The 126836-nt window shown below is 36.0% G+C and overlaps 12 protein-coding genes and 3 long non-coding RNA genes across 34 annotated transcripts; 11 read left to right on the top strand and 4 right to left on the bottom strand.

The window, feature by feature from the left end:
• Positions 1–3327: 3327 nt before the first annotated feature.
• LOC113706397 (2-oxoglutarate-dependent dioxygenase 21, chloroplastic) lies at positions 3328–5783 on the top strand. 2 transcript variants are annotated; one of them, XM_027228303.2, is made up of 4 exons: positions 3328–3466; positions 3562–3707; positions 3853–4109; positions 4907–5783. In XM_027228303.2, the coding sequence occupies exons 2-4, from the start codon at positions 3600–3602 to the stop codon at positions 5469–5471; spliced, it is 930 nt and encodes a 309-aa protein (XP_027084104.1). In that variant the 5' UTR covers positions 3328–3466; positions 3562–3599; the 3' UTR covers positions 5472–5783. The 2 variants fall into 2 exon arrangements, with proteins under 2 accessions (XP_027084104.1, XP_027084103.1); XM_027228302.2 differs by lacking the exon at positions 3328–3466 and having other exon boundaries at positions 3473–3707.
• A 2780-nt stretch (positions 5784–8563) lies between these two features.
• LOC113706187 (2-oxoglutarate-dependent dioxygenase 21, chloroplastic-like) lies at positions 8564–13268 on the top strand. 2 transcript variants are annotated; one of them, XM_027228428.2, is made up of 5 exons: positions 8577–8809; positions 8933–9189; positions 9513–11815; positions 11942–12180; positions 12593–13268. In XM_027228428.2, exons 3-5 carry the CDS (start codon positions 11684–11686, stop codon positions 13179–13181), a joined length of 960 nt encoding a protein of 319 aa, XP_027084229.1. In that variant the 5' UTR covers positions 8577–8809; positions 8933–9189; positions 9513–11683; the 3' UTR covers positions 13182–13268. The 2 variants fall into 2 exon arrangements, with proteins under 2 accessions (XP_027083881.1, XP_027084229.1); XM_027228080.2 differs by lacking the exons at positions 11942–12180; positions 12593–13268 and having other exon boundaries at positions 8564–8809; positions 9513–10151.
• Positions 12622–14745, bottom strand: LOC113706511 (uncharacterized). The gene is made up of 2 exons (XR_003452031.2): positions 13764–14745; positions 12622–13453 (listed from the first exon to the last, which is right to left on the bottom strand). It is a non-coding gene; the product is annotated as an uncharacterized lncRNA (long non-coding RNA).
• A 7296-nt stretch (positions 14746–22041) lies between these two features.
• On the bottom strand, positions 22042–23071 carry LOC140013178 (uncharacterized). The gene is made up of 2 exons (XR_011820239.1): positions 22948–23071; positions 22042–22264 (listed from the first exon to the last, which is right to left on the bottom strand). It is a non-coding gene; the product is annotated as an uncharacterized lncRNA (long non-coding RNA).
• Positions 22620–24448, top strand: LOC113705303 (acyltransferase Pun1-like). Its single transcript, XM_027227109.2, has 2 exons — positions 22620–23442; positions 23706–24448. Exons 1-2 carry the CDS (start codon positions 22951–22953, stop codon positions 24339–24341), a joined length of 1128 nt encoding a protein of 375 aa, XP_027082910.1. The 5' UTR covers positions 22620–22950; the 3' UTR covers positions 24342–24448.
• A 2870-nt stretch (positions 24449–27318) lies between these two features.
• Positions 27319–31343, top strand: LOC113705588 (uncharacterized). Of its 4 annotated transcripts, none has more exons than XM_027227495.2 (7): positions 27319–27754; positions 28737–28825; positions 28974–29049; positions 29496–29545; positions 29631–29966; positions 30696–30734; positions 31107–31343. In XM_027227495.2, the coding sequence occupies exons 1-7, from the start codon at positions 27592–27594 to the stop codon at positions 31206–31208; spliced, it is 855 nt and encodes a 284-aa protein (XP_027083296.1). In that variant the 5' UTR covers positions 27319–27591; the 3' UTR covers positions 31209–31343. The 4 variants fall into 4 exon arrangements, with proteins under 4 accessions (XP_027083296.1, XP_027083299.1, XP_027083297.1 ...); XM_027227498.2 differs by having other exon boundaries at positions 27353–27754; positions 28602–28825; XM_027227497.2 differs by lacking the exon at positions 27319–27754 and adding an exon at positions 27817–27888.
• Positions 31344–38823: 7480 nt separating this feature from the next.
• LOC113706566 (putative glycerol-3-phosphate transporter 4) lies at positions 38824–43520 on the bottom strand. 2 transcript variants are annotated; one of them, XM_072063555.1, is made up of 4 exons: positions 43208–43520; positions 41941–43047; positions 40146–40685; positions 38824–39235 (listed from the first exon to the last, which is right to left on the bottom strand). In XM_072063555.1, exons 2-4 carry the CDS (start codon positions 43043–43045, stop codon positions 39198–39200), a joined length of 1683 nt encoding a protein of 560 aa, XP_071919656.1. In that variant the 5' UTR covers positions 43046–43047; positions 43208–43520; the 3' UTR covers positions 38824–39197. The 2 variants fall into 2 exon arrangements, with proteins under 2 accessions (XP_071919656.1, XP_027084291.1); XM_027228490.2 differs by having other exon boundaries at positions 41941–43519.
• Positions 43521–45186: 1666 nt separating this feature from the next.
• LOC140013816 (uncharacterized) lies at positions 45187–46831 on the top strand. 9 transcript variants are annotated; one of them, XM_072063974.1, is made up of 5 exons: positions 45187–45749; positions 45943–46000; positions 46091–46211; positions 46324–46444; positions 46526–46831. In XM_072063974.1, exons 1-5 carry the CDS (start codon positions 45632–45634, stop codon positions 46663–46665), a joined length of 558 nt encoding a protein of 185 aa, XP_071920075.1. In that variant the 5' UTR covers positions 45187–45631; the 3' UTR covers positions 46666–46831. The 9 variants fall into 9 exon arrangements, 5 of the variants coding, with proteins under 5 accessions (XP_071920075.1, XP_071920072.1, XP_071920074.1 ...); XM_072063973.1 differs by having other exon boundaries at positions 45189–45749; positions 46303–46444; XR_011820632.1 differs by lacking the exon at positions 45943–46000 and having other exon boundaries at positions 45187–45438; positions 45713–45749; positions 46324–46831.
• A 3048-nt stretch (positions 46832–49879) lies between these two features.
• LOC113706906 (large ribosomal subunit protein bL19cz) lies at positions 49880–54697 on the top strand. Of its 2 annotated transcripts, none has more exons than XM_072063126.1 (5): positions 49880–50063; positions 50139–50477; positions 50808–50894; positions 50987–51120; positions 54404–54697. In XM_072063126.1, the coding sequence occupies exons 1-5, from the start codon at positions 50040–50042 to the stop codon at positions 54459–54461; spliced, it is 642 nt and encodes a 213-aa protein (XP_071919227.1). In that variant the 5' UTR covers positions 49880–50039; the 3' UTR covers positions 54462–54697. The 2 variants fall into 2 exon arrangements, with proteins under 2 accessions (XP_071919227.1, XP_027084761.1); XM_027228960.2 differs by lacking the exon at positions 54404–54697 and adding an exon at positions 53296–53503 and having other exon boundaries at positions 49882–50063.
• Positions 54698–56374: 1677 nt separating this feature from the next.
• On the top strand, positions 56375–60435 carry LOC113706905 (vesicle-associated protein 2-1-like). The gene is made up of 8 exons (XM_027228958.2): positions 56375–56826; positions 57681–57751; positions 57851–57932; positions 58171–58286; positions 58417–58536; positions 58729–58755; positions 59140–59214; positions 60105–60435. The coding sequence occupies exons 1-8, from the start codon at positions 56769–56771 to the stop codon at positions 60237–60239; spliced, it is 684 nt and encodes a 227-aa protein (XP_027084759.2). The 5' UTR covers positions 56375–56768; the 3' UTR covers positions 60240–60435.
• A 7769-nt stretch (positions 60436–68204) lies between these two features.
• On the top strand, positions 68205–73982 carry LOC113703033 (uncharacterized). Of its 3 annotated transcripts, none has more exons than XM_072062407.1 (15): positions 68205–68770; positions 68868–68929; positions 69498–70436; positions 70535–70601; positions 70714–70776; positions 71157–71220; positions 71313–71406; positions 71512–71595; positions 71683–71772; positions 71883–71910; positions 72165–72689; positions 72773–72834; positions 73049–73158; positions 73255–73342; positions 73425–73982. In XM_072062407.1, exons 1-15 carry the CDS (start codon positions 68308–68310, stop codon positions 73725–73727), a joined length of 3042 nt encoding a protein of 1013 aa, XP_071918508.1. In that variant the 5' UTR covers positions 68205–68307; the 3' UTR covers positions 73728–73982. The 3 variants fall into 3 exon arrangements, with proteins under 3 accessions (XP_071918508.1, XP_027080044.2, XP_027080043.2); XM_027224243.2 differs by having other exon boundaries at positions 69453–70436; positions 70541–70601; XM_027224242.2 differs by having other exon boundaries at positions 69453–70436.
• Positions 73983–89656: 15674 nt separating this feature from the next.
• On the top strand, positions 89657–93349 carry LOC140013585 (uncharacterized). The gene is made up of 4 exons (XM_072062928.1): positions 89657–91908; positions 92000–92302; positions 92403–92490; positions 92582–93349. The coding sequence occupies exons 1-4, from the start codon at positions 89657–89659 to the stop codon at positions 93347–93349; spliced, it is 3411 nt and encodes a 1136-aa protein (XP_071919029.1).
• Positions 93350–99101: 5752 nt separating this feature from the next.
• LOC140013837 (uncharacterized) lies at positions 99102–103329 on the bottom strand. Its single transcript, XR_011820652.1, has 3 exons — positions 103150–103329; positions 101809–101999; positions 99102–99417 (listed from the first exon to the last, which is right to left on the bottom strand). It is a non-coding gene; the product is annotated as an uncharacterized lncRNA (long non-coding RNA).
• Positions 103330–105047: 1718 nt separating this feature from the next.
• LOC113704176 (bax inhibitor 1) lies at positions 105048–108410 on the top strand. Its single transcript, XM_027225894.2, has 6 exons — positions 105048–105282; positions 106511–106654; positions 106783–106874; positions 107488–107674; positions 107772–107927; positions 108089–108410. The coding sequence occupies exons 1-6, from the start codon at positions 105166–105168 to the stop codon at positions 108137–108139; spliced, it is 747 nt and encodes a 248-aa protein (XP_027081695.1). The 5' UTR covers positions 105048–105165; the 3' UTR covers positions 108140–108410.
• An 11120-nt stretch (positions 108411–119530) lies between these two features.
• LOC140013669 (GATA transcription factor 26-like) lies at positions 119531–125838 on the top strand. Of its 3 annotated transcripts, none has more exons than XM_072063328.1 (8): positions 119531–120037; positions 121833–122198; positions 122433–122862; positions 123258–123330; positions 123710–123813; positions 124243–124405; positions 124526–124646; positions 125382–125838. In XM_072063328.1, exons 1-8 carry the CDS (start codon positions 119998–120000, stop codon positions 125684–125686), a joined length of 1602 nt encoding a protein of 533 aa, XP_071919429.1. In that variant the 5' UTR covers positions 119531–119997; the 3' UTR covers positions 125687–125838. The 3 variants fall into 3 exon arrangements, with proteins under 3 accessions (XP_071919429.1, XP_071919428.1, XP_071919427.1); XM_072063327.1 differs by having other exon boundaries at positions 124243–124429; positions 125385–125838; XM_072063326.1 differs by having other exon boundaries at positions 124243–124429.
• Positions 125839–126836: the final 998 nt, after the last annotated feature.

Raw genomic sequence — 126836 nt, 5'->3', positions numbered from 1 at the left:
ATTAGCAATGAAAAGTCAATAAATACCAACATGGAGTACAACATCGGTATGTTACTAATTAACAATAAAAAATAAACGAGAGATCTCGGGTTCGAGTTATTGCTAATTGATAGAATAGAGTTATTGCTTTGAATATATTATAAAATAGATTGAGCTAACCATAAAAAATTAACAATAAATAGTACTTAAATACTAACTAAATATACAACACTGATAAACAGAATCTAAAATTAGTAATTTAACTTTTTTTCCTCTAATACATTGTAAAATGGATTGAACATGTGGTAATGTATAAAAAATTAAATGTAAGTACATTCTAACTAGTATTACAAGTCTAGCGTAATGAACTATCTAATTGTCCAATCTAGTTTCTTTACTTCACCAGCATTTATTGATATCCATTGATTTGTCAAAAGAAACTATCTTTGCCCGTGACATGCTGCAAAATAAGGTCAATAAGATATAATATGTTAACAATTACATACAAGGTATAGTTAATCAGATTCCAATTTATACGGCTATATGAACTCTATGTAACCAATAAACAACTCTATAGTAAATTCATTTTTACATTATGTGTATGTATGTGACAGTGTGTATGGGCTAACAACCAATTACAGATTCAAACAATAGACTAATTTCTGTAAATTTATGACCATATAAGCATACATAAGATATAGTACTACTCCATACCTACTAACAACATGTACACTCTACAGAAAAATGCTAATATCAACTATATCAAAGTTTATAGAATACATTCCAACTCATGTAACTATTTTTTGTTGCGCTATATCTAATCTCTCTTTTACAGATATACATAATCGAGTAATTAATACCTAACATAATGTACAGTTTTGTAAACTGATTGTACCTTATAGATCACTCTGTGTAAGATACTCATAGACGGAAAAGTATTACTCATACAAGTAAAATTACACATCCATTATAAGGAGATGCCAAAGTTGATCAAAGGGCCAATAACTATTCCAAATTTATACGTACCATTGCACTACCTTTCATAGATATACACAGTCAAGTAATTAATATCTAACATAATATACATTTTAGTAAATTGATTGTACCTCATACATCCCGTATAAAGTGCTTATAGGCAAATGAGTGTTAGTCATACAAATAAAATTACACACCCATTGCAGCCTGCAAGGAGATGCATAAGTGGGTCAAAACTCTAATATCTATTTCAAATGTATGCATATCACTGCACTATGCATATGATTGCGATGACTAATTGCAAAATGTATGTGAATAAATAAGTGCATGTTCAATAATTTCTATGCATCGTATTTGGTCAGTAACACAGTGTGCTTTATTTCAACCAGATTGTACATTCATTAAGTATTTATATATATACATGCTACTTATTGAAATAAACTACCTATCTACTAAATATTTAATGTATTCTCATAAGCACTAATGGTCAATTTAATAGGTGATTGGAACAAATAACCATCTAGTAAAAACTTTTGATATAATGTTATTGATGAATAACATACCGTACATTCTGATAAACAAGGTGCACATCACACACCTTATCTAAGTAAAATCCTACAAGTTATCAAAAGTTATGCCATACTTTAAAAACAATTACAAGTAGCAAAATTTATACATGTTCAGTCATATCAATAGATTGTAACTTTTAACTCACTTTCTGTATAGTCATTCAAACACAAGAATTGTATAATACATAACTCTTGCTTTATAACATAGTTTCCCCCTAGTTGCGTGTAGCTTAAATTGCTTTATCAATCTAATGACTTGGTTATTTTAAGAGTTACCAATCGATCTATGAATAACCAAAATTAAGGATAAGGGTTAGTAGAATTACCTTCGTCTACCTCTACTATTGTTTTTCAACCCTACTTCGCTATCCGGGATGGTGGTGCATACTACCCAATATTTGCTTCATGATCGAAATTGCGAGGCGTCAATACCTATTACATTTGTCTTCTTTACTCTTAATTGTCAACAAATCTCCTCTGTAATGATGAAACACTACTATAGCTTGCTTCTTCAGTTTGAATAGCTCTTATCCATCAAGCACATATCCCTCACAACATGTTACTCCTCCAACTTAGGACTGTCAATGGGGCTGGGCCAGCCCGAGCTCGGCTCGTTCGGCCCGACAGAAAGCCCGATGAGCCCGATCATTTAGTGAGCCGGTCTGAGCTTGAGCCTAAAAATTAGGCCCGAATTAAATGTGAGCCGAGCTTGGGCCTTATTAGGCTCATACCCGATATAGGCCCGGCCCTTTAATTACACATATATATAATATTTATATTTTGATATTATGTATAATTATATATCCAAATATATTTTTGCTAAATACTAAATATATATATAAATTACAAAACACAAAAACACATCTAAAGACTCTTTCATGAGTTTTCTTGAGAGCCAATATTAGTAATGCATAACTAAATCTCTAATTTTTCTTATTGGTTGAGTAACTTTTTGTATTGGCATATTATTGGTTGATTTTTTTTTTGGTCTACAAACACAAAAATCATCAAGCATATTTGGATTTAAATCACAAGATTATAAAAAAAAGTTTCAACTTTTAAAGATGTATTGGCTTATGATTGCATGTTTTATTACTATTTTTCATGCATTTTAAACGGATTACATATAAATATTGTTGAAAAAATTTTGGTTTATATACTTTTTAAGAACTATTATTTGTTCATGTTTAGTTTTAATATTATAGTCTTGTAAATGTTAAATTAGTTTTACAACTTAATAGTTATAGTAATTATATTAAGAAAATTCAGGAGTAATAAGTGAGCTTGGGCTAAGCCCGATTAAAGCTCACAACCCGAATATTATGTGAGCTGAGTATGAGCTTCACATTTACGAACCCGAAACTCATAGCCCGAAGCCCGAAAATGTCTCAAATTAAATGAGTTGAGTTTGAACACATCAAAGCTCGGCTCATTAGGCCCGATTGACAGGCCTACTCCAACTTCAACAAAGTGGGAGAAGGTTATCTCTCACTAATTTTCTCATCCCCAACTAGAGAGAGAAATTAGTTTCCTTGAAGGTGAATATGATGTTGAATTTTCAATTTCAGGTTAGAAAGATAAAGTTATTTTCTTCAATATTGTGTTGAATAATGACTTTCCCAATTTTAACTTGAAGCTAACTATCAAATTCAAATTTTTATTTCAAAATTCAAATTTTTGAAAGTTCCGTTAGTTTAACGCAGTCCTATAAGATAAGGCAAGTAAAATTAATTTTTTTAGTTTTTACTAATTGGAACGACAACACTTTTGCTTCTCTTGTGTTTCTTGGCTCAGTTCTCTGCGTGGCTCTTTGTCAACCACTTATTGAGGCTTGTGAGGAGACGGTTCAGGGACCGTTCCGTATCCGATTTTGTGACATCTGTATCCAAACCTGTCATTAATTGAAATCCTTCTACGCTGTGCTGTACGTTGTTTGTATCAAGGTACTTGTTCTTCTCTGAGTTATAGCAAAGCTGCATTTTCATATCTTCGATACGAAATATCTGATACATTTTGATAATCTTCATGGCTGAAAAAGATGGTCAGCTCAACAATAATCATGACCTGATCCAAACCATGGAACTGCCTATGGTTGACGTTTCCATCCTTACCCAAGATTCTAACGAGAAGTCTATAGTCATCAAGCAGATTCAAGAAGCTTGCCAAACTTGGGGCGCTTTTCAGGTAATATCTCTCGCACTGGAATATTACTCCCTTGTTGGCTGCACTTATCCAGACAAGAGCAAAAGTGCAAAACAAAGAAGACATCTCTTAAGCTTATTTTTCTTTATTAAATGTTCTACATTTTGAGTTCACTATTTTTGTTCAGGTTATTAACCATGGGGTATCCGAAGCAGTCATACAAGCCGCCATGGAAGTGAACAGAAACTTCTTTGACTTGCCGGAGATGATGAAAAAGGAGATATTGGAGCTTGGTTCGAGGGACATGTTCAGCCCAGTAAAACTGCTTACTTTTCAACGCAGTGCTCGGGGCAGTGACCTGCTCCAAAGGGACTTAGTGAGGCTTTATGCCAATCCTTTTGAAGACTTCATTGATTTCTGGCCCACCGAACCTGCTGATTACAGGTGCGAGAATTTGTGTAATGATCGAAGTGTTTTCAGTTGATTTTGGCTAAACACTATGTATAAAATTTGAGTAAAGAAACAACTGTCATCTTTGTACATAGTGTTATAACATCGGTATAATACTAAGGCGTTGTTTCATACCAGGGCATGAATTTCAAAATTAATTATAGTGATATTTTTAATTTGGTAAAGGTTAATTGGAACGAGTTAATGATATGATAGACCTATTCTATGGGTTTTATGATTAACTACTTTTTAGAAGTTAATCAATGATTACTTATCATGTATCTCATATTTTTAATTAAAAATAAAGAAATTTATAAAAAAAAAATATGCTAAAAGAAGCGGAAAAAGTGGAGAAAAAATAGAAGAAAAAGTAGAGGAAAAGAAAAAAAATGTAAAATCCATATCTGAATTTAAGTTGCCAAAACACTCCATGGATTTCAACAAAAAAATTCATTGTCATTAACTAGTTAATTATAGTCATAGTGACTGTGATTGGTGACATCTTATCCTATGGCTCCTTAAGAGTGTAATAAAGGAAAGGCCGGGAGGGATGAATTGTGTGGTATAGGGAGGAAAAATGCGAGTTCAAGATCTCTTGCTAAACAGTACTCAAGGCAGTGACCATTTGGCATCTGTCCAATAGGTCAATTGTAGAGATTATTCGAACCCCATTTCTCAATTATTAGGAAATTGAAAGTCTCAAAAGTCTTAAACCAAGTGGGGATAATTTTTACTACCTTTTACACATAATATCACATTGTAACTGGTTAGAAACTATGATGATTTGACAGGGAGAAAATGGGAAGGTACACTAAGGACGTGAGAAAATTGGGCATCACATTGTTTGGAGCCATCATGGAAAGCTTGAACTTGGGTCCAACACACCTTCAAGAAAATTTCGATAAAGGAATGCACATGGTTATAGCAAACAGTTACTCACCACCAACTCCAGAATCAAGCATCAAGCTAGGTGCAGCTCCTCATTCCGATCATGGCATCATCATCATTCTCCGGCAAAGCTCACCGGGTCTTGAGGTCCTGGACATGGCTGATGGCAAATGGAAAGCTCTTCCTTGCTCAGAAGGGTCCCTTCAAGTCCTTGTTGGAGACCATCTGGAGCTATTAAGCAATGGAATATACAAAAGCGTTTTTCACCGGGCAACACTAAGTACCCGCACTACTAGGATGTCTTTAGCTAGTTTTCATAATTTTGAATTGGATGAGATGGTTGAGCCTGCTACTGAACTGACTGGTGAAGATTGTCCTAAAAGATACGAAGGATGCAGCACAAGAGACCTCATCAAACATATCTTTTCTGGAGAAGTTGGACGTCTCATTGATAGGCTTAAAATCTGAATTACACAAATGATCATATGGTCTATCTTGAATTTAATTCACTCTCTCATGCGGCCTTAAAGATGGAGTCGAGCTACTTGAGCGGAGAAAGGAAGACAGGGCAAGCAACACTAGCCCCTCCAAACGTATTGCGAGATGGCTTCTAAAGTGTGGCTGCGATTTTCTTCTGCTAAATTGTATGTCGTGCTAAGTTGTATGTCGTTGGATTCTGTCTAATGTTTATAGTTGTGTGTATGCTTTGTTTTTTATTTACTTTTCATGACTCCACATCAATCTTAATTTTAAGTGTTAATAGCACTTTGCACTCCTCAACTATTTTCAAATCATACTTTGTGTCCTAAACTATATATTTTTGTTTGCATTTCTAATTTTTATGAGAAAATTTTTCCATTTTTCATAAATATTCTATTGACATATCTCTTAACTATTTTTTTACTTTACAATTTACATACATCACATTTTAAAAAATATTACAGTAATTTTTTCCCAAAACCTCTTCAAAAAATACAATCCAAAAACATGTTTTGGTAATTTACAATCTTGGACTTTTTAATTTTTTGCATCTACTACTAAAAACTAATTCCAACAAATTAGAGTAGATTTCATACATTTAATAATTGACAAAAGACCTTTTCAACCTTTGCTCTTATACTATCTCCAAAATCCTTTTTGAACTAAAAAAAATGCCAAATTGTGAATCCTATATTCTCATTCAATAACAGCTCATCTCTTTTCTATTTACCAACTCTCTCTCTCTCTCTCTCTCTCATCTTGAAAATGAAGCAGAAAATGAAAGCTTTTTAATAAGATTTGGATTGGAGGAAACTATAGAGATGGAATAAAAGTAGGGTTAAAATGGTCTTTTTACTAGTTACTAGCCAGATGAAATCTACAATTTGTTCAAATTTAGTTCATTGTGATGGATTACAAATAATTAGAAGTTTAAAGCAGTAAATTGCGGGAACTAAAAGTTTTATGGTGCAAAGAACAATTTGGAAGTATTTGAGAGGTGCGAAGAGCAATTAACCCTAATTTGCAGTCTTGATTTCCAGATATAATTTTTAGTTACTGTAAATTAATTATATCAACTATATTATTGGTTATTGTGAGGCTGGTCTTACGCTTTACGAATTGACAAAATTATACCCAAAAAATAATTTAAGTGCCTTGCTGACGCAGAGGGTCACTCTCCAGATAATTGAGGGAGCATCATTAAGTCATACATGCCCAACTCTTAATACCACGAACCAATATTCTGCTCTCCTTCTTCTTGGAACATATAGAAATACTTTGCTATATATATGGAACTACGTTCCTAAAGTTGAAGGATCGTCATCCTTTCCAGCCTTTGTTGGAGATTTTCTACAGGTATATATATATTGAGCAATGGCAAGTATAAGAGTCTATTGCACCAGGTCACCGTACCTGGCAGTAGTGAAACTGAAACCTCGTTGTTCTACGGCCAATTTCCATAGTTTTTGATTTGGATGAAGTAGTTGAACCTGCAATAAACCTGGTCGACGAAGATGGGGTGAAAAGATACAATAGAGCTTGTCAAAATTCTGCTTTCTTGAGCAATAGAGCGTCCGATTGAGGCATTTCAGATCGGAGCATGACAATTAATTATCATGGAAGTGAAATATTATATATATATATATTGTTCTGCATGTATCTTCCATATCAACTTTCTGGGCTTGTATTGGTTTAGAATTTTGATTGGAACAAAAACTTGGATAAGATTACACGCACAGTCGCAAATCTCGTGATTGTGATGAGATTTGAAGAACAGGCCTTGTCTTATCTTGATTTCATCAGGAAATTTTATACTACAACGTACGTTACATGGAAAATAATAATATAGGCTTAGTTTATGATTTACTGTTAAATCATGTGATACAGGCAATAGCCATATTGGCATAAAGATACAAGGTGATGTAAGAAAAGTGATGATTGCTAATATATAATGATGTAAAAAAGAAACAAATTAAAGAAAAAAAAAAACCCATGTAACTATTGCATACAATATATGGTCTACAAGTGGATCTGGAGATCAAGACTGTAAAAGTATTTGCCGTAAGCCTATTGCTAGTTAGATACATCAAGCCTCTATAACCAGGAAAACTAAATATTGTACCACCATACAAATGCTTTTTTTTTTTTTGTTTTTTTGCCACCATACAAATGTTGATTGATGGATTCCTCAATTTGCTCCACTCTATCGATGGGTTTTATTGTAGGAATCTTTTCTCCGTTGCTCCGTTTGCTCTTTCACTGCAGTTGTATATGAAGTAATTACACCCATACATATCTAACAATTTCAAGAAAAAAAAAAAGCAGGAATTAAAAGAGGCAGATTGAGGATTAGGGATGGCTTTTATTCCTGCATTTCCAAACGATATTCACCACTTAATTAAAGGTCATGAACCCTAAACCCGCTTTAATAATAGTTGGAAGTTAATGGTAGGATTTAATCAGGTGCATGCCGATTCCATTGAACCGCTCCTTGAACTAGGTTTCGTTTCATGTTTTGGTATATGTTTGTGGCCTTGAAACTCTTTAGTAAGGTATGGAAAAGGAAACTAACTTCTGTAGCCTTAAGAGTCTGCATGCTCATGCATGTCAAACAAGCATAGATTTACAGAAGATGACCACATGAGGGTTAGACTTGCATGGACAAGTAAAGGTAGGACTGCAACTGTGATCTTTTCATACATAGAAAAGATAAAACTTCATTACTTAATCATTCTTTAAGCGCCAAAAACAACCAATGTGAACAAGTGTAATTGGAATCTGAGCATGTTAACCTTTCTGGCATAAAGCTAATTTGCAAAATGACCAAGTCGTGGATATATATGTATTTTAAGCTAAAACGACTGCTTCCTCAAACAAGAAGTAAATGACGACGTCGAAACTCCAAAATCAAGTGTAGCTAGCAAGCAAGCAAAAGGGCCTTTGACCACAGAACAAGATAATCCTGAAGTTCCACTTGCAGATTTCGACATTGATGGAGCGTCTACCTAAAATAATGCAGTCATTTTATATGATAATCGAAGTCAACTACAAATCATAGATAAACAATCCTACTAGTTGGCCTTCAACAAACAACACAAACAACTGCCTTCCTTTGCCTTTACCAAATCTGAAGCAAACAACTACATTACAATCCTAATCAATTTTGGGAGGAAAAGACTATGAGTTCAATCAGTGATCATAATCCAATTCATGCCATGAAAGTGCCCATAATTGACCTCTCCCACCGAAGCCGCCAAGATTTTTATGAAAGATCTTTGGTCATCAAGGAGATTCATGAAGCTTGCCAAAACTCTGGCGTTTTTCATGTAAAAATCTCTTTCAAATATGCTTATTTTTGGCAGGACATGCATGCATATTTTTGAGTTAGAACATTTCCTGATTTTGATTTTCTTGATTTATCCACATCTCTGAATTACATATCTTTCCAGGTTATTAATCATGGAATACCCAAGTCAGTCATTGAAGAAGCCTTAGAAGTGAACCAAAAGTTCTTTGACTTGCCCGGTATTATGAAGGAGGAGATTTTGGAGCTTGGTTCTAGGGACCCTTTCAGCCCAGTAAAGTTAGCTAGGTTTCAACACAGTGCTCTTGGCAGTGACCTACTCCAGAGAGATGTGCTGAGGCTTCAAGCCTATCCTTTCGAGGATTTTGTTGATTTATGGCCTAAGCATCCGGCTGATTACAGGTACAACAATTCTCTATATATTTCATTCAGTATTATTTGAACTACACTGGAATCCCTTTTAAATTCAACGTATCCAAAGCCAAAGCTCTGGTTTTTGTATGTAGAATCCAATTTAAATTTTATAAATATGAGAAGTTTTAATTGACCGAGAAAAAAAATGTTGGATTGGTTGTATCCACCATTCTTCTTTCAACATAAAGGTCTGAATTTCGTTGTCCCCACTCCGTGATCTCATCGTCATCTGGCTAATTTGTCAAAAAAAAAAAAAAATCTAGCTCAATTTACCGTGGTGTTTGATTGTAAATCAATACAAACTACACCAGGGAAAAGATGGGGAGGTACACAGCTGAAATAAAGAAACTGGCCATTCAAGTTTTTGTAGCCATCATGGAAAGCCTAAACTTGGATGCAACATACCTCAAAGAAAATTTCGAGAAAGGGATGCAACTTGTTGCTACAAACAGCTATCCATCAAAGTCAATATCGGACATAAAAATAGGTACGCCCCCACATACCGATTTCGGCATCATCACCATTCTAGTGCAAACTGCTCCAGGTCTTCAAGTCATGGACAGCCTCGATGGAACATGGAAAGATGCTCCTAAACTTGAAGGTTCCCTTCAAGTCTTTGTTGGAGATCTTCTGGAGGTGTTAAGCAATGGAATGTACAAGAGTGTAATGCATCAGGTCATTGTACCCAGCACCAACAAAACTAGGATGTCTATTGCCAGTTTTCATAGTTTTGAATTTGATGAGATAGTTGAGCCTGCTAAAAAATTGGTTGACGAAGAAGGGGTGAAAAGGTACAGGGGATGCAGCTCAAAAGAACTTCTCAAACTTATCTTCTCTAGAGCATTAGATCGTCCTATTGATGCACTTAAAATCTGAGTGTGACAAGTCTTATGGTTCAAAGTGCGAACCTAATTCACATGGTTTTAATATGAAGAACTATAATTAATTTTCTTCGCTTGTGTTGCTATACAAGTTCGATAGAAATAAAATGCTGGATAGATCAAAATTGAAGTGTATAAGGTCATAGGCCGTGCTTGATTCCAGTTTTGAACTTCATTGTCGACCTTTTCATGTTTTTCCATTAATTCTGGAGTTTCAATTCTTTACTATCAAGTAGAATCTCAGATGCATAGATGGTATCCTTAGAATTGAATTATATAGTGAAGGGTCATCCGTTAATCATCCTTCCTCTCACGGAACAGAATAGAAAATGTCAGGTTTCTTGTTCGGAGACTGAATGCTTGTTAGGCTCTTAGCTCGCTGCTGTTGAACAAGTGTACGTAATTGACAGATTGGAAAAAAGTTAGGTTTGGACCCAATATAGGCCGATCATTAAGTTGTTAAATTTCGATTTTAATAAATTATACACTGGATATTTTCATACACAAACTAAATAAGCTTTATGAATGATGACCATCTACAAGCACTCAAGAACCCCATGTTTTTATTTCTTGAAAATGGGGTTTTTTCGCACAGGTTGCTTCAGTACTAATTTCTAGATCACATCTCCAATCCATGTCTTAGTACTAATGGTCTGCTGGATAAGTTAGGGTCTGCTGCTCGATAAGTCTGAATTGACTGCTAAATAATTAACGTATTGTCAGTATTAAATACTTCACACTGGCAATATTATATCTTGGTACAACTACTAGATCTTTGGGTCAAGAAAGTTTTCTTGAGTGATTAAAACTTAGATTAGACATATTGGTCTGATTCTCAACAGTGTGAACATCAAGAATAATGGCAAGAACCTTTTCAGATCTAATGGACCTTCTATTATCTTAAGCTGGAGTCTCGAATCATCTTTGTGCTATCATCTATTATATGAACGTACTTAATATGATACATATTTCCCGGCTCTGAGCAGTGAACTAATGATCGATGCAGTCTTGATCCTGAATTAAGAACAAACTAATATGCAATATTTCACTCGTTTGGCCTGCTAGACGTGGTAATCATTAACCAATGGCTGCTGCTTGCTTAGCCCGGAAAATTATATGTTATATTGCAATTTAACAACTCCCCGAGTTTAAGCAGCAAGATTTGAGGGTGTAAATCATAAATTTTTTTTTTTTGGTTTGGATAAAACATCATAATTTTATTAAAATCTGCATTAATGATAGAAATTATATCATCAAATATACACAAATATCAAAAAACAGACTTAAAAAATGGATATTACAGATCTAAAGGAAAAATAAAAGTTACACTGTAAAACTCTAAAAAAAAAAATTTAAAAACCATATAATTGTTAACATAGGCTTAGATAAATTTTAATTGAACAAGTTAGATCTTGATTTCAAATAGGTAGAACGTATTCTCTATTCATACGCTCACAACCAAAAAAAAAAAATTCAATTATTTGGCCCACCATCCATTTCAAGATCAACCTTCTTTGAATAAAGCCACTTAACGAAAGTGTTGCCACTTCTTATTATAAAGTCCCATAATCTCATAGTTACATCTTAGTGCCCATTGCAGCATGGGTTCATCTACTGATTATAATATGCTAGTGCCCATAATCGACCTCTCCCTACTGCAAAAAGATCATCAAACTAGGTCACTTGTCATCAATCAAATCCGTGAATCTTGCAGAACTGCTGGTATCTTCGCTGTAATTTCTCAGAACTGCATGCTTTCAATCTACTTTGGTACAAAATAGTAATAGTATTTGGATATGTATTAGCATGATTGAAGCATTTTTTTCCCCTTAATTTGCTTGCTTTCGTTCGATTATCAGGTTATAAATCATGGCATACCTGAGACCATTGCAGAAGAAGCTTTGACCGTGAACAAAAACTTCTTTAACTTGCCCCTGAACATCAAGGAGGAATTCTTTTCTCCTGACATGTATAAACCGGTTAAATACGGTACAAATCAAGGCGAAGCTCACGGCATCTTGTGGGAATATTTGAAGCTGTATTCCCATCCTTTTGAAAAATTCGTGGATCTATGGCCTAAAAGTCCACCTGATTACAGGTAAATCTTTGGGTTTTACTGTATTTTTCACCAGTCAATAAAGAAACTATCTTGATGAAGGATGAACTGAATAGGAACGTAACAGATTGTGATAATATTGAGATAATTTTGTGAAAAAATACTGTAGCACTTTTTTAATGTGATGTATGTGAGATAAAAAGATAATTGAAAAATATGTTGATGATGTAAGCAAGTCAGTGTATGTAAATAAGATGAAAATAAATAATGTAGAGTCTGTGCCATTAAAATGGTCATCTTTGTGAATAGAATTTCTTTTACCTGCAAGTTTTTTGGGATAATATATACTAAGCTTTCAGCCAGAACCTGTATAAAAATCTTGAATTGCAGTAAAAGGCAAGTCAAATTTCATCTAAAAATAATTATTGATGTCATAGTTGTACTTCTATAACAGGGAAATAATGGGAAACTGCACAATGGAGATGAGGAAATTATCAATTCAGATATGCGGAGCTATCATGGAAAGCTTGGATTTGGAGGCAACATATTTGAAAGCAGAAATTGAAAAAGGCGTCCAAATGGTTGCGATAAATAGCTATTCATCAATTTCTGGATCAAACATGAAGATAATAGGTGCATCCCAACATTCAGATTTTAGCGTCATCACTCTTCTTCTGCAGAGTTCTTTAGGTCTTCAAGTCATGGACAAAAATGATAAGAAGTGGAAATCTGTTCCTGTGATTAAAGGGGCTTTACTAGTCCTTGTTGGAGATCTTTTGGAGGTATTGAGCAATGGTGAATACAAAGCCGTCTTGCATCGAGCAATCCGAACTTCTGGGAATGACACTAGACTTTCTATAGCCAGTTTCCAGAGTTTGGAAATGGATGAGATCCTTGAGCCTGCTATGAAACTTGTGAACGAAGACCATCCTGAACAATATAGGGGCTGCTGCTTAAGAGATTATCTCAAGCATCGTGCTTCTGGAGAATCAAAGCCCTTCGTTGAAACAGTTAAGATCACCAATTCTGCAACAATACAATGAAATTATGTCTGAGGACAAGCTCATTTGACAACATGATTTTCTTTTGTCCTTTTGATGACAATTTTTTATGAAATGTTCTTCAACTAAGCTATCCGCTGGAGATACTTGAAAATATGAATATCACATTATCAAATCAGAACACTGGTATCCAAAAAAATAAATTGAGTCGTTCCTTGCAAATTTTAAATGGATGGCTCAAATCAAACAGATATCTTGCGATAGATTTGGGCCGTCAACTGGGTGACAGACAATCCGGCTCCAAACTTGAAAACCTGAGAAATGAAATACAAATGATTATTGCGCTGCCTGTAACTGGTTTAACTACAGTAATTTCCAACAATGTTCTGACCAACTCGGATCCAAATCAGGTTCTGCATTCGCATACTGACTCAAATTGACTACAAAGTACCAAGGTTATATCAACTGGACATTGGCAAGGTAATATACAACTCGCTAAACAAAGCCCCTTTCATGACCCATTGATTTTATCTGACTCATTTAATTCAAACTCTATAACTTTCTTGTCTATTCAACTACTGGGGACAATTCAAAAGAAGTTCGATAAATGATGAGGGCATTTACCCTAGTTTTGCATGCTTTGGTGGATTTTTGCTGCTTGCAGGTTCCTTTCGCTTTGTATTGTTTTAGTTCGCAAAAGAAGACCAAAAAAAACAGAGGAATTTGTCAACAAAAGGAAGTACTTGCAACACTGACCAAGGACAGAACAGTTTCAGTCGCAAAGCAGGTGACTGCAGCTTCAATCAACAGAACTACAGCAATAACAGTGAAGCTAAGCAGCAAATGTGCAACAGCCATCTCCTTTATACTACTAGGATTATCGGTGAAATGGAATGTAGGATGTGGGATCCGAGCCATGATCAAAAGGAGCTGAATCAGCCTGACAACAAAGCACCACCGCTTACTTTTATACCAGCATTATCGGTGCAAAGTGCCACGTAGGAATCCAAGCTAAGATTAGGAAAAGCAGAACGGGTCTAACAACAGAGCACCACCGCACCGCACCGCTCCATTAATATATGTATATTTTTAAATCGTAGAGATATAAACAGATAGAATGGTCATTCAGGCATGCTGATGACATGACGAAGAAGCCAATGCTTCTTAATTCTTATGGTCTAACCATTTTGCATCGAAGGGCAGAAACGAAAATCAGGGATACTATGGTAAAAAATCAGCTCGTGAGTAAGTAAATCACAGCCATGCAATCATCCACCACCAGCTTTGTTGGAGGAGAGTACACGAACAATCTCTGATCTTCAAAAAATAACCACCTTGGAATTGACAGCTACTAAGAAGTTCGGTAGGGCTGAGGCGCGTAGAACGCTCTCTTTAAGACGATACGCGCCCCTACGGTGCTTTTCAAACCGATGCAGAAGGTCTAGCGCGCCGCCTCCAGGATACAACAGCCCAACTCTATAGTTGTTACTTCTCTTTGATCTGCACAACCAAGAGAAGCAGAAACTTCCCAATATCCTTCTTTGCCCAAAGAAAACAAAATGAAGGAGAAAGAAATAAATGTGAGGAGGATAGTATTTTAGAGTGATTTTTTGTTGTGAGAAGAAGTGTATCAAAACCTTTTGAGAACTCCACTATTTATAGGCTACAAAATCTTAAGTAAAAGAAAAACTAATGTGTAACAGTTTTTCATATTAAAATGTAGTTAATAGGTAGAATTAGTAACCTAAAGAGTTAATTCACATTTGAATGGGTTATAAAGACTTATTCAAATAATTCTTTTGTAACCCCCACAATAATACATAATGTCTTATTCAAAATTCTTTTGTAACTCCCACAATACCAAATAATTGTTTTGTAACTCTTATTCAAAAAAGTAACTCACAATTATAACTCCATTCAAAATGCAATGTAACTCCCACAATAACAATTTACATAACTCACCAATGAATACTATTGTAACTCCTTGAAAAGATTTATCTAAAAATTAAGATTTTATTAAAATACACCAACATTCCCCCACTTATTTTAATAAAATCTGAAAGAGATAAAGGAAATTTGGGCAAAGTGAGAATATCATGCATAGTGAAAGTGACATTGCCTTGAAACCTTCATTTAGTGTTTCCATAATCCTCATATTAGAGTCAAAGTGGACTAAAGCCTTGAAACTAAGACTACTTTAAGATATGTAAGATTATGTCACACACATGATATTCAAGATATTAATTAATATGCTTCTTAAGCCAGCACATTACGGCCTTGTGCTTTATCCCAAATTCATGAATGCTTTAGAAAATTAGCCAAATTCTCATAGGAAGCGGCCTTTACTTCCACACTCATATAGGTGAGTCTATCAAGAATGCCCCTATGACTAAGGCATCCCACCCATAAAGGGCTATAGAACTCATTAAAAGATTTATATCAAATCTTAACCTTTTCTTCGTCATAGAACCACGAGCATGCTTTACACCATGGGAAGGGATTTAATATACGCATGCTTTTCACCCAAACCATTCTATGATTCGTTTATCCCTGACCTAGTTCTTGGGATCTCCAATCCCTTGGTAGTTGTATCCTCATAGATGATTCCAATTTAAAAATTTTTAGGCTCAAGTCCCATTCCCTTTGATGTTTGAGAAATTTGTTCTCTAGCTAGAGCTTTCGTTAATGGATCAGCGAGATTTTCTTTTGATCTCACATGGTCTATATTTATAACACCATCACATAAATATGATCTCACAGTACTGTATTTTCTTCTAATAGCTCTGGATTTTCCATTGTAATATATGTTATGTACTCTACCAATTGCAGCAGTACTATCACAATGTAAAAGTATAGGTGGTACCGGTTTATCCCAAACGGGAATTTCAGATAATAAATCTCTTAACCAACTGGCCTCTTCACCGGCAGAAGCTAAAGCTATAAGCTCTGCTTCCATAGTAGATTTAGCAATAATGTGTTGTTTTTTAGATCTCCAACACACAGCTGCACCACCCAAAATAAAAATATAGCCAGTGGTAGATAATGAGTCACCAGATTGAGAATTCCAATCTGCATCACTAAACCCTTCTAGAACAGCAGGGTAATTTTTATAAAGTAAACCATAATTTATAGTACCTTTAAGATATTTCATAACATGAGTAATAGCATTCCAATGATCATAACTAGGTTTACTTGTAAATCTACTCAAAATATTTACAGCATAAGCAATATCTGGTCGAGTACAATCAGTGGCATATCTCAAACTTCCAATTATACTTGCATATTCATGCTGATTTAACACAAATGCATCATTCTCAGTTGGATATAAATGCACACTAGAATCAAAAGGAGAGGAAACTGGTTTACAATCATAATACTTATATTTTTTAAGTATTTTTTCAATATAATGTGCTTGATCTAACATAATTCCTCTAGGGGTTCTAGTAATTTTCATTCCAAGTATTACATTGGCTTCACCCAAATCTTTCATATCAAAATTATTTTTTTAGTAACCCCTTGGTATTTTCAATAATATTCAAATTAGTCCCAAAAATTAAAAGGTCATCAACATACAAGCATAAGATAACATGAGTATCTTCAATAGATTTATAGTAAATACATTTATCACTTTCATTTATTTTAAAATTATTTGATATCATGCTCTTATCAAATTTTTCGTGCCACTGCTTAGGAGCTTGTTTCAAACCATATAAAGATTTTGTTAACTTACACACTTTGTTTTCATGACCAGGTTGTACAAAACCTTGTGGTTGATCCATGTATATTTCTTCTTCTAAATCTCCATTCAAAAAAGTTGTTTTTACATCCATTTGATGAATTTTAAGATTATGAATGGCAGCAATAGCTATAAGCAATCTTATTGATGTAACTCTTGTTACTGGTGAATATGTATCAAAAAAGTCTACATTTTCTTTTTGCTTAAAGCCTTTAGCTACAAGTCTTGCTTTATATTTATCTATTGTGCCATCTGGTTTTAATTTTCTCCTAAGTACCCATTTGCATCCAATAGTTTTACAACCAATAGGCAAATCAACTAACTTCCAAGTTTTATTTGACAATAAGGATTCCATCTCTTCATTTATAGCTTCTTTCCAAAAAATAGAATTAGGTGAGTTTAAGGCTTCTTCTATAGTTTTTGGATCACCATCTACAGAGTAAACTAAATAATCTGGTCCAAAGTCCTTTTCTACTTTAGCCCTTTTACTTCTTCTCAAATTTTCATTTGTTTCAAAATTTTTCAAAAGTGTAGAGCTAGTTTCATTTATTATTTTTTCCTTTTCACCCCCACTATTTCTTAATTTAAATGGAAATTTATCTTCATGAAAAATTGCGTCAAGAGATTCTATTATAATGTTACTTTCTATGTCATAAAATCTATAAGCTTTACTGGTTAAGGCATATCCAACAAATGCACACTTTCTAGCTCTAACTCCTAATTTAGGAATTTTTGGATCGGCTAATCTAACAAATGCCAAACAACCCCACACACGAAAATAGTTTAAATTTGGTTTCCTGTTATTCCATAACTCATAAGGTGTTAAAAGAGTTTGTTTTCTAGGCACTCTATTCATTATGTAATTAGCTGTCAAAATTGCTTCTCCCCAAAAATTCTTTGGTGCACTTGCATTCACCATTATTGCATTTGTTAAATTTATTAAGGTTCTATTTTTACGTTCTGCTACACCATTAGATGCAGGTGAATAAGGCGGAGTAGTTTCATGAACAATTCCTAAAGATTTAATGTAATCAATTAGTCCCAAAGTTTCATATTCTTTTCCTCTATCGCTTCTAAACTTTTTAATTTTCTTGTCAAAACGATTTTCAATTTCTTGTACATATGTTACAAGTTTTTCATGTGTTTCACTTTTATGTTTCATAAGATATACATAAGTATATCGAGAAAAATCATCTATAAAGGTTATAAAATATCTTTTGCCACCACTTGTAAGAGTGCCTTCAAATTCACAAATATCAGTATGTATTAATTCAAGTAAATCACTACTCCTTTCTACTTTTACATGTGGCTGTTTTGTGATTTTTGTCAAGCTACAATACTCACATTTTTCAAAATCATTTTGAAACTTAGGTAACAATCCAATATAACTCATATTCTTTAAGTATTTAGAATTAACATGACAAAGTCGAGCATGCCATAAATTAGTACTAGAAGCAATATAAACAGAACTAGGAGATATTTTATTCATTTCAACATTCAATTTGAACATACCATCATATGCATAACCTTTTCCAACAAATGCATTATTTTTTGTAATTACATATTGATCAGAATCTATAATTTGCTTGAACCCAGCTTTGTTGAGAAGATAGCTTGAAACTAAGTTCTTTCTGATTTGAGGAGTATGAAGAACATCTTTCAAAGTTAAAATACGACTAGAGGTGAATTTTAGATCCACATCACCAACACCCACCACCTTAGTGGTATGTGAGTCACCAAGTAGGACCATTTTACCTTCTTCAGCATGAGTGTAGCTTTTGAACCAATCTTTATCATGGCAAATGTGCCTAGAAGCACCTGAATCTGCCCACCACCCTTCATGATTCTCTAGCATGTTCACCTCAGTTATCATAGCCACTAAAGGCTCTTCAGCTACATGAGCTTGAGGTTTATCACCATGCTTTTTAGGTGGTCCACGTTTTCTAAAATAACAATCCTTGGCTTGGTGGCCAGGTTTTCCACATACAAAACATGGACCCCTAAGAGTTTTATTATTCGTAAAAGGGGTTTCTTGGTTCTTTCTAGGTCCTTTATATTGATAATGTAGTCTATTCTTATTTTTCATATTTTTTCCTCTAGGTCTCAAGTATGCATTATTCTTAGAATTCTGACATCTAGAGACATTATCAGTTGGAGTAATAAAGTGTACCTTATTAGTGTCACCATTGCCATTTGTCTCCTCAGATTTATCTTGCTTTCTTGCCTCCTCTTCAATTCTAAGTCGAGCCATGAGATTGACTAGACTGATCTCCGATTGCTTGTGGCGTAGTCCCTTTTGAATATCCTTCCAAGAGTTTGGTAATTTGTCAATTATAGCAGCCACTTGCATTTGTTCATCCACCTTGATGCCTTCAGATTGAATTTCATGAACTATATTTTGTAGTTCATGTATTTGAACAAGGACAGATTTGTTTTCTGCCATTTGATACTTGAAGTAGCGGCTACAAGCATATTTCTTGGCTCCAGCTTCTTCAGTATCATATTTCTTTTGCAAAGCCTTCCAAATCTTTTTAATTTTTTAGCCCATCTTTTGAAGTGTTCGCCATTGAACTTGAAAGGCTTGTTGAGATCTGTAGAGCTTCCGACGGATGTAGGGACAGTAGAGTTAGTGTTGCTCTCCATTTTAGTATCGTCTTAAAATTGTTGGAGGAGAGTACACGAACAATCTTTGATCTTCAAAAAATAACCACCTTGGAATTGACAGCTACTAAGAAGTTCGGTAGGGCTGAGGCGCGTAGAACGCTCTCTTTAAGACAATACGCGCCCCTACGGTGCTTTTCAAACCGATGCAGAAGGTCTAGCGCGCCGCCTCCAGGATACAACAGCCCAACTCTATAGTTGTTACTTCTCTTTGATCTGCACAACCAAGAGAAGCAGAAGCTTCCCAATATCCTTCTTTGCCCAAAGAAAACAAAATGAAGGAGAAAGAAATAAATGTGAGGAGGATAGTATTTTAGAGTGATTTTTTGTTGTGAGAAGAAGTGTATCAAAACCTTTTGAGAACTCCACTATTTATAGGCTACAAAATCTTAAGTAAAAGAAAAACTAATGTGTAACAGTTTTTCATATTAAAATGTAGTTAATAGGTAGAATTAGTAACCTAAAGAGTTAATTCACATTTGAATGGGTTATAAAGACTTATTCAAATAATTCTTTTGTAACCCCCACAATAATACATAATGTCTTATTCAAAATTCTTTTGTAACTCCCACAATACCAAATAATTGTTTTGTAACTCTTATTCAAAAAAGTAACTCACAATTATAACTCCATTCAAAATGCAATGTAACTCCCACAATAACAATTTACATAACTCACCAATGAATACTATTGTAACTCCTTGAAAAGATTTATCTAAAAATTAAGATTTTATTAAAATACACCAACAGCTTCGCATGACCAAATGATGTTGTGCAATTCCACAAATGGCCACCGACGGAAGGTGCCAACAGGGGAGGGGACGAAATCTGCTGTTCTAAACTCCATTCCCTCTTTTATACTTCTTAGGATATGGCTCATGATTGGGATAAAACCAAGAAAGACGCAGACTTACGTAAATTCCTCGAATTCGGAGGGTTAGGAATATAGGAGATGGTGTTGGTAAACCAGAATTGAATTATTAAGATTCTTTTCTTAAATCCCTTTTGGGAAAGTAGTCGGGTAATTAAGGTGTCTGGTCCACTACACTAGCAAAGAAAAGTTCTAAAATGGGGATATCCCTCCCTGACTTTAACATATAACTTGAGGAATGTACTGGGTAGAGTTGTTAGAAAGCCTACAATAATAGAGTTGTTAGAAAGCCTACAATAATATGATGTATATGATTTTACCCCATTCTAGTTAAATTGGTGCTCTCATGTTACAAACCACCACATTAAGGGTGTGGTGTGACTAACTCTAGATTAAGCATACATCAATTGATTTTATAGATCCCTTGAATATTGTATTGGCGTAACAGGGAGAAGATGGAAAGGTTTGCAATGGAGACGAAGAGACTAGGCATTGAATTAGTGGGAGCAATGATGGAAAGCTTAAAAGATGGTGTTAAGCAATGGCAAGTACAAGTCTGTCTTGCATCGTGTAATCCAAGAATCTAGCAATGAAACTAGGCTTTCTATAGCTAGTTTCCTGAGTTTGGGAATGGATGAAGTTCTTGAGCCTGCTATTGAATTGGTGGATGAAGACCATCGGAAAAAATACAAGGGGAGCAGTTTAAGAGATTTCCTCAAGCATCTTGCTTCTGGGGAATCAAAGCCTTTCATTGAGACGCTAAAAATAACTTCTGGAACAGTAGAAGAATGAGATGTCATTTGATCATTCAATGAATGCGGTATTCAAAGTAGGGAAAATTCATCATCATCTAGGTTGCAGATGCACAATGCATTAGTATTGGTGTAGTTGAGGAATACTTTGATACAAAGTTTCAATCTTCAAATTGTCTAGACATTGTAATATGACAATGCTCCCATTATTCAAGTTGAATGGCTGGAATCTTTGTTGCAAGAATTGAATGCGCATGTATTCTCGGAGGAACAAGAACGCTAAATCCAATTGTTCGGATTGATCTACGTACATTTTCTGGATTTTTCAAGTGGGAAGAGGATTTAGGAAATAGCTAGGTGGATTAGCTCCTAGAATAAGTCAAATGGGCAAAATGAAAGTAAAGTTGTGCTGTTGATGACTCAGGAGAATCATCTTAATAGCAGCTTTTAATATGACTCGGAGGAACAAGAACAACTGTTATCACTAGGAATAGAAAATGAGGGAGTGATTTCCAAATAGATCATAGAATTTCCCTTCTTTTTGTTTGATTACAACGTACACACTATTATTGAGCCGGGGAGGGCGCTTATTGAAATTTGTGGTCCATTATACTACAGAACCCTTTGGGCAAAAGTGCCAAAAACCAGCCTTAATTTTGGCAAATGGTCCAAATCTTTATTCCTACAGTTTTCACGAAAGATAACTTGCAGAAATTAAGATTTTTTTTTTTTTGTTTTCCAATATGTTTGTTGCTCTTCAGAAATCCAACTTTTTAGAAAGTGTTATGCTTGTAATATTTGTACTTCTCTTTCCCCAATAACAGTTGAATTTATAGGGTGCGAGACTTAAATGCCTAACCTTAAATTCTTTAGGTCTCAACTCTGAAGAGGAAGGCCAGGACAGCGAGTTACATTAATTAGTAATATAAAATTTTGCCTTTGATTGTTGGCAAATGCCTCCTTTTCTATGTTGTCAAGCATCCAAGTGCTTTTCCTGAGAAACTGGCCATGTCCATGCACCTTCAAGACAATCAAGAGCCAACTACTGGGGGGCCTTCCTAGCCACTTGCCCCGTCACTCTCCGCCGGCGCCGCTCCTATGAAATCCTAAGAGTGAACAAATTACTGAGTTTTTCAATTCTGGCAAGGGATTGACAACAATTTCAGTAAGTTCCGGTAGAGTTTTTTTTTTTTTTTTTAAATAATAATAAAATAAAGCATCATATTTTCAATAAATCTGTACTAATGACAGAAATTATATCAATCATGCGACTACCGTGATAGAGTTAAGTATGGCACCCCTATGATAGAATCACCGGAAATTTTTCTAATTTACATGCCCTGGAGGCCATTGTTTTAAATGCCAACTACCCGACTGAAAGAATTTTGTCCCACCGCATGAAAACAAATGTTTAATCTTCAGGAACAGGGGCCGGGGCCGGGGCCGGTGTTTATGGAAATCTTATGTGACCAATAAATTAGGACTACGACAGATTAGCTGTGGTCTGTTACCAAATTTTATGTACTAGCAAATAAATTTTTCCTTTCTTTGTATAAGTACTAATTATGGAAGTTAGGTGTAGCGGCACAACCATCCTACAAACACCTCAGTAGGAAATTGACGCCTATTTGGAGTATTCAAATCTATCATACGAAAATCTGGCAAACAGTCCTTATAAATGACAACTTCTTCTGTGATTAATTGAGTGTCGACTAGTTCTTGAAATTTCTACCCAAAAAAGAAAAAGAGAGAGAGAGAGAGAAGTCATTGAAATATTGCTAGTAATTACCAAATGGCAGCGTGCAATGGCAATGGTCCCTTTGGCTCCAAGTTGGAGTTTCATGCTATCCAGACTGTGATGCCAGTCAAGCCAACTGATCCAAGAAAATCCACTCGAGTTTGTCTTTCTGAGAATCCCATTTCAGGGATATTCTTCAGGTGCTTTAACGTTCTTCTGTGCTACCAAAAGGTAGCCTCAGAAGAGGAGGATTCGGGGATAGCTTCTGGCTCCCTAGTTGCAGGATGGATCAGGGAGTCACTGGGATGGGCATTATCAGAGCAGCCAATGCTTGCCGGAAGGCTAAGGAGAAATCAAGATGTTGAAGGAGAGTTGGAGATGGTGTCAAATGATTCAGGAGTTAGACTGATTGAGGCACAGCTTGCCATGACCTTATCAGAGTTTCTTGATTTGAAGGATAAGAAAAAAGCAGAAGCTGAACTTGTCTATTGGGAGGGTTTGGATCGTGAACAAAATCCTCAATTTTCCCCTTTGTTTTATGTCCAGGTTAGCAAGTATACACACTAAAAATTGGATTACTATACTTCTAGACTAGAACTGACCAATGATTAAGTCTCATGCATGATAAACTGATAGCTCACACTAAGGCGTTGAGGAATCATTCATCATTTGGTAAACTTTTTAAATTTGGGATTTGTTTGTTCTGGGTATTAGCGGTGTCATAGGTGAAGATAATGTAAAATATATCTGATCTTCAGGTGAAAGGATCTAAGCAGTATCTTCATTTTTTTCTTTTAAATATGTTTTAGGTAACCAGCTTCAAATGTGGGGGATACTCTATTGGGATTAGTTGCAGCCTTCTTCTGGTTGATCCTGTTGCTATGACAAGTTTTTTGAAGAGATGGAGAGACATTCACGTTGAAATGGTTTCAAGAACTGATGTGCCCAAAATACCAATATTTTACCGACCCAATCTTAGGAACCCTGGCCCTTTACCAGGTCTATCAATTGGCTCAAGCAAAAAAGCATATGCTGCCAAAACTATGATCTTCACCATTGCCAACAAAGTTCTGGATTTGGACAGTGAAATCCACAACAAATTTGCAGCAGCATGCATTGATGAGGCAGAGTACAAGCTTGGCTATAAAACAGCTCCAAGCTTAAATTTCTCCTTCTTGGTGAAAGAACCATCAGAAGAAGTTAATGTAAGAAACTTTACGAGAGAAGGGTTGGTTCAAAAACCATCCACAACTGTGAATGGAATTCACACTTGTTCAACTTGGGATGACTTAGGGGTTACAGAAATCTGGTTTGAAGAAGGAAACAGGCCTGCTCATGTATCATGCTGGATCAACTCTGTGCCTGATGAAGCTTTGGTCATGATTATTCCATCTCCAGAAAAAGATGGCTCAGGAATGAAAATTGTAGTTACACTTCCCCATTAAAGATTTTTCTTGTAGCTTCCCTGATGCTTTTTAATATTAAGAGTTTAATAGATCTTTTGATTATGTATTGAATGAGTCAGACATAAACACTTGACTTGTTTCTTCTAGATGGATCATCTTATAGTTGTTTCACTTCTTTTATTAAAGCATTTATTAGCAAGATTCGTATGTTAGTTGAGATTTTCAACTTTCCAACTAATACCTATTTTCACTTACAAGAAGACATTTGAAAACTATTCCCCACACACACACACACACTTAGCCTTCTCTGATTGGTTTGAGCAATTTAGGCTTTGTTTGAATTGCATTTTTTTGGATTTTTTGTAGAATACTTACTGTAATGATTTAATATATGTGAGATAAAAAGGTGATTAGAAAATGTGTTCACGAAAAACGTAGCAAGTTACATGAAAAATTACTGTCCAAACAAGGCCTCAGTGCTCTAATAAATTGGCCAACTAGGGATCTTTACTCCTTATGTAATTAGTAATTACCCCAATTCAAGCAAAATCTTTCTTGATGGCAAGCTACATGAACACTTGGGCCCGCTGTTGGATTTGAATGGAGTTTTCTAACTTGTAATAAATGGTCTGTGCTGGCTTCCACGGCTCTACTTACTAACTATACAATTCAATGAGTTACGTCGGCTCAGTATCAGAAAGGAGTATCTTACTCATGTCTCATGAATTATTGCGTCCTTCAATCCATCAAGATGGTGTTACTAAGGCGCGGTTTGGATTACAATTTTTAGGAGTTTGGATGGAAAAAATACTTGTAGACAGGGTCACGTATGAACTGCACTTTTTAGGAGTTTTTTTCTTGTGTAGCGATGTGATATATATGAAAGATAATTATAATATATATATATAATATATTTAAAAATTCTCCCCAAAAACTCGCAATCTAAACAAGTTCTAACTATATTACAAACAAGGGAGCCAATCATGGGTAATCGAATAACTAAAGAACTAGAAAATGCCTTTACTATGATTGGATGGCCATTATTTGCAAATATTATTATGCTTACATGATAAATATATTGTTTAATTATTTTTTGATCCTTTAAGTAAATTTTCATTTCACATACACGACATTACCAAAAAAAATATTACAGCATTATTTCAAATAATTTCCTATCCAAATGTTTCATTCAGATTTACAATGCAGGGAAGAGAGACTTGAGGTTTTCTTTGGTGGAATTGTCTTGTCCAACTAGATTTGTTGGCGGGCCTGGGAAAATCTTTTGGCAAAATTGGGTAACATGGGTGAATCGCGTCCTCACCATTGATACCTTTCTCGCCTTTTAGGCTAAGATGAAGCTTCTGCATAAGGTTGGTGGCCACCACCTAAGTGGGTGGGGTGGGAGGCAAGTTTTTATTTTTCACCAAAAAAATGTCGCATCTAAATGATTTGTTTCTAAAAAATTCATGCGAGCGTACTGTGCACCCGTCTGGTCCGATGGTAGTTCAGTTCTCTCCGGATTACCTCTGGATCTCCTTAGGTCCGCCCCCTCCCCCTTAGTGTAGGATAGAATAGGTTTATCGTCTCAAAAAAAAAAAAAAAAAGAAGCTTCTGCATCCTTCAAGGAAAGTCAATTTTTGACCAATACTGGTCGCCAATTGTCTGCATCGAAAATAGCAAACACTTGAGTAGACTCAATCTATACAGACTGTGTGCCCTATGTTTTGTCACGCCATTTTTCACCAACCCAAAAATTGAAGATGTGACAACATTTGAACCACATGATCTATAAGACTAAGCCTACCCGAGTTTTTGCCTCGAAAAAATTATTCCAACCTCAAAGAACAACTACAAAAATGTCCCATGTTACAAACAAGAAGAAGAAATCAGGAGACAGCAAACCACATTAAGGCCTCAATGTTGGACATTTCTCCCAGATCTGAATAAGACTGTTTTGGGCCTGGTCCATTTGCAACATTTTCTTTCAATACCCTTTCGCTCCTCCCTGTATTTTTATATTTTCTCTTTTGTACCTAGAGCAGACTGTATTTGGTACGCCAAAGACAGAGTATATAAGGAAGAGCGAATAAATAAAAATTAATTTTATATATACGAATTATATTTATGCTATTACAGTGATACTGTATATAATGTTAGTGTATAAAATAGTAATAGTGTATGCAGTGTTAATATATAAAAGATTAATCTAATAAATACACATAATTTCTACGCTCTTTCTTATGCCTTTCAATTAATTTCTATTTCATATACATGTTATAGCAGCGAGATACATATGCAATCTATATAGTTAGCTATTATTCCAAATTATAACAAAGAGATTACAAAAAACAATCAAATACTTCTTCGTTTTAATTCTAATCAAACTAAGCATAAATCAATTCAGCTCATCTCATGTTGATCCTGCTGAAGTTAACTCCATAATGAAATGGGTATATTTGGGTATAAACCCAAATTAATTCCTCCCATCGTTTGCCATCGGGAGTTATATGAGGTTTTATTTTATTTGGATCTAGGATAGAAGAGTGTGAATTTTAGATTTTTTTTTTTAATTTTTGAAGTAAATCAATATATAAGGTTTTTGTTTTCTATGTATCAATTCCACAGCCAATTCCAAAGCCAGTAAATACTTGTCCCACTTTTAAAGAAAAGGGGTTCTCTATTTTCACCATTCTTTCTTTTGTAACACTAAATTATTTAAAGTTTGGTTTTGGCCACTAAATCATTTAAAATTTAAATTTGAGTCATCTTGTCAAATTTTATCATTAATCGTGCCTCTTTCTTTTGTCTCGTGAGTTGTGCGAGCACTCAAATCTGACATAATTAACGATCAAATCTAATAGAACGATCTGAAATATAAATTTTAAATAGTTTAATAGCTAAAATCAGATTTTTAATAATTTAGTAACCAAATTTTGGAGATTCTAAAAGTTTAGAGGTCATCTGGATAATTCGCTGGACAGTTAACTGTGTCTTTTAGAATCACCTCCTCTGAAGTTCTGTGATTTCTCGCATTAAACCCGTTAATTTAACATATCTTTCAAATGTACCCCCTGCTCCAGAGTCCCAGAGTCGGTCTCGCCAACTCTCTTCCTCTTTACTACTGTCGAATCGCTCTATTCGCAATAAAGAGAAAAAGGTTCATTTCTTACCCAAAGCAGTCAAATGGGCTTTGAATTCTTGAAGAATCTCTATCCTTTATAGCTTTTCCTGAAGAGAGGGGTAAAAAAACAAAAGGAAAAGGCAAAGGTTTTTGTTCCTTTTTTTCACAATGGAGACCAGTACTGGTAGTAGAAACAGTGGTGGAGTGATTGTTACAAAAGAAAGAATGGTGAAAATAGAGAACCCCTTTTCTTTAAAAGTGGGACAAGTATTTACTGGCTTTGGAATTGGCTGTGGAATCGGTATTGGTGTTGGACGCCCTTTAAACTTAGGTTTGTTATGCAACTTCACATTGTCTGTGTTCCTTATTGTTTGTTATTCAGTTTTTTCTTGACTTATCGAACCCAGAAAAATATGAACTTTTCAGAGTTTTTCGGGCCTAAAGCTGGCAAAGACCATAAATCATGTAAACTGTTTGTTTATAGATATCAACATTAGTTTGTATGTTTCAGTTCTATTGGTCCTTCAAGAACATATATTTAGCATACATTTGAAATGTTTAAGTTGCAAGAAGTAATATTTCAGTATATTTTGTATTCTGTTTTAGAGACTGAGTTATGGCTGAATTTTCTGATTTGCTTAGCATTTCTGAAAGCATTGTTCGAGTGATATTGTGTCATTTTGAATATATCCAGCTTTAAGACTGCATTTGTGTTTGTTAGACTTTCTCTGTCAGAATGTGGAAGGCAATGGTATGATGGATGTCGAAGTGGGAAAATATCTTATATGAGTTGGGAAGGATAAATTTGTGCTCTTCTTTCATGAGTGGTTCTTCAGTTTGATTACATGTTTTTGGTGAAGATTTAATGTGTTTGTTGGACGTATATCTGGTTAACGAAATTGTTGCAGGAATTGTTTAGCTGTCTTTTTTACTATGCAAATGAGGTGATGTTCACCTTGATAGATTATACCGATGAGGCATTTTACATATTACCTAGAAGAAAAAAGAAATCATTGTGTGCCGATTTTGATGGTTGAGTGGCATCAGACAACAGCTATAGTTAATGTGGTTCATGATGGTTTTTATTCAAACAACTTCGGTTCTGTTCATTTTCTCTAGTTAAATCTTTTTTAGTGTCTTGAAACAACCGATGACAATTCTCTAATTCTTATTTGCAGGAAATGTATCAAATTAAGCTAGTGAGACCAAATAATTATGTGCCACTTCTACTTTTATCAATAAACGAGAACCAAGGAATTGAACCCTGTTACTTATTTCTCTCTCTTTTACCAAGTTCACATTTCATGCCTCAGGTGCAATACCAATGCTGAACCAAGTTATGGGTGCTGCTAGAGGCGCAACAGATGCTTTTTCTGGGGTTGGAAGGCACGTTAATAGCTCTGTATGTCTTTTAAATCTTCCTTTGAGTCAAATGCTCATAATTAGTATGGTTTGTGTGTTTATGTGTATGATTGAGAAGTATTCCCCTCAGGCTTCCTTCATAAACTTGCTTCTTGATTTTTATTTTTATTATTATTATTTTTTTTTAGCTGAGGAAGTTGGGAGCAAAGAACATAGAAGCAGGCATTGGATGTGGAGTAGGCTTTGGCCATGGGTTTGGTGTTGGTAAGGATGGACAAGATGTACAAACTCCAACTATATTGTTTTATCTTGGCAAATTCCAAGGTGAAATCTGAGGGTTATAAATACTGCAAATGGATATCTAATCAGCAGAACTGCCTGAGAGAAAAAGGCTATGGGGATGAGCAGGAGCTGCCCCAAAGTTTAAAGATCTTTTTTACGGTGCATGCTTTCTAGCAAAAGTAAACTTTTAAGTGATCATCCAAGCTTAGCTATGGCAAAATCTCTCTCTTCCCCCACCCCCCCCCCCCGGCCAATATAGCTTCTTTATTCCTGGAGAGTTACTTTTCTTTTTGGTGTTCAAAAGTTCAAATACTGAAAAAGTATATTAAGCACTAAATTTCTGGTCAACTAGATTCCTGAAAGAAAGGAATTTAACTTATTTATGTGCTATTGTTTGCACTTCTGAAGCTGTTGTAGCTGCATGACAGGTCTTGCCATGAAGCCAAGTGTGCTGCATCAGCTTCAGTCGTGCCTCATTGTATGTATATAGTGTTATGCTTTTCAGTTTTCACTAATTCCTGCTATGCTTCATTGGTTCGATCTTACACCTAGTATCCTATCAGCAAACAGTGGCAAATTTAATGATGAGGTTTGGTATAGCTCCGAGCTTGCCTGCTGTCAAAGGTGCTCTTCCAGAGTCATTGCAAGGTGGCCTCAGCATGACGAGCCACAGATCAATTTCAAATCCGCTAGGGACTGTTGCACAAGTAGCAAAGAAAGCCCCTGAGCTCAAGCGTCAAGGATTGCCTGGAGATGCAAGTACAGTTTCTTCTGATGAAACTGAAGCTTACAAAAGTACTCCACTAAATGCATCTTACAGTAGTCAAACAGAGAAGGTCCTCAGCAACTTTTTACAAAATCCTCTTTTGAAAGATGAAGACAGAGAAGTAAATGAGCTGGTATGCTAATTGAACCATGCATCCATGGACCTGTCGTTCCCAAATAACTTCTTTGATATGTATATATTAGCTATTTATCTGATTGTTGCTTGACTTTAAAGCTTAGTTATTGATGATTACAGTGTTGCTTTCATCTTTCTTGGTGCATATTTATGTAAGTTACAGTATTGCTGTTGTCTTTCTTAAAATGGTACCTTTGGCTTGTAAATTCCGTTGGCACTGATATAGCTTTTGCAGAGGAGCTTAACGTTTTGAAACTCTACAGCTAAGTTAATGAGAATGTGTTTTGAGCATTTAAAGCTTACAGGCTATGCGAACAAGTAAAAATATGGAATTGTAAAGGATGACCTCTAATTATCTCAAGCCCATTTACATGCTGAATTTTGGAATCAACTTAGTCCATCAGTTTTAAGTTGTGAGTATTTTTCCTGAAATGGAGGTCAAGTGTAAGCTTTCACAACTGGAATTTCTGACCGTAAACTGCATCCCTTCTGCTATTACACCTTCAAGCCTGGTCTTCATTCATTATACTGTAATAAATAATCCTAGGAAGAAGAAATGATTTTTTTGCTCTCAATGTCGTGAATATGTTTACACTGTTTTTACAGATATTATTATGCCTGCAGTGATTATTTGTCTACATCATTTTCAATTTGGTTATGTACATATTTACTGACTTGGAGCACAACTTTCTAAAAATATAGTCTTTGATTTCTTAAAAATTTGCAGGCTGAGCATCTACGCTTGGAGAACAACGTACTTCAGATGGTAATATTTTACTGCTGATCTTTTACTAGCAAATATATGCTGACAGTGATCTAATTGTAGCCCATATTAGATTTTTTAAGGGAACTGTATTTCAGCGTAAGTAGCATGACATTCATGGTTTAGAGAAATAAAATGTGTCTTTATTTCCTCTTGAGACTGTATACAGTCTGTTAAAAAGGTTTTGTGATGAAGCTCAGTGTATTTTCCTAAAACCAAGTAGAAAGATTTTGGACCCTTTATTTATACATCAAGAAAATAATGTGTTATGCATGTATAGGAACTTTGGTGCCAATTTTCAGTGCGGATCAAATGATTCTGTTCCTAGGATATATTTGACGATAATCTAGAAAGTGATGTTCCACATTGATTCAGGTTTTGAGCCATCAGAGAATCATTGAGGGGCTGATGAAGGAAAACGAGAAACTCCACAAGATACTCTTGGAAGACCTGAAAAGCTTCAAGCCACCTCCTTGAGTACAAAGAGTAGTAAGTCTCCATGTAGTGAGTGTTTCAAGTGCCGAAGAAGACTTAGAAAAAGATAACTAATTACATATGTAACTTGTGATATTCTTATTTTTCATGCAAAATATTTACCTTGGGTATTTCTTACTTCCTGGAATCCATTAATGTTGTCAGCTGAAATATGTTGAGAAAAGCACAGAATTGCACATGTGCGCCAAAGAAGCCACTAATCCTCATGATAGGCTAGTAAATACTCGTCCATGAGTATGTTGTTGGCATTTTAGACTTAGAACAACTTAGACACTTCTCTCCATCCTTCTGTCTCTTCCTCAGAAAATTTTATGTCTCAATAATTTACTCAGGTAGAATGAGCAAAGCAGTACATAGCAGTTAGCGTACAACTTATTTGATTGTACATTGGTATGCAATATGCTTAAGCTGATTCCAACTCATACCTCAGGCATTGGTGTCTGTTCTATCCATAGATCAGAATTTTGATCATTTGAATAGGTGGTTATAATTGCCAATATACTCCATAATGAACCTTTTTGAACCAGGAAAAGTTTGCTGAGGAATTTACTGGACTGGTCTAGGCTTTCCATGGTCTTGACTGCAAATGATCCCTTGGAATTTGCAGAATTTGAATGCTCACTAATATATGCTTTTGTAAATCTGAGGTCTCTTCAGTGCTTAGATGGTCCAGTACAATAGAATGATGTGATTACTAGATCTTACTGGTTCAGTGAATGATGAGTTGAAGAATCCTTGCCATTAGTTCAAGTATTCAACCATTCTAACTAGTGGGCCCCGACCACGTCCCATGCAAAAAGTTGATAGTGGAACATAAGAGGTCCCTGTGTCTAACCCATGTACAAAAGAATATTGTTGGTGGTTGAATTAGTAGATCCACCTACTCATTATCCTCTATTCTTTTGGGAGCCTGCTTAACCAAAAATCCTTGAAATTCATCCTTGTGTCAGAAAGGAGTTCACACAGTACGATCCTTTTGATTGCTCTCCCATTGGTGGCAAAATTTTTGAAACCGTATTATATTATTAAGTTTTTGTGTTTCTTCCAAAGATGCATACCAACAGGCTTTATGTGGAAATCATAGTGGAGAGATTTTATGGCCTATTGTAATATCTTTAGAATCTTTGAATTCATTGGGAAAGGGAGAATACGCATTTTGGATCCAACTCAACTTTTTTGTTGGTTTAGCCGGTTTTACGGTTTTAGTCCCTCTGGCTCTCAAGTTTGGAGGGATTCAAATCCAAGCTTTGTTGAAACTGAGTTTGTCATTACTGTAAGCTTCGTTTTTAGTGAGTTTGTCATTATTCATCTGGTTTAGCAATCAGGGAACTAATCAACATGCATGCTTCTACTTGATGAAGCAGATATTTTGAAGTAGAACAAAGTTAATAGATGTGATAGGAACTCCCAACTCATAGGGAGTAATATCACAGGCTGTTGACTTCATGGAATCATCAAAGATGACTAATTGCTTAGCTTTTTGTTGGAAACCGATGCTCCTCTGTCATAGCCACTGCAATTTTAGAAAGATAATGATCACCAAAGATTAACAATGCCGTGGCATAAGTATCAAATCATTCTTTTTGTGGTTTATACACACAAATTTTGGTTTATACAAGAGTTAAAATGACATTTGATTCGACATCATTAGTGTTGTTATGTGCTGTCACATTATCCTAAATCTTTCTAACGACCCTTTCACAGCTCGAGGCAAAGGTGGTGGATTTGTACAATTCCACTGACTGCATAGTAACTTTCTCGTGTCAATAGCACTGTAAATATTAAAATTTGGGGATAACTGAAGGTTATCTTGATTGATCTCCCTCATTCTTTGTTTGTCTGAAATCTTGTTTGAAGTTGTGTAATTGGATTAACTTCTAGCCAGCTGTTTCTTGAATTTGTATGTATGTTTCATGGTGGGGCTGAGAAACCATGTGCAGGTCAGCATCCCGGTCGTGTTTCAGTGGTACCAATTTAGCCCCACCTCACCAGCCATTCTCTGCTTATGCCTGAGTTCCACCATCCAAAGCCCATTCCCCTTTAATTTCCACACACAAGAAAACGTCCCAAGGACACCTTCCTATCCTCTGAAAGAGTTATTCTTTGTAGTTTCCTCCACATACTTGTATCCTTCCAGCTAGCAGACAGCAACATTTTCTTCCTTCGTCCCGTCCCACCAACAATTACACCAGTTCATCATTTCACCTTGCTTCAAGTCCATTTACTCATAAACTTTGAGGACATTACTTTTTTGGTTAAATTCTCCTCGGTGTAATTTTTTGACGGTTGAAAAGGGTGATATAATTATGCATATGGTCAGCTTGCAGCTGCAATCGGACAGGCCGAATTGATGCATGTTTGGAGATATATTTTTAAACATTTTCTCATCTCTCTAGTATTGTAAGATGGTGGACAATGATAAGTGTAGGCTTTTGCACCTGACCTTGGCCTGAAATTGGAGCAACTCTTCAGCAATGAGGGCTACTTGTACCGCCTAATTATGCATGCATGACATAATAAATACTGGTAGGTAGTCGAAGCGGAGAGACAATTTACCTTATTAGGCTAATCTAAAATGTTAAAAGAAGAGCTGTAACTCTGTAAAATCTCCAAACCGTCCTGATCTTTGCTCACAAATTACAAATGGAGCTCCAAATTAACCACAAATGAAATAAAAAAAAAAATCAAAAGGAAAACAAGAAAAGCTGGAGAGCTCCCAATGAAAAAGAAATACCAGGAAAAGAATACATAAAGCATTATTTAATCTACACAAATGTGAATGGAAATGAATATCGTGGAAACACTGGAGCTTAAAAGAGGAGTGCAACTCCTGCAAAGAGTGTGAGCAAAGCCATGTTACTTCCCTGAACAAATGCACCTGAATCTGGGGAGGAGGGGGTGGTGGTGTTGGAGGGAGCAGGTGCTGGAGCTGGTTGAGAGGCTGGCGTTTCAGGTGCAGGCACAGGTGGGGAGCTCATGGATGGACTTGGACTCGGAGAAGACATTGGAGGAGGGGATACCGGAGTCGATGAAATGGTGGGAGCCATGCTGGGAGCAGGAGGAGGGGATACCGGAGCTGATGAAGTGGTGGGAGCCATGCTAGGAGTAGTGCTGGGAGCATGAGGAGGAGGAGGGGATGCCGTAGGAGCCATGCTGGGAGCATGGGGAGGAGGAGGAGGAGAAGGAGAAGGAGGAGGAGGGGATACCGTAGGAGCCATGCTGGGAGTAGTGCTGGGAGCATGAGGAGGAGGAGGAGGAGAAGGAGGAGGGGGGCTGGGAGCAGCAGGAGGAGGAGGGGATACCGGAGCTGATGAAGTGGGGGGAGCAATGCTGGGAGCAGGAGAGGTTGGCAGAGGAACTGCAACCGTAGGTGGTGGTGTAGCGGAGGTGGAGGGTGGCGCTGCATTTGATGTTGGAGGTAATGATGGCGCTTGAGCAGCTGAAAAACCGACCAAGGTAAGGGATAAGCCTAGCACGAGCATGGCACTTGAGACAGCCATGACTCCTGAGGACTAGAAGCAAATGGTGATCTCACAAAGAGGATAAATGTTGTATTAGACAAGAGCAGCAAAAGGTTTGAGGGACTTGAGGTTTTATATATAGGGAACAGAAGTAGCAAAGTTAAGAAATTATCTCATTGGGCACACCACCGGGTAGTACTAAATGATTTGTGCATTTGGGAGTTCTAGAGAAGGTAGTGGCTGTGCACTTCTTATTTATCTCCCATTGTACTCTTAGTCTTACATATAATATAAATGAAAAAAGAAACCGAATTCTAGTAAGGAAAAAGGGGTTAAAAAGTTTGATGCCTCTAGTCTAGAGGATTCCTTTTTTTTTTTTCCCTGCTCTCATTGATATGTGTAATAAAGACACAGCCGAGGAAGTTGTCCAAGACATAGAGGTTCTGTGGTGGAGATTGCGTCTTTGCTTTTATTGACTTGAGCTGGAGAGTCTCTGTGTCTTAAGTCATAAGTATTTGGGTGTAAATGGTCCATAACATACCCAACATATTATTATGGCTTGATGCTTTGCTTGCTTGCACTTCTATTTTCTCTCAGCAGACTCGTGACTGCTGCCTTTCATCACGAGACTCGCAACATCAGATGCAGAAAATCACCCCCAAATAATTGCTGCTATTTGCTAAAACTACAGAATAATGTTCTTGTGAATTACGGCCAAAAACAACTGCAAGGCCAATATGGAAATTCAATCTCCATCCTAGTTCTTGACCTGTGTAGCTTTTGAGTTCCACACGAGTATAGCTCAGTTACATGACATGTAAATCCCATATGGTGGTGCTTGATTGACCTTTTCTCGATGGAAAGCAAAAGCAGTGAAAAGGCCAACAGGGAAATGCTGGTTAAGGTGTATAAAGATTGGGACCAAGCTGGGAGTGTCGAGAACAAGAAAAAAGGTTGAAGAAGATTTACATTGAATATTGTGGCTGTGTAATTGCTCCGAAAATGGCGGGCCATTCTCCAGGAGGTTACTTCGGACATTGGCATCAGCACTAGCTGGTGATGATTCATCAATGCATATTTCGCCATTGATTGACAGAGATAAGAAAGGGAAAGCAGTGTGGTCTGATGAGGGTATTGCCCCCCCCCCCCCAAAAAGCCCAACCAAAAAAACAATCCTGACATTTCTTCATTTTCCACAGAGATGTCCCTTTCGGACCTCACTGTACGTTGCTGAGGAGGTTATTATCACTGAGAGTTTCTAGTAAGGGTTAAAATCAAAAAAAAAAAAACCGTCTGATATACGTAATACACAGAAAAGCCTCCTGCAGTTTCAAAATATATAAAATGACACCTCATATTTTGAACTAAATTGTAAACTAACAGAATTTATTAAACTTAACGGAATCCGATAAATTTTACTGAAAATTTAAAGGAATCCGATAAATTTAACAGTCGAAACCGTCATTTTCGTTGACTTTAACGAATCCTGTTAGTTTACAATTTAGTTCAAAACATGAGGTATCACTTTATATGTTTTGAAATCACAGGAGATTTTTTTTGTGTATTAGGTATACTACATGGGACTTTTTGTTTTTAATCCTTCTAGTAATACTGTACTAAACAAATTTCTTCTTCAATGTCTTGAGAAAGAGAGGTCAATTAACTTAATAAGCTGAGCAAACAAGAAACGCTTATTACAGCTCATTCCATCTATGTTACGTCAAATTTCAGCTTTGCTTTTCTTGTAATGACGAGGATATCTCGCTTTCTTTCTTTATGGTGGGGTCTGTCTTTTATCACCTCTAGCGGCCTTCATCGGTCGGTAATCGGGAATTTGGTAAACGGTTTGTCAAGACCAATATTCGATCACCGTCCAAATTTTAGTTTGATAAATTGGACATTGATAATTGAATTTCAGCTGGAGAATCAGTAATTTGATAATATCCAAAATCTGAAATATTAAGATCAAATATTTTAATTTTCAGTAAAAAAAAAAAATTGATGCACCAAAATAATATCCCATGTGATTTTTCCAACAAAATTTAATTTTTTTTTTTTAAAAAAAAGCACCAGTACATCAGTCATCAACTCATCATCATATTAAATAAACAAAAAAATAACAATTCTTACGAAACAAATACTAACCACTAGTTAGTAGTCAACAGCTACACTTATCACTAAATCTGTCGGTAGTAAAGTGCACGTGTATAACTAGTTGGGAAAATTGTTCAAAATATCCCTCACATTTTGTAAAATAATTTTTTTTGTCCATCACTTTTAAAAATGTACTTTTACGTTCCTTACAAATTCACATTGATTAAATTTGGTCCCTATTTAAGTTTTCAACTAATTTTTTATCAGAATCCATCATGTGCCTTGCATGTGATCATTTTTTAAGGATAAAATTGTCAAATAAAAATTTATATAATTCGATCCATAGCCTCTCAATCTTCACAAAATGAATTATTTCGTCCCTCATATTTTATAAAATAAAATTTTTCATGTCTCATTGACCATGTGTACGAATATCTTTTTTTTTTTAACTCATGTATATATTTATTTGATTTCACCCGAATAATACGAATAGCAAACAATATATCTCTATTTAATTTCACTAATTTCGTCTGAACGTACTGTTCAGGTGAAATTAAATATATATATACAGGGATTTAAAAAATTTATTAGTTTTTCACTCATGTTCATTTCCGTTTACTCAAAAATTGAAAATAAAGAAGACATTTAATCCTAAATATTATCAAGTGTTTATATCGAATTAAATTGGGACAGAAAAAATAAACAAAGGAAAAGTATGAGAAAAAGAAAGAAGTGATTGACACTTTTAAATTTTAAGACAATCACAAGACAAGAAATTCAACTATTGATCTTAAAGGTAGTGGATAAAAATTTTAGATTTAAACTGCAATTTCTTAGCATGATTATAGAATTCGAATTAGAACCGATTAATTAGATGACCTTATTACACAACTCAATAAATGAATTATTACCAAAAGAGAAATGTTACAAATATAGAATAGATTCACATAGTAAAATCAAATATATATATATATATATATATATATATATATATATATATATATATATATATATATATATATATATATATATATGTTTAAAACAAAATTGTTAGATTTAAACCATATATATATCTATTGAATAGCATGTATACAATTACAATTAGTCTGTTTAGATGAAATCAAATAGAGATATATTACATATTATTCGTATTATTCAGGTGAAATCAAATAGATATATACATGGATTTTTTTAAAAAAAATTATTTACACACATGGTCATTAAGGGATGAAAAAATTCATTTTGTAAAATGTAAGGGACTATAGATCAGACTATGTAAATTTTAATTTGATAATTTTACCTCTAAAAAATGATCACATGCAAAACACGTAATGAATTTCGACCAAAAACTAGTCGAAAACCTAACCAAATTTGAGCAATGTAAATTTGTAAGGAGCGTAAAAATATACTTTTAAAAGTGAGGAACGAAAAAAGTCATTTTGCAAAATATAAGGAACGTTTTGAACGATTTTCCCTAACTAGTTAGTAGTTAAGTAATTATTAGTTTTTTTTTTGTCAAAAAAAATTATTAGTTACTAATTAGTAATTAGTAGTATGTATAGATATAATTATTACACATACACACATATATATCTATAGTAAAAATTTTGAAAATTCGACGATAATCAATAATTCAGCAATATATTTTTAGTATCTGTTTCCAAACCATTGTACCAAACATTAATTAGATATATTTTGATTTTATCAAATTCCATTTTACCGAAATCCGAAATCCAATCAAGATTGAATTGGCAGATTTTTTATTTTTTTTATTTTTTATTTTTTTGCGAAATTTGAACGCCTCTAATCACCTCAATCATTCACTCCTCCGACAAGTAGAGCTGCCCCTCATGTAATCAACAGAAAAGTAAAGAAGTCCCGTTATTGATGCAGTTGCCTGCACCTAGGCTAGACTGGCTGAATTAGTAACTGATTGCTTCTGCCAATAGATCTCAATTATTAGCTGATAACCGATAAAACCAGTTTGAAAGGAGGGATTCTGAAGCAGTAGGAAATAGCCAAGAGATAGGCTGAACCTCTAATGCTGTGAAAGATGAGCTATTTTCAATTCAAACTAGTGGAAACTCAAGACGAATATTATTGTTAGCTGAAGTATACATTTGTATCTATTTTGTCATCAATCCTTAGCTAAAATACCTTGTATCCCACTGTTAGAAGGTCCATTTGCTTTTACATGTGTATGGTAGCATCAAGAAAGTTCAAAACTGGGAAGTGGGAACTATATAGCCGCGCTGGATCAGCTCCCCATGTTGTGAACATTGGATGCATCTTACCAGCAAAAGGATATGGAAGTCGATCATATTGTTCCTCTACAAACTATAGGCTGCATATTGCACTATCGCAGCGTTGTCCAGCAAGAACACTATCTTTCTGAAGTCAACAATGGCATCAACCATCACCTCTGGCCGCTAAGTAGGGGTTGAGACGCCAGAGCTGCAATAGCGGTTTCGACAAAGCAAGTGCGCAAAATAAGTCCCAGTGCTTAGAATGTTTAGAATGTGATATCGGTTAGGGAAAAACAAAATACTCGAATGTTGTAACAGGACATATGCTTTCAGAAGATTGAGATACAATAATAGCTGCAGACTTAGTGACAAAATCTCCCCTCTGTGCTAAAGCTGTCAAGGAAAATGCAATATAACATTCTTGGTGCCTTGAAGCACAAAATATGATCTATCTTTCTAGAATGCAAGAAACTCTCAGGCAAAGAAGACAGAAAAATCAAATTAGTGATAGTCTTACACATTCAAACCAATCAATTTGTTCAACAGATATGGCCGAACAGCCAATGATACAGTTCAGAACACCCTTAGACGAGCAAGACACATGCCAATATGACAACAAAAAAGATGCATTCACAAGCTTTTCTTATTTTTCTTAGAGACACGCATTGGATTTCATCTTACTTTTTTTCTTGTAGGGGAGATTTTGTCCGCAACTAAATATAAGGGATATCATAAGATTCATGTGATAGAAGTAAACTTAAATGACTCGATATAGAGTTTCTGTAGTATTTGCAATTTCATGCTGAATGACTGAGTATTTGACAAGAAACTAACTGTTATAAATTTACTCCTCGTTGAATTTTTATCCTTAGCTTGATTGGACCGAAAGTGTGCATCCAATATTTGATCAAAATTGTGTCTGAGGATCTAACCAGGATAACACAGCACCAGAAATCATGATGGATCATCCAGAGAATAGCAATGGACATCATCATGCAAATTGCATTCTTCAGTAATTACAATTCAATTCTCTGTTTACTCCATTAACATGTTGGGAAAAAAGTGTGAAAAGATAACCAAAGCGAAAACAGAAATATAACCAGAGGAACATTGGTTACCTTCAACATTGTCTCTTGCAGAGACAGTTCTGTGAGAAAATTTTTCATGGAGTTCATTTACCACCAAACGAGATAAACAAAGGCCCGCACCAGCAGCACAGATAATCAGCATCCCAAAAACTTTGTCCCATCCAAACTTGGAAAGGAACCCAGTCAAAAGGGGGCCCAAAGCAGCTCCTAAAGACCCAGTACCATCAATAAGAGCGGTAACTGTTGCTAGTGCTCGGGAATCTCCTCTCAGAGAACTGTGAGTGCCAAGATCTGCAGATACTGCAGTTGTAATGAGTGCATAGGGCCCATTCACGCATAAGCCCGCAATAATCATAAGAAAGATGTTGATGTTCTTGGATATGCTTCCATATATGCGATATAAGATCAGTGATGGAATTGCTACAAACATGAAGCTTGTTGCTGTAGTAGCCCGAGCCTTAAGTTTGTCAGATATATAACCAGCCAAAATTCCACCAACAATCCCTCCGACATCAAATAAAGTGGAAAGGTTTCCAGCAGATTTTACAGACATATATTCTCCTCCAATAGCTGTAGTAGACATTAGGAACCAGGTGAGTAAAATCAACCAACACAAGTTCAAGTACAAAAAAAAAATTCAACTGACAAGGAGAAGTCTGGAATTCGACCTCCAAGCTTATACCCTCTAGAAAGGGATCATGAAACTCCATTTCTTATAGGATCCCCACTAGCATCAGTATGTTATGGGAGTGGAGTTAGGAAGATAGAAGCATAGGGAATTTGCAGAATTATATTAGCTCGCTGCAGGGGAATTTGCAGAAGCGCAGAACTCTCATCAGAAGAAATTCTAGATGTCCTTTGGCATAATTAGCAAAGAGAGCGGAAGACAGGAGAAAATTACTAATGATGATATTCACAAACCCTCGTACACAGCTCCAGAAGATAGAAAATTTGAATTCAAAGATTAAATTATTTGGGGTACCAATCTGTAAATCATATTCACTGCTTAATTAAGCTTAAGCTCCTATTGAGTAGACTTGGTCTAAAGATTGAAAACATGGACTTGAAAATATCATCCTTGGTTTACCTACTGAAAGAAGATGTCTGCTTAGTGTTACTAAGTAGTATCATTCCCTTTCAGCCTTTCTTCCTAAAATGATATAACTAGTCAAATAGGGTACAAGTAAATGGGAAATGCATGATATGAAGATGCGCAACAAGACAAAGAAAACTCTTCATTGCTTTTGCAATTTTCAGCACTAGCAATGGGACTGCTTATTGTTTTATTCAAATCATTTAACTTCATACAATAGAGGATTTTCAACAATCTAGGCACATTTTCATGACATACCAGCCTGACATTTTCTGCATACTTGATGGTTTCGTATCCAATGCACAATTTGTTACAAAACATCTTATTAACATCAATTTTTTTTAATAGTTTCACTGTCTGGATTAGTTTTTTTTTTTCCTTTAATTAAGGAGGATCAATAGTGATTGCCCACTTACCCTCTTGATGACTCAACACTGTGACCTCTGGATTAGTAGAAAGCAAAAATCATCAGATGTCCAATGACTTTGATAATCTAATGGATAAGTACCATGTGACCATTATTGTGCAAATAAAAGATCCTCCATCAATGTCACTTGAATAAATAATCTATAGGCAATTTTTTCCCTGATTCCTCAAAAGTAGTGAATGAAAAATGAAACATTCACAGCATGCACCTCAATGTTCTCAGACATTTTTGCAGAAACAAGTGAAAACAAAGCACAATAAAAGTAAACAAACAACAATTCGTGAGGGTGGGGTTGCTAAGATTACCTGTCTGACTAAGATAAAATGGCAACCAATATAGAAATGTGTACGCTACTAACTTCGCTAAGAAGAGGCAAAAGGCAAATTGTTGAACTCCTGGTATTCTCCAAGCACCAACAATCCCAATACTTTTCCTATTAGTTGAAGCAATCTGGGGTTTTACATTACTCTGTTCATTCACCACTATCATCTCATCTCCCCTTTGAGCTTCTACATCATTAGGTACAGTTACAACCTCGACAGCCTGATCTTCAGGCACACCTACAGGTTTAACAGCCGAGCTATTTGGGCTAGAAAACCCAACATCTTCAGGGTAAGCAGGCAAGAACAAGTACACCATTATCCCACCGAGAAATATAAAACCACCTGGCACAATGAAAGACCAGCCCCAGCCATACTCTAAAACGCTAGCAGCAAGAAGGGATCCACAAATGTTCCCCACAGACGTATGAGCATTCCAAATACCCATGATCAATCCCCTTCTCTTTTTGCCAAACCAATTCCCAACAACAGCAACAACGGACGGCCAGCCGGTGGACTGAAACAACCCGGCAAGCATTTGCATAACCAAGTAAAACCAAAACACATGAATGTTGCAAAAATACCCAACTCCAAAAAGGCCCACAAAAATGCCACTCCCAATCATCCCAGTTGACAAAAACAGCCGAAGATCCCATGAATCAGCTACATGCCCAGCAAAATACATTGCAATTGCATAACAGGCAAGAAATGCAACATCAATGGCACCCAATTTCAGCGTTCCATCTTCATCATTAAATGGTTCCCAACCCTTACTATGTTTCCCTCTCTTCAGAACATCATTATAACTCACTAATTCCTCTTTTACAAAGAGATCACCAATAGGCCATGGAGAATCGTACCCTGTGCCAGTGGTGTTGATCCTATTGGGCTCAGGATAGAGCACACTTTTAACTATACTACTTGGTTTTCTCGAAGCATGGTAACAAGTATATGCCATGAATGTAACGAGCAAAACTACATAACTGTAAGTGTTAAAGCTCCAATCTTTGCCTCTAATTCTTCTTATAACCGAAATCCCAGGTGGGTTCCCCCTCGTTGAATGATGATCAGTTTTTCCATCCGTCGTCATCTCTGAAACCAATCATAAACACCTAAAGATCACTCAAATAACCCATTTTTCCACCCTAATTCGTAACTCATTCATCCAAATCGACATTCTTGAAACAAAAAACGTAACATTCAACTCAAATAATAACAAAGGTTGCTAGCTAAAATCACAAGGAACATTTACCCAAAAGGGATTTCCAGATTGAGCTTTCAATAACCTTCTCGAAATTCCTGAAATAGCTGGGAGCAATGAATGTGCTGGTTTGGAGGTAAATCTGTTCGCAGGTGTGGAAAGAGAATTTGGGCAAAGATGGGTCGAGGAGGAGGTGAGCGAGATTGGCGGGAGGAGAGAATGATTACGTAAGAAAAGTGGGGTACGTGGCAGGCCGGGGAAACTTTTAAATTCTGACTGTTAACTGATTTGGATCCACGAAAACGGTTGTTTCAGAAGTGGGTGGGTCGGACGGAAGGCTGAAGGGTTCTGGTTTTCGGTTAGTAGTTTGCTGCTGCAGGTTTAATTAGGAGGTTTATAATTATTAACGCCACTCCAAAATCAGTTTCAATTTCCATGCATCAGTTTCAATTTTGGATAACTTTTACCCAAAATATACATGCCAGTATATAATTCCCTTTTCTGGTTCATTAGGCTGTGAATAAGTAGTTTTTTTTTTTTTTTGGTCAGCGTAATTTTAGCTTGACAAGTATGAATATCTCTAACTACATAAGGCGCGGAAGCCTTGCTACAGTGATTCCGCTGGTTATTTTGTAACTTCATTAGGTTGATTTTGTCTTCATTTGTCTTTGTAGGTGTGATGGAAGTCATTGTGGAGTCATCTCTGTTTCATGCTTGTCGGCCGCAGGTTCTAAATTTTGGTCGCCTGATTCCAATTTGACCCTTTTACACTGGTTTTGTTGTTGTTTCTTGGCAAATTTTGGCCTTTTCCGTCTTTTTATTGCAAGTAGTGGTTGGCCCGTTGCCTGCTGCACATGCCTGCCCAGATTTCTTGGACCTCTCACGGTTTTTGTGAAATCTTTTATGGTCTGCCATATTATGTTGGTTCATTGTGTTTGGATTTTAGAAACAAAAAAAATTCTACTGTATCCATCCATAGCTACTATATCCGTCCATATATAACAAAAAAATATATAATGATAGGCAAACAAATCACCAACTTTGCCTGCCAAATTACTCTTTACAAGTTTCTCGCAACTTTCGCTAGCGTAAAATTAATTAGAACCAATTATCAAATCATAATTTGACAAAACATAAATATACCGTAAACAAGAAAAATACCAAAAACTTGCAAAACAATTACTTACTCTACCAATACAAAAACATATCAAAATCATAATCATTCAAAATAATACAAAATATCATGATTTGGCTGTTCGATTTGTCCTTCTTTGTCTTGTGGTCCAATATGTAGCCGTCAACGTCCTCTGCTCTCAATCTGTGCCCGTGAAGGTGTGAAGCTCCAGTTACAAGTTATAAATCACCCTTGCTCCCTGCTTTGTTCGATTAAATCAAGCCCTCTTCATTATTAAATTAAAGCTGCTCACTTGTTGGACTAAAGCTATTGCGTCCCTTTGTTCCATTACATCAACCTCTCTCGATTATTAAATTAAAATTACTCAATTATTAAATTAAAGCTATTGTGTTTTTAGATTGAGTAGCATAGCATAAATATGCTCAACCTTTCTCGATTATTAAATTTGAACTACGCAATTATTAAATTAAAGCTATGGTGTTTTTAGATAAGATTTAGATAAGATTGATAAAATTTGTTAGCTATTGTTAGCTATAAGATTGAATGTCATAACATATATGTGCTTAATACAAAATGATAATTAGTTGTCTACCTTATTAAATCCATTAAATTAAACTCGCTCGATTATTAAATTAAAGCTACTCATCAGATCTTATATGGTTCTTCTCTGTTACTTTTATATTACGTGGCGCAATTCTCCTTTGACTCTGTCAAATTTTGCCTTACGTGTTGCATGCTTACAAATTACACGGTCAAATTTTGCCTTACGTGTTGCAGGCTTACAGATTACACCTTGCAGATTGCACTGGGTCAAATTTCATCTTACGTGCTTACAGCTTACGCATTACAGCTATATTTGGTTCGTTCGGTGATTATAGATATGCTTGCTTCGTTTGGTTCTTTTATCATAGTGGACTTGCAATCATTACGTAGATTTAATGCATGCATGTGCTTGCTTTTACCAAAGCACAGGCTCTTTATATAGTTATAAGCACTCTGTGTGCTATATTTACATTAGCTTTTCCACCGTCAATTTCTTTGCTTTGACTTTCTCTTTTGTCCTGCATCTTTCTGTTAAGCCTCCATCTTGTGCCAGCTTTTGGTGATTTTTATTTTCAGTTTCCTCTTTCTCGCTCGTTTCAATCAGGTGCTGCCTGTTTTCCTTTACTGTATTTCTCCACTTTTGCGCCTAATATAGCTGTTTATTACGTTGTTCCTTCGGTGAACTTTTTGCTCTTTCACTGTGTTTGCTTATTTTTGCTTCGTATGCTTCAAGTTATGCTTTTATCATTTTCTTTTCCCCACCATTTCCATTTCTTTGTTGCAAGTTTTTAGTTTGCATGGACTCTGACTTTTCTTATGTTAGCTACTTCCATGTTATATTTATCTTTTCTGTGATGTTATCGGTTTATTCCGTGCAGCTCAGCTCAACCATCCTATTCAAAGCTTATTGTTCAGGTAAAGCAATCTCTCCTTTACTTATTTGTCCCTCATCTGCTTAGTGCTTAGTCTGTTCTACTTCGTTTTGTTTTATTTTCTATGTTTGTTATCGTTTTGCTTATTAGATGGAAATCATCTCTTTCATTCACGCTTGTTTTGTCTGCTTCAAGAAACTTTAGATGATTTGTGATTGTTATTGTTGAAATGTCAGTGGATGTGGAATTTGATTGTAACTTTTGTGATTCCAAAAACAAAATTCCAAGACCAAAGTAAGTGTTCGATTTGATATATCTGTACAGGAATTACAATTTTTTTGCCAAGTAAAAATTTTAAACTCTCTGTTCCTAATACTTAAACAGAGCCAAAGTCCAGCTCAATATCATCGATGATACTGGATTCCTATCAATCACAGTAGATGACAGGCATGCAGAAACATTACTTGGATTCACTGGATTAGAAATCTACGAAAGATACCTCAAGGTACTGAATTGAACTTACCTTCATAAAAAGGTAATATATAATACATGCATATTCGTAGCTTTTTAACATTTACTATAAATATATATTACAGCAAGATCCAATTCCCATTCAGCGCATCAATGAAGAATTACAGAGGCAAACACTACTTAGCGAAGTCAGATCATACTGGCCACCTCAGAGACAATACATGCCACTCTACTTTTTAACAGCATTCATCCTAGAAGAATCAGCAGGTGAAACTCTCTCTGATCAACTCGCTCAGACCACGCCACCAACACTGCTAACAGGACTAACATCTGTACTCAACAATACAGCTGAGGAAACTGTTTCAGACACAAATGTCACTGAAATACCTGCCTCTTCAACCTCATTGTTAGCAGAAATGTCATCATCCGTCAAGCGCAATCTTGAGCCAGATTTCTCTCAAGTCACAAAACATCAAAAACTAGACTAACCACTTTACATTACAGTCGGATGTAAGAGTAAGAACTACATTTTTTGTTCAACAACCAAAGCAGCTCGTTAGAATTTTGTTCTGTAAAAATTCCAACTAACTTTTGTAGCAAGCTGCACTCTCCAGTTAGGATGTATATAAAAAAAACGCATGTTTTTTGCTTTTATACTCTGAACCTATTTCATACGCAAACATCTTCTTCAGAAATAAATCATCAATTGACACTGTTACACTACATAATATGGGCACCCCGCGACAGCTGCGGGGTCAAATGCCTAGTATGTTATTAACCATTGAAAGACTAGGAGCAACCGTTTTCGTACAGGCACAATGCTAAAGTGTGGCAACTCAGAAACTATCTTGATCACACAAAATCATGGGAAAAGTTATGGTTGTTTTTTTTTTTTTCTTTTTTGATAAAAAAAAGAAATTTTATTAACGAATTGCTGGAAATCTTCTAACAGGATTCAGCGATTTTCAACACAAAGTGTCCCGAAAAACAAAAAAATTTCACTAAAAACTCTTAGGAGACACAAAAAATTTTCAGTAAAAATCTCGAGGGGAGGAAGGACAAATAACTCCGGGGTATTATGCAGATTTGAAATCATATATTGCTTTTGCAACTCTTTTTGTTGATTCTTGAGCACGAATGACAGCTAAATTTGTTATGAATGTCACTGAATTTGGATAATTGAACACAACCTTCATGTCTCATACATGGTTCAAAGTCGCAGTCGCGGTTGTGGTCGCGGCCTGGATCGTTTCACATTGGTTTCGGCATATCGGTCGCAGTCTCGACGAGACGCAAATTTTTGAAATATTTAATATTCTAAAAATTGTAAAAAATATGATAAACAAAAATAATTTAAAAATTAGTAAAAATAATAAAAATTCTAGTTGACTCGGGATGACTTAGAGTGATTCGGTGAGACTCGATCATTTCAACCTTTCACGGTGACGTCTCGACGAGTCACGTATCTCGGTATCGTTTCGTTGCAGTCTTGTCTTGGACTAGGCCGAGTCGTCTCGGTCTCGGCCGAGGTTCGAGCCGAGTCTTCGAACCATGGTCTCACCAGTATAATCAAAGACACAGGTGTGTAGCATTAGTTTATTCGTTCCGTCTCTTTCCTGTCTTCCTAATTTGTGTTTGATTTTGATGTGTGTTATCACATAACATGGATTTTTGTTGCTACAACTCCACATCATATGCTATGAAACAAAAAGGCGATTATTGTGCTATCAATTAGGCCAACCATCCAAAAGCAAAGGAACTATCAAACGGCCTATATCGTCTAAACATAGCAGAACTTCAAAATCCCGAACTAAATAGAGGTGAGGTATTATCGATGACAAAAAGTTAGGACCCTAGATCAGCTGGTGCAATGTGTAACTATCACGTCCGACGTGATGACAGCTCTGTTTTGAAACTCGGACCGGACCGGCCGATTGAACCGGTCGAACCGGGAACCGGCCAGGTAGCCGGTCCGAGTCTTATTAAAAAATCGAAAATTTAAAACTCGGTCAAAAACCGGGTTTGACCGAAAAAAAACCGGTTTTTCCGGTTCAACAGTAATTTTTTTTAAAAAAAATTTAAACTTTATAATATTATGTTTTGACCCCCTAAATTGTTAAAACTTATCGATATACCTCAAATATTTGATACTTTATAAATATTATCCTAAAATTTGATGTTATTTTTCAATTAAACTCATAATTTTAATTCTAAACTTGTTAATATTTATTAAATAATATAAATTGCTACTTAATTGTTCTAATTTCTTTATATTTTCTTGTTAAATATATTTGAAACATCAAATATATATGAATATACCTTTATTAATATCAATATATTATTAGATATTATAAATATAATATTTTAATTTTTAAATAATTTTTATTTATGACGTCATCCGGTTCGACTCCTATCGACCCCCGATCGAACCCATTGACCCCTGACCCCTGACCTTGGCCGAGTCGCTATCCGGTCCGATTCTGAAAACATAGGATGACAGTAGTGCTTGATAGACAAATTTGTTATATGAACCATTAAATCTAATTTTGTGATTTTAATTTAGGAGTAATATCATTCTATAAAATTATAGAACAACATGTGACTAGTGATTACGTATTATAGATAGATATAGTTGGAACTCAGTGAAAGCAATATTTATGGATGAAAATTTGAACAATTGTCACTTTGAATTGATCAAAAAAAAGTATTATAACGCTTTTGTTGAGTTGATAATTTAATAATATAGCGAATGCCACGTATATTTTGAAAAAATAAGTTTAAAACGTCCCTCACATTTTGTGAAATGAATTTTTTTGTCCTTTCTTATTAAAATATTAACTTTACATTCCTTACGATTTTGTATTAATAAAATTTGATCCTTACCTAAACTTTTGATTATTTTTTAGCCTAAAATTACTACATGATCCACATGCAGTTATTTTTTTATATACACAAAGGTCAGATGCCAAATTTGGTCAAATCCTATGGTTTTAGAGGCTAAGTGAATATGGATCAAATCATTTGTTTAATTACAAATGAGATCTAACATTTTTGCTCCTGAAAAAATTGTCACGTGTGGATTATGTGATGGATTCAAGGTAAAAAAAATGATCAATAACCTAAAGTGTGATAAAAAATTATCGACTTGATTTTATAAAGTATATAAATTTATTATTTGAAAAGTGGATGATAAAAAATTTTATTTAACGAACTGTGAGAGAGGGACGTTTTATACAATTTTGTCCATATATTTTTCATGAATTGAATAAAAGATCCACGAAAACTTTGATGATGATGTGCGAAAACTTGACACAAACAATAATAATATGTTAGGTTCAACGATGGGGATTTAGATTGCGAATTGACTCGAGTAACAAGATACATGATTATCGAACCCTATGTCCAATTTTTGGGGACTCGGGGCAGGGACGGTGGGCGTAACTTCTTTTGTTCACCGTGTAACTTTTTTTCCACAGGTTGTATTTTCACAACAGATAGTGGTGGGCCCCACACTTGGCGCGGAAATCGAGTTATATGGTGTTATCTCAGCCGCACATTTTTTTGAGGGCAAAACTCAGCCGCACAAAAATTTCAACCGTGCAGGGACGGTCATACTGATGACCGTCCCTGCCCCAAATCCAATTTTTGGACATGTAGATGTAGAATGACATTAATATAAAATTGTAGGGCCAAATGAACAATATTCCCAATTCCAGCGGCAGAGGATCCTCTCCTCTGTCCGGATAAGGCCTTCTGTCTTCTGCTTTTTACCTTCTTCGGTCTTCACACTCAAAATCAACACCACTTTCTTGACCCCATATCCCTAATCTCTCTAGTTTCTCTATATGCCCTTCCTTAAACAATGGTCTCCAATGTCCTTCCCCAGGTCATCCCTTTTCTGAACTTTATATATTTGCTATAATTCACCCCTTTTTCTGGGCTAATTGCGTCAATTTTGCAGGCACTGTATATGATTCCGAGGAACGCGGCTCAATGCTCTCAGAAGAAGTTGAGTTTTTCAGCTATGGTTTCAGGGCGTCCCTCCTCCTCATTCAGTTCAAGGGTTTCACTGAACTGGTCTGGCTTCGGTTTTGGGAAATTAAAGGGTAATCAGAGTTTTGTGGTTAGAGCTGAAGGGGATGCGGACGGAGTAGAAGCTGAAAATGTAGAAAATGAGGAAGAAATTGGAGAGACAGTAGCTGAGGTTGAAGCAGCAGAAGGAGAGGCTGAGGTGGTAGCTGTTGAAACAGTGGAAAAACCACCCAGAAAGCCCATAATTAAGCTTGGCGATATAATGCAGGTAGTTAGTTCACTAATTAGTCTTTTAAAGCAGTTAGCTTTCTTTATTTTTTTTTTCCTTTTTAGTTTTCATTTCCCGTCAAATTTTAAGAAATGGGCTAGTGAGGTTGATTGAAAAGTGTAGATGATTTTTATTTCTAAAGAATTTTGAAAAAAAAAAAAAAGGAAACAAATTGTTCGCCGCCAATTAAGCGTCTTTATTCTCGTTTTAGAATGATGGTTCGGTTCTGATCGTCACCATCCCCTTGCTTGCTTCTTCCTACTCACCTGCCCTTTGAAGGATTCTTTTTTGTAATGTGTGTTATATTAAAAGTTAAGTTGTCTTGACTAGATATTGAACACGAGAGCAATTGAGGAATCAGACAAGGTGAGGCCAACACCAGATATCAGAACTGGAGACATTGTTGAGATCAAACTGGTAATTTGGATGCTTTGATGTTAGCTGCTTTGGTTATTTGTTTTTGCCATTTAGTTGCAATAGTTATGGAAAGATTGTTATTTGATATGTAGGAAGTTCCAGAGAATAGGAGAAGGTTGTCGGTGTACAAGGGAATAGTGATTTCTAAGCAAAATGCTGGCATTCACACAACAATTCGTATCAGGAGGATCATTGCTGGGGTTGGAGTTGAGATAGTATTTCCAATGTAAGTATGGTTTTAACAACATAATTCTCTCCTTCCCTTGAATTAGATTTTTGGAGTTGCATATGAGAAAGCATTTATCTTTCATATTTGGAATCCTTTTCTTCGGTTTATATTTCACTCTTAACTGATTTGGCATGTGTGATTGTGTGAATTGACCTAATGTATGTAATATGAGTTAACAGCCACTTTAGAATGTCTTCATTCTTAATCATTGAAGAAGTTATTTAATTTAACCATATATGTGGATACAATTGTTATAAGCTCAAATTCACCTATTTCATGTTTATTCCATGGTTAGTCATCCAAAAGATTGTTACATGCACGAAGAGGTGGTTATGGGTTGCTTTTGCCTCTTTTACTTACCATTTTTACCTTCCTTCCCCCCTCCCTGCCCCCGGGGTGCTGCATGGTCTGTTTGGAGTATATGAAACATATTAAGTATCTGGGGAAAAATTTATCAAACATTTCAATGACATAGAGACTTTCTTTGCCTTGCAAATTGGTGACACTTTTGCTCACTTTGTATGGCTTTGTTTTCCTGAATTTTCATGAAAAAGTCTTCTGACACATTCACTTAACTCTGAACTTCGATGCTTTTATGTTTATAAAATTGATGCTGTTTGTCCTGAAGATTTGAATCATGTTAACCACTGTATTTCTATATTGTACAAGTCTCTGTAAATTTGTGTAAACTTGTATCAGAGAGGGAGGAAATAGGGAGGGAGACATTTGCACAAGGTATTGTGCCTTATTTAGAGAAGGGTGGCAAGGGGGGCATGGAACTGTTCATTGCTTAACCTAACATTTCTGTTGATCTTAATCCTTTCTTCTTTAGGAGTTTGTTTTATTTCTTCTCTGTGACATTTTATGCAAATAAGCTTATTACTTTGCAGCAGAACATTCAACTCCATTTTGACCTAGCTGCATTTTTCTGAACTTCATTGTTATGGTGGTTCACTTCCTGCATGTTGTGCTGTATTACATTTACACAAGGTTTTTGCAACTTATTTTAGAGAAGGGTGGGAAGGAGGGCGGCAACCTTGGTTCCTTAACCTGAGTCTTATGGCGATCTTAAATCTTTTTTTCAACAGAAAGTTTGTTTTATGCCTTCTCAACTGCAAAACAAGCCTATTGTTTATGTGTCTCTACTCAATTTTAAAATCTATTTTGTCTTTTCCACATGGGATCTGATGTTATAGGAACCTACCACACACTTCCGGAATCATATATTCATAGGAAAGTCATCCTAAAATAACTCAAGTTTCATGTCTTGCGCATCAAATTCATTTTGATTGGTTTCATGCTTTTTGCTCAGGTTCTTTTATTTTTTTTTGGACTCTAAACTTGGGACAGTTTATGAGGTCTTAAAATTGATTTCAATTGTAATTTCTTATTTCATTTTTTTTGAGGTCCCATTTGTTTTGTTTTTTGATCCTGCCAGCGAATGAGAGTCCTTTGTCTTGTTTGTCGACAAGTGGTGGTCATTTATCAACTGTTGATACAAATAGGATAAAAAACAAGTTTCAATGGTTTGAAACTAGGAGTGTGGTTTTATTTTTACTTGGCGTGATTTGAAGGCTATTGGATTCTTTTGGTGTAAATTTTACTTTTTTTTTTGGGGGTCCTTGTGTGAACTTTTACCTTAATCATGACATGGAACAAACTCAAACCAGACAATGCATTCTGATGAGAATTTATACATAACAATGTATCAAGTGTAGCTGGCCTTCTTGGTATTATAGTTATCGAAATAAGATAATCTGTCTGGATTAGCTTAATAACATTCTTTGACAGAGACATTGTTTTTCTTAATCCGTACTTCCGTCAGATGATTGTTTTAATGAGTATAATCAGATGCTCTAGTGAAATGGATTTCACTACATTTTGTGATGTATGAACCTCATTGATGATCTCAAGCAGTCACAAGAATATTTTGTTCTGACAAGAGAGATGTATCAGGGGTGTTTATGGAATTCAGCCACTCAGTTTTTGAGGGTTGCATGAGAAGAATTTCGTCTTCATTTAGCATACAACAGACAAAGACATGTACACATATTACATTTGTTTTGCATCCAATCTGATGAATGCAATTCAACTGACATGTTTCCAGTGGCTAGCAGAGATTCAAGAAGCAAAATTTGATCTGATTCTTTTTTCCTTCCCCTGTGATTACAGATATTCACCCAACATCAAGGAAATCAGGGTAGTTAGCCACCGGAAAGTCAGGAGAGCAAGGTTGTATTATTTGAGAGACAAGCTTCCTCGTCTCTCCACCTTCAAATGACATCACGAAAGCAGCTTTTTTTTGTGGAATTCTTAAAAGTTACATGTAATCTCCCATTTCGCAAATCATTAATGCAGTCTTCTTGAGGTTATACTAAAATCTGTTCTTGGAGTTTCATACCGCAAAACCTGACTACAGGTATCAAGCTTTTGTCATGGTCTGTGCTAGTGTTGGTCGAAATAGACCTTTAAGTAATGTTCACAACGCACTGGAGGAAAACTACCTTGCTTCGGGGCATCTTTTTGCCTGGCAGAGTTGTAGAGATAGCAAAAGCTGCTGAAGTTTGTCTGACTAGATGATCATTCAAGCACTGATCGAACAATATAGCCTAATAGCTTATGGTGATTGGATTATAAGTCATGTAGCATGATAGGTGCTACAACCACCAAATACTTCTGAAGTGAAATGAGCCACAATATGGCCGCTAGCAATCCTCCTTGTGTGACAGCTAATAGAAAGCTGCATCAGGTACCCGCAGAATCTAATTCACATAGTTTACAAGATTGAATTGATCTGTTGAACGGCTTTAGCCATAAACATTGCAGAGTATAATTTCTTCTGTGGCCTGCAAATCATAGTGCTTGCCCCTTTTCCAGTTTAGAAGAACCCATTAATTAGATTAGTTAGGAACAATTCAAATTAGATTGGTAACATTTTGATTCAATCCATCATACCTTCACGAGGACTGCTAGTAAACCTCTATTGATTTAGCTACGCGAAGGAAGATTTAAGAGCCTAAAGTAACAGTCCTTGAACTGGTTTTTAGTCCACACCAAGTTCCACGTTTTCGTCCCATTTCTGTGCTTGCACAGTTGCACCTGCAGTTGACTTTCTGCTACATTCCTCGGCGAATGTTTGGCTTTGTTTGAAATGATACGTTTCTGTGAACATATTTTTCAATTATTTTTTTATTTCATATATATTAAATCGTTACAGTAATTTATTTTACAAAAAATTTAGAAAAATGCAATCCAATTAACTATCTACACTTTCTTGCAGGACATTTAGAAAAGAAAGTAGTATAACATACGCCAAAAAGAACAGGAGGATAAAATAGCTATGGTGAGTGGAGGACGGAAAAGAGGATCCCATTGCGGTGGAATGGTTAAATTTATTTCCGAACTGGGTTCAATTCAATATAGGTAACTGGTCATCTATTCGTTTTGGAACTTTACAGTATCTGACCCTTTTACCTCTACCATTTGTTTCTAATCAATTATAGGTGTGTGTTAAATAAACAAAATGGGAAAAATCAGACAGTTTTCTCGCAATGTACCCTCATCATTGTGTGTCGTTTGTAGTAGTAATTTATAGAATTTGATTAGTATCCTTTGTCGTGCAAAAAGTAGACAAAAACCACCTATGAACTTAGCTTTCATGGTACATTGATTATAAGAAGCCGCAGCTCAAGGGGAACTTGGCATTGCGGTTATTAATCGCCAACCGATCTCGTTGGGGACGCGGGGCTGGAGCGGTTGTTTAACAACCGCTCCTCCGGAAGGTGTAACACCATTTGTACATGGTGTAACATCATCTGTACAAGGTGTAACAATTGAACAACAGCGAGTAAAATAAAACAACATTTTTGTGGGTCTTACACGGCGTGAAAATCGAGTTATAAAATGTGATTTGAGCCGCACAAATTTTTGAAACTTCATCCAAGTCGTGAACTGCCTGGACGATTGTCAGTTGTCCAGGCCCCTCGTCCTCTAGTTGGTATGTTGACAGGTCTCATCTCTGTCAAAATCTTGACGATGGCATGGCATGTAGTTAGTTATGTGCCACATACGACCTTCAGCATTTCACATAAAAAAAATTCGAGAAACAAACCTTAGTTTAACCAAGTCGGGAAAAAAAAAATGAGTCCAATGAGTATTTAATAAGCACCCGTTAAGATGTAGGTCATGTGTCAAATTTTTAAAAAAGTAAAATGTTAATTAAGAAAGATGTATATGTCAGTAAAAATAATAATTATTAGTATGTGTATTTTTGTAACAGGGCGCTCGTTAAAATTTTTTTTTTCCTTTTAAAAAAGAAAATTCTACGTGATTATGTAATTAAAGTACATTGATTGGTGCAAGAGAGGGTCACCAACCATAACACAGCTAATTTTGGTAACTAGTGTTAAAGGCATCAATAAATTCACAGCATGCCTTGCCACCCCCTTGGTGGTTGAATCTAACTTCTCTATTTTGTAATTTAAGCTATATCATGTAATCATAATTCTAACTTGACATGATTTGGACCAACTCTAAGGGGAAATTAAATGTTTAATTCTTATTCAAGACACTAAGGTAAATTGGAAGCAAGACATTTATTTGCACAAACAATTTATGATTGAATATTAACGTGCGTCTATTCTCTCTAACTCTTCAACTTTAGATTTCCCAAAAAAAAAAAAAAAAAAATAGTAGCACTTAAAAGTCTCATTCAATGAGAATCAAAAAGGTACCTGTCATGAAAAGCACTAAAAGTATTTAATTTGCCTTCTAGAGGCTGTGCCAACTGCCAAAGCCCCTTTTTATTTTACTTTCATTAAATGGAGCATAAGAATTTATTAACACAGAAACCTTCATTAATTAATGTTCTTAAACCAGAAATAAAAATCTGGCGAGCTAATTAGTAAGTTTTAGAATTTCTTTGCCTAATCAATTGCGTAATTAATCAGTAATCAACACGCATGAGCATGATGAGGTGGACAATGGACATCAATCATGCCAATTAATTGTACTAAGTAACCTGGAAAATCAAATCCAAGTCGGATTAGTCACCTAACAATCACAAATCACAAAATTTCTTCCGGTACCCCAAAGGCACACGTAAGCCACTGACACGTCATCTGGGCCCACACCAGCCCCCTCCTTTTTGATTTCCGAGCCAACCCGTCACAGTTCCCAATCATCCGCCACGTGTCTTCTTAATTCTGAAATGATGAATACTAAAAAATACATAATACGGATACGTATAAGAATACATGGTAGTAATAGGCATCAGCAAGAAAGAGTAGAAGTTGGGGAATTCGGACCAGAAAAAGCGACAAATGAGGATGAACAATTGAGTTCCGAAATATTTGCTCTCTGAGGATTCAATTCTCCGATCCTAAATATTTGCTAAGACGAAGATAATTTGCTTTCCTGTTTCTCCCTGCTCTTATTCGTTGCTCTGTTTTCTCTTTCCGCTTCTCGAGAGATTTTATTGCTTCATTTCCTTCTTGTTTTTTTTTGGGGGTATAATTTTGATTTTGTTAACCTGGGGTTTGTTGTTTGTACTAGTAAGTTTAAATTTTGGTTTTGTTTGATTGAGCTTGGGGGTTATTGTCCAAAATCAAAGTGAAAGGTGTTGATCCGGTGTGCTCGTCTTCACTATGACTGGCGCTACCAACCAGTTGATATCCGTTCAACCTGACGAGCTCCACTTCCAATGTGATTTCCCCTTTCTTCTCTCTCTCTCTCTCTCTCTCTCTCTCGCGTGTTTGTCTCTTTCTTTTGTTTAGATGAATGATGATGTTGATGAATGGAGATATTGCTGGAAAATTGTGTTAATGGACAAAAAATTAGAATCGAGATTGGAGAAATTTTTCTAGGGAACTGGTAGGCTGTGATATGATGTAATTCACGTTTCTTGATTTTGATATTTGATGTGCTAATTTTACGATGAAAGTAATGATAAACGTTCATAATTTGCTGCTTATGAATTGGCCTTGTTTTTAGAATTTGGGATGGGTTTTTTTGTAGAGAAAGGGGAAGGAAGTTGTGAAAGGAGATGAAAATTCTTAAGGTTATGGCAATTGAGAGGTAAAAAACAGCGTAAAAGTTATTTTTTCGGCCTTTGTGGAATAGAAATTATATGGGCTAAATATCATTCGGTTGATAGTATTAGTTTCAGTCGTTCAGCTATAATTTTTAGATTACATTTTTGCTGATTGCCCTGTGTGTAGTTCGTTTACACTGTTGTGGGATATAATCGCAATTGTTGACTGGCTATATATCCTTTCTCTTGTTGTTACTAGTTTAGCTTGAGAAACTGAGATGTAAATGCGGGAAGATTAGAAATAGACTAGAAAAAACAAGTGGTGCCAGTGGTTCTTTTGGCTGATAAGAAGAACCTAAAAATTATGGGAACTTGAACATGTTGCTGATGTAAATAGCTTCAGTTATCTGGCTATATTAGTACATGATTTTGGCTGAAATTCACTCCCCTGTACAATGTAATACAATTTGCTGGTACATTCTTGAAGTATTGACTGGTTTTATATTCTTTCTGTGGTTGTTACTAGTTGAGTTGGAGAAACAGAGCTTCTGTGACCTCAAAGTTTCAAATACGACAAAGCATCATGTTGCTTTTAAGGTATATAAGTGACCTTATACAAACTTTTAAGTAATTCTTGTGACTGGAGTTCTATATGCTAAATTTGTGATACTCTTTTTCTTGATTTTGGTTTCCTAGGTTAAAACTACTTCTCCAAAGAAATACTTTGTTCGGCCAAATACTGGTGTTATACAACCTTGGGACTCCTGTGTCATTAGAGGTGCTAATCTCTAACTTGCAGTCTTCCATCTGGGATGAGAAAATGTTATAATCTTCTTAAGATGCTAGGATCGTACATTTGTATTACCACTCACGCATTGTTTTATTTTGTTCTGCCATCTTTTTTAATATATATCAAAAGCTTCTATTTACATAATGACCTGCACGGCTTAGTGGGCTGTTCCGCTATTTTAGACCTATATAATTTTTTAACGCAGAAATTTCTAATGCATTTGCAGTCACACTTCAAGCTCAGAGAGAGTACCCTCCAGATATGCAGAGCAAAGATAAATTCCTCCTACAAAGCACCATAGTACCTCCAAATACAGACGTTGATGAGCTTCCACCAAACACGGTAACTTTTTTTCAAATAATGACAGAAAAAGCAGTTTCAACACGACATTAGTTTGATACTGTTTCTGAACCTAAGTTACTTCTTGTTTGCTAAATTCTTTTCTGGTAATGATTAATGATTCTCCATCCAGTTTAGCAAGGAATCTGGGAAAACAATAGAGGAGTGTAAGCTTAAGGTTGTTTATCTCACTCCTAACTCGGTGCCTGGAATCTCTGAAGATGGCTTCAAACAGAGTATTGATGCGAATGCAGTGAGTGCTTGTTCTATATAGTTATTTTTTAAGTTCACATGGTTTCCTTGTGTTATGCTGCTCATTATCAGTAGTTGCATGTTGCATCATAAGTTTGTTACTTTACCGTGTTACTTTAAAGGATTGGACATTTGGCTTGTGTTGTTGCTGTTTACTTCTATTTCCGACTTACTGCTGCTTTACACATTGCAGATGCGGCGCTCTGCGAGCTTTGATGATGTGAGTATAATACTCATTGCTTTTCCCCAACCCTTTTATCTCCAACCAGTTCTGTTTCTATGCTAAGAGATTGATCTTTTATCTCAAGCATAAGTGTGTTTGTCTCTGTGTGTGTGTGTCTCTCTCTCTGTGTAGAGAGAGAAAGATGAGAGAGATTTAGGTAGTTTATGGAATTTGAAAATGAAACTAGCCAGTTGTTCTTTGTGATGGTAAACTGAATAATAAGAGCTCTTTCATCTTATACCATTATGTCCTCGTGCATCTGGCTCTTCAGTGTGATCCCCTAAATTGTCGTGGATGTGGTTCTTGAGTTTTCTCTTATACTTGGGCTTTTTATCTGTCAACATTTCCTTTTTTATTAGTATTCTATCTTTTGTTGTGTAGAATCAGGTCTTGCAGCGCCTGAAAGAAGAAAGGGATGCAGCAATGCGACAAACACAACTACTGCAACAGGAATTGGTTAGTGCACTCTGCCAACCCATTTCAATTCTACCTAACCAACAATGCATATAGAAATACATAGCTATTAGAAATGGAAGCTACAGCATTTTAGAATTGAATCTGGTTGGATACTTCAATCACCTTTTCTTCTATGTAATTTCAATTTCAATTTCTGATGGAGAATTAGGATAATTCAGCAGATGAGTGACTGCATGGAGACTGTACATTGTGGATAAACTCTCTAGGAAAAGAAGAGAGAACCAATTTAGAGGATTAGATAACTATCATACATACACTTACCCGGAAAGCAGGGGATGAGTCATCCTAAACTAGAAAACTGCCTAGACGATTTAAGCAACGTTAACCTACCAGGTGGAGGAAGCATTGCAATTTATTGCATTTTGCCTGGCTGTTGATGAACGTCAATACTTTCCGTAGTATCTTCCAAATTTCTGTGCAGAGGATTTATCGAGCAAATCTAATAAAAGTTGCATAGTGAAATATGGTTGATTTCTGATGATCTGTTCCATGAGATTATGACTCTCCAGATTCACAAGGTTTTCAGTGTTGAAGAGTCCATGATTTTGGTTTAATCAATTGTTGTAGAGGAGGTTAGAACTGCACACGATACTGCCAATAAAACTAAAGCAGGTTCAGTCTGTATCTTGTAGGTTGTGGAGGCATACATGGTAATTTGTTAGCCAGTTAATAATTGTCTTTTACTTATACACGGTTGCTCAAACTCAACCTTCTGGGGTATACCGTGTGATCAACGATCTAATGGCTGTAATTGTTTATTTTTCCTCTGTCATCTGAATCTTATAGTCTGGAATTGTGGCTTGCATATGAGATTTAAGGATCAGCAGTTGTCCACTAATTCACTCAGTTTCTGCCTCTCTTGCTTGCAGGAAATGCTGAAGAAAAGAAGAAATAGGAAAGGCGACCCAGGATTTTCCATGGTGTTTGCTCTTTTTGTGGGATTGATTGGCCTCATGGTTGGCTTCCTCTTCAAGCTGTTATTTTCTTCACCTTCTGCAGAATAACTTTGCTCCATCTTATACTCTCAGGATACAGATTTTGCTCCCAGTTTCCATGTATAATTCAGATCATGGCTTTGATTGATTGGAAAGCTTGCTTAGTTTGATCTTTATTTCTGTAAATTCTTTTATTGGATATTGTTACTTGTTCAGTTGGTTTTAGGAAATATAATCTCCTTGAGTGTGTTTGATCACACTATTACATGCTCTCTCGATAGATTATCTTAGAGCTCGTTTGAATTGGAGTTTTGAGAGTTTTTTTGTAGGAAAATTCTCGAAATCCAAGAAATTATTTGTTTGTATTATAAAAACATTATTTAATCATTTTTTTCTCATATATATCACATCAATCAAGCGGCACAATATTTTTTTCAAATAATTATCCTAAATAATCTACCATCCAAACACTAATAAAAGTAGTAATTTTCCTGGAGTACTACTTCGGCTCTGCTCTGGTTGGACTGCTGTCTCCTTTGTGTTCCCCAAGCAAGGGACTTGGGCCAGGAACAGTGACAACCGTTCGCAGTTGATGGTCATGATTTGGTTAAAAAAATTTTTGTGGCTCAGATCATATCTTGTAACTCGATTTTTACGCAATATGTGGGATCTACAAAAATTTGTTCTAAAGTTACATCATATGCAAAAAAAATTACACCGTGTGTAATCAAAGTTACGCACAATAAAAAATGCACACAACCGACAGAAATGATTGCACCTGCAATCGTTTGTGCCCCTTGTCCCCAAAGCAACTCGATCTGGGCCATCACCAATTTAATAGAAGACAATGCATTAAAAAAAAAAAAAAAAAGAAAATGTTGAATCATTGCTTGATACTGACAGGTAGCAGGAAACACTCAAGAGATGGTCAATTTATCTTATTCCTTGTCTGGTTTTAATTAGACGATGGCAATTGGAGTTAACTTTGATGGTAATTTTGGGTTAATTTTAATTCAACTTCATAAAAATCCAATTTGCAGATATCTCTAAAGACTCAAATTACAAATTTCGTGATACTACAATTCTCAGGTCATTTGCACCTAAAACAAGACTTTCACATTTTGTTACATAATAAGTTCTTGACCAACTTGAAGTAAAACATGATTGGTTCTTTAGTAGGCAAAATTATGTATTAAATGCAGGGGATGGAAAAAAAATAAACGAGAAGGTCCCTTGTGTCAGCACAAAGGGCTTCAGGGCTCCAGAGGTAAGTTGCAAATATTGTCATTAACTGCAGGAGGAGTTGATGATAACTTTTTGCCTAGCTTCATTTGATCCCTTTAATACGTGGGAATTATATTTTGTGATCATGAGTGCTTAATGATGAATCTTCTGCAGGTATTGATAAGATCCCTACATCCAGTCCCTAAGGTTCGTAATTGGTCCCTTGCCATCGATTAAAGTCCGAGACTTGGTGTAAACTCAACAATCGAAGACTGAATTTCCTTGAGGTTATTGCAAAGATCATTTTTTGATCTCGTGGATAAGTGCTTTACAGTGAATCCAAGATCGAGGTTTAGCGGGGAAGAAGCTCTTAGGCATGAATGTCATGACATGAGGCCATAAGAAAGGATTTAACTGATAAGCCTTGCATGTATTAGCCGGTAAAAAGAAGTATCTTAAACTTTTATATAATTTACCCTCCTGTGATTTGGTATTTTATTACATAATTCCCTTATGGTTTCAAAAACTATAAATAACACCATCATGGCTTGGATTAAAGTGTCAAAATAATGAAATTTGCAATTCATAACGGAGTCAACTAAAATGTCAAAAATATCCATATGCAAAGTTAAAAATTATTTATTAATCACAGGGAGATTATGTATATATATTGAAAATCATAAAGGGATTATATGGTAAAACACTAAAGTATAAGTGGTTTATATGGTAAAATATAAAATTATACGGGTTTAAATTGTCATGCATATTATATTTATATATTTTAGTCACTTAAGCCATTTTAGTTTTTATACAAGAGTAATTTCGATATTTTCATAGGTTCCATTACGGATGATCATTTCCGTCACTTTAACACTTTAATCCAAACTATGTGAGCGTTTATATATAACTTTTAAAACTAGACGGGGGTTATGTGAAAATTAGCTATACTACAGGGGGATAAAGTGTAATTTTCCCTTTGTATATATCTCGTAAAGAGCTAGCATTATTAACTTCCCAAGCTCCATGTCTATCTATCAAGGTAAGAGGTTGTATTATTTTAATTCAAAAAAGAAAGAAAGAAAGAAAAAAGCAACTGATACAGTTGAAGTGAGAATTTGGGCCAATGGAATATGGCCATTAAGACGCTACCTTGTGTGTTTCTTCGAGTCTTTTATGTGTTTTTGGCAGCAAATTCATTGGTTAACTTTTAAAACGGAAACAGGAACTTTAGCCCAACATCAATTTCATTCAGATGAAAAAGCTGTTGTCCTTTTCGAGCAGAACACGAGTACAACCCATCCATCATGGCCGAAAAGAGTACAACGAATTATATATATACATATATGTATATATATATATAAGAGTACCTCCAATATGAGGACGAGAATCACTTGCGTTTCCCCTAAGAATTGTCAATGAAGTGATATAATATTTGAGAATTTTGAACATCAGATCACAAGACTGCAAAACAAATCAACAGAAAAGGCGCAAAAGGATCTACCTGGAAAAATCCCACCAAAGAGTACAAGTTCCTACCAATTTTGGTACGTCATTTGACCTTAGGGTATAAAACAATAATCTCATACTACTTTACAGCTAATTAATCATTATTGTTGTCGCTCCATCTTAATTGTTAATTTTTTTTTTTTGGGCGCATTACAGCTACTATTGCTCAATCTTAATGTGCATTATTTGGTAACAGGCAGAGCAGAAGGGTCTTAAGTCAAGAAAAGTAGAGAATAATCAACGGAAAAGAGTTCTCTGCAATGCTCAAAAGCCACCGTCGAAAAGAGGATGTATTGGGGGGAAGATTTTGGACACTTGGGAACCTGAAAGCTCAAAGCTTTTTGATGGAAACGTAGCTTACGCAGTCAATCGGCATGCACGAGCAACTTCCGAGTAATTTTACTCTTCACTTCCTCTTTTTTATGTAAATTTACAGAGACAGGCGCACAAGCTATCAATGTCATTGAGATTTGGTGGGGCGGGGCCGTGGCTTGGGTTTCTTCCTGCTTGACAGAGACAGCAACCGCTGGGAGGGTTTTTTCTCCTTCCTTGATAGAGACGCAAGCATTCTGCACTTACGACCTTGACTTAAAACAAATACTCCAGTTGGATTATTGGGCTTCATCCCCATCCATCTATGCTTTTCTTGTGTATCTTCTTATTTTTTATGGATAAAGGGGGGTCCAAATTAAGCTTGACAATCAGTTTTGACACCTCTCTTTTAATCTTTACATGATGATGATGGTGGCATCTCCGTTCATCAATCTATTTGAAATTATGTGTGCACGCTGGATGCCCGACCGAATAACTGTATTTCCATCTCCAGTTGAAACTTTGTGGTGGGTGATTATATGCCAGCATCTCCAGTAAGTTGTACACAATTTCCCAATCGCTTGGGACTGGTAGACAAATTCCCAATGCTTTTGGAGAAATGGCAGGTTTCATGAATGGATAATCCACTTCTCCTCTTAAGATTATGATTATGAACTCCATTTACATTGCATCTTCGTGGTGCTTAATTTTAACATATCAAACTACGCTAGCTCTTGAACTCCAATCTTCTATCTTTAAATAGTTAACCAACAATGGATACATGTTTACATGCAGAAATATCAAAAATACTCCACAGAACGAAGAGAATACATAAAACATCTTTGTTAGTGCAAACTCTGTAGCTGGTTGCAGGCATTAAAATCCCATGCCAGGAAAAAGTCTGCGGTCACAGGGGAAGTATTTGCAGATGTTCAGTAAAGCGATGAGCCAAGCGCTGCCAGGTAGTCATGAAGAATTGTTGGCTGCGTCCCCACCACCCGTTGTCTGATTCTCCTTGTTCTCTGTTGCCATATCTTTTATGAACCCAATCTAGCAGTACAACTGCTGAAGTGATGAAATAGACTACAAACAGGAGAGGCCTGACCGAGTCAGGGAACAAGAATGATACAGTGGCGGCTATCGAAAGAGAGCCAGCCAAAAACATACAGAAGTGAACCATATCACCGACTATCCTATTGTAGCGAGCAGAAGGAAGCCCAAGTTGGATGCCATATGCAAAGCCGTATATCAGCAAACTAATAATGGCAAGAGAAATGGTTTTGGGGTGCGAGTCAAATGGCGTTTTGTCCTTCCCTTGATACTTCACCTGGAGAAGGCCAAGGATGGCAAGAATTGTAAAAGCAAAAGCGGCGTGGGGGAAAAAGGGAGCAGGGCTTTGGTCTGCTTGAAACAAGTTGGAAATGCGGAATCTTGTATTGATGTAGGCGGCATTCAATTGCTCACGGATCCTTGCTATCATGCGATGGAGTCGTAGGTTGTTTCTCGGGTTACTATCAGCCATTTGGAAATGTGAGCTGCTGCTGCAGGAGGAGAAGAATCTACCAGTTCTGAAAACCTCAGAAGAAAGAAAGAACAAAATGTTTGGAATATGAGGGGATTTGCAGGTCTGCAAAAGGCTATATCTAAGGGGATTTATTCAATCATGTGGGGCCATATCGAGGGAATTTGCAGATTCACCTTCCTTCCTTTGGAGTCGTTCTTGAGGACTTGTATCTTTGGTAAGCTGTGTATTTTAAAGAGATATTAGGTGGGGCCATTTGCAGTGTAATATAGTATATGTCTAACTAGCTTTAAGGAAGACTACCAGTTGATAAGGTGGACTGCAGCGGTCGTGGCATTCTAAAGATGCATTTTTAAGGTGGCTTGATCAATCGTGTGGGGGATCATTTTCAATATAAGGTGTCAACAAATTTCTTGGAAGACTTCGCACCTCTGGACAAATGTTCTCAACTGGATGACCCGCACTGTTGGACTGAAGATTCTTTGAGTGGTGCAAAAGATGCCTTAGGAATCCACTGTGAAAGTCTTGTGCAGAAGCCGCTTAGACCTCTGGATTCCCTCGGGATTTTTCTCAAAAGAGGCCTGCCAAACAGTGTGTTAAAAAGGTGCAGTTTGGGATCACCAACGAATGCCTAACCGCTAAAAGACTCGAGATTTAAGGTCCAAAGGCTTACCATGAAAGTTCGATCATGGTGTCTAAGAGTGTGGGCAAGCCGAGCCACTCGCAAGTAGTTTGCGAGGGGCTTGAACAAAAGCTTGGCTCGAATTCGGTTTGACTAAATTCGAATTCGAGCTACCCATTCTTTGCTATAAGTCGAGTTTGAGCATCAGTAGTAATTATTCGAGTACTTGGACGAGTTTCATCGAGTATTTATATTATTTATATAGTATATATTTTAATTATAGAAAGACTATTATGGGTTTGTATTTTAATCAAAATTACATGAAATAGTGTTCAGTAGTAAAAAAAAAAAGTGATAGATGGCAAAATAGTAATATAATAAATTTTAAAATGTAAAAAATTGAAAACAAGAAAAGAAAAACTCGAGCTCAAGCTCAAATAGCTAGAGATTGATAAGGCTTACAACTTAATCAAGTTCAAACGAATCGAATTCGAACTTAATTTCCAAATTTATAAACTCATTCGAGCTCAAGTAGCATTGATCGAGTTCAAGTATGGTGTTACTCGAACTTGACTCGACTCAATATCACTCTTAGTCGCAACATAGATCACAGTGGATGAGAGAAAAATAGGGACTTGGCTTATCCCCAGTAAATTCTTTCCGCATTTCTCAAAATGCGCATTTAAATGCATAGCATGTGTTTTCATTTATTAATAAAAATTAGAATTAGTCAAAATTAAAATGATCTTGCCCCTTCCTGGTAAATGGAGATGCATGTCATTTGCGCAAACGTACACTGTGGACAATGGAGAGATAATTCATCGGAGATGAGCCAAATCTGAACAAATAGAAGTCACGTCTAGCATCGCGGTGGAGCAGGTAAGCATGAAGTAGGAGGAAGAGAAAGAATTGGTGGAGATCAAGTCAGATGGGAGATAAAACTTAAAAGATGGGGATCACAAAGAGCGGAGAGCCATGGAAAATGGCATGCAATCAGAAGAGAAAAGGTGATAGTCACATCACATTGGACGAGAAAAATGACAATCACGTCATGCATGTAACGATGTCGGAATTATATGCATAAAAAAGAAAAAAGATGCTGTGAATAAAGCGAATGATCGAATAAATAATGAAAAGATTCTTGGCTCTTGGAGTTCTGGTGTTCGCATGTGTAGCCGGCACGGGTGAATAATTCTTAACAAGGCGAAGACCTCCGTCCGTCCAGTGGATTTGAGGTTTAAATATTAATAATAATACTACACTACACCCAGTTTCAAATAAGGTGCGCTCGAAAAAGTAATTCATGCTTTTTAATAACCAAGTACGGTACAAGTTATTGCTAAAAAAATCGAATAGGTGACGTGCCAGTTGACATATGCAGTTCTGGAACTGAACAGCACGGAAAATTAGTGGAAATGCAGAGGAGTTATTTTTTTAGCATTTGAACAAGGCGTGGAATCGAGTTGAGTTAGGGTTAAAAGATGAATCAAACTACTTGACACTCGAATCAAATTTAATTTGGTAAAAGTTTATTTGGGTTTAATTCGCCAATTAATCAAGTCAAGCTCGAATTTAGCTCAATTAGTATAAAAATAAAATTTATAAGTGAAAATCAAACTGCTCGAACTCAATTTGAGTTAGTTCGATAAAAACTCGTTTGAGTTCGATTCGGTAACTAAACAAGTCAAATTTGAATATGATTTAAATTCATTAAAAGAATCCAACAAACTTGAATATTAGAGTGTTCCACTTGTTGAGACTCATTTACGCACCTAAGTTGAATCAACTACTTGAGCTAAAATATTTGTACTAGAACTCGATTTAAAATTACCTTTATTTGAGGTCGAGCTACGAGGAATCATGCATGTAATGTAGAGGAACAATAAAATCTTTTACTTCATTAAGAGGAAGGAAGGAAGAGACTTGGGAGGGGGTGGTGGGGGGGGGGGAAGGAGGAAAGAGGAAAGGGAAGGGGAAGGGGTTGCGAGAGAGGGCGGCGAAGAGAGAGGAGGATAAAGAAGGGGAGGAGAAAGGGGAAGGAAAGAGGAAGGAGGAAGAAGGGAGGAGTGAAGAAGGGGAGGTGGCGGTAGAGTAGTGGTGTCTGACGGTAGTTGGGGATCGTTGTGGATGATAGGTGATGAAGAAAGATGGAATTTTTTATTTATTTATTTTTTGAGTGTATTTGAGATGCATTGTATTTTAAAATTGTTTTTAGAGTTTATTACTGTAAATTTGAAAGCCAAAAACAATTTTTTTTTTTTAAAAAAAACTCTTAAATCCAAGAAGAGCCTAGAGTCCTCTATAAATTTTCTTGGACTACTTGGGCTCCGCTGTGGCTGAATACTTGTCTCCTACAAGTTCTCCAAGCAAGTCGATGACAAACATCAAACACTCCCCAAACTGGGCCATCACCAATTTAATACTAACTAGGAGACAAGAAAAAAAAAAAAAAGAAAAATTGTTGAATCATTGCTTGATACTGAGAGGTAGCAGAAAGAAAACGCTCAGGCGATGATCAATTTATCTTTTTCTTTGACTGGTTTTAATTAGACAGCTTTGATGGCATTTTGGGTTATTTCTAATTCAACTTCATAGAAATCCATTTCAAAAAAATCTTTTAAGACTAAAAATTACAAATTCGTGATACAACTTTTAGGTCATTTGCATTGCACCTAAAACAAGACTTTCAAATTTTAATCACCATAAACTGCATCTCTTTGGTCCACAACAAAACGACGACGTAGAACAAATCTCTATCCTTCCCCATAACGCGGGAAAAACAGCAGCATTCCCTACTTTCTCAAAAAATCCTTTTCCCGCCCCTCTCCTCCACAGCTCTCTCTCTCTCTCTCTCTCTCTCTCTCTCACACACACACACAAGAGTTCTCATTTTCTTCAGACACAATCCTCTTAACTTCTAAATCAGATCTGAGACTCAATTTTCACTAATAATGGAAATCCAAACCGATTTAACAAACTCGCACCTGAGTTTGCATCTCGGTACATTCGCCTCCCCCACTGACTCAGAAAAGGCCTGGCATATTTTTTCTCTCTTGCTCTCTCTCCGGCGGCCGGCGCGGCCAACTGAACTCGCGAGCATAACCACGCTTTTCTATACTACTCCACAATTGATAGAATTTCTCTGTTTTATCCCTAGTTCTCCTCTTTTTTTAACTCCTAATTACTTCGTCACCTTTTCTTCCGTCGGATACCTAGCAATCTCGCAATTTGTCGCGAATTCGGATACATGTTTGAATTTGTTGCCGCGGTTTCAGTTAGGTTTACGGTTAAGTAGTTATGGGGAGAGGCAACGGAGTGAGGGAGGACAAATGGTGAAGAAGAGGAAGAAATTTATGATGGGGAATGAGAGGTTGCAGGTGGTGAAAAGGAGAGCTGTTTCCGCTGATTTTGACGGTAAAAATAATAATAAAAAAAGGATACTAAAACATTTTGTTACCTATTCAAATTGAATTTACCTGATTTAATTTCTAAGTTCTGTTTTGAATTGCAGGAAAGGAAGATGATAAGGTGGTGTTGAGATTGCCTAGTGTGGTCAGTAATGCTTCTACTCAGGTAATTTTGAGCCTTTTCGATTGTCTCCTTTTTTTTTTTTTAAGTAGCTTAACTTGTTCCCTATTCCTTGACTGGTTCTGAGTCAGTATAAATCCTCTAGATTTGACAGTTAAACTTAACTGACAAATCTATCCAAATTATTGTACCATTGATAATTTCACAAAATTTCTCTGAAATTTAGCTGCTCATGCAATGATTAAAGAAGGGAAACTAATAGGTAGCTGGTGCCTGTGTTTGCTCGTTGCTTCTTGCTTCCTTAAGGCATATTTGCTAGTGATTCTCTTATATTGCTTGTCCATTTTTTATTTGGTAACTTTTAAATCTTCACTTTATTCATTATTACATCTCAAACATGGATTTTAGTTGGCATCCATTAGAATTCTGATTAAATAAGTTTTCATGAATCTTGAACTTCCATTGCTCGTCGATATATATGCAATCTTAATTGATTTCCTTTTCCATTTGCTGGTCTAGATGTTTAGCAGAATGATTTATAGTACCTGTGTTGTCCAACAATTTGTAGGCATATTTTTCTGATGGTAACATGAGCAGAGACATAACTTTGCAGTCCTTTGAGCCACCTGCAGTGGCATTTGATGCTCTTGAACTGGAGAAAGCAATGTTGAGGACATCCTTATTACTCGATTCTAGTGATGAACTGCCAAAGTTTAATAGAGCGGAAACTGGATATGGTAATGAAAAGGTAACAGATTTTTTTGTCAATAGGGACGAAGTCAACTACGCATCAAGAAGAGGGTGTCAATTTGACTCTCTTGATTCTCGTGGATGCCAAAATTTCCTGCCATCAATATCAGAGCACAGGGTGAAAGCTGTTCCTTTTTCAGAGATGAATCATCTTGCTATGTTGCAAAGTCCCTTTGGAAGCATGGAAGACAATGTAAATGAAGAAAGTTCATTCAGAAAAATTAGATTCACCGGAACATCTAGGTTACAATTGTATCAAGAGACGCAACATTCACAAAAAGAAGTGGTGCCTGTTGTTGATCCTTGTGAAAGTGGGAATGAAGATAAAATATTCATGCAAAGCAATCAGGAAGAGCCACACAGAGCAAATGATGAAAATTGTCTGATTGATATGAATAAAATAGATGGGTTACAAGAGGATAAGCTTCTAAAAAACATATCAGAGGACTGCAGTTCTATGATACCATCTATAGAAAAAGGAAAAGTAATAAAGCTTCCAAATAGTCAGGCTACATTGACAGCAAGTGGTCTTTCTGTTGGTCAGAATCCACTAGCCAAGATCTCCCATAAATCGAAGACTGATCAAAAGCAAGCACCAAGTCAGAGGCTCCATTCCATAGACAAGACTTTAGAGAATGCTAATGCTGCTTTCTCTCCTTTACAGAAGCTGCAAACAAGAACAGATAAGAAATCAATCCCAATGAAGCAGCACATGAAGTATTATGGTCACCAAGATATGAATGTGAAGGAAAAGAAGGAAAATTTAGATAAAAATAGGGAACCTTCTGTTAATCCATCTCATGTAAGCTTGTTGGTAATATTTGTTTGTAACCACTTATTACATTGACTTGTCAATGAAGTATCCTCATAGTTTAAACATATTCCATGCTTTCTAATTAGGAGCAGGGACAACAAAGAGTGCTACCAAACTTTGAACCTTTTATCGTGGAAGAAGAAGAGGGCTCAGGTATTTATTTGGTTTTGACTGTTTGTAAGGATTCAGTTACATTTCTCCCTATCTAATTTTAAAAAAAATTACTTCTCATATTTGTTTGATCTCTATGTAACGATACCTGCAGGTGGTTATGGCACAGTTTACAGGGCAAGAAGGAAGAGTGATGGAGTCACATTTGCTATTAAATGTAGGTGCAGAATCTGTTTGTTGGTTTCACCATAGGGCATACAAGTTGTACCCGGTGCTTCTTTGCTACTGGCTTAAACAGAGTTTTGACCCACTAATTTGCTGAGATGCATACTGTTTCAGATCTTTTAACAAAGTTACAAGTTTGCAGCATGGAAACATTTCTGAAAGTATAATAACAATGAGACTTTTAATATGTATTAAGCATTTCAATTGGGCAATTGCATTTGTTTTGTATGCCATGTGTGCCTATGTGCATAAAATATGCTCCGTCTTGACTTTATAGTCACCATATTCTTTTAGAGGCACTCGTATATAGTTACTTTGAAGATGCTCGACCATGCTTAAACTGGCCTTTTTTTTTTTTTTTGGTAAAAACAGGTCCACATGTTAATGCTAATCGAAATCACGTCCATAATGAGCTGAAGATGCTGGAGCGATTTGGGTAATTATACTGAGAGCTCTTATAAAAGTTTCAGTATTAAATAAATCCCTATGCAGCTCAATGTTGAATTGTTAAACAAACATTTGGTTCAGGGGAAAGAACTTTGTAATTAAATATGAAGGCTCATTTAAAAATGGGGATTCTGACTGCCTTGTCTTGGAGCATGTTGAGCATGATCGGCCTGAGGTGATTTGTACCTTCTTTTGAATTTTTTTTTTTTTTGGACTAGTGATGTTCACACTATTTTTGTTTGTGTTCGTTTTTCCTTATTTACATTCTTTTAATTGTAAGGTCTTGAAGAGAGACATAGATGTTTGTGAGCTTCAGTGGTATGGTTATTGTATGTTCAGAGCCCTTGCTGGTCTACATAAGCAGGTGATGGTAACTCAGATGCATATACTCGCAAGTTGCATTGAATTGTTAAGAACAAAGGCAGGTTTATAATCTGTTTTGCATGTACAGGGCATTGTTCATAGGGATGTTAAACCTGGCAACTTTCTTTTCAATCGCAAGGCTTGTAAAGGCTATCTCATTGATTTTAATTTGGCCATGGTCAGTAGTTGCTGCTTGAATTTTCATGATACTTTTGGTTAATCTCCTCCTCCCTCTTTTAAGCCTGAATTTCTTTCTCACCCTTTTTTATGCGTATTCCCCTTTACCAGGACTTGAACCAAAAATATGGCACTGCAGGTGAGTTTGTTCTCACTTTTTCGTCTTCACATTTATTTTATTGCTTTCAGGAACATACTAGGGGTCTTTCCTTTATTAGGACATCTTGTTTGGAGTAAACTGAAGACGATAAAAAATTACAAAAGAATCGTGCACATTCTTAATCTTCCAACAAGCTTGTTTGCCTTTCTATCTTAGCTTCACTTTATCTTTGTGCTAGTAAGCTGCTCTTTTTTATAACACATGATTAAAGGCAATTTTTTTTTTTTTGATAGACAAAACTAAGCTGAGCCATGATGTGAGCTTAAATAGCGTTCCTCTTTCTCGTGCCATTTCTATTCCACCTAGTAAGAGCAGGAAAATCCTGACTCCAAAAGCTGTGGAATTAGCTAACCGGGAGCAAGGAAAAGTATTAAAGCCCCTTCTAATCTCCAAGGACACGAGGAAGAAGATTCAAAACTCTAACCATTGTGCTGAGGTAGGCAGTAGAAGTGCAATCAAAAGTCAGGGTGCTGATGGCTCTGGGATAACCTCGGCAAGGGAAGCAACAAGCACCAAAACTTTATCCGCAGAGAAGTTCAGAGAACCTCTACCAAGCCAAGGTAGGAAGGAACTGATCAACCTGGTGCAGGAAGCATTGCAGGGTGCAAACCGTGGATCAGCAAATGTTCCTGTTTCCAAGAGAAAGAGGATTGCTGCAACTCCTGCAAAAGTGGATCGGAAATTTCTTTACATAACTCCAATGCCACTGCACTCAGCTGGAGGAGTTGTTGGCGGTGCAGGAGTATTGAAGAATAAAGGTGTTCTATCACACCAAGTTCTTCACTAACTTGAGGTAACATATGATTGGTTCTTTGGTAGTCTTATTATTTGTTTGTTTCAGGGGATGGAAAAAATAAACGAGAAGGTCCCTGTGTCGGCACAAAGGGCTTCAGGGCTCCAGAGGTAAGTTGCAACTTTTGTTATTAGCTGCAGGAGTGGATAACTTTTTGCCTAAAGCGGGGAAGTGTTGCCTCTTAGCCAGCCCTTTGTTTATCATGATTTTTCTATCACAGAAACTTTTCCTCAGACTTTGCTTGTTGCCTGATTATTCTTGTACTTTTGGTCTTAACTCTGTCAAGTTTTCCTGTGAGAGTGCTTAATGATGAATCTTCTGCAGGTATTGTTCAGATCCCTACATCAAGGCCCTAAGGTTGATATTTGGTCGGCTGGGGTGACCTTACTCTACCTGTTGGCTGGACGGACACCTTTTGCAGGCGATCCTGACCAGTAAGATTTCTTCTCATACTTTGAAAGGGTATGGATTGGCTGTGCACCTAGTTTCATGAAAAGTAACTTTAGCTACATTATCATTGTCATAAACAGGAATGTCAAGGAGATTGCCAAGTTGAGGGGCAGTGAAGATCTGTGGGAAGTGGCCAAGCTACACGGTCGGGAATCCTCATTTCCTGCGGTATTACTCACTGAACTTTTTTGGTTCATTACTGATTTTCTCGTCTCTATTATCTATTCAATGTCTACCTTTTCAAAAACAGGGTCTATTGGACATAAAATCCTTGCCATCCATTAAAGTCCAAGATTGGTGTAAACACAACAATAGAAGACCGGAATTCCTTGAGGTTATCCCAGGATCTTTTTTTGATCTCGTGGATAAGTGCTTAACAGTGAATCCAAGATTGAGGATTAGTGCGGAAGAAGCTCTTAGGCATGAATTTTTCACCCCATGTCATGAGGCCCTAAGAAAGCATAGGTTGCTCAGACAAGAAGCTAGCCTGGATTCTGCATCTTCCTCCGTTCTTTTACATGAACAGTCTAAAAAATGTGCAGAAATCTCGTGAACAGTTTTAATCAGGTTATATCCTCTTTCTTGAATGTACAATAGCTCGTCAATGAACTCATCCATTTTTTCCCCCCTTCTTGTGGGTCAGATATTCCCTTCTTCCCTCAGCCTCCATGGTCCCCTGTTGCATTGCGTTGTAAATTAATCCGATATTCCGTACGGAGTTATGTTCATTGGACGTCTACCGCTTGGGCTTTGATTGATACCTAAATGGTTTAATGCTTCAGGAGAAATTACTGCAAATTTCTTCCAACCTTATATGTCTCAAGTGTAAATCTCGGAAAATTTTGCAAGGATTCAGCTGATGTGCCTTGAAATATGCATTAACTCGTAAAAAGAAATATCTTAAAATATTTTTTATATGTACTAAAGAGCCAGCATTAACCTCCAAAGATCCATATATCTGTCTATTAATATAAAACGCTGCACGATTTTAAATCAAATTGGGAAAAAAAAAAGAAGAGAAAAACAACTGATACAACTGAGGTGAGAATTTGGGCCAATGGAATATGGCCATTTAGACGCCGCCTTGTGCATTTCTTCAAGTCGTTGGGTGTTTTTGTCAGCGATTTCATTGGTAAAATTTTAAAAAGCCATTAGCAGGCCTCTATTGCTGACATGGCACAAAGCAATTGGTAGCTCAACGTGGCTTCAGAAAAGCAAATGCGTGTGGGGATGTAGGCAGGGGAATCCTTTATAAGTTAATACCTTGATTAACATTAGTTTGCTTAGAAGGGAAGGAGACAGATGTAAATATTTCAGGTGGCCCATAATTAATTATGTCCTAATTTCCATAAATACCCCTCCTCTACAGTTTGGGTTATTTCGATAGACCCGTTTGCATTTTGAATGCCGACTAACCGGTTCAAGTTTAGCTGGAACTGGACCTCTAGGCTCTAACTTTTTTTTTTTCCGGAATCGGAATGAAACACACACCTAGGCTCTAACTGACATCCATTTTTTCTAGGACCTCTAGGCTCTAACTGACATCCATTTCTTTCACATAAACTCAAGGCTGTCCTTTTTTAGCAGAACATGAGTACAAATCATCATTGGCAGAGAACATAGTAGAACGACATATATGACACATATACCTGCAATTTGAGAACTGAGAATCAAGGCGTCATATTTGTATAGGTCTGATTTTTAAATAGCTTGCGTGTGTTTGGATTACATATTATTTCTATCTTATTTACACATACTGGCTTGCTTGTATTATCAACACATTTTCAATTATCTTTTTATCTCATATACATCACATAAAAAAATGCTACAATATTTTTTTTCACAAAATTATCTCAAATGCTTTGCTATCCAAAAAAAGTGCTATAGGGTTTGGATAATACCATCTCACTGAATGGTGGCGCAATTTAGTTTATTGGATCTTTGGTATAGCATAATTTGGGCCATTGCGGATCGGGTTCACCAAGTTTTGATTCAGAATGAATCAATCGCGTTTTTTACTGTAAATTGTTAATTAATTGAAATAAACACTACTATTTGACAATATGATAAACATTGGATAACAAGCCATGCAACACAAGTAGACAGAAAAAGCGCAAAAGGATCTACCTGAAAAATCCCACCAAAGGTAGAAGCTACCGATTTTGGTATGTCATGTGACCTAGGACTAGGAGGGTACAAAACTATTAACACAAATCTCATAGCTAATAAGTAATCATTGCTGTTATTGCTCCATCTCAATGTTTTTTTAGCACGTTACTGGTGCCATCGCTCAATCCTAATGTGCGTTTGAGCAACTAATAATACAAATGTTGGAGGATTTTAAGGCAAGAAAAGTAATGGAAAGGAGTTTTCTGCCATGCCCAAAAGCATCGTTGGACTCTTGAGCTGAAGTTTTCGACACCAGGACATGAATACTGAAATGTCAAGCTTTCTATGGGAACCCTGTTTAGGAGTTGAGCTGTTAGAAGTATGCTGTCAAAACCAGGATAACATACGCAGCTTCCGAGTAGTTTTACTTGCGACCTTTCTCGCCCTCTTCGCATGCAAGTTGCTCGTAGTGGTGCATCTCTTGCTTACACCTGTATATAAGACACGCACATTTTAAGCCATTACTTTCCAGAATGAGACATTTGGATTTTGATTGGGGTTGTGGGTTTCCCTACGAGGATAGGGACTGCGGGCAGGGAGAAATATTTCGTTATTCTTGGGCATCTTGGACTTATTCCTCATCGATTGTGTTTTTTACTCTGTACCTTTTGTTTTTGGGTCCAAGTCAAGCTCGGATGGTGGGTGGCAGGCATGTCCATTTACTCTCATGCGATTTAGGTACAAATTCGAGGACGGAAGCTCGGATCAATCAAGGGTTAATTACAACTTTTATCAAGGCTTTTATCTTTAAACCTTTATTTTCCGTAACTTGTTGCTCAAGAGACCAAAATACTCCATTACTCTACTATTGCTTAAGTTTCTATTTTAGAATTTTTTTTTTCCTTCCTTCATATATTGAATCTTTAACCGGTTGCATATTTGAACTACTTTAATTGATGGTGGTAAAGAAAAAACCAATTAGAAACCAATTCAGGACGGAAGCACATAGAAATCAATTGGAAATGATACGTGCACTCGTGTGTGTGTGTGTACACTGAATAACAATTCCCAGCGCATTGGAGTATTTGCACGTACACCAATAATTAATGTGCCAAAAATCAGGTTGGTTTGCCGACCAATTGCAGAGAAGCCAAATCCAAAAACAGAATAAATGACACAAACAAGAGGAGAAAAAGACTTCCAATATTTTACCACAAAAATGGGCATGCCTGCAGAAACGCGTAAAATATTTTACCACAGTTATGGAACTTTTTCTCCTCTTGTTTGCTATCAGATCCTGTCTTTTCTCCATGTTTGAGAAGCAATGATGACTAGAGTGATTCTCCATGTTATGAGAAGCAATGATGACTACTAGAGTGATTCTCCATGTTTGAGAAGTAATGATGACTACTAGAGTGAAAAAGACAGGATCTGATAGCAAACAAGAGGAGAAAAAGACAGGATCTCCTAGTGTCTCTAGAGTGTCAGGTTTGGCCGTGAGTTTGGAGGGGGAAAAGAGAGGGGAGAAAACTCCATATTTCATTTGGCCGTATGATTCCATAATACGGGAATCATAACATAATATGGCCAAACGTATTTTCCCATGATTCCCGTATTTGCTCATTTTGACGTCAAAATGTGTGAGCACATTTCTCCATTTCGGTGCAAAGATCATACCAAAAGCTTCCTTGAAGGCGATTTTAAACTCTCTTCACTCTCATCAGCTCAAATTGTTAGATTAAGCTGTTGTATGTATACCCTTTTGAAGAAAGTTTATCTTTTACGTAATGTAGCCTTTTTTTCTTGATCAAATGTAGCAGTATAATGCAGTTTATTGTTGCACGGGAGTTTCAAAACAAGAAAAAAGAACAACAAAGAAATTATCTTTTAACATAGTACAGTCTTTAAAGATTTTCGTTAGAAATAACATTAACTCTAAGATTTGATTGTTAAAGGCGTGAATTTTATTTGACAGAAGTTAATTCTAGTAGCAATATGATAAAAAGTGGGACAGAGAGTGGCATAGAGTGTGGGACAGAATATCCGTACCCATATTATTGTGCATAGATAGGTGGGACAGAATATCCGTACCCATATTATTGTGCATAGATAGGGTGGATGGCATTCTTAGGTGCCGGTATTTACACGGGATCCTCAGTGCCACTTTTTCAGTGACAATTCAGTGTCACTTCTATATTTATGCCAAATATTCTGTTTATTTAATTTGTCACGTGCTATTTATTTAAATTTCTTCTATCATCACATGATAAGTGAGATTGACACTGAATTTGGCGTCGAATAGTGACATAGAAGATTCCAACTGGCCGGTATTGAACCAAATTGTAATGCATGCCGAGATAGGTGATTTTTGTTATTCATTCAACCCGGAATATTCACTATATATTATGGCACTTGCAACTGCCAGCATAGTATGCCTATTCAATTTTTTTTTTGTTTTCTAGTAAAAATTTCATTTTATGAACGGAGCTCTACAAGTATCCTTCGATACATGGGCACGTTCCTTATTAATAGACATATAATTAAACAAGAACTTATCACTAAACTTCCCAAAAAGTGCCAGTAAAGGCAAATTTTCTAGCAGTGCTCAAAATCCATTGGATGGAGGCCTTTTCCTGTTAGAGTTAGATCCTTGCAACTTCCTCAGACCTATGCTTTTTAATGGTCGGCATTTGTACGAGTGAAAAGTTCCAGTTATATTTGTTTTGTTTGCTGTACTTTGATAATGATTTTGATTTATACGAGTGAATGAGCTCCACTGAAGCTATTTGTTTGTTTTGTATATATGCTGTACTTTGATAATGATTTTGATTTCATTATCAACGAGTCAGGGTTCTTCTCCAATGGTCACGTACGTGACCATCTGAAGTCGTAAAGAACGTTTTCCGGGTCACCATGTTGGGAAGATTCAGACACTCTCTCTATCTTCGAACTTGCAAAAGTCCTCCAAACAAGCCACCAATCCTTACATTCACCTTTTTCTCTAGACTAGTTACATTTAAATATTTAATATGGCCCCACGAATTTGGCCCAATCCGAAACGCACTTAACTTAAATTGATGGCGAGTTGATTGCTCTCCAAAATGGTACAAATATATATGTATCTTTACCTTTGCAGACGCCTCATGAATTAGCCCTGTAATTTTTTTCATTCTATCATTTCAGGTTTTTTAAGACACAATTTCTTGAACTACTTCTTCAGGAGTTCGCAATCACAATCCAATGGCTGATCATAACCCGAGAAACAACCTACGACTCCACCGCATGATAGCAAGCTTCCGTGAGCAATTCATCAGTCTTTCTGCAGGTAGCCACTCCATAGCCCAGTCATTTTTTTCATTCTTTCTTTCTTTCCAGGTTTTTTAGACACAATTTCTTGAACTACTTCTTCAGGAGTTCACAGTCCAATGGCTGATCGTAACTCGAGAAACAACCTACGACTCCATGGCATGATAGCAAGGTTCCGTCAGCAGTTGAATGCGGCCTACATCAACATAAGATTCCGCATTTCCAACTTGTTTCAAGCAGACCAAATCCCTGCTGCCATTTTCCCCCACGCCGCTTTTGCTTTTACGCTTCTTGCCATCCTTGGCCTTCTCCAGGTGAAGTATCAGGGGAAGGACAAAACGCCATTTGACTCGCACCCCATAACCATTTTTCTTGCCATTGCTAGTTTGCTAATATACGGCTTTGCATATGGCATCCAACTTTGGCTTTCTTCTGCACGCTACAATAGGATAGTGAGTGATGCAGTTCAATTCTGTATGTTTTGGGCTGCCTCTCTTTCAATAGCTGCCACTGCATCATTCTTGTTCCCTGACTCGGTCAGGCCTTTCCTGTTTCTATTCTACTTCATCACTTCGGCAGGTGCACTGCTATATTGGGTTTATAAAAGATTTAACGGAGAACGTCGAAGGTCAGGCAATGGTTGGTGGGGGCGCAGCCAACAGTTCTTCATGACTGCCTGGCAGCGCTTGGCTCATCGCTTTACTGAACCTCGGCAAATGCTTCCCCTGTGATCACAGACTTTCTCCTCCCTTGGGATGTCAATTACTGCAACTAGCTACAGAGTTTATTAATTTGTATAATTTTATATTACGCAGATGCCATGTTTGGGGGAGTTTATGAATTTGTATACTTTTTTTTTATATTACGCAGATGCATGTTCGGGGGAGTTTATTAATTTGTATACTTTTTTTATATTACGCAGATGCATGTTTGGGGGAGTTTATGAATTTGTACGAAAACCAGATAAATAAATAAAAAAATTACACAGATGATTTATGTTTCTCTTCGTTCTGAGGAGTATTTTGATATTTCTGCATGTCATAAGTATGCATTGTTAGTCAAACTGTTTGAAGATAGAAAATTAGAGTTCAAGATCGTAATTTGATGTGTTATTTTAAGCACCATGAAGATGCAATCTAACTGGAAGTTCATAATCGAAGAGGAGAAGAGGGCTGTTCACGCATGAAATCTGCCATTTCTCCAAAAGATTTTTTTTTTTTTTTTTTATAAAACATAATAACAATTGGGAATTTGCTGGAGATGACGGAATATAATCCACGCTACAAAGTTACAATAGATGGGAATTGTTGTTGTTCATCAAAAAGTACTTGTATATTCCTAATTGGTTTTTTCTTTGCCCTTTTTTTAAACAAAACAAAAAAAAAATTCAATTATTTGTATATTCCTTAATATATATACTTATCTCAGGTGAAACTTTACCGCCATCAATTAAAGTAGTTCAAATATGCAACCCGTTAAAGATTCAATATTTAAAGGAAGGAAAAAATTCGAAAATAGAAACTTAAGCAATAGTATAGTAATGGAGTATTTTGGTCTCTTAAGCAAAAAGTTACGGAAAATAAAGGTTTAAAGATAAAAGCGAGAGTCAAAGATATACACCACGGAGTCATAGATATACCCTTGATTGATCCGAGCTTCCGTCCTGAATTTGTACCGAAATCGCATGAAAGATAAATGGACATGCCACCCACCATCCGAGCTTAACTTGGACACAAAAAATCAAAAGATACATAGTAAAAAAAACCGCAACGGATCTTCTGTCCCACACCCTATGACACTCTCTGTCTCACTTTTTATTATATTGCTATTTCTCCTTTACAAACATCATATTTTAATTCTTTTTTATTTCCTTATGATCCAATAACTATTAATTGAGTAAAAAATAAACACAACAACTTCAAAAAAACTAATATATAATAGAAAATTAAAAAACACAGCAGAAAATGCATAAAAAAATCTCATTTTTTTATGCATTTTGATTTTTTGAGTTTGTTAAATTTTGTGTATTACTCAATTAATAGTTATTGGATCATAAGGAAATAAAAAAGAATTAAAACATGATGTTTGTGAAGGAGAAATAGCAATATAATAAAAAGTGAGACAGAGAGTGACACAGGATGTGGGACAAAAGATCCGTTGCGAAATAATATACACGTCCATGAGTCTCTATCAACAAGTTGCTCCCCTTCCCTCGAATCTCTTTGTTGACCCTGGTCAACCAATAGAAAACCTTGAATATGGGCCCGATTTAGCAGAGATTTTCATCTAATGTAAGCTGAAAAAGGCCACAAATAAGCAGCCAAGTCTTACTTTAAGATGAGAAAACGTAACTGGACTGCATATTCTCTCGCCAAGTAAATTTATTAGAAAGCCAAGAAACACTAAAATTCTACGTTAACTTTTTCATTCAGTGTATGATCATGAGCAATTATATGTGCTCCTAGCTCTTGGAAACTTCTCTATAAGTATTAATTTTGCCAGTTCTGAGACCAACATTTGTAACCACCTTTTTGTTTTTTAAATTATAATTTCATGTGTAAAAACCTTCTACACTACATCGTCTCACCACCCATTAGTCTTAAAAATTGTAGGACAATTTTAGTAGTGCCTTTTTTTATTCATTTTGATACCCAGAATGCCCGAGGTTCAACTTCTGCTGCTTGGAATCCTGTGGTGGCTGTTGTGTAGAAAAGTGTGGTTGGACAGAATAAATTAGATCTGCCAATTGATTATTAGTAAAAGAAGATCTATGTCATCTCAATTGAAACAAAAAATGGAAGAAAAACCTAGATTTTGCTTGATGGTATCCTCCATGTTTTCAGTGTCTTGAGGGCTTCATTATTATCTTCTTCTTTTTCTCCTCTTGGAAATAAAATTCAAATGTCATTGACCAAGAACAGAATAAGATAGTAAGTACAACTTATGTTTTGTTCTGCCTACACCTCAAGGTATGTATGCATGCTCTACAGTCCACACCTCCAAACATTTCATGAGTTTCCAAACTTCATGCAGACAACCAAACTAAGCCGCGAAGAAAGAAAGCAAACTAACGAAAACCAAAATGATAATGGCAAGCTGGAGGCGAATGAATGATGCCTTAGGCTTAGAGGACCAACTCAATTTATTTGAACAAATTAATACATACTCATCAAAGTTGCATAAAATGCAAGGCCAAAACCCAAACTAAACAAACTGTACCCATCAAGATAATGCACTTTTCTTGCTTGCTGGCTCTTTTTTTTTTTTTTTTGGGAAATTCTTGTACGTTGCATATCCCACAAGAATGCCACTCTTACTGATCGATTTATCTATCCTCTAGCAAGGGTCAGGTTGAAGATCTCGTGCGATTATGGGACGTTATTCACCTCAAATAATGAGAGGATAATTATCCCCTTTTGCTGGGGATTCCAGTACATTTCAACGTGTTCTTATTAATAATAATAATTAGGATAAAAAATTTCAGCGGCTGCTAAATTATTGATCGGATCATGTTTTGGCCATCAAACTATTTTCGTCAATAATTGGCTACTAAACAACATGATCAGTAAACTCGTGATCATTTAATCGATAATTGCTCTTAATCTGTGAAATTAGCAGTTAATCTATGAAATAGGGTCATGTAATTGTTAGACAAAATTGTCTCCGCACTTTGCCACGTGTACTACTAATTTCACAGATTAAGAGCAATTATCAACTAAATGGTCACGAGTTTATTGATTAAAGCTTCGTTTGGATTAGGTTTCTTTGAGGTGTTTTTAAAAAATTTAACTGTAATAGTGTATATGAAAAAAATTTTACTATAAAAATTTTTTGAAATATTTGATATCTTGTATGGATGAGATGTTTTTTTAAGTTATTGTGTATTACTGTAACATTATATTTGAAAATTTTATTTTTAAAAAAATGGTTAATCTAAATAGAACCTAAATTATTTAGTGGTTAATTACTGACGAAAAATAGTTTGATGGTCAAAACATAATCCGATCAATAGTTTAATGGCTCCTGAGATTTTTTACCCTAATAATTAAGTTCACACGAAACTACTCTTCAAAGGCGTGCCTGTCAGCACTATATGTACATCTAGCCCTAGCTACAAAGGCGTGCTTTTTATTCTTGTAAGGCCCAAAGACAATCTAAAAGGGGGGTGAATTAGGTTGATTAAGAAACTAATCAAGTTATGGACACTTTTTGCTCAATATGAAATTTATTCTCTTTTCTAAGTGATCATACAATGACTCAATCAATGAATGAACAATATCACTTGAAAGAAGTAGAAGAAATAAGCAATTTAAGGATCACAACATAACAATAAGTAAATAAGAAGAAAAGAATTGCAAACCAATTGACTACCAAATTCCTCTTGAACTTGTAGGCCAATTCAAACAAATTTTTTCAAATTGACAAAAGACAACCAATCTTGTGTACAAAGTAAGGTTTACTTCCTCGACTACAAGAAAAAAGGTCATTAGTGACAACATTTCTTTGTGACGACAAAAAGTCGTCACAAAATGAGGTTGTTTAGTCACGACTTTGAAGGTTGTCACAATTGCCTCAAAGCAACTAATTTTTCAGTGACAACTTTTAATTGTCGTCACAAAACTACTTCGCGCCATGGGATTTGGAAGGCGCGAGCTTTGCGATAGTGACGACTTGATAAAAGTTGTCAGTAATTCTACCACTTTCTTTGACAACTTTTCGTTGTTGTCACTGTTTATGTTTATTGACGACCAATTTTTGTCAATAAAACTATAGTGTAGTTAGTGACAACAAAAATTGGTCATCAGTGACAACTTTTCTTTTTGACGAAAATAAGTTGTCACAAATATCTATCCTTTATTGACGACTTTCTAATTCGTCACAAACTTTTAATGGGAGCCAACTCATTTGTGACGACTTAGTAAATTTCCGCCAAAATTTAGCAAGAAAGCGGGAGTGTTTAGAACACACAATAGTGACGACATTAAGAACATCATCACTATTGCTTGGCCTATTTATGGACGACTTTTTTTTGTCGTCACTGATCAATAATAAAAGTTATTAGTGACAACATTTTGTAGTGATGACAATATTTCGTCACAAAAGGGGATTCTTTAGTCGCGACAGCTAAAGTTGTCACAATTCCATCAAAGCAACTAAATGTTTATTGACGACAAGGAGAGTTGTTATAATTGCTCAAAGCGACAGTGTCTTCAGTGACGACCTTAAAAAATATTGTCACTAAAATGATTTATTCAGTGACAACTTCTAATATCGTCACTGTCACTCTCTTGATTCGGATTTAGTGACAAGTATTAATTGTCACTATTATTTCTAAGTCACTTTCATTAATTCTACTGTGCCACCCTAACTTTTGCGATTTAGCCCCAAATGTTATAAAAAATTTCATTAATTCCATTATGATACCTTAAGTTTTACAATTTAGCCCCATATGTAGTACACCGATTTCTTTAATTCTATTATTACTCCCTAACTTTTGTAATTTAGCACCATATGTAATTTACCAATTTCATTAATTCTACTTTGGCACTCTAACTTTTACAATTTAACCCCCATATGTAATACACCAATTTTATTATTTCTATTATGGCACCCTAACTTTTACAATTTAGCCCCTATTTTTTTATTAGGAAATTGCGAATGGTATCTTGATAAACTATGCATAAATATTTTATAATTTTCTCAAACTTAAGTAATAATTTGTTATAAACTCTAAAGATATATCTTTCATTACAATAGTTATAAGGCAGGCAGGTCTTTTTATCAATGGAATAATAAATTTATGTCAGATTTATCCTTTGTACTACATGCCAAGTAGTATTAGCAAAGGATTAACAAAGTACTACAAAGTAATTAACAAGATAGCCTTCAGGGAGTATAGTTTATGGGCAAATGAGCATTATCTATTCAAAGTACCAACTTTTTATGGGCATTTTACTCTCAAACATATAATTTATGATAAATTTATAAATGTTTGTAAGTAAAATTCAAAAAGTGTTACACTGATTTCTTACAAAACGAAAACTGGCAGGTTATCTCTTCAACATAAATTAATTTTTTTTAAAAAAAGAAATGGCCCATAAAATACCAACTCTTTGTGGGTTTCCTTTACATGAACAAATATTTTGCTCTTTATGGGCATTTCACTCTGAATCATTTAATTTATGTTAAATACATAAATATTTGTAAGTAAAATTCAAAAAGTGTTGCACTAATATTTTTATGAAAGGGAAACTGGTAGGTTTTGTATTTAACATAAATTAAATATGTGAAAGCAAAAAAAAAAAAGAAATTACCCATAAATCTATATCTTGCAAATGTATTACAAGAAATTTGGTCATTAGTGACAACCAATTGTTATTTTGTTTTTGCTCTCTAATGATTTTTTTAACTATTAGGAACTCAAATTTTGTCATGCAAATTAATATTAGTGCAATAATTTGAAGTGAAATTAACCATTTGAAACAAATCATCTCTCCTTATTATAAAATAAAAAAAATTCTGGAGTTTTGGGCAAAAATAATGAAAAGAAAGATAAGTAAGTTGTAATTTAGTTCACAATTTTGAGAAAGTGATATCAATATTAATATGGGATCAACTGTTTGATGTCATAAAAAAATTACCTATTATGAATATTTTTACAAAAATATTTAAAAGTTGCAAGTAATAATATATTAGTAAAATGTTAATTCAAAACTAAAAAACTTGGGTTGAAATTTTGGTACGAGTAGGGGGGAAATGTAAGGAATTGAAATTTCATTCAAAGTCAATAGTTTGAGGAGAAGGGCGGAATTGACTTGAACACTTAGTGAAACCAACAACTCGCGGTCATGTTTAGTCATTCACCGAACAAAAGGCTACCAGCCATGAGCCAACAGCCAACAAGCAACACTTAGAACCAAAAAAGACACTCTGCTCCTCATCTCTGCCGAGCCCCAAAAAACACGCTGCTCATCTCTGCCGGAAACATCTGCTCGCCGAGAACCAAGAAACATCTCCTCGCCATCTGCTAATCGATCTTGGCTGGGAAATGATGAAATAGAAGACCACATTTAGCAGCAACTGTCTGCAAAAAAAGGTATGCTGATTCTCTTTTGCCTCCCTAATTTTCCCCCAAATGGTTTGCCCCTAATGAATTCCCCCGTTTAGATTTAAATTCCATTCAGACTCGAGAATGACAAGTTTGATATTTTATCCAAAAACTGCGATAGAACTGAAATCTGAGTTAGGAAACGGTCGTCGTCAACTATAGCTAATCAATTAGGTTTAATTTGACACGTACATTTGGCAAAATTTTCTTCTTTTTGATCTAGAGACTGACAAAATAAAACCTTCCGCTGCTAAAAAAACTTAGTTGTTTGATTGGTTATTCATTGAAAACTTTACAAGATTTCGATCTGCTATATGTTTTTGTAGTATGATAAACAGATTATTTATGGGGTTTAAAATAGAAAGGTCAACTTTAGCTTCTCCAACTGCTATATATTTGCATCTCGCCTTGTGTGTGTGTGTGTGTTCCCCTTGTTTTGGCTAATTTCTTGGTATTCTGGTGCATTTCACTTTGTCATTCTTCTCAGTCTATTCTTGTTTAGAGGCTTGCGAAGTACTTGTTAAATGTTGTCGAGTCGAAGGAGGCAGGGACCTAGATTGAATAGGTACTATTATGGAATAAGATTAATATGCCATGAGTTAATTCTTTGGTACGGATAAGGGATTTACATATCAGTATGCACGTGACAATGACTGTTCCTGGATGGACTAATGATAGTGACCGGAAAAATTGATAAGTTTTTTATCAGCCATTGGCACAATCATCCGATATTTTCAATGTCCGCCAGGCCCGGCAATCAGAATCTCTTGCGAGAGTCAATTAATACTGCTGATATCTTATTGACAAGCAAAGGATATACTTAAAACCATTGTCAGATTTTGGAGAGAACTTGAAGCTAGTATCAGCCATTAGCTAGCCATGTTGATTCTAATCAAGCTTATACTGCTTGTGGTTTCCACTCTATCTGGCTTTGCATCTTCCCAGGACCTTAGTATCACCTACAACGGATTCCGGTCGTCAAACTTGAGCCTGGATGGCATAGCTGAAATCACACCAAATGGCCTCTTGAAGCTAACCAATGCCACCAGGCAAGAGAAAGGTCATGCCTTCTTTCCTAATCCTGTCAGCTTCAAGAATTCACCTAATGCTTCTGCTTTCTCCTTTTCCACCACCTTTGTCGTCCCATACCATTGTGCTCCTCCCATTTCCTATCTTCCTCCTTATACCTTCCTCCACCTCCTCTCTTGCTCCCATAATGCTCTGCCAGATCCAGGAGGCTGTTTTAGGTACTTTGCTTCTGAGTAGTGACTCGTTGGGGTAATACTTAGCTTTGATACTTATCAGAAACTAGTCATATATCTATATGTATTTTTTTTAAACCTGTAACTGTAGGGTTCTAGATAGCAGTGCAATCACCGCGCCAACACAAATATTTAATGTCCAAAACTGTAACTAAACAAGACAAATAAAACATTAAACCCAACTCAAAAATTGCAACATCTTAATACTAGTTTTGCAAGTAAAATGTTACCCTCCCAAAGACGCTAATAGTAGAAAAATTAGGCAGTAGTAGCCGCCTGGGCAGCAATCCTTTTCCTTTGTTCCTCTATAACTGACAACTTGATACCTTTGCCCTTTGGGGGAGACACCCAGGGCTTTGCACCTTTTCCAATGTTGTGTCTTCTAACTTTTGTCAGATACAAGTTTGGCTGAACTTTTGCCTCTGAGTCTCTAACAATTCAGAAACAACTTCATATTTTTTATTTAATATACTTTTCTGATTGAAATCACAGAATATGATCGGAAACAGATAGAATCTGAATCTTGGCATTGTTACTTTACATAAAGATGATATCTTATCCACTATAACATTGCCATGTTTTCTTTGATGAGAAGTGGTGCCTTTTGATGATTTCCTTTGCCTTGGCAAAAACTGACTGCAGAACTTCCCTTGTCAAGAAGTTGAAAGACATAACAAACCTGAAGTTGAACTGAAGTATGTTGCTCTTTACTGTTGTCACATTAGTTAGTTTCAATCGCTATGGTTATTAAATTCTAAACTTTCAATTTTGTGATAATTGACAAATATAGCATGCGAGTTAGATTACAAAAAGGTTAAGTTCTTGCATGCTGGTCCGGTTTGTAGTGATCTTGTATGTTCTTCATAGTTAGGATTGGCAGCAGTCTCTTTTTTCTAATCGAGTGCTATATTTCTGATAGAGTTGAAACTTATAAAATATCTGGGTTTGTATACTCTTGTAATTCCTAGAGTTGATATGACTTGAAAATTCTTGTGAATCTTTTGATGGTCTCAAGATGCTTCAGATATGCTTTTCTTTTATCTGAGTTTGAAAAAAAAATGTGGCCCATATGACATGGGTGTTTGCACTTTGAGTAGGAGGTTAAGTCAACATGTTGATGCCATTCTTAAGTGCCAAGGATTGCAATTGCATCTTATAGAAATATTAACTATATTCTTTGGATTCTATTCTGACTCTGGCTGGAGCATGGGATGTAAAACATATAGTTTTGCTGGTTTGGTCCATTAGTGAAATTCTTAATTAGTAGTATAATCCTCACTTCAGGTCCTTCAGTAGTGAACAAGCGGGAAGATGTAAGAATCCTCTGATTGTGCCAGTTTTTTACTGTTGTATCAACATCTATTTTAGAATTTTATGGTAGCTATTCCAAGTAGCATGCTGATCTTATTGATGCTTTGGCATGGGTGTGTCTGGTGACTGAAGGTGGTTAAGTCATTGGTCTCTTCTGCTATATTTTGGGCATGATTATCATGTAGGCTATTTTAGACCTTCTATGTGTTTTTTCTGTGATGACAATTTACAGTCTGGTACTTTTTCTAGCATAAATGACTAATTACATTCATGAGATTTGTATAACTTTAAATTTTTTAATTTATTTTCAGGACTAGCCCAGAACTTCTGCTTAATTCTGTAAGGACTGTTTCACTCACATCTTTCTTAATATTTTTGTCTCCTTGTTAGTGGTTTTAGTGATTTTTGATGTCTAACGGTGTCTAAAGTGCTGTGTGTGGACTCATGCTCTCCCCCTCCCCTTTTTTTTCAAAACGCTGAGTTGGAAATTTGTCCAAATGTAGCAGCATTTATGTTCATATGAGATCTGTTGCTGTGATGCCTGTACATGTTGAGGCATCTGATGGAACTTTTTGGGTCACTTTCTAATGAAAGTAATGGGACAGCAACTACCTCAAGTAGTTTAATTGTCAAAAGTGACTAAACTTCAATATCAGAAATGTTCTTGTTATCCCTCCATAATAGAGTGGCTAAGGACCTATGGAGTCTGCAATTCCTTGTTCTCATGCTGCAAACTCGTGACCTGTGGCATCTTGGACATGGATGGTCTCAAAGCTTCCCTTATGTTTCTCTCTATTCTTGATTACTCCAACCCAACCTCTGTTCCTTCCCCCAGTCACCATGACAACATTCCCAACATCAAACTTGATGAATTTAGTAATCTTGTTGTTCTCCAGGTCAAGTTTGATGGTGTCATTGGCCTTGATGAGTGGGTCTGGGTAACGAATGGTATGACCATCATAGGTATTCAGGTATGGCTTGCCCTTCTGTCCAAACTGTACTGATCGAACCTTACACAGCTTAAACTTTGCCTCCTCATCCCTGAAACTTCTGGTTTGATTAGCTGGCCCTGGCTATGTTGTTAACTAAGCTGATATGGTGATCATTGTCTGTGTGGCCCGGGATACAGTAGTGCTTGCCAAGAAAATCTCACAAGACTCCAGAATTAATTCCTATCTGCCTTACATTGTGTTTTGCATTGCACACAGCCTCCTCACATGCTTACATTGTGACATGTTTGAATTTAGTAATAGCTGTGTTGTATTTTGTTTAATTTTTATTATTGTTGTATGGAAAGATTAATTTCCTATATTTATTATATGTGTTGTTGTAATATCATGGTTGCATATTTTTTTGTGTTAGGATCAACGGTGCTTTTGAAAAAACATGGATAGGAGTTGGATGACAATTAAAGATTACTTGCATCCTAGATATTTGGCAGGAGTGAAAGAATTCGTTCAGTTCGCTTATTTAGGCAAGGATCCCACATATAAGCTCCCTTGTCCATGTAAAGGGTGCAACAACTTTGAGGATCAAACTATGGAGGTCATGAAAAGTCATTTGTGTGGGGGAATTGTTGAGAGCTATACTAGGTGGGTATATCATGGTGAAAGGTTTGAGGATTCTGATGAGGATGAAGATGATAACATAGTTTTAGATGAAGAAAACAGTGAGTCAGATGATATTCAAGAAATGTTAAATGACGTTGGTACTGCAAACTTTGGCGAGAATTGGAGAAATTCGGGGGAACATAATAGGGATATACCAAATAAGCAAGAGGGGGAAGCAAGTAAGTTTCTTAGATTATTATCTGAAGCTGAAAAAAGTCTCTACCCGGGTTGTGATAAGTACTCAAAACTTTCCTTTGTTGTCCATATCCTTCATTTGAAAACTATGAATCGGTGGACTTGCAAATCCATCGATATGCTGCTGAAATTCCTCATTCAAGTCTTCCCCATGGCATCAATTCCTAGCTCATACTATGATGCAAAAAATTTAATTCGTGAGCTAGGACTCAAGTGTGAAAAAATACATGCATGTGAAAATGATTGTGCACTTTATTGGAAAGAAAATGAAAGCCTCGATCACTGCCCAAATGAAAAATGTAAAGCACCTCGTTATAAATCCCCGGGTTCTAAAATTCCTAGAAAAGTGCTTCGCTATTTCCCCTTAAAGTCAAGGTTGCAAAGACTATTCATAAACAAGGAGATAGCTCAAGATATGAGGTGGCATAAAGAGAGACGCGTTCCCAAGGAAAACACAATGACACACCCTGCTGACTCAATAGCTTGGAAGGAGTTTGATAACAGTCACCCATCTTTTGCCGAAGATTCTCGTAATGTTAGGTTGGGGCTTTCAACTGATGGTTTCAATCCCTATGGAAACATGAATAATGCATATAGTATATGGCCTGTAATCCTTGTTCCTTACAATCTACCACCTTGGAAATGCTTAAAGGACCCTTTTTTCCTGTTATCAATGATTATTCCAGGTCCTAAGTGCATAGGAAATGATATGGATATATTTTTTAGGCCTCTAATTGATGAGTTGAAAGAGTTTTTTGACACTGGCTTTGAGACTTATGATGCAGCCGTGGGAGAAAAATTTATGTTACGGGCTGCTCTATTGTGGACTATAAGTGATTTTCCAGCATATGCCTATTTGTCAGGGTGGAGTACGAAAGGTTATAAGGCCTGTCCTATTTGTTTAGATGATACAACCAGTGTATATCTGAGAAATGGATTAAAATGTTGCTATATGGGGCACCGGCGATTTTTGCCAGCGGACCATAAATGGCGCAGAGAAAGAAAGTCATTTGATGGCAAGAGTGATCTTAGACAGCCTGTTAGAACTTTATCCGGTGAAGAAATCTTTGAACAACTTCAAGAGTTTGATCAAATGGTGTTTGGTAAGGCACCTGAATTGCTTAAACAGAAGAAAAGAAAACGCATGCAAAATCAGTCAAATTGGTTGAAGAAAAGCATTTTTTTTGAGCTGCCATATTGGAGTACTAACAAAATTAGACACAACTTGGACATTATGCATATCGTGAAGAATGTGTGTGAAATTTTGTTGGCTACAGTGATGGGTACGGGACACAAAAATAGGGACACTTGGCAAGCTAGAGAGGATTTGAAGGAAATGAGATTGAGGGAAGAATTGCATCTTCAAACTCAAGGGGATTCAAAGGTGATGCCCGCTGCATGCTACACTCTTTCACGCAGCGAAAAACAAAAACTATGCCAGTTTTTGAGCTCACTCAAGTTCCCCGATGGATTTGCCTCAAACATATCTCATTGTGTTAAGCCAAAAGAGTGCCAAATTTCAGGGATGAAGAGTCATGATTATCATGTATTCTTGCAACGTCTACTTCCATTAGCAATTAGAGGCATGCTGCCAAAGGATGTTTCCCAAACTTTGGTAGAACTAAGCAATTTTTTTAGGAAAATTTGTTCCAGGACTCTTTATGTAGATGAGTTAGATGCACAGGAGAAAAACATTGTTGTAATACTCTGCAAACTTGAAAAAATTTTCCCTCCAAATTTCTTCGATGTAATGGTCCATTTAATGGTCCATTTACCTGCTGAAGCAAAACTTGCTGGCCCAGCACAATACCGGTGGATGTTCCCATTTGAGAGGTAGTGTAAAGGCTATTTTAAGACTGAATCTTCTTTTGCTTCATAGGGTCGTACTGCTGTGACATCTTATGGCTGCATTTTTGTGACACAGAAAAATGGGTCAATACAAAGGTTATGTGCACAACAGAGCTCGACCGGAAGGATGCATTGTTGAGCGTTACTTGGATGATGAATGTCTAACATTCATTTCTAGGTACTTGCACAATGTTCCTACAATATTTAATGAACCAGAAAGAAACACCGAACGCTTTGAGGCTGCTGGAAAGTTGTCTATTTTTTCTGGAATGGCTCGGCCTTTTGGGGCAGCAACATTTTGTTGCTTAAGTGAATCAGAGTTGATGAAAATACATTTATTCATCTTGAAAAATTGTGAAGAAATTGATGATTACATAAGGTAATAAATTTATTACCTTATGTATATCATAGGTGTTATATGTTTAGTCAATTATAGCACTAACCGTAGCACATAGATAACTAATAATACTATTGTATAGGATGCACAAAGAATTGCTTCAGCAGCAAAATGTGTCGAATGTAGAGCAGATGCACGATTTAGAGTTTCCAAAGTGGTTTGAAGATCGTGTAAGTATGGAACAAACTACTAGAAAACTTGTGGTATTTATATAGTTGTTAATTTGTTCAGTCATTCTAATTTCTTATTTGGGTCATATAGGTCACTTACATGCATACACAAGGCAGATGCTGTGATGAATTGTTGTCTTTGGCCAAAGGACTGGATTTTAGAGTGATCAAATATCCTGGTTGTAATGTCAATGGGTTTAGATTTCATACCAAAACACGTGAGGTAGACAGAAAAACCCAGAATAGTGGCATTATGGTGAAGGGTGAGCATGCTGATGTAGAAATAAACTTCTATGGTGCTATTACAGATATCTTAGAGGTTGAATACTCCTTCAGTCAAAGCCGAGTAGTTCTGTTCAAGTGTGATTGGTGGGACTTGAAAAATAGCTCATGTCTTAAAATAGACAAACAGAGTAATCTAAGCAGCGTCAATTTGTCAAAAAAATGGTATATAGACCAGCCATTTGTATTCGCTTCCCAAGCCGAACAGGTCTTTTACGTAAAGGATATGAGGCTTGGAGGTGATTGGCATGTTGTCGAGTCAGTCTGTCCACGTTCATCATATGCTGTTCTTGAAAAGGATGAGGATAAATCATGTGAAGAAGAACAAGTTTACCAAGAAGATTATCTTGAAGACCTAATTGGGGTTCAAGAGAATGTCGATTTGTCTAACTTGAGAAGAGGTGATATGCTAGCTGATGAAGCTGTAGAAACTGGCATCCTAAATTCTGATTCTTCAGCTAAACATGCCAGGAAAATGGATGATTTTTTTGTTGATGATGATGAGATTCAGCAATTGAGCTCGAGTGAAGATGAAAGTGAAAAATTTGTAGAAAGTGATGACTATGAGTCTGACTAAACGATGTTGTAAATAACATTTTCAGTTTCTATTTATAGTTACAATGTAACTTTTGGTTCAAATCAAGTGTATTTCTTATCTTGAATTATTTTTAGTCACTCTTATCTTCTAATTTGCAATATCTATTGTAAAATACAAGGCATATTAATTAAGTTCCTCCTTCGGGTGAGCATGCTGGTAATTGTACCTTGTCCTGGCATTTTAGACATATTTAGTCTAAATGCATGGCTGATTGATATCTTTTTATCATGTAGTTACATGGCTGGGCCAGGGAAGAAAGGAAAATGTCCTATGCGACCAACTCGAGGTGCTGAAATACCTAATGCAGCAGAAGCTAGAGAAAAAATAGGTGAACAGGTGATGAAAATTGACTTTGCTATGTACTTGTACCTTCACTTCTTTATACCATTGGTTTTAAACAATTAAGCATCTAAACCTGCTGTGTATTTCTTACTTCACTATAGCAAGTTGGTGGCCCAAAAGGTAGTCTGGCTAGCAATGCCAATAATGGTGCTGAATTCAGCCTATCTAGAAAGTCAGTTCAAATTCGCCTATTTGATGAGACTGAGGTTAGTTCTTACTTTTGGTAGTTGGCAATATTTGAAAAATACATTTCTAATGTGTAGTTGGCTGGATTTTAGGATCCTACTACCTCAAATGGTCGCAAAACTGCTACAGGATCATCAAGACATGAGTTGACAACTCCTACATCTATTGAGCAGCAAAATACTACTCCTACTTCAGTACAAGTCGGATCTAACCAGTCCATTGGTTGTGGAAGTGACCGGATTAATGAGAGCGATGATGTTCAACAGAATGATACCGGTATATGAGATTTACTTGTAATTTATATTACACAGCTAATTTCATTTCAGATTTTTCCACTCACATTCATAACTGTGAACTATGTTTTGGGTAGGTGGTATCAATGTAACTAGGAAAAGAGGATATACTCGCAATATTGCACTGTCCAAGGAAAAGAAGGCCGGCAAAAAGGTAAAAGTCCAGGTCTCTGAAGTTAGTGGAAGAGTAATTGGAGAAGGGGCACAACAGTACATCTCAGAGGCAAGTTGTGTCATTCGTAAATATGGCAAATGGAAAGCAGAAAAATGGTCCAAACTGGCCAGCTCTGATAGGGAAGGAATGCTAAAACTTGTTAATGTAAGTGAAATTGTTTTGAAGGCTTGTTTTTCTTCTTGACTTGGTAACAACTAGTTCTGCAACAGGACATTTATGCACTTTTTCTGACATTTACAATAAATTTTTCACTCATATTTCAGAATAGTTTTGCTTATGATGAAGGAGAACATGTTAAGCCAGCACTTCTTAAGCAGTTAAATACACAGTACAGAAGTCGACGATACAATTTTCACAAGATTTTCAAGAAATTTAGTACAAAAGAGGAAGCACTTGCAAATCGTCCACAATATGTTGAAGAATCTGATTGGATTTACCTTTGTGACTATTTCTGTAGTCTAAATTTTATGGTATAGACGCCGACTTTTGATCATTTACTATTGTTCTTTCTCATGCTTTTTGTGTGTTAAATTTTGATCACGGCTGAACTTGATAAGTGCAGAAGATAAGTGAGAGGAACAAGATCAATAGATCAAAGCAAAAAACTGCTCATACAGCTGGAACAAAATCCTTTCTTCGTCATAAAGCTGACCGGGTATTTGATTATCTTGAAGACATGTCTTTTGGATTGTTTAGGCAGGTTATTTAACTTCTTATTGTAACAGGAAGCACAAGAAGGGAGGGAAGTTGGACCAATAGAACTTTATGACATCACCCATTACAGCAAGAAGAAGAATGCAATGGTTGACGAAACATCTGCTATGAACTTAGTAAGAAAAATGGAATTGGTACTCTAATATTGTTGTACAACTCTTATGAAAGTCTAACTTCAGAATTTACCTTTGTGACAGAGCATGATGAAGGAGAAAAAGTTGGAATCTGAATCCAGTGGTGCAAATAGGACTGAAGAAGACATTTCCATTGAAGTAACTGGACGTGTAACCGGATACGTACATGGCCGTGGTCCCTCCAAAGCTGGAATAATTGCCCAAAAGCTTGCAGAGATAGATGATTTCAAGAAAAGAGCAGAACAAGCGGAGAAGCGCTCAGCTGAGTTGGAAATAACAATCCAATCTCAACAACAACTTATGGAGAAGCTTGTGAACCAGCAAAGTGAAATGCAGAACCAACAAAATGAAATGCAAAATCTCCTTAAATCTTTGAAAGCACAGCTGCAAGGCAACAAGTAAGACGATGAAGGCAGATCTGAACGAACTGATTGGTAAGCAATTTTCAACTATATATACTTGTCTAAATAGATATAATGGCTGCTATGGTTTAAAGTTAACATAAGTTATTGCAATTTAGTTATTGGTAGGTGACAATATTAACTTGTAATATCAAGTCTGAGGAGGGACATTTAAGAATTACTTCTGTCAACACAAGGTTCTAATCAAATGGTGTTTTGATCTTGGGAGTACATTTGTGGCTTTATCATAGCTTTGTTATCATGAAACAATAACATGACACAAAAAAAAAAAGCTTCAATAGTGTTTCTGTTTCATGATATTAATTTCAGGATCACAGAAGGGCTAAAGAATAGAGACTGTTTTGCAGTAGATAAATATGATAAATATAGGATCTCCTCTGTCCTGCACAAGGCAGAGTGTGTTTGGTCTGTGGTCTTGGCAGTTATAGAACATTATAGTTTTGCAAGGTTCGTAGTTGTTCCTGGGGCCAATTAATATTGAGTTCTCTGTGAACTTGTTGAGTGCCTACAATTATCAGCCACTTGGCATTTTCCTAAGTACCTATTAGTGTGTCCTTTGTGCACGTGTATGTTGGTGTGAGATGTGGGTCGTAGAATTGATGATCATGAGCAGAGATCATAGTATGAATGGGGCCCTTTGGTAAGCTGGCCTTAAAGAAATTTCTTAACGAATTTAATGATTGATTAGGGGTACCTAGGGAGAGGGAGTTGAGTAAAGAGGTTAATCTCTTTTGTTACAATCTTTTTGTCTTTTGGATGAATGGTTCAAATGGGATATATATCTGATCACATCATTTGTGAATTGTTAAAAGTCATAATATAATGAACTCTAGCTCTATGGCCATTGCATGGTACAACAATCTTGAATTTTGGTTCACTACGAGGATTATCATCTCTAGCTAGCCCTCTACATTGTTTGCATACATGGGATCGATGACCATACATCATTCAGCGGCTACCAAATAAAAGCCATCATGCTGATGGTGATTAATCATGTGCATCAAAGAAACAAGTTAAAACTATCCCAGGAACTTAAGGTAGATTAGTTCGCACCAAATCAAATCTTTCGATATAGGGGGCAAAGGTTATTTGAAGTGAGAGTGGTTAAAAATGTTCACCAAACCACAAGACTGTATCTAATGCGTCAGTCTTGATTTCAAAGATTTCTATGGTTGCTACTTCAAGCCTTCACATTTTCAATCCTAACAAGAATTTGAGAAATTACTTAGTTGACTTATTTAAAGAACGAGGTGATGGATTTAGAAGGACAGGTGCATTTCTCTGACTAAGGACTTTGTTTTCTTGGTTTCAGGATTGTAGTGGATGAAATCAGCTAACTCCCTTCCTTCCTCTCAAAACTTGGAAAATACTTTTTTGGATTTTGCCAAGTCTTATTTAGCCTTGAATCTGTGCATATTTGTTATATTACATGACTGAAGTTGATTGATAACAAAGATATTGCTTTGAGGCTAAAGAGCTAGGAAAGTGAATATGTCCCATCAACTTTAAGTGTCATACATCACGGAATGCCACTATCCCAAGAAAATGAAAAATGGAATGCTACTGCATATTTATCTCTTACATTGATGTATTTATCATATATTCATGATATTCAACTTTTGTTCTTTATTTAGCAATTAGAGACTGTTTTGCTTTTGTCACCTGATAACCTTACTAATAACTTTACTACTTTATTGCAGATACATTGCTCATTTTGGAGGTTTCGAAGAAGATTAGCAGTACGGCTGCTCAAAAACTGTGGTTATAGTGCTGTCTTAAGTTTAGAAAATGTTTTAGAAGCGCAGGATATGTTTTGGGACTTGGAATATGTTTTTTAGTGCAGCCTTGACTTATATGAGTAGTATTTGTTCTACTCAAACTTATGAAACTATTTGTACTATGATGTTGCACTTATTTATGACATTTGAATATTTAATATATTATTTTGGCATATTCTATTGTAACGGGTGCCTACATTTGTTATTTATTAAACATTGCTGATATTTTCATTTTTTAGATATTATTGTAGTAGGAAAGTCATGTGTAAGGTGTTGTAAATGAGTAGTATTTTTCTAGGCAGGATGTCTTTATTGACAATTGTTATTGTCACTCAATCAAAACTGTCTATTGATAAGGGATTGTTGCCACAGTTGATCAGGGGTTTATTGACAACAAAGTTGTCACTAATTCCCCTATGCCTTCACTTTCGTGCGTTCATGCATCACTGACAAGAGAAGGTGTTGTCACTAGATTTATAGCTTTTACTGATGACATATGTTGTCATTAAATTTTTCATTCAGTGACGACCTTAGAGTCGTCACTGTATACTCTCATTTTTTACTGACAACATAGATTGTCATAAAAAAGGTTCTATTTACTGACGACTTTAAAGTCGTCACTGTATTCTTTTACCGATGGAGATTCAGTGACGACCTTGCGACAACTGAAATGTTGTCAATAATGATCATCAGTGACGACTTTTTGATTATTTGTGACGAAAAGTAGTTATCACTGATGACCAAAATTCTTGTAGTCGATCGATCTCCTTGCCCCAATTTTCATTTGGTCAAGTTAGAAAGTTTGACTATTCCTCAAGACAACCCTCACAGAGTTACACTATTGAAGTATTCACTCACAAATAAAAACTTACAATGAACTTTACACCACCAAGACTACAATTTTTTTTTTAAAGTATTTTTTCACTAAAATCACTCTAGATCTTTTGTATCTTCAGTGTGCGAAAGTTGTTTGAAATTTCTGATCATGCATTATTTATATAAGATCAAAAAAGTGATTCATTAATGCTTCCAACGAATAGAAAGTAGCTGAACAGTCAATTAGCTGTTGGGGTATCGAATGTCTGGTAGTCTGGTTTCTTGCGTCCGACAGTAGGCAGTGAGTTTAAAAAAAAATTTTCAATTCTATCGGAGGTTCGGTGCTTACGTCCGAAAGCAGAAAATGAGTTAGAAAGAATATCTCAATTCTATTGAATGTCCGGTATTGTCTTTGCACTACAAGAAAATTGGTCTTCAGTGACAAGCCATTTTTGTCACAAAAAAAAAGTCGTCACTGATAACTTTTATTGACAACTTTCTAGTTGTCACAGAGTCGTCACTGAAGGCCCGCCGGTAAAAGTACATAGTGACGATTCTAAAAGTCGTCAGTGAATGGGACTGTTTTGTGACAACTGGTTTCGTCAATAATTATTGTACTTTTAGTGATGACATAGTATCTTGTCAATGATGTACAAAGCAATGTCGTCACTAAAACTAATTCATAGTTGTCATTGGTATAGACCAATTACTGACAACTTTTGTTGTCACTAAACACTTTTTAATTCTATAACAACAGGTTGTTATCAATGGAGAATTCTGATTCAGTGGCAACACTTTATCACCATGAATTTTGAAGATTTTCCTGCTACAATTATATCTAAAAATGAAAAATAATATATCTTGCATGCCATTAAAAAACAAATAAAAGTTGTAATTGCATTAGAAGCTGCATGCCAATATACCACAAATTATCTCCAAATGTCATATAAGTTTTACATCGCAAAATAAATGTTTCTATAAGGGGTCTAGCATCCCAAATTTTACATCAAATTGAGGTCATTTTACAAAAGACTACTGAAATAAAGAAATAGAAAACTTGTAAGTGAGCTGCATGAACAAAAGACATGTTCATCTCCAATGTCGGTCAGTCAAAGGCATGGACTCTAGTGTTGGAAATTTCAATAATATTCATTGATCTTCCAAAAGTTTGAATGAACAGCCATTTTCTGCATTAAGGAAGAAAAATAAGTTGTAAATATGGAGACGAGCAAAACATCAAAGTAAAAGTAACTTTGATTAGCTTATCTACCCAAAAATGTAGTTGATTCACATGAACATAACAAATTAAGTACATAATAAATCATTGTTAATCAATTGGCTGTGTACATAGCTTCAATTCAAGTAAAGTTCATTGCAAACGGCTATTGAAACAATATAGTATTGGCAAAAGTTGTGAGAACCCGAGAAATTAAGTGTACACCCTAAAATATTTTCTTTTATTTACTGTGATATTAGAAAAAATTTTTACAAATTAAATAAATATATGACGTATATATCGTAAATTGTGTTAATTGCAAATATTACTAGGCACGTAACATACATTAGAAGTTTAACTAGAACATGTCGAATAAGTATTTCTTAAAACTAAATATGTCAAAATCGACTAGATTAACGTAAAAAATTTTCCATGAAAATACAAATGAAGTTAGGAATTCATACATGAAATCATAAAAATTTTAGGCCTTGGAGAGCAATTAAACTACAACTAAAAGACCAAACAAACCTTAAAATCCTAGACTAACTACCATGCGGTCATTTTGAGTTATCAGAATGTAGAAACCACGAGAGAAAAGAATGCATTTTATTGAACCGAACACAAACACCTAATAGAAGCTAAGCGGTGAAGTGTGGAAGTTAGCTGAATTTGGGGCGGTGAGTGAAGATAAAAAAAAAACAATGGAAACAGCTACTAAAGCTGCTAGTAGAAGTGGTGCATTAAGAAATGAATAAAGGTCGGTTTAGGCAGTAGAACCGAGGGAATGCGCCTTATAACCTCCTGTCTACCACTTCCCACCAAAAAGAAGTAATCTGAGCTTTCCTAAACACTAAGGCCGAGAGATAAACAAGAGAGAGAGCTAAGGGAGTGGAGGAAAATTGTCTTCCTGAGGGAAAGATTTGAGAAAGAGAGAAAACAAAGCTTCTGCTTCTACTTCAACCAAGAGAGGAAACCAGAGTCCAACTCCATTTGCAGCCAAAAAGACACCAGAAATTCTCATTCTTTTCCAGCCGAGGAGAAGGTTGAGGGGTGAACTGATCTACGCTTGAAGTGTCGGGTAGAAAAGACCAGATAATATAGCTAAAACACCATCACCTTCTACTTATATATTCTAGACGAATTCTGATGCATGGAAGAGTTGAGGTTGGACCGAAGTAAAGCTAGGTAGTAAAGCTAGTTTCTTTCCTAGAAACTTATCAGCTTGGACCGAAGTAGTGTAAAGGCAGTTCCTTTCAATTTTCTTGCCTGATCAAGTGTAAATGAACTGAACTCAGGAAGTATGTTAGCATGTTCACTATCTGGAGTTGCATGTGAAATTTAGAGTGGGCAAAAAATCTGCTTTTAATGGCTGGAACTTGGGTAGTAAACCGCACCACTGTTACAATACTTTCTAGCTTAACCGATGGAATTCTTGGTATAAAGTTGCTGGAAAACGTTGATGGACACTTATTGTTTGTTGTACATCAGGTTTGCAGGCTGATGCAGGCTGCTATGCATCAGGTTTTGCAGCTTGACGCAGACCTGAGTTTCATTCAACTCTCCTCCTAAATATTTAGGTTCATTGACTCCATCTAAATATTTAGGATCTAGGTAATTCTTAATTGACATCCAGCTCCTATCCATGTTTATGCAGTCCTTTATCCCAACATCAAGAATAAGAACATGCAATATTATACCGAAGACAGAGCACTATGTATGGAAACTTAAATTTGCCAAATACCAACAATGAAAACCCAATCAAATAAAACACATTTTCACTAAAGTCCATGTCAGGAACAAATAACAACAATTCATTAAAAACAAGATAGATTATGTACCATTACAAAAGATGCAAAAGAAAGCTCCAATTAATTTAAGCCATTCCTAAAATTATACATCTTAAACTATACAACATCAAATCCCAAGTCTGGAAAAGAATAACCGAAACAGATTTCTAGTCGTGAACAACCCCTCCATATGACACATACCCAGCCTACTCAATCATATTCAATTTGAGGATGAAAAAAACTGGGTCAAATCAAGCACATAACATCCTATCTATTCCTGTTCTGCGTACCCATACAAAAGCCCCAATTAGCTTGTTAGATAAACTAAACCAACCCCAAAAACTAGTAGCAAAACACATCTAATTTAATGTTTTCTAAGTTTGTTGGATAGGTTTGTCTAATGAGGGAAAGAAGCAAAAAGTGTGATCAATATTTTACACTACCAACGACAACAACCAGAATGGCGTCCTTTAACCACAATATAGCAAGTTGTCACAATTTAGAAGATTATTAATAATGAAACATGACATGAGATATATTAAGTTGTAATGCAGTTACAAGTAGATCTTACAAACCATTTCCATTGTCATGAAGATCCTTGCTCTCATTAGGTGTATTATTTCCACCAACGGACTGGTTAGATACAACCTGCTGCAGTGGGAGGCTCATATGTTTGCATCTCAACAGATGTAGGAGATGCCAATCCATCCCTTGATGATGCTGCAGCAATTTTTTGACTAGCTGATGCAGCATGAACCCATATATTCTAGCCATGTATACAAAGACATAATCAGTATAAGTAGTTAAATGACAACCTCCTACTGAGACACCGAACCCAAGTCAGCAACTTCAAGCATAGAAAAAAAAATACAAATCATAGGACAAACAATTTAAGGTTTTGGAGTCTAATTCACATCAAATTGTACATATGTAGATGGATCTAATAAGGCCTGAAACTATGAATTTAAATAGAACATTATAACTCAAAAGTTAAGGATAGTCAAGCATAGTCGTTACAATCAAGCATAGTCAAGCGTAATCTGTGTTTCAGCTAATTAGTGGTAAATGATTTTTAACAACCAGGGATGACTATGTTCCAGAGATCATTTTAGCTAATCAAAAGTAATCTATGCTCCAAAGATGACTTTTTAACAAGCAAAAAATACAACAGTAAGACAGTAACAGGATTAAATGAGACAAAATAGACCATACAAGATGCTGGACAGATTGCAGAATACTTGAACAAAACATTTGACCTTCTTTGGGGGCATTTCTACTTGCAAAATTTGAAGTGTCTTATTCTTTAAAACTCTCTTATTTCCCTCTTCCAACATCTATAACTAAATTCGTAATCCTTCCACTAAATTTTATAAACCCCAGACCTGCAAAACACCTTTCTCTCTATATCAAACAAATCCTCCCAAAAGGTATCCCCTAAACAAAAAACAAACTCAAATCAAACACCTGGTGGACTAAACATAACGCCAGAAATGCTGGCCAACTACTCACCAATGTGTCGATTCTTGGGCTTACGGTAATTTTCTTCAATGTGGTTGATAATTATCAAACTAGTAGTTCGGAGCTTTAGAACAATGGGGACGTTGTAGTTTTGGGCTAAATATACCCCAAAAACATACCTACCAAGAATGAAAAATAGTCCTAATTAATCCTATTCCTGTATTTTTTTTTCAAGTTCTTAGTGTCTATGGGCTTTTCAGTAATCTGGAGAATTGAGGATGGAAGCTCTAATACATGGAAGAACTAATGCAACGGAGAAGGAGATTATTGCACCCACAACTTAAATCTTTCTATGAGATTATTGAACCCACAACTCAAACAATCTAAAAGAAAAAAAATTAGGGCAACGTAATTGGGGGAAAAATAAGAAAAACAAGGAGAGATATGAGAGGACTTACCATAGAGTTAGGGGAGAATGAATCGATTTCAGCTTGGGGAATCCATATTTGGTCGAGAGTTTATGGAAAATGGAGAGTGTTTTCTCTTCTTTGAGAGATGTGAGATAGAAAAGTGAAGAGTCAGAGTGGGGAGTTTGGGAAAAGGAACGGTGGCTTGTATCTCTCTGGAGAGTACTATGAGTTAAAGAGTGCTTCTTTCTCCCAATTTTCAACAAAAGAGTCCCCGCCAACATTTTTACTATTTTGTCGTCACAAAATTTCGGTACTAGTTAATTCAATCAATTTTGTAACTTTAACTTTTATTTGAATTTACTAACATATTAAATTTTTTGAAAATAATTTACTAATGTATTATTAACCATTTGTTGTTAACCATACTGTCTCAAAAATTATTAACCATACTGTGTCAAAATTGTAATTGGTAGAAATTTTAAATAGAGCATATTCAATTAACAAACCACATTTTAAATAGCGCACATTCAAGTAACATTCAATACAAAACTTCACTATTTATCCATTATCTTTAAATAAGAAAAAAAATGCACAATTAAACTAATACATAAAGTGTATTATGTAATTAAGTATGGAGTTTGGGATTTATCCACTACGAGAGCTAGTTCAATTTGAAAACTCTTATTTATATTCATATCAAATTAACTAATAATCATTCTAAGTTAAGTAGTCATAAGTTTATTTACACTAATGAATTTTTTATTTTTTAATTATTTTTATTCTAATGAAATTATTACATATACAAGGCAATTAAACTAATAAGGAGGCTCATAAGTATATAACAGTTAAAAAGCATTAAAGAACACATAATGATTACAAAAAATTAGGAGTAATAGTTGCAAAAAGCAATCAATATTTTAAATCAAACAGTGACAAGACTAGGTTGTCACTAACGGCTATACAGTGTTATCAGTGACAACAACTGCAAAGTTTTCAAAGAAAGTGCTATTAATACTGACAACTTTTAGAAAGTTGTCACTGTTGCAGTTCCTGCTCTCTTCATGGCTCCTGACGGGAATTGAATTGTGACGACAATGCAAGGTCGTCACTGATGTGTTGGCTCTCTTGACTCAATTGTGACAACTTTCTGTATTGTGGTTAAAGGACCTCATTCTGTGACAATTTTTTTTCGTCACTGAGAAATGTTGTCACTAATGACCAAATTTCTTGTAGTGCCAATTGTGAGCGTCCGACAGCTTTCGTCGAGTTTGAAGGATCTTATCGGACGTCCGATGTTTGCGTCCGATCGAGATCAGTGAGCTAGGGAGAATGTCTTATTTCCTTCGGACATCCGGTGATGGAGTTTTTCATGTGTCCGAAGTTGCGCAATAATTATCGGACGTCCGATCCTGTTTTCACAAGCGTACGATAGCTTTCAGCAATCTTTATTTCTTTCAATTGTGTTTGATCTTTGAATCTGATTTGCATCATAATTGAAAGTGTATTTTGGAGAGATATTAATATCATCCATTTATTTTGTAAACATCAAAAAATAGGATCTAAGATCAACCATTCTCAATAAAACTCACGCTTTTATAGCATTAAAAGGGCATTCGAAGAAGTCGTGGACGTTCGTTTTCGGCCATCAGACATTCAGCATCCTATTCTTCTATTCCTTTTAAAACGCCAGAAGAACAATACAAGTACGGTTCAAAACCGGACCCTAATACAGATCCATATTCGGGTCGAAAACACCCGTACAGAAATGTAATTTTAAATTCTAAAACCAGGGGCATAATAGTCACTACGAAAAACTAGCGTCCTAGACTTCAAAAATATCTGGTGATTTCCAGAGTATTCTCTGGTAATTTCGACAAAACTACCCGACACTTATAATGAATTTTCAAATCGTCGTTCGTACCCCCTATAAATAGCACTCCCCATATCTTTCCTTCACATCATATTCGTGTTGGATAAGAAAACAATTTCGCGAAGAAAGGAGAAAGAGAAATTCAGAAAAGTCGCAAATTCTTGGAGGAGGTGAAGAAGAAGAAGAAGAAGGAAATGGAAGGGTTTACGTCGTTCTTTGACTCGCAATCGGCGTCGAGAAGTGGTTGGAGCTACGAATCTCTGAAGAACTTCCGGCAGATCTCTCCCGTCGTTCAAAATCATCTCAAGCAGGTTTCGTAATTTTCTCCTCTTTTTTTTTTGTTAAATTTTTATCTCGTTAATTTTCTTGTATTTAGTTTGACAACTTGAAATTGATTATGACTTATTGTGATTTTCTTACTGTTTGCTAGAAACCGTTTTATAGCCTGTTAATTTTTACTCAACTGAGAAGGAGCGCGAAGAATTTTGAATTTGCGGGAGAGAAGGGATAGAAAGATTGTTCAGATTAATGAATTGAAGAAGAGGTTGAAAGTTGTGGTTTTGATTTGTGGACTTTGTTGTTTTGCCATTATTGTGTATTTTGTTTATTCTTTTTTTTTTTTTTGTTTGGAAGAGATTATAATTTATTGGAGAAAAATCTATGTAGAGATCTTTAGGTAGTTGAATTGTGGACGATTTTGAGCTTCGTGGTAAGGTGTGGAATTTATTGTTTTATTGTATGACTTGATCATGTTTTCTATTAAATGTTTTTTGCTTTCTATTTTTGTTATATAGTATATTCGTTTTCATTTTTTTCCCCTAACTTTTTACTTTTTTTTTTTTTTTTAAGACGTTCTTAATCATTTTGTTATTTTTTTTATTGTTTCAAGATGTTCTCTCTGTAATTGGTAACACCAAAGCTATAGATTAGGATAGAAATATCAATACTTGGCTATAGTTTTCATTCCTATAGTTGTAGTTGCTTTTGTCATTATCGTGATTCAAAGTCTTTTCTAATGTAAGAGAAGGCTTCGTTGATGCCAACCATGGACTTTTACCAGTATATTAAGATCACCAAGGAATCAAGATTATGTGATTTTCCCCTTTTTTTCCACCGGGATTGTAAGAAGGGGGGTTAAGGGTAAAGAGGGAGGCCTTGCCAATTTTGCTAGACCTAGAGTGTTGTGCAGTACTAAAACGTTCTTTTATAAACATTATTGATTATTGATAGTGTGATTTGCACCATTTTATATTACTAAGTGCTTAATGTTAACATAATTGATTGTGTAATAAGTATCATTTTATGTCTATTTACTAGTTAAGCGTGCTTGAGGTTTCATTGTGTTTGTTTAAGGGACATTGATTTCTTTTTTACATTTGTTTGATTAACTTCCATCACCTCTCACACTTTCTATCAGAATTTTTTTTTTGTTTATTGGATCATTGTTGTAATGCATGAAAACAGGTGATCCAGCTTGTTTCGTCTATATCTATTAATGAAAATAAGCATTTTGTAAATTAAATTTGCTGCTTGTTTCAGGTTTATCTCACACTATGTTGTGCACTGGTAGCATCAGCTGTTGGTGCTTATCTTCACATACTCTGGAACATTGGAGGCTTCCTGACCACTGTTGGATGCATGGGATCCATGATGTGGTTACTTTCCACCCCTCCCTTTGAGGAGGTATAATCTTTACTCTCAGTCTTATTGTCCTGCTGATATCTGGTTGATATTGGTTTTCTTTTTTTTTTTTTTAATCTTGATTACCAATTTGTTGATTTTTTGCCTGTTTGCCTTTTTTATGAGAGCAGCATAAAAGGCTTTCACTGTTGATGGCAGCTGCAGCTTTTGAAGGGGCTTCCATTGGTCCTCTGATTGAGTTGGCTATTAGCTTTGACCCTAGGTATGTGTTCTCTATTGATGTGTTTTTGCATGTATGCATTTTGCTTTTGTGCAATTTTGTAGTGATGAATTTAGCAGGTCAGGGTCGATGTCCCCTTTGCTTTGTATGGGAGTAAGATTTGGTTCTGGTTTATAGCCTAACCAAGTCTACTTATGAGATCAAATCTTGTTGATGAGAGATTCCACTGGGGGTGGTACTTCGGCAACCGAAAAAAAAATTATTTGTGGCTAATATACCAATTAAATCAATTGTCTGTTAGGCAGTTATTCTGGACCCTGTTAGGAAAGGACATCTTATGTGAACCTGCTTGAGGCCCTTTTTCATTGCTTACGAATTTTATTTTTAAGGTGAAATGTTGTATCATTTTTAGATCCTTTATTCTTTTTCTGTGTCCCAAGTGACAATCTGTGTTCAGTCTGGGAGGCAAGTGTTATGGATGTGTTTTAGACTTTATTTTGTTTGGATGTGTGATTCATGTGAGTTGCTGGCTTATTTAGCAAAGCTTGGTGTGTTGTTAATACTTTGGAAGGAACACTGTATGGCCATTTCTTTTCCTCCTAGCAAGTTAGCTGTTTTGAGGAACTACTTCTGACAATGTTCTTGGATGTTGCAGCATCTTGGTAAGTGCAGTTATTGGTTGTGCTATTGCCTTTGGTTGTTTCTCAGCAGCTGCTATGTTGGCAAGGCGCAGGGAATATCTGTATCTTGCAGGCCTTCTTTCTTCTGGTGTTTCCATTCTTTTCTGGCTGCACTTTGCATCCTCCATCTTTGGAGGGTCTTTGGCACTTTTCAAGTTTGAGGTACTGGTTTGGTGTCTGATCTAGTGTTCCACCTGTTTGGTGTTTCATCCTGTTCTGGATGATTGACCTCATAATTATTTCTGATCTTTGTTTGCAGCTATATTTTGGGCTACTAGTGTTTGTGGGCTATATAGTAGTGGACACCCAGGATATCATTGAGAAGGCGCACTACGGTGATCTGGACTATGTGAAGCACTCTCTTACCCTTTTTGTAGACTTTGTTGCTGTCTTTGTGCGGGTTCTTATAATAATGGTAATCTCTCTCTCTCTCCCTGTATATTTGTTGACTGATTAATTTTACTGTTTGTTTATTTTGTTGAGATGTGGCTGATTAATTTTTATTACTTTGTTTATTTTGTTCATCTTCTACTTGGCTCTGCTTTGATGATTGGACTATTTATGTTTATTTTGTAGTTGAAAAACGCATCAGAGAAGGAAGAGAAGAAGAGGAAAAGGAGACACTAACTACTCCAAAATGGCTCAAGAGGAAGGACATTGTTTAACAGTCAATCAGATGATCTCTTTCTTTTTCTTTTCTTTTTTTTTTTCCCTGTTTTGAGAGTTGTTTCCTGTGTGGGTCAACTGATGTTGAATAGTCCTAGCCTGGTAGGCTTGCGCAAGTGCTCGCTGTTGTGGTAAATATTGGGATGTTTAGTGTCAAGTGCCAGTTGTTGGACAGTGTTTATTGCTTACCTAAAGAATTGAGTAAAAACTTTTAACCAGTGAATTCCTTCCATTTCGTCCGATCTTTTGCATCAGCTTGATTGGTAAGAGTATATTGTTTGTAATGTGCCATGATTTTCGTGAAAACAATTTGTGCGTCATTACATCTGATGATACTGGGGCCCCTTTAACTTAAAATGCAGAATTGAGGTGAGGCCGAAGTATGGCATATATCAGGTCCAAAATCTTGTGGACACTGGCCTTTGATTCTTGAATGATGCGACCGCGGGGATGTTTATTTTGTTACATTCAAACTATATTCTTGGATGGAGATTCGCAGGGCATCATATGATGCGATGGCAGCTCCTACATTCTACGCGCAGGTGTCTGCTTTTGCCTAATCTTCTGGCCCCCCCCCCCCCCCCGGTGGGGGGGGCGGTTGGAAAGAATTCTAAGATCACCCTTTATTTGGATCTTTGTATGGTCGCTTTACGGCTTAACCTTCAACGGTGGTAAATTAGTATGTTGCCAATGCTGCGTGTGCGAGCCGGCATCTTTGTTAGATTATTTTCTGTTTAACACTTTACATTAGAGATCGCTTGTCTGCTCATTCAATGCTCAAAGTTTTGATTGATGGATCAGAGTATTAATGAGGTGACCGCATGATCCCATAAAAGAGGCAGGCAACACAAATTACATAAAAGAGGCTAACACAAAGTCGGCCCGTTGAATATGTCACTGTTAACAATTCCCGGAACGAGTTTTTGGGTTGTAGCCAACTTCATCCCAAAAGGGGGTATAAGCTTGAATCCGGGGAGCGTGCTGCAACGTGTTGACTTTCTTTACCTGTAATTTTTGTGCCATTTGGGGGGAGATTTCTGAGACTCTGGTTGACCGGTAAACCAAAAGCCAGAGGTACTCATGGTCTTGGCGTTATGAGCCCTTGGGTTTGGCTTGTACAATACATACACGGTATCATTATTGTAAGGAAGAAAAAGGATAGTCGCAGAGTGGTGGCTGGGGCGGTGGGGGTCGCGATCAACGTTTAGCAGCTAAGAAACTTTTCGAAGCTTGCACCTATTTAATTATCTTCTAGGATTATTATTGTGTTGCGGCTAATTTCACTTTTTTGCAATTAATTATATGTCTATTCAGGTGTCACCTTAATGATTTGAGATTTAAGTTAGTGTTTATATCCTGAAATCAGAGAAGTGTACAAATTATGAAAACTTTCCTCAATGTCTAAACTGCTATGAAAAAATTGGAAACTGGTAATAAAAGCTAGTAACAACCTTTGTACGCTCTTCCGTTGAGATATAATAAGAATGAAATATATGCTAGAAGCGGTGACTTATGAATGTCGCATTATGTAGTGCATTGACTCGTTCTTGCTGGCATAGACATACCATTCCTCTTCTTGTCCCCAAGCAAAAGCAGAAGAACATTTCAAGAAACAAAAAAAGAACATTTCAAAAAGCAGCACGGGTCTACCTTTTGCACACCAATGGCTTTCATCAATTCACAAAGGCCACAAAGATGCCAGATTTTGGAAACTTTTCCTTCTGGGATTAGCCAATAATCAAAGATGACATAAAGAATATGACTAGCAAAGCATTTGTAAACAAGTCCGAAAGGCTTAATGATACTCGAATTCAACATCCTCAACCGTGTGTAAAGCTCACACAGTATGCGCAAAGCAGAAATCACGAGCACAATACTAATTTAACTAGAATCCACAACTTTGCTCGAGTAGTGAGTATTTAACATCGGTTCCTTTCTTTCATGCACTTGTCCTTTAACTAATATTTAAGTGTTTTGAAAAGGTATCCATTATTTGGTTAATAATCCTTGCCATTTTCTACATTCCTACCATTCAAGCAGGGATTGGTGGGAGACATTTTCTACATCTTCTACATTCCTACCTTTCCTATCCAATATTTGATTAGGGAAAAATAAGCTAGCTGGAATAGAGAATATTAGATACATCATATGCGCTACGTTATTCAATAAATTAAAAACAAGTTACAGCGTTGTTTTTATGTGCTGCACTAACACCAAATAGAAGTTATGAAATATTTTATAATTGTGACATGATGTACTAGTAGGGGTGGCAATGGGGCGGGATTGGGGCAGGGGATCCGTTGTCAAATAACGCCCCTTGCCCCCTGCTCCTGTCCCGTTTTCCCTATGGGGGAAATCAACTTATTATAAATGTTCACTTACAATAATAGAATTGTAAACAACGCTAAATAAGATTAAAAAACTGTCCAGATGGAAATAAAGTACAACAAGTTAAGTTACGTTCAGTGCGGAGAAAGGGAACCGATCAAAATAAAAAAGGGTTTGGAATTGAATAGTTTACTCTTTTGGAGGAGGGCGTTGGAAACAAATCAACAATAGTCCAAGAAATTTCTTCAGTTGTTGCAGCAGTGTGGCCGTTGGCACTAACTAGCATTGTACTTGTAAGTAAGGGTGCAACTTTGAAAAATTTAGGGTTATATTATATATATATATATATATTATTTATTTATTTATTGTATGCGGGGGACGAGACATGTGTACGTATGTTGCCCCACCCCCGCCCCGTTTTAAGACGGGGGGAAATTGTTTGCCCCCGCCCCATCCCCCGTCCCATTTCTACCCCCACCCCCATTGCCATCCTTATTTACTAGCATCCATGTCAGAAATAGTATAATGCAATCATTCGTTATATGAAATTCACCAAAGGGAAATGACCCATCGCCATTATTTAACGATGAATTATTGATTCGAGTCACACAGTTAATGTACATAATTTACCCAGTCTCCTCTCCTTACCTTGCTTGGTTCTTTTTTTTTGACATAAAACTTGATGTTACAAAATTTTGATGCATGCACGTTCTTATTGTTAAAATATCATTTTTTTTGCCGGATATGATAGATTCCATTACACACTTACTCCTCTATATTAGGAGGAGGGGGGGACACAAAGGGGTCAAGGAGAAAATTCGGAAAAAATGAACCACTATCAATTTAGTCGGATGCTTATTTATGAATTTTCTAAAATACAGGTCAAGGGATTATCAATTGAGTGACCAAAAATTTGGAGTCAAGGTGCAATGAATGTGGTGCAAATCTAAGCAGTGCTGCTGATTGGGTTTGGCTGAAGTAGGTGACAAATTTCTGGCTTGAGTTTTAACTTTGGCAGCTTGGCCTAGCCATCAAGCCATACTCTATCTAACTAATACCACAAGAAGAATGCATCTTCCACGTCAATGTGGCCATCAGCCATGCTCCAAGTGTCATCGAGTCACTGTCTATTGCGGTGTGGTTTCAGGGCATTGGTTTTAATACCCCTTAATGGAGATGGACCTCCCAACCAAAAATTATATACATGTAGCAATATTTGTTTTCCATTCACGAGCCCACTTGGAAATGTAGAGAAATTGCAACTTTTGGTCACATGTTTTGGGTCAGTCCCGACCTGCCCCCTTGGGATTGTGCTAGATTTTTCAAAGTCCTGTGTATATTTGTTATTAATTTATTATTATTAATACTATTTTAAATTCTTGTTTATGCCTATCATGTTGATTTATATGATTTTTGTTATGTGCACTACAAAAAAAATGCCAAAATTGTCATTTTCTTCTCATTAGTTTTTTTTTGGCTCAATTATACATCAAGTTGAAGTCTACTAAGTTGAATTAAAGAGCCAATATGTGAATCTCAAATTAACATATATATTTCAAAGATGGTTTTTATTCTGTTCTTAACTTAGTGGGGGATGTTGGTTTGCTTTATGTTTTCGGGTACATAATTAGATAAAGTCTTGCTGATATGATGGGATTCCATTTCCGCTTAAAGTAAGTTTTAAAAGACTCGATTCCACTAATGCTTTGGGAAAAAAAATCATGTCGAAAGAATGACAAAATATTCAACCTTGCCTGATTATTTTGCTATGTACCTCTTCCAATTTTTTTTTTTCAGACTTTTGAAGTTAGTTAATTAAACTTAATCTCAGATTTAACCTCAAAAGCCGGCAACTCTTGAGGCAAACATGAGGACTTAACTACCCAACCCCGAAGAAACAATGTGGGACTATGGGAAAGTTAGTAGGACAGTCTTTACAAGACCTTAAAAAAGAATCCATTACCTCAGATACCTCCTCTGCGTCTTTGGTTTTTTTTTTTTTTCAGACTTTTGAATACTTCTTCCAATTGATATCCACACATTTGCTTCGCTTGTCAAATCGCTAATTTTTCAACTTTCTACTTTTAAAATCACTAATATGTTAGGTCAAACGGTGAGTTTTTTTTCCCCCTTAAATTAAATCACAAACATAATTGATTGTTGACTATTGAGAACGAGTTACTATTTTATTTTGCAAGAACAATTCTCGTTTACTGAAGCAATCAGTTGTCAATATCGGAGGACAAGGAGTTATTACTACCTAGGGTATTTTCCTACCGGTAAAAAATCAATATTCAACTAAAAATCGTTTTATTAATTCGTTTGAATTAGCTGTTTTTGGAGGTGTTTTTGAAAAATTTTACTGTAACAAAGTTTTAGAATATATTTTGAGATATTTAAGAGTGGTAGAGTTTTTAGAATATATTTTGAGATAATTTTTAAACATTAAAAAAATTAGACTACTTTTTAGAGTATTTTTTAAAAATTTTTTGAAAAACTGATGAATCCAAACAGATCTATATCTGTTGAAAAGACAGTTTACTCCTACAACTCTTTATTAGATTCCCTCTTCACTCCTCATTCCAAAAACATATTTTGGTTAATAACAGCCAGGCAACCCTTCATCTGAAAAGTTAGGATGTTTACGTCCCAAAAAGGTGCGAAACCAAATTTGAATTCACATAAACAGTAGGAGCGAAAGAAAAGAAAATTAATGAGACCATTTTCTTTTCAAAGGGCAATAGCAAACACAATCATGAATGGTGCGAGTTCCACATCAAATGTTGAGGACTTTCTCTCCCTATGTGCCTCTATTTTTCTTGTTAGCATAATTCTAGAATATAGTGGATATATATATGTATATATCCAAGAATGTGTAACAATGATAAAGACAGCACCCATGAGATGATCCACTATTTACACACTAGTGTATAATTTACTGGTCATGCAAGTTAACAAAATGACCATGCATCCTGCCAAAATTAGACTAGTAGATAGATTTAAAACACCTCATACTTGGGCAGAGATCCCACAAACCGAAATTTGGTACGTGTAATTCTATGATAATATCGACATTTTGTCATTTCTGAATCATGACTACATACTTTGCGTTTCTCACACAGCAATCAATTCGGCCATTAGTAGTATGGCACATATGCAATCCACAGCAGAGTGGCGGATAGGATTCGAGTGTGTTCACATCCAATAGTATGCTTAAGAGCTCACAGATTAAGATCAATGATCTTTTTTTAAAAAAAAAAAAATTTTTTTGTTAAAGATGACCAATAATAATTTTTCACTTGCTCTCTGTTGATGACTTGAATCCGTGATCTTACTAACTAGGTTGCGTTTTATTATCAAATCGGTGATTGCTTACTTGCTAAGTATGCAAGTGATTTATCATTGGGCAAGAACAAGAAAACTTTTCTTCAGGGACGTATAATAAAACGAGACGTAGTATTGCATGAATCAAAATATCTTGTTACTTTTCAACTTTTTTTTTCATTCAATGTGTATAAAATATCTTCCATTTTGAACCCAAAGAGAATAAACAAGAAATCAGTTTGATTTAACATGGCATTGAAACTAAGCTTGGTCCAATGATCAAGAAAACTGCCGTAGGAGTGTAGGAATTGCAATTTTCATTTTCGTCTAATTACCTCAACTCGTGTGGGCAAACCCATCTTTTTTTGGGAAAATTGAAGAATCTTCTATCAAGAAATTTACATCATATCATTTATATCCCACAATGTGTTAGGCCGTACTAGTTCAATTATTGAATACATTAACACAAGGTTTGGTGATTAAAGGATGACTTATGAAAAGTGCAGTAAAGAAAATTTTAACAACATTAAATTGCGCTAAATTGTAATGGCAGTAATTTATTTACGGACTGTGATTACCGTTTAGTTAATTAGTTGTTCCAAAGATTATTAGATTCTCTCCTGAGACGAAGGAATGAATTGGATGGTACGGGAGGAGGGAGTGCTAATAAGAGATTTGGGATTCAAAACCTTACACTTATATAATATATATATATATATATATATATATATATATATATATATATATATATATATATAAAAGGGGTGCTCTTGCCCTATAAATTATTTGAGAAGTCTTGTGTTCCATTCATTGATTTTGTATAGTGTGATTTGCATCTTAAAAACACCATCAATTCTAAACATGTAGACCATAATTCTCAATCACACAGGCGTAAGATCCATGTAGATCTCCTCTGTCTAATACTAGATGCCACTTCATTTCTCTTTTAATTGCAGAAACAAAAGGTATACAAAAGAAGGTGTAGCTGTATGGTTCTATACAGTTCGTCACAAACTTAGGATATTGTTCCTTTTTTTTTTACGTCTTTTTACTATTTAAAAGGGGAAAGAAAAGAATAAAATGAGTATAAGAAAGGGAAAAAGCATCTTTACCTAGTTTAAAAGAATAATGGGTCAAATGGATTTATTTAAATCGCTCTACACTACAGTCAATATTGTACTTCAAGTTAGCCCAAAAAGAATAATATTTGCGGGTTTTACCTGCTCAACCTAGAAAAACCCAAGGCAGATTTTTGTCAAATATAAGCCTCTAAAAAAATATGCTTAAGAATTGCATATGACTAAGCCAAACCAATGCTAAGTAATAAAGAACAAAAACAGCAGAGGAATTCAGACATCAAAGATTCCAGATTAGGGATGGCAACGGGGCGGGGTTGGGACGGGGGACCCCTCCCCCGTCCCCCGCCCCGTTGCCTATTAGTTCCCCCCGTTCCCCGCCTCCCGCTCCCCCCGCCCCGCCCCGCCCCGCCCCGGACCCGCCTTGCCCCGCTTCTCCCGCGGGTGCCCCCACGGGGTTAATAAAATTTTATTATATAATTTTATTATAATTAAATTTTAATAAATAATCAAGTACTAAAATATCAACACATCACCAAATTATTATTCATTGTAATTTTATAATTGAAACTCATAAAAACAATCAAACAAAAGTTATTTGAATACAATCCAATATGATGAAATAAATATAACTAAAATAGTCAAGTTTTCACTTTTAGTACAAATACAATCACTAATTCATTATTGTGTTTGTACTTTGTTTTTGAGAAAAAAATGTTATTCTATTAAGTGTAATTAGAAATTTAGTATAAATGTATTAGTAAATTTAGTATAACTAATTAATAAATTTTATTAGTAGACATGTATAATTATTCATATAATTGATAATATCAATTATATTACATAAATTACTATACATTATATAATACATCTAACTAATAATATCATTATCATAAGTTTATAACTAATTAACTTATATATTATATATAATTATATATATATATATATTTTTTGCGGGTGGCGGGGCGGGGGATGGGGCGGGAGTATACTCCCCCGTCCCCCGCCCCGTTTCTAAGCGGGGGGAAAAAATTCCCCCCCGCCCCGAGAGCCCCCCGCGGGCACCCGCCCCCATTGCCATCTCTATTCCAGATGATCGTCTCTCCTCTCTATATGTCAAATATTGGAACAATCTAGACAGCAGAAAAGTCTTTTTACGTAGATTTTGTGCTATGCTGAATTTTTCACTTTTTTTTTTTTTTTGCTTTAGACTGACAAAATGTGCATCATAATTCAGACAGTATATAACATGTTTTCTTTTCTTCTTCTTCTTTTTTTTAACCTTCCATCCCTTGCTACACTATTTTTATTTTTAACTGCCAGGTTCAAGATTCAAACTCTAAATCTGATAGCGAGAAAATTCTAATAGCCCTTCTCCTAAGCACTTGCCAACCCTGCTGGTTCATGAAATGTATCTCATTTCTGATTTTCCCCATTTCAATTAAGATATGGGGAGTTTGCAAATCTCAGGCACAAGAAAGGGCATCTTTCGGTTTTTCTTGATTAGGCAATAGTAATGCTTTTTTGTTTTTGTTTTTGGAACTCCCAAACACTTGAAGAGTGTACATTGGGCTAGATCTCCACAAGATCTCACTTGGGATAACGACCACCTATTTGAAGGTGTCTCTTCTCAGAGAAAAAAGTTTCTTACTTCGTCCTTAAGGAGCCAAAGACTTGGGGGTAGTGGTGATTTGGAGATTGGGGGCTACTTTTAACTTGGTTTTATCTCTAACCTACGGCAAAAAGTAAACAATTATAATGAGGCAGAGGAAGACCAAATAGAGGAAACCACAAGGAACAACACAAAACAGTGTGAAAAAGTCCAAAGCCAGACAGTCAAACATAACAATATATTGAAAAACCATGGAACTAATCCACAATTGACGCACCAGATGCTGATCATATTGTTTTGGATCCACCATCTGCCTGTCTTTTTTTTTTTTTTTCTTGGGTAGGTAATAGAAGGGTTAAATTTCAAAACCATATCCAATTGAGAATGGCACTTGCGTTTATTTTATTTTATTTTTTTGGTAAAAAGTGTTATGCTTAGTTAATTTGTGAAGAAAAGCAAGAAAGGGGGCATGATGATTTTTCTTTCACTATTATATTTTGTGCATGAACCAATAATTCTCCTATTGTTTGTTTGTTTTTGAAGTAGTAATTTGGAGAAGCAAATAAAAAAGTCTTTCTTGTTGGTTAGAATAGAATGCGTTAACAGTACAAAAAAGAAAAGTAAAAAAAAAAAAAGAAAAAAGAAAAGGGAACCTCACCCCATCTCTTTTAACTTACTTCAACTTGGTTGGTATAACAATCAAATTTTGTTCTGTCAAAAGAAAAACCAGAAAACAATTAATACTATAATTTCTTGAGAGATCTAATAAAGAATAATGAAATGGGAGTAGATGGGTGGGAATAATAATCAATAAAGAACAATAATATGTTTAGTCAGCAAACTACTTGATGCGGATGAAATGGATGGTGATGATGGATCAATTTGAGTTGATTCCAAGAAAACTCTTTAAAATTTTTCCCCTTTTGTCCTTTGACATTCATTTCTTTAAAACTGGGCTGCCATGTGATTTCTTCTAAAGCACAAAATAATAATAATGCAAGAAAGGAAGGAGTCACACACTACTACAATAGATGGCCATTGGCATGACTTTTGGCCTTTGGATATTGACTCATCAAATCTGTCCTCAGTTTCTAACTCTAAAGCATAAAGAAAAAGGGGCATTAATGCATCAAACCAAATTAATTCATGGTCCAAATTTGGCACTTTTGTTTTTGCCTAAATCTATAATATATCTTTTCTTTCTTCTCTTATAGCTCATTCATTTAGGGAAATTACACTTGACTCCCTTGAAGTTTCTCTTACACTTTTTTTTTTTTTTTTTTTTTGGTAAAAATGATTTCATATAGTCCTTTCGATAATGAAATTTAGGATCTCCTCACACTCTACCAATTAGAAATGATGATTGTGGAACCAAAAACCTTTCCCTTTTAGCTAAAACTAAATCATTTAAGAGAGGGTTATGGAATGCAAAATTAAGAAGAATTCATCGTAATTTTCAAAATAAATGAAAATTCTTTTTTATTATGAGAAACCTCAAGAATGGTCAGTGGGAAGGATTATAAATAGGAGTTTTCAGCTCCAGGGCATCCCAATTATATATAATAAAAAACTCGAGGATGGTTAATGTAGTTTATCTGATTTATTTTGGTGTTAGAAATTTTACTTTTGTTATTTGGGATGGTCATAAGCTTGGAAATCAAACAAAATTTCTAGTACAATGGTTGAATCTAACTCTGTGTTCTGGTAAAATTGGTCCAACCTGGAATTCTTATTGGAAGAACATGACCTTTTTTTTTTTCCTCTTTTTGAACAATGGAGGAACATGACCTTAAGTGCCACATGACAAAAAAAATTAGATAACTATTATGAAACATGGAACACTGTACTTTATTCCTCATTTCTCCCCCATTGCAAGAAAAGAAAAGGAGAGAAGCCCAATTAAGAGATTTCGCAAAAATCTACAAGAACTATCTATGGTCCTGAATTTCTTCAAAACTAGTCTTCTTTCCTTTTAATCCCAAATTTTAATTTCTTGGTTCCATGTAGTAGTCAGTCATCATTTGCAAAATTCGTAGGAGCAGATCAAACTAATATTACTGATTAACATCCCTTCCATTAAGATTGAATTAAAAAGAAAACTAGAAGGTCAGTGCATACCACATCATCTAGGACCCACATGTGAGATCTCTCTTGGAACCACATCAATGGTGAGAAATGAGGCATTGAAGCTGGTATGTATAGCCAATAGTGGCACCACATTTGACACTAAACTAATTTTTTTGTACAAAAAATATTAATTACTATAAATTTCTAGATACATATTATTTTATTTATCAGCATCATGTCGCCATAAACGCATCAGAATTTTCAATCAATCGTTTATTTATCTTTTTTTTTTTTACATATACCTGTTTTACCAAAAAGAAGTTTGATACATCAGAGAGAAGTATATATATTGTAAAAGAAAGAATATAAGAAGTCCAAACAAACTTTCTTGTTTCTTTCTCTTTTTTGTTGTTCTCTGGCTTGGCCCTGCCTATCTTTTTCTACTCTTTCTTCTCATATGTTATCATCATATTTTTCACAACCATAACTAAATAAGTAATTACAGAAAAATCATCACCAGTATACATACCTTTTTTTTTTTAGAGAAAAAAAAAATCACCAGCATACATACTCAAACAAAAGGTTCAACGATTCATTAACTCTCTCTTGTCCTTTTCATTTATTCGAAAACTGGTATTTGAAAAATGGTTGTACTACTGCTACAATCTGTTCAAGATAACATATAACTAAAAGTCTACAGTCAACAAGAAGATAGAGCAATAATATTCCTCTACCCCATTAAGTACTTATTAAAAAAAAATATTCTTTATGTGTTTATAATACCTTAATTGAAAGAAGTAAAATTGTAACTTGTGAGATGTATAAGTAATCTATAGACATTAACATCAATCAAGAAAAAAAAATATAAGAATTTGTGGAAAAAGCAAAGCAGTAAAGAAAGCTGAAACATTTACTTCACATACAATACAACAAGAAGAGAGGTCATACATAAACAAAACCTTCCCCTCTTCCTTTTTTCCCATTTCACCTTCCCTTTTATCAACCCATTCATTAGATTCCTACAATCTCCAAATGGTCTTCTCTGTTTTCCATTGGGTTGTACAGATTCTGAGCTAAAAAACCCATCTTTTTACCTTTCAATTACTTGTTGAATTTTTGCTGTTTTTAGTGGTTTTTCTGGGACTTTAAGATACAGGCTCCTCTGGGTCTTGTTGGGTTTTTGCTGTTTTTTGCAAAACTATATTGTAGAAAAAGGCTTCATACCCAGAAGCATAAGTTCTATAACTGGCTCAAGAAGAATAATTTAAGTCATATATATTTAAAAAGTTTAATCTTTTAAAATTTTTGTTGAAAAAATTTTCTTGGGAAAACTGGTTTCTTTCTCCCTATTAAGACTCAATCCTCTTGGAAAGTTTGCTTATTTTAAAATTTAGGGAGAAAAGAAATTCACAGATATGGGAAAGCAAGGACCTTGCTATCACTGTGGTGTTACAAGTGAGTTTAATTTTTATTTTTCGTATTTTTCAAATATATTTTCATTTAAGCTCTTCAATATTCAAGAAAAATGGGTTCTTTTTGGATATTCTTTGTTTTCATATAGTCTATAATGGGTTTCTATGCTGAGATGAGTTTGTTTAATCTTGAGAAATGAATGCCCATATGCTAGTTCATTTTTCAAAAAAACAAAAAAGATGTTTATAATAACTGAACAATTATCGCTAGTTTGTGCTGTTAAGACTACTACTCTGTTTGTCTATGAATCTCATAATATAAAATCGTCTTTTCAATATTGAATTGATTAAATGAAACTGGGTTTCTGTTTTCTTGTTTGTTTTGATGTTCTACTTAGCCTTATTCTCTTCTTCTTGAGTTTGTGTACTACCCTTTGACTCTCTTGAACAATGTATTACTAGTGGAAATTTGGCTGAGAGCTGTTGTTTAGCTGTGCAATTTGTAATCTATTGTACCCATTTCGCTACCCCAATTGCAGTTAGAAGTCTTCCTGGCTCAATTGGTCTACTCTTGCCAAATGCAAATACCTGAATTTATTGAAAAGATCTGCTTGAAGCAATTGTATTTGCATTCCTTACATGATCGTTTGCTAGACTAAGTGGTCATCTTATTCACACTTGAAAGAATACAAGTAAAGAACCGGTGCCAATTTTTGCTGGTTTCAGTCCAGTTCAGTCTTCCAAACTTTACCCAAATGAAGGACAGCCTTTCCTGAACCATATGGTGTTTGATTATGATTCATAATTTCCTCCACTAATATAATCCAAGGGCACATTGCTTTTTGGTTTAGTGGCATTGTTTCTCGAAATAAGGGCTCAAATTTCTCATTCAGTCACCTTATTGATTTGTTTTTCACCATTTCTTCATAAGCTATCTGATGATGACTTCACCCTGCCAACCATCTTTTTTTCTTATATGTGCACAATCCAATTCGTTCTGTGTTGCCTAAAACATATGGTACATGCAGTTCCACAATGCTTGTCTAAATGGGAGATTCCAATGCTCCATCAGCTAAACAATGATCTTTGGCACTTCTTCACTTTTAGAAACCAATTGCTTCATGCTGAGTGGTTAACAATTTTGGACAATCTTCTCTTGCCTGTCATTTGCTTGTCCTAGGATTTCAGTTGTAGGGAAGTTATAATGGACTTTGTTGTGGTTGTAATTTCCAATTTATTGCAGCTTCTAGAATGATATGTCTAGTATTCAAGTTCAAAATACAACAATTTAGAACAAGTTGGACATCAGTGACTGAGAAAATTCAAGTCTATACTGCAGATGCCTGTGGGAGTCATCTTCATCCCAACCTTAGCTCTCGATATTGCTATTTTGGTCTGAGATCATTTGTCAAGTATTATTTCACTTTTCATTATCGATGATACTCCTACTATTGCCTCTTTTCGTCTTCTCCTTTTGTTCTCATTCTTGAGATGGCCATTCTATGGTCACTCATGAGTTTCTTTGATATCCTATGCACTGATAAGCTCACTTTTCCAAATTTGAGTGAACACGTTATATCAGAAGCTCATTTAGAGTAAACTTTAAAATGCTTGCCACTCCCTTACAACTATTTGTTTTTCTTTTGTCAGAAAGAATCTGTTACTGAGATTCCTACTAAAATTCTCTTTGTATGTATCAATTGCTCTGTTGCTTTTATGTGTACAATTCTGTTCCTGTAATTTCTTTGCGATATTTGTATGACAAATAGAGTGTGCAGTGTCAATAATCTGCTGAAAAGCATTATATACTGATCGCTTGCATTTGATCAATGCTACAGGCACCCCTCTATGGCGCAATGGGCCTCCAGAGAAGCCAGTACTGTGCAATGCATGTGGATCCCGGTGGAGAACAAAAGGGACACTCGTAAACTATACCCCTTTACATGCTAGAGCAGAACCAGATGACCTTGAGGACTATAGAAATTCTAGGGTGAAGACTATATCTGTTAAGAATAAAGAGGCAAAGGTTCTTAAGCGGAAGCCGAATCATGAAATTGAAGTTGGAGCCTTTTCTCCTGATTATAACCATGGCTTCCGCAAAGGTTTAGATGAAGACACAAGCAACAGATCCAGTTCAGGCTCTGCTATATCTAATTCTGAGAGCTGTGCCCAATTTGGCAGTGCTGATGCAAGCGACTTGACTGGTAGGCTCACTGTATATGCATGAGTTTCATACAGAGTTTCAGCGCCTTTTGCATCAACATTCTCCATGCCTTCCCAGTAAAACCGTCAATTCTGAGTTTTCTATTTTTGTTTTCTCCTCTGAATGAAAAAGATACTATTTAACTTTGACATTGTATTGTTATTATAGCATAATTCTGCAGGATTATCTTTGCATTGAAAATGCAATTGGCTGTGAAGCATTTATATATTTTCAGGTCCAGCCCAGCCCATGGTTTGGGATTCGATGGTGCCTTCAAGGAAGAGAACCTGTGTTACTCGTGCTAAGCCGTCACCAGTTGAGAAGCTTACCAAGGATCTGTATACCATCTTACATGAACATTCTCCCTACTTCTCTGGGTCTTCTGAAGAAGATTTGCTTTTTGAGAGCGACAAACCTATGGTATCTGTCGAGATAGGACATGGAAGTGTACTCATTCGGCATCCCAGCTCAATAGCTAGAGAAGAAGAATCAGAAGCTAGCTCCCTTTCGGTTGATAACAAGCTACACCCAGTCAATGAGGCTTATTCTCGGTTGACAACCTTTTCTGTACATACTGATAACAAAGGTGTCAATCTTCCAAATCCAGGAGCAGAGAAAGTTAAGAAGCCTACTGTACAGGGTGGGGAACAAGAGCAGATTAAATGGTAATTTGTTATATGATGTTAGTTATCAGACAGACAAAACTGCTATAACTTTAGGGGCTTAGGGACAGTTTTTAGATGAGAATATATGGCCATGTGGTATGGGATGCATTTTCTGATATTTGCCATTCGAGCTGAAGAACATATTGCCTTATAATTGAGGAGTAGAAATAGTTTGCTACGTATAATACATTTTTACCAGGAGTCACTCAAACAATACCTGGAATTTTATTTCTCTTATTCCAGAGTTTGTGAACTAGGTGTTTCTGCATTCTCTGTTGTGTAAACTTGGTTAAAAACTTTGGCATGTGTGATTATATATGCTTTCTTGTCATTATGCTTTTTTTTTCCCTTACCAATTAAATTTGGTCTAACTATAGCTTGTGCTTATATTATAGGGATAAAGATCAGCTGGAGAAACTGCAATTGCTGGGTCATCACAGTTCGCCACTACGTTATGTTGATCTGAAAGTAAGTTGCAGGGCTCTAATCTTCCATTCTTTTTGACTTGTCTTGTTCATATGGTAAAACAAATAAGAAAAAGAAAATGATGATATTATGTTTTGTCATTCAACAACTATTCAACAGAAATTGGAACTTTTTGGTCCAGCAGACGTACTCTGTTTTTTCTTTTCAATTTTTAATTGCTTTTGAGTCTTCAGTTGCAAATGTCATAAGCTGGAGTCTTATAAAGGTCATCTTGCAGTTCAGTACTTCACTTACTTTATCAGGGTTATACAATATTCCAGGTTTATTGCTAAGCTCCAAGTCATTGGAACCATGAACCTTCTATGTTTGAACTTTGAATCATGTAGTTTGACAAGCTGGTTGTTGTCTATATCTGATGCAGGATCTTCTCAATTTTGGTGAGTTTGTGAGTTGCTTAACTAAGGAGGAGCATCAGCAGTTACTTAAATATTTGCCATCCATTGATACTTCTGGACCACCTGAGAGGTTTGTCCCACCATCCCTCTTGTTTGTCTCGAGTCACTATGAAGTCAAGAATCAAGCATGCTAACTAATGTAACCTAAAGAGATAGAGAGGATTAACTCAAAGTATTCTGATAAGTCACATGCAGAAAGTGCTCATCATTTGTGATGGGGCTCTCTGGAAATTGGAAACACACAGGAAACTTTACATCATAGATATAAGTGGACTTGATTGTTCTGAAAATTATCCGAACAGACACAAGGTGTCTTCTTGAAGTGTGGACGTTCACATAATATAATCAGCTAAACTGCTTTTAATGTCATCCTGGATCATCATCTCTGCTTTCAGTATTGGCTAAGCAAGCACATTCTCATGTCAGTTGTAAATAGTGGCATTTAGAGGATCTAACATGCATGCTTCGTCACTAAAAGGGTTGTCTTGTTTCTATACAGTCTCAGAAACATGTTTGATAGCATACAATTTGAGGAGAACCTGTCTTCCTTCCAGAAGCTGCTTGCTGAAGGTGTTTTTGACAACACACTGTTGGGGGTGAAGACAGAAGATTGTAGGACTCTGAAGAAATTTGTATTGTGCAATTTGACAAAATCAAAATGGGTGGGTCAATATAATCTACTAAAGGTTTGTACATGATAATGACCTCATTTGCTATGAGTTGCACTCTTTCCCCTTAAAAATGGTATAAATTTATTGATCCTAATTATATTCTGGCTGTAGGATGTTAAATGTAGAAGTAGTATTAGCATGTCTGAAGTTGGAGGAGAATTTGATGCTGTTGCAACAGGTCATTCAGTGAATGCTAAAAGATCACGTGATGGACAATATCAGAAGTTTCCAGGTCTGCCATACCGTCTTTTTTCTATTATTACTACACTGCTTATGTCCTTAGAACATGTTCTCTTTGAGATCACAAAGCAGCTCATAGTTGGAGGGTGGTAGCACTGTAGTAAATTCTGATAGATGATATGGGGTGAAAAGCCAAGCTATAGGGCTCAAGTTGCATGTCAAGTTGATCATTTCAGGGGTTGCATGTTCCTGGATATTTCTTGTGATATTACATAGTTGCCAACTATCCGTATACAAAAAAGTTGATTACGTGGACTTTAGCCAATTAAATGTAAACATTGTTATGCACTTGGTTTTCTGTTCAATGGAGTGGATTTTTGAGCCTTGGGCCTTGCAAAAAGGTGTTAGACCAATCTCCTTAAGAGACAAAACAAAAATTGCTTCTTATGATATCTTACTAGTCCGCTGATGTCTTTCTCACTATGCTTCTTTTTCTTGCCTTCTGAATTATGATGCAAGACAAATAAATAGAGCTTCTTAAAATATAAGGATCTGAGATAGCTGCTGGGTGGCATATGAGGAAGTTCTTATGAACATTTTGTATAAGAGGTTCACATGATTGGAATCAAAAAATTGTTTGTTTGGATTATTCGCTGTGGTAAAACAGCCAAGGGTAATAGACTTCAGAGCTAATTCAACAGGCCTAGTTTTTAACATGATCCTTTTATATTACCATGAATGTCTTGTAACCGCATTGGAATAACCTCCATTTCCATTTCCTTTTCAGGAGCAAAGACCATAATGAAGAGTCCAAAAAGAGTGATGATGAAAGCCAGCTATGAACACAGGGAGGTAACAGACAATGATGGCTCATGCTTCAGTCCAAGAAGTCTCTTTGCCCTGCCTGCTGATAATAGCTCCTTGGTGCTGGACTCTTTCAATACGGCAGAAAGTTCAGATCAGGATCTACTGCTGGATGTGCCTTCCAACAGTTCATTTCCGCAGGCAGAACTCCTGCTTCCAACTTCAAGTTTTGGTGCCCAAGCAAGCACTTGTAGTAGCTCAGGATACCCACAGCTCTTGCATCCCTAACCAGAGCAGCGCGACCCTGATACAATAGCTAGGCTATTAGATGCCATCTTGTCACTTCTTCCAAACCCAGCTGTTGTGCTTCATATGTTTTGCATGCCAACATGAAACGTGGGATCTGTTTTGAGGGTTGCTTTTCCCCTTTTCTTGGTTTTTTTTTGCTCGGGCTGCTTTACCTATATCATACATGGAATTCTAGGAAATGGATATGGGTGGCTTTTTGTATAGGTTGACAGATATTGTATTATATAGCTCATAACGCCGAAGAGGTGGTAACTTAAAACTTTGAAGAGTTCCATATGCTACATAGTTGTTAAGCCTGCCATCAGTGACTGGCATATCTCTCTCTCTTGGCCGATGAGCCGAGCAATGTCATACCTTTATCTAAACGTCAATTTGCTTGCCATCACTTGAGATCTCAATGATTTGTGGGTAGGTCCTGGTTTGTGAATCAGTAATCCATTTGATACAGGGTGGTCTTTGTTAATGAACACGTCTCCAGAATTTCAAGTACTGTAAACATCATTTGAAGCTATATCTTATCCAGCTCTTTTGAGGGGAGAAATTCCTTGGTTATATTCAATAACTGGTAATCATGATCAGATTGGGGGAACCGAGTCTGTGAAGATTTTTCATACGTTGTAGAGAATACTTGCTTACATACTAATCAAAAGATTAGCTGCTAGTCATATCATATGTAAGGTCATTGTTCCTCCAGATAGAATGTCCCTATAAACTTTGAGAGACAAGCTTCTTAAATGCTACTGGTAGAACGATGCCTACCAACATTTCGAGAAGATTTATCATTCAGCAAGTTATCCATCTGTTTTCTTCCAACTTCTATTTGCCTGCATTTTCGTACTGGAGCTCCTGCATACAAATCATCTCTCTTCATTTAATTACTCCAGAATTTTTCCAGATCATTGAGGAAGGGCTTATCATCTAGATGTGCTTGGTATCCAAATTCGTACTCAGATCGCTTGGGAAAAGGCATGAATTGCCCTGTGTTTGAGTTACGGACCTCCAACAATGGTTACCAACAAGGTAATGATTTTTGCTGGCCTGTGACGAACTGAATTAAAGTAAGATCTGTTGAAGAAATGGTCATAATTCCCTATGCAGGCGTCCTTGAAGATCAAAGTAATACTGTGCC

The sequence above is a fragment of the Coffea arabica genome, chromosome 8c (assembly GCF_036785885.1).
Source record: "Coffea arabica cultivar ET-39 chromosome 8c, Coffea Arabica ET-39 HiFi, whole genome shotgun sequence".
NCBI lineage: Eukaryota > Viridiplantae > Streptophyta > Magnoliopsida > Gentianales > Rubiaceae > Coffea > Coffea arabica.
Note: the sequence above shows the minus strand (reverse complement) of the source record. Positions and strands in the feature narration are given on the sequence as shown.

Coding starts and splice junctions, on each gene's coding strand:
- LOC113706397 (XM_027228302.2), top strand. CDS start 3,549: ATGGCTGAAAAAGATGGTCAGCTCAACAATAATCATGACCTGATCCAA. Junction 3,708..3,852: donor AAACTTGGGGCGCTTTTCAG/GTAATATCTCTC, acceptor ATTTTTGTTCAG/GTTATTAACCATGGGGTATC. Junction 4,110..4,906: donor ACCGAACCTGCTGATTACAG/GTGCGAGAATTT, acceptor ATGATTTGACAG/GGAGAAAATGGGAAGGTACA.
- LOC113706187 (XM_027228080.2), top strand. CDS start 8,663: ATGAGTTCAATCAGTGATCATAATCCAATTCATGCCATGAAAGTGCCC. Junction 8,810..8,932: donor AAAACTCTGGCGTTTTTCAT/GTAAAAATCTCT, acceptor ATATCTTTCCAG/GTTATTAATCATGGAATACC. Junction 9,190..9,512: donor AAGCATCCGGCTGATTACAG/GTACAACAATTC, acceptor AAACTACACCAG/GGAAAAGATGGGGAGGTACA.
- LOC113705303 (XM_027227109.2), top strand. CDS start 22,951: ATGGCAGCGTGCAATGGCAATGGTCCCTTTGGCTCCAAGTTGGAGTTT. Junction 23,443..23,705: donor CCCCTTTGTTTTATGTCCAG/GTTAGCAAGTAT, acceptor AATATGTTTTAG/GTAACCAGCTTCAAATGTGG.
- LOC113705588 (XM_027227495.2), top strand. CDS start 27,592: ATGGAGACCAGTACTGGTAGTAGAAACAGTGGTGGAGTGATTGTTACA. Junction 27,755..28,736: donor TGGACGCCCTTTAAACTTAG/GTTTGTTATGCA, acceptor TTCATGCCTCAG/GTGCAATACCAATGCTGAAC. Junction 28,826..28,973: donor GAAGGCACGTTAATAGCTCT/GTATGTCTTTTA, acceptor ATTTTTTTTTAG/CTGAGGAAGTTGGGAGCAAA.
- LOC113706566 (XM_072063555.1), bottom strand. CDS start 43,045: ATGACGACGGATGGAAAAACTGATCATCATTCAACGAGGGGGAACCCA. Junction 40,686..41,940: donor ATTTTATCTTAGTCAGACAG/GTAATCTTAGCA, acceptor TGTCTACTACAG/CTATTGGAGGAGAATATATG. Junction 39,236..40,145: donor TGCAAGAGACAATGTTGAAG/GTAACCAATGTT, acceptor CCGCTATTGCAG/CTCTGGCGTCTCAACCCCTA.
- LOC140013816 (XM_072063970.1), top strand. CDS start 45,632: ATGGACTCTGACTTTTCTTATGTTAGCTACTTCCATGTTATATTTATC. Junction 45,750..45,942: donor ATTCAAAGCTTATTGTTCAG/GTAAAGCAATCT, acceptor TTGAAATGTCAG/TGGATGTGGAATTTGATTGT. Junction 46,212..46,302: donor TCTACGAAAGATACCTCAAG/GTACTGAATTGA, acceptor TATATATTACAG/CAAGATCCAATTCCCATTCA.
- LOC113706906 (XM_027228960.2), top strand. CDS start 50,040: ATGGTCTCCAATGTCCTTCCCCAG. Junction 50,064..50,138: donor TCTCCAATGTCCTTCCCCAG/GTCATCCCTTTT, acceptor TCAATTTTGCAG/GCACTGTATATGATTCCGAG. Junction 50,478..50,807: donor AGCTTGGCGATATAATGCAG/GTAGTTAGTTCA, acceptor TGTCTTGACTAG/ATATTGAACACGAGAGCAAT.
- LOC113706905 (XM_027228958.2), top strand. CDS start 56,769: ATGACTGGCGCTACCAACCAGTTGATATCCGTTCAACCTGACGAGCTC. Junction 56,827..57,680: donor TGACGAGCTCCACTTCCAAT/GTGATTTCCCCT, acceptor GGTTGTTACTAG/TTGAGTTGGAGAAACAGAGC. Junction 58,537..58,728: donor AGAGTATTGATGCGAATGCA/GTGAGTGCTTGT, acceptor TACACATTGCAG/ATGCGGCGCTCTGCGAGCTT.
- LOC113703033 (XM_027224242.2), top strand. CDS start 68,308: ATGGAAATCCAAACCGATTTAACAAACTCGCACCTGAGTTTGCATCTC. Junction 68,930..69,452: donor TCAGTAATGCTTCTACTCAG/GTAATTTTGAGC, acceptor AACAATTTGTAG/GCATATTTTTCTGATGGTAA. Junction 71,773..71,882: donor TTGATTTTAATTTGGCCATG/GTCAGTAGTTGC, acceptor CCCCTTTACCAG/GACTTGAACCAAAAATATGG.
- LOC140013585 (XM_072062928.1), top strand. CDS start 89,657: ATGGATAGGAGTTGGATGACAATTAAAGATTACTTGCATCCTAGATAT. Junction 92,303..92,402: donor GAAATTGATGATTACATAAG/GTAATAAATTTA, acceptor ACTATTGTATAG/GATGCACAAAGAATTGCTTC. Junction 92,491..92,581: donor CAAAGTGGTTTGAAGATCGT/GTAAGTATGGAA, acceptor TGGGTCATATAG/GTCACTTACATGCATACACA.
- LOC113704176 (XM_027225894.2), top strand. CDS start 105,166: ATGGAAGGGTTTACGTCGTTCTTTGACTCGCAATCGGCGTCGAGAAGT. Junction 106,875..107,487: donor GCTATTAGCTTTGACCCTAG/GTATGTGTTCTC, acceptor TGGATGTTGCAG/CATCTTGGTAAGTGCAGTTA. Junction 107,675..107,771: donor TGGCACTTTTCAAGTTTGAG/GTACTGGTTTGG, acceptor CTTTGTTTGCAG/CTATATTTTGGGCTACTAGT.
- LOC140013669 (XM_072063326.1), top strand. CDS start 119,998: ATGGGAAAGCAAGGACCTTGCTATCACTGTGGTGTTACAA. Junction 123,814..124,242: donor ACTTCTGGACCACCTGAGAG/GTTTGTCCCACC, acceptor GTTTCTATACAG/TCTCAGAAACATGTTTGATA. Junction 124,430..124,525: donor GTCAATATAATCTACTAAAG/GTTTGTACATGA, acceptor TTCTGGCTGTAG/GATGTTAAATGTAGAAGTAG.